Source organism: Boleophthalmus pectinirostris, unplaced genomic scaffold (genome assembly GCF_026225935.1).
Source record: "Boleophthalmus pectinirostris isolate CB_2022bp ecotype Guang Dong unplaced genomic scaffold, ASM2622593v1 HiC_scaffold_2, whole genome shotgun sequence".
In the NCBI taxonomy this organism is placed as follows: Eukaryota; Metazoa; Chordata; class Actinopteri; order Gobiiformes; family Gobiidae; genus Boleophthalmus; species Boleophthalmus pectinirostris.
In genome coordinates, this window is record NW_026571152.1 from 36089853 (window position 1) to 36234031 (window position 144179).

The 144179-nt window shown below is 38.9% G+C and overlaps 1 protein-coding gene across 1 annotated transcript; it reads right to left on the minus strand.

Moving 5' to 3' along the window:
• Positions 1-24452: 24452 nt before the first annotated feature.
• LOC110161323 (zinc finger protein 536-like) lies at positions 24453-112030 on the minus strand. Its single transcript, XM_055155914.1, has 4 exons — positions 111995-112030; positions 110186-111740; positions 73343-74068; positions 24453-24912 (listed from the first exon to the last, which is right to left on the minus strand). The coding sequence occupies exons 1-4, from the start codon at positions 112028-112030 to the stop codon at positions 24650-24652; spliced, it is 2580 nt and encodes an 859-aa protein (XP_055011889.1). The 3' UTR covers positions 24453-24649.
• Positions 112031-144179: the final 32149 nt, after the last annotated feature.

Consider the following 144179-nt stretch of genomic DNA (forward strand, 5'->3'; position numbering starts at 1 on the left):
TTTAAGGGTCGAGATCAAGACAAGATCAAGACTTTTAAAGGTCGAGACCGAGACAAGGTCAAGACTTTTAAGGGTTGAGACCAAGACAAGATCGAGAACTCTAAGGGTCGAGAACGAAGCAAGATCAAGACTTTTAAGGGTCGAGATCGAGACAAGATCAAGACTTTTAATGGTTGAGACCGAGACAAGATCAAGACTTTTAAGGGTCGAGATCGAGACAAGATCAAGACTTTTAAAGGTTGAGACCGAGACAAGATCAAGACTTTTAAGGGTCGAGATCGAGACAAGATCAAGACTTTTAAGGGTCGAGATCGAGACAAGATCAAGACTTTTAAAGATCGAGATCGAGACAAGATCAAGACTTTTAAAGGTCGAGATCGAGACAAGATCAAGACTTTTAAGGGTCGAGATCGAGGTAAGATCAAGACCAGGAGTTTCCACCAAGTCATTGTGGATATCGCCAAAGTGAATATTTGTCCAGGTAGTTGGCGATTCTGACCAGAAATTTGGTTTGGTCCACCTTTTGTCGGGGTTGAAAAGGGTGATTTGGCTCCATCGATGCTTATGACCAATTTCTGGTCAAATCGCCTTCGGTCCTCTGCCGTTAGAGTGGATAAATAACCGGGATCAATACCCTTTACGTGCTTTCTCGCTCCGTCCGTCATGTTGAATTAGTGTTTCTTGCCGCCGACCAAAATAATTCCCAGCATGCAACGCGTGCTTTTGTCAACAATGAAACTCGCCTATTACTTTAAATGTGCACTGTGACCATCTCAAGTTTGCCCTGGTGAAGGCCAAAGGGATGAGACGTGTTGGCGTGATTTTAACTTTATCTGTCATGTGGTATTAAAGGCTTGTAATTATTTTCTACTTTTTGAGTGCCTCAGTTTTTTCAACTCTGTGCCCCTTTGTTTGGACCCTCACCCACAGTTTGAGAACCTCTTCTTTAATCCCACTTCTACTGGCACTTTACAGAAAACAACTTTAAATTTAATCAAGTGGGTTTTTGTTGTTGTTGTTTTTTTTCCAAGTTCATAACATTTACATTCTCTTGCTGGTTTTGCAGTGATATTCAGCAGCCTCTACGCATTTACCGGTCTTAATGAAATATGATCGCACTTGTCAAACGTCAAACAAGACTAAATGGGCTCAAGTCCAAGACTGTGAAAAAACTGACATCATCGATATTCCCTGTGGGCGTGACGCTAACTGTAGGCTCTACTCTGTCTTCCGCTTTATCAAATTTAAATCGGTGCTTTGTTTTAACACAATCTGACCAGAAAGAACTGACTCAGCTGCTCTTTCCTTTCCTAGAATAAAATACATCATTTGAAAACAATGGCTTGTCTGAATATTCACCCTAATTATTCATCATCCACTCAATACCCAGGAAACACCGGACCAGGATTTTTCTGGAACTTCCAACAAGTGAGGCAATCTGTGCTGTTATAAGTCTCTTACACGAAATATTACTGACACAACAGTTTTTTTCAGAATCCGTGTATCATTCGTTCATTTGTTTTTCAAAATAAAACCAAAAATAAGAAAATGAAAAAACAACTTTTTTTTCATTATTTGTCTCCAAAACCAAAATGAAAAAATGGATAATGATTCATGTTTTTTCAGTTTTAAATTTTGTGTTTAAATGAATAATGGAAAAAAATGGATAAAGACCGTTTCCCGTTTTCGTGACTTAAACTGAGATGCCGAAATGAACCAGATCTGGACCAGGACTGAAACAGGACTAAACCAGGACGAAACTTTTCTCAATCCCGGTCTGGTCCTGGTATCAGTGGTATCAGTGTTAGACTGGTTATGCGTGCCAGGCGGCTCGGTGGTGACACTTGGTGGTGTTGAGTGTGACGTAAACATGTACGCGGCGTGAGCACATCTGACCAGAGTTTTGCATCTTGGACAGTGTAGACGGAAATGCTAGTCTGGAGGATGGTTTCAGATTTTACGTTTTTAACCACCAAAGTGTCCAAACACAATGAAAACAGTTCATACTACAAGTGACACTGGGCGTGGGCATCTTGGATTTTGTCTCAAAATCCTTGCTCGGTCTCCTCCGAGCTCTCCTGAGTTCCAAGTTTCGCCATCCAAGGAAAAGGGGCGTGACAGTAAGTGTCACGAGGCAAAGTTCACAGACCTTCGAGTCGGATGGATAAACAAATGCTCCAGTGGAGTAGAATCCGTGTATCATTCGTTCATTTGTTTTTCAATATAAAACCAAAAATAAGAAAACGAAAAAACAACTGTTTTCTTCATTATTTGTCTCCAAATCCAAAATGAAAAAACGGATAATGATTCGTTTTTTCAGTTTTCGATTTTGTGTTTAAATGAAGAATGGAAAAAACGGATAACGGCCATTTCCCATTTACGTGATTCCATGACTGCGATGCCGGACTTTTGCACTGCATATGGACTGAACCAGGACTTATCCAGGTCCGGGACCAGACCAGAACCAGACCGGGACTAAGACCGAGACCAGCGGTCCGAGCGGTTCCGTTCTTTGCGCTGGTTCCGTACGGGAAAAGCGAGAATGCGCTGTGGACTACAGGTTCGGACGGGCTGCTCGTGTCCTCCGCTTTCAAGAACCACAGCTGGTTCCGAGGTGGTGCAAAGCATCCGGACAGAAGCATGAGTTTGGTTCCAGTCCAGTTTGGTTGGTTATAGATTTGACCATTCGTCCTCTGCGCATTTGGTTCTTCCCCGGGTAAAGCACTTCTCAGGCCGAGGCTCCTGACATCACTCCCCGCTCCAGCTCATCTGAACCCGGACAGAACAGGAGCTGCTCCTGCTGGTTGAAATAGTTCGTTTGGACCTGCTGTCCGTTTGGACCGTTTGACCGTCAGAGTCAAAGCTCGGAGTCCGCTCTGGTCCTGGTCTGGTTCCGCTCTGGTCCTGGTCTGGTTCTGCTCTGGTCCTGGTCCTGGATCAATCCTGGTTCAGTCCGTATGCGGTGCAAAAGTCCGGCATCGCAGTCATGGAAGTCACGTAAACAGGAAACGGCCTTTATCCATTTTTTCCATTCTTCTTTTTAACACAAAATCGAAAACTGAAAAAACGAATCGTTATCCGTTTTTTCATTTTGGTTTTGGAGACAAATAATGAAGAAAACTATTGTTTTTGTGTTTTCTTATTTTTGGTTTTATATTGAAAAACGAATGAACGAATGATACATGGATTGAGTAGATTTAGTTGGAATGTTTCTGTAGTTACCATGATGACACAATCATGGATCTATAATAAAATCTGGATAAGCCCCTCCCCCTCTGTCCTGGCTCCAGATCGACTAGTGGCTGCTCCAGGTACTGCAGCTCCCAGGAGCTTGAGCCCAGAAAGAATTCTCCCATAGAGCACAATGTATTTTTTGTGAATTCAAACTGCCCGTGTTCGGCTGACAGGGCATCAACAATTTTCACAAAGGTTGGATTTTGTAGGGATTCTTTTCTATTTTTACAACATAAACTTAAATCCTCAAAGCGCCTAAAAGTGATCTTTATCAGACTTAACCTTGCTCCGCTCTAGCAGCTCTCGCTCTGATTGGTCCAAACGTTACAGACGTCACTCGGGTGGGAGGAGCTCGCCCGGACTGAGAAGGTAAATGCGGAAGTGAACATTTTTTTGAGGAACCATGAGCCCATGAGCACAGGCCACTGAAAACAATATGTGACAGATAAAAATATTGTTAAACATGATTAATTAATATTATTCTGTTAAATTTAAAAAGATAGTTCATCTGGTACAAAAAGTATAAATACTAAAAACTGTGCAATTACATATTTACAAGTGTCATTTCAATAGGCGAGTTTCAGCTGACGTCATTGTTATTAAAAGCCCTCGTTGCATGCTGGGAAATATTTTGGTCAGAGGCAAGAAACACGATAGCGTCAAACACAGTGCGTAACCTCGTGTATTTATCCCCAATAATGGTAAATTCCTGCTGCATTATCGGATGCACAAATAGAAGCACGAAAGAAGGAAAATGTCTTTTTCGTATTCTGAGTGAAAAGAACCGCTAACGGTGAATTAAACGGCTTTCAAACATTCACAGAGCAAACGTAGAAGATCCTAACAAACCGTGGACTCCAACAAGTTCAACAACACATCAAGACTTCTTGGAGGTTTTCATCTTTTCTGCTGTGAATGGCCCAGGAGTTTCCACCAAGTCATTGTGGATATCGCCGAAGTGAATATTTGTCCAGGTAGTTGGCGATTCTGACCAGAAATTTGGTTTGGTCCACCTTTTGTCGGGGTTGAAAAGGGTGATTTGTCGTCCGTCGATGCTTATGACCAATTTCTGGTCAAATCGTCTTGGGTCCTCTGCTGTTAGAGTGGATAAATAACCGGGATCAATACCCTTTACGTGCTTTCTTGCTCCGTCCATCATGTTGAATTAGTTAGTAGTTGAACTGCTGCCGACGAAAATAATTCCCAGCATGCAACGCGCACTTTTGTCAACAATGAAACTCGCCTATTGGCTGGTGGAAACTTGTGTTATGCGCCTGTGCACAACTGTTCGCTGTTCTTTTTGGAATAAAGTAACGGAGTAAGAATGTGAACTTGTCTTTCACTGTCTACAAAAAGCAACCACGTACTCCTCCCAAACTGTCGGAGTAGAGAGCGCAACAGATAAACCAGCTTGGGTTCATCTTTGAGATTTTATTATAGTTCTGGTTTTAAGATAAATAAATAAACCTCAAAACTACAAAATGGATTTAATTTTCAACAAAAAGGCGAGAGTGACTGAAAAACTGTTGGCCAACGCTATCGAGCTTGTGACTGTAATTTTAAGTGTGAGTGACTCGTTTAACAGCGCGAATCAGCTCGTCTGTTGCGGTTCCAGTCGGATTGTGTCAAAACAAAACTCAGATTAAAGTCCAACAAGCCTCAGACGGAGCAGTGCCCACAGTTAGCATCACACCTCCAGGAAACATTGACGAAATCAGCCGCAAAGTCTCAGTTCTTCGTTTCCTCTCCCCCGTTTCTTGTCTTGGATCTCTTGCTCACACACGGACCACTGCAGGGCCTCCCCTACACGGGACCCTGCGCCGTTAAGAGGCCACGCACATGCAAGTACGACTCCCCCTTCCATTTCTCACACTGACATAATCCCCGTGTTTTATTTGTCCCCTTGTAATTCTTTTTATATCTCGGGCTTATGTTCTTTGGCTCAGGTTCAATCCTTGCCCCGGGACGCAGGCTCTAGCTCTCCTCCTCCTTCTCGTTTTTCCTTCTTCTTCGTCGTCTTCGTCTTCTCTTTCGCCCATATGTGTGTGCCTTGCTCCAGTTAACGCGTATTAGTTCCTTTGTAAGTGTGACTAAACCACATCGTCTCGGCTGGAAGATGTTGCCGGCTTTGACTGACAGTCCATGTCTGGATCCTGTACTCAGAGTCTCACGCAGCCTTGTCAAACACAGGCCCTGTCAAAGCATCGCTCACTCTGCTGTCGAGAAAAAGAGGAGAGAGGAAGAGAGGAGGAGGAGAGAGGAGACGAGCCCCAGACTGGACCACATGTCTCACAGCTCCAGACGGGAACCAGCGCGGAAATAAACTTTTGATTTTTATGATAACAGTCATTCTTAAAGATTTAACTCCGAGGGCAAAACAAGCACAAAACCAGGGCTAAACTAAGAAAGGAGGAAATGAAAAGTGGACAAAATCAGGATTTCTTCGGGGTTTAAACCAGGTCTAAGCAGGACATCATGATTAAAACTCCTAAATTATGCAAAATTGACTCTTGTGAGATTTAAGACATGTTATAATACGTCATCAAAAACAGACCCGGGGTTGTGTTTTTTTCTCAAATTAACAGCAATTTTTTTTACTTTTTGTTCAGTAAAGCTTGGCAATTCCAGGCCTAAATATTCTAGTGAAGGTGTATGGAGTTAAAAAAAAAAAAAAAACACAGTGGAGCACTTCCTCTATATCACATTATTTAGAACTCAACCTAAATACATAGGGTTTGTGTGTTAAACGTGTGAATGAAACAAAGCACAACTCCAGGTCTATTTCTGATTATACCATAGATCAGAAAATAGTGTAATATTTTAAACCATTAGAAAAAATAGAACTGGTCTTGACTTACATTTGTACATGAAGGCTACGTCCACATGACAACGCTCCTGGATTTTTTTTATTTTTTTTTTTTACGCATTGAAAAAAATAAATATTCATGTCCAAACGATAATGGAGCATTGAGTGAAAATGATGTAATACATATGCCACACCTGTATGTGGTGCTATAGACAGGATACAGCCAGAGCTACTGGACACACAGTACTACAAAGAACACATGAGCATGAAGTTCTTCTACAGAGTACATTAAGAGGTTTTGATGAAACAGTGCAAATAAACTTAGAAGCGTCTGCAGCACACTCAGCTCTGTTGTCCCCCGTGGTTGTTGTTATGTTTGTTATCGGTTGTTGCGCGGGGTTTTCTTTTGGTCACGTGGTGATGATGGAGTCACGACATCATCGTTTTCCAAAAGCTGCGGTTTGCTTGTCCACATGACAACACAATACCAGCGTTCTCAGATTTCTCCACTCTAGATCCCATTAAAAAAAACGGTTACACCCATCCAAAACACCGGCTCTGTGTGGGCAAAAGGCCAAAACAAATAAAAACTTCACCATTTTGACCAAAAAAACGTTTCTGTGTGGACACCACCGAAGTTTCATAAAAATGTTATCCTTATCTTACTATTACTATTGTTTTCAAGAAAAAAAGTGTGTGTGTACAGTGGTTTACCCAAATTAATCCAGGGCAAACCAGAACTGGATAAGCAGGACAGAAACTAAACCACACATTAGGATGCGTTCGCACTCCTTCTGATGTTCCTACTTTAACCCAGCTAAAAGTAAACTTGGTCTGGTCCTGATCTAGTCCTGATTTATCCATCTATCCACTTTCTTCCACTTATCCAGGGCCATGTCACGGGGACATTAGTCTAAGCATAGACTCCCAGATTTCTCTCACGCCAGACACGTCCTCCAGCTCCAGAACAGATGCCCGAGCCACCACAGCCTCCTCCTGTTGACGTGGAGGAGCAGCGACTCTACCCAGAGCTCCTCACCCAGGAAACTCAGGACCCTAGGTAAGTTGTTCATGTCCTAGTTTAGTTTTTGTCTATTTATTTCCTGATTTACTCCCAGTTTAGGCTCAATTTTGGTGAAAGTGAACCCACCCTAAAACAGGACTAAAGCTGGACTTGACTTAAAAAATAATACGACCCAACCCTTCGCTCACGTCACTGTGTCTGAAAGAAATCAAAATAAGAGCCCAGGCCAAGTTTTGATTCTGAAATTCAATCACTTTGTTTGGAAATTTAAGCCCAAACTATGAAGAAACAAGTGAAGTTACATCAAATCTGCACAACAACTTTTTATACTCAGTGATGGTAATAATACTTTGAAGTTGTATATAGTCACAAAATACTGAATACCTGCTTTAAAATGTATTTGTAACTTATTCTGATAGATGGTTCAATCAGAGTACTGCATTCTGAATACTTAAAATACTTTTAGTTGCATTTAAATTATAGAGTAAAAACACAACAGAGGATTAAAAACATCTGTTGTCTGAATTTGCACTCACCACAAGAGCAGTATTTTATATTTTTCTCTCTAATTTTGTGCAGTTTGAAACCTAAATTGAGTCATCAAGTATTGCCATGTATTTCTTTATTTAAAAGTAACTGTACTCTGAATATTGTCATGAAAAACACTGCAAAAAGCAATGTCTAGATAAGTTAAAATGACATAAAGGTGCACGTAACTTTTTGATAGTGGGTCTGTCACCCTCTTCTTTGTATATGTCATATGATATGTCATTGCTCTGTCTAGAATGTTCCACTGTGTGACATTAAACAGCTTTAATTTATGTATTTAATTACAGGTGGTTTTAGAGCTAAAAAAAAACCCCAGAAAAACAGGCATTCTGATGTGAGCGGGGTTGCTTTTCTACAGATTTGACCTGTAAGTTGGTCTGGTTTGGTCTCCATGAAGATAGTAAAGTTTAATGCCATACTGTGAAACATTTCAGACAAAGCAACATCTGCATGGAGAAAAGCATTTGACAAAAAAAAAACAATGTCTAGGTAAGTGAAAATGACTTAAATTAAGAACATTTTACACTTAAAGAACACTTTACCTCAATTCTACCAATGGAATAAGTGTGTTTTTCTTAATTCAAGCAACATTTGATTTTGTTTCGTATTTTCATTGCAAAAAGTTGTTGTTTTTCTTATTTTAAGTGTAGCAAGATGCATTTTCATATTTTAAGTAAAAAAGTTTTATTCCACTGGCAGAGTGAAATTTACTCAAATCATGATAAAACTTTCTTAATTCAAGTCAACTTAACTTGAGTAGATTTAGTTTTTTGCTGTGGAGAAAAGCATTTGAAAGTGAGTGCACCTTTAAGTGTAGCAAGATGTACTTCCACAAATACAAATACAAGTCCTGCTGCAATGGTAGAAAAGTGTAGCCTGATTCATCAGCTGATTTCACATTGTGGAAACCGTCTGACCTCGCAGTGTTAGGATTCGTTCTCTCGATGGTAGGCAGGTACTTTTTTTTATTTAAGCAATTGCCGCTATTTAGTCATGACGTATGTAATGCGCCAAATCCCGTAGGAAGAAGGACAATAACGTCTTTCCCCTTGATAAAATTCACCAAACATTCTCTTTGTTCCAGCTTTAAATCCTTGATCTGGGGAATCATAAGCCAGGCTGGTGCCACCTAGTGCCTCCGCTCAATTCCATTTCTCTCCCGTGACGATAGGAATCAAAATACACTAGACGGTTTGCAAAAACCCCGGAAGTGCAAGTCCGGGTACCAGTCAATCAGGGAAGAGTCATATATTCATTGTTGGCAATGATTCCCGAGACCGAGGATTGAAAGCCAGAACAAAGAGAATGTTTGGTGAATTTTATCAAGGGGAAAGACGTTATTGTCCTTCTTCCTACAGGATTTGGGAAAAGCTTAATATACCAGTGGTAGCAGCAATCGGTTAAATGATAAAAAGTACCTGCCTACTGTCAAGCGAACGAAATCTAAGGCTGCGAGGTCAGACGGTTTGTACGAAGTGAAACGAAGTAAAACCGGCTGATGAATCAGGCTTGGGAATCATTGCCAACACAGAATGTCTGTCTTTGTCTACATCCATCTCGACCCCTTTGTTTACTGTTGTGCTGAACCAGAAAAAGGACCCAGACAGACGCTTGAGTTTGACGTCATGGCTTCACAGCTCTTCGCTGATTGGCCGGTGCGCGGTCTATAACTTCGATTCTTACAAACCGTCTAGTGTATTCTGATTCCTGACCTAGTTGCTGGAGAGAAATTAAATTGAGCGGAGGCACTAAAGTAGGTGGCACAAGCCTGGCTAAGAAATTTGTGCTTGTCAAGTGAAATTTACTGAAATAATGATTTAAAAAACATCTTTATTCCAGTAATCTTAACTTGGCTAGACTTAATTTTTGCAGTGAAGTAACTGAACCAGAACAGAGATACTTCAGAGTATTCAGAGTACATATTCTCGGTACATAAATATATTTACTTACCACACCGACTACACTAAAGCTCTCCACGCTGTTACTGGCGTGCTCCTTTATTTCCCCACCACCAAAAGTTATAAAAGAAAGTACGGCTTATTTTTTGTCATTTTTGCCAGTATTGCATTTGAGAGAAAAAAATCAGTGACTTGTGTGTGCCCCAATCAGATCAGTCACTAAAATTACAGAGAGAAAGCGCTCCCAATAACAGCTCGGTATTAGGTCTTCAGCGTGCGTTTGATGTATGTTGTAGCCGCGCAAAATCAGTTAAGTCTGTGCGTGTGATGCCAACAGTCTTAAATATTGTTTTCACAACTGTTCAAGCTAATTATGTTTAATTTTTCATCTGTGCTGCGAGGGTTGTAAGAGAGTGTGATTAGTGATTCATTACTTCTCATTACCTGGCCCGTCAAACTGCTTCCTTTACTTATTCAGGCTGATTAGCTGTACGGGACCCGCCTCTCCCGATGAGACGAGCGCAGGCCTCAGCGATGCTCCGTGGATTAGAGAGACCTGTTGGCGATAATGATGCAAACGACCTCCTTAGACGGATACAACCTGGAAATAAAAGGGGTTTGAACGGTGAAGGAGCAAAGGCAAGAAGCATGGAAGTATACAGTGCAAAAAGGAATGTGTGCACTTTAAATTTTGATGTCTAATTGCATATTTAATTTATCTACACTGATAAAAAACAATATCTAGGTAAGTAAAAATGACTTAAATTAAGAACATTTTACTTTATTTGAGTCGATTCAACTTGACAAGTCAAAGTATCGACCAATGGAATAAGTGTGTTTTTCTTAATTTAAGCATTTGATTTTGTTTCTTATTTTAAGTGCAAAAAGTTGTTGTTTTTCTTATGCATCTTATGTGTAGCAAGCTGCAAGTTTCATATTTTAAGTACAAAAAGTCTTATTCCTTATGGAGCGAGAGATTGACAGGCAGATCAGTGCAGTGTCGGCAGTGATGCGGTCGCTATATTAAACCGTTGTGGTGAAGAAGGAGCTGAGCCAAAAGGCGAAGCTCTTGATCTATCGCTCAATCTACGTTCCTCCCCTCACCTGTGGTCATGAGCTCTGGGTAATGACCGAAAGGACAAGATCGCGGATACAAGCGCTCGAAATGAGTTTCCTCCGCAGGGTGTCTGGGCGCTCCCTTAGAGATAGGGTGAGGAGCTCAGTCACACGGGAGGAGCTCGGAGTAGAGCCGCTGCTCCTCCACGTCGAGAGGAGCAGCTGAGGCTCGGGCATCTGTTCCGGATGCCTCCTGGACGCCTCCCCCGGCAGGTGTTCTGGACATGTCCCACCAGGAGGAAGCCCCAGGGAAGACTCAGGACACGCTGGAGGGACTATGTCTCTGGGCTGGCCTGGGAACACCATGGGGTCCTCCTGAAGGAACTAGTGGAAGTGTCTCAGGTGAAGGAAGTCTGGGAGTCCCTGCTTAGACTGCTGCCCCGCGACCCAGCCTTGGATAAGCGGAAGAAAATGGATGGAAGTCTTATTCCACGGGCAGATAATTTTATTTGTCAAGTGAAATTTACTCAATTCATGATAAAACTTTCTTAAAGTAATCTTAACTTGTAGCATAAGGATCCCATCTTAAAGTAACACTTACCTACACCAGACTTCACAGTCTTGTACTTAACTAGAGTTTGACAAAAAGTGGACACCACAAAAAACTAAATCTAGCCAAGTAGCCGAAGCTGATTTGAATTATGAAAGTTCTATCATGACTTGAGTAAATTTCACTTGACGAGTAAAATTATCTACTAATGGAATAAGACTTTTTGTACTTAAAATATAAAAATACACCATACTACACTTGAAATAAGAAAAACAGCAACATTTTGGAGTTAAAATACGAAACAAAATCAAATGTTGCTTGAATTAAGGAAAACACACTTATTCCATTGGTCAGTACTTTTACTTGTCAAGCTGAATCGACTCAAATACATTTAAGTCACTTTAACTTACCTAGATATTGTTTTTTTTCCAGTGTAACTCCAAAAAATTGAGGCAAAATTTGAAGTTTTAGACAATTTTTCAGTCAGATACAGATTGCCCAAATACTAAATGAGATGCTTTAAATCCCCTCTGCTTTTTGTATCTAATAACAACAAATTTTAGAAAGAATTTTTAACTTAAAGCTCTTTTCATGTGACTTACTGGGGTTGTCTTGCAAAAATATAAGATTTATTTACATAGAAAACACAATAACAAACATTTTCTGGCCAAAAATCCCAATCGCTTTCATTGAATTTTACAAGATAAAATTAAAAATCATAGCAGTCTTGATCTATTCTCGCTACAACACACAACTTTTCCCCACTTTTCCGACGACACGAGATGGTCGCCCTACTTGTTCCGAGCAGAGAAACCGGAATGACTTATGTTACATCTCTGTCTGAACGACGGCGCGTCTGTCACTTCTCCAGACAAGCGTTATTTATAGGCACGAGAGAACGAGGATTGATTTACTGCAGGTAAACAGGAAGTCACCGGTCTGCGGCAAAGGTCAAGGTGAGAAGAAGCCTGGGTGAACAAAAGGAACGACGCGGAATGTTTAATCTGACTCTTCTCTGTCTGTCCGATCCGAATCCACTGGCACCGCGGGTCCTCCGGTTCAAAAGTGGAGCTGTAAATTACTAAACTAGGACGTGCAAAGGAGACACGTGCGCAGATGGAATGACATTGGTCGCCGCGATGATGACTCAAACATTAATCACCATTAGAAGTAATTAACAAACTTCCCCTGCATTAATTAAAGGACGGCACTTTAAAGGGAAGTGTGCTTAATTAGGAGCTTTGACAAGATAAGGCCTCAGGGATGATCCATATCCAGAGGGCTGTTCAAGGGCTACCAGTGACAGAATTATGGTGTAAAGACGGGAACATTTTTGGAGATTTTTTTTTTTTTTCTTCTCCCTCACATCCGAGCACAAACCCAGTGCCCTTGGTCAAGCCAGACTGAGGAAGACTATTGACAGGTGTGACAGGTGTCCGATTAGGCAGTCAGCTGGAGGGTCAGGGCTTGTCACCTGTCAGGTAGAGATATGAAGGCTGAGCGAGCAGAGCCGGGCACACACACACACACACACATGCACACACGCACCGAGTTGGTAGCCTCACCAGCCAGTCCCTTTTACAATCAGTTGGAATCACAGACTGTAAAAATGAACGGGCACAGCTGACCCACGAGAAGGCAAAGGTCCAGATAGGAAGTGAGCACGGGCGCGCTTCCGGCTCCATCGACTCTGGCTCCGATTCACTTCACCGTATTTTCCGGAGTATAAGTCGCACCAGCCAAAAAATGCAGAATGAAGAAGAAAAGAAGATACATATACACTGCAAAAAACAAAATCTAGTCAAGTTAAGATGACTTGAATCAAAAAATGAGTCAATTTCACTTGACAAGTAAAATTATCTGCCAGTGAAATAAGACTTTTTGTCATTACAATATGAAAATATCGTCTCTCGAAACGAGCTGTGAGACGCTGCAGAACATCCAGAACGCTGCAGCTCGGGTCCTCACTCGAACTAGGAAGTACGAGCACATAAGTCCTGTGCTCATGTCTCTGCACTGACTCCTGTGGCCCAGAGAAAAGACTTTAACGCAGCTCTGCTTGTACAAGTCTCTCCATGGCCGAGCACCAAAGTCCATCTGTGACATGTTAGTGTCATATGAACCATCTCACACTCTGAGGAGCTCAGGGACCAACTCCTGCTGGTGCCCAGAGTCACGACTAAACAAGGGGAGTCAGAGTTTCAGGTTCATGCAGCTAAAACCTGGAACAGTCTGAACATGTGAGACAGACTCTTCTGTGACGCTGTTTAAATCCAGACTCAAAACATTTCTGTTTAACTGTGCATATAAGGCAAGGCAAGTTTATTTGTATAGCACAATTCGTACACAAAGTAATTCAAAGTGCTTTACAGTATAAGAAATACATTAAAATCATAATAAAAACCAAATCAAAACATAAAGATTAAAATTAAAAAAGAGAGACATAAATTGGAGAGAAGAGTGCGGAATGAAAACCTTTCAGTTATTTGCACAGTTAAACAGAAATGTTTTGAGCCTGGATTTAAACAGCGTCACAGAAGAGGCCATATAACTGAAAGGTTTTCATTCTGCACTCTTCTCTCCAATTTATGTCTCTCTTTTTTAATTTTAATCTTCATGATTATTTATGTTTTGATTTGTTTTTATTATGATTTTAATGTATTTCTTATTCTGTAAAGCACTTTGAATTACTTTGTGTACGAATTGTGCTATACAAATAAAAAAAAAAAAAAAAGCAAAACAACAACTGTTAAGACCCAGTTCACTAAGGTCAGGGAAGTAACAAAATAACTAAGATGGAATAAATAAAATACTGTTTAATCAACAGAGATGTAAAAGGTAAATTAACATAGCAGACTAAAATATATACAGAAAATAACCTAAACTAATAAACAAAACAACAGGAGTAACACACAACACCTTTTGTGCCACAACACAGGTCAGGCAGGTTTACACAAAAATGAGTGGTTAAACTAAGGGGCACACACAAAACTAAAACACAAGTGCCTCAAAGTAAAACCGCATAAACCCACAAACAGAATCAAGTGACCAAATTTAAAAAAAGGTACAAAACAGAACTAAACTAGTGTCTCAACAAAACAAACAAAGTCAGACATGTACTAGTACAACACAAGCGACTGACACGAACGAGACACACACAAACACAAAATGGCAGACAAAGGCCAACAGCCCTGAACAGGTGCTGACAATCTCCTTAAACAGGGGGAGGAGTCTGGAGGTGAGGCAGGACTGGCCACGTGTAGAAGTGCCCCAGAAATCACAGACCAGGGCTCCCACAACAGGAATCAGGACAGCGGGCAAAATAATTTAAAACACACAAAACAACAACTAACAACAACAAAGAAACCAAATCAAATGTTGCTTGAATTAAGAAAAACACACTTATTCCATTGACAGATAATTTGACTTGTTAAGTTGAATCGACTCAAATAAAATCAAATGTTTTTAATTTAAGCAGTGGCGGAGTTCGCAATTTGGGGGCCCTAGGTGAACTTGAGTTTAGGGCCCTGACTATAATGCACTGTTTTGTTTTGTGTTTTTTTTTTTTTTTTTTAATATATAAGTCGCACCTGAGTATAAGTCTGTGACAAAGAGGGCCTTTGTCCCCATTTTTCACCTTAGTTCAGTTACATCTATCTATATCATCTAAACAGCTAAACAATAACTATCCCGGGTTTGTTTTATTTAGTCTTTGTTTAATTGATCACATTCACACAGTTACTTTAAATTCATTTTATTTGGTTATATCCCTTCATTTTGTTTAAACTTACCACCTTTACCTGTGACTCCACATGGTCTGGGAACAAAAGAGGGGGCGTGTCCTTTGGCAGCCATATTTATAGGCTCAGGGGGAGGTGTTGGCCCAGACCATGTGGAGGGAAGCCTCGGAAATGGTTCTCTTTGTTTTATCAAATGGGTTATTAGAATTTTGGTTTCAGTGTTATCTAGTTAAGTTGGAGCACTGTTCAGTTTAAAAAGGGGGATTAGGCTTCAGAAAATAATTTAAGGCAGCACACCAGTAAGGAAAGGAAATTGCTACAGTTTTCCCCGTAAGTTGGTGTGAACCCAGGGGGAGGGACTTCCTCTCTGGGGGGTATATAAGTAGAGGCAGTTTAATCAGTAGGAGGTCACCATCAGTGCAGCCAGGTGCGTGTGCAGGTGCATTTTCTTTGTTGGTGCCTTTTGTTGCGTTATTTTCTTTTGTTGCGTTATTTTCTTTTGTTGCGTTATTTTCTTTTTCGTTATTTTCTTTTGTTGCGTTATTTTCTGTTGCTTTTGTTTAGTTAAGCACAGTTCTTTTTGTAAATATGAATATAATTTTGCCCACGACTTGGAAGGATCCAATAAAGAATTTGGTTTGGTGAAGGACGACTTTGCACTGGACTCTCATTTTGACCACTTGGGCCAGCTTCCCCACAAAGTCGCAGGACCACCCAATACCATGAAAAAAAGTGCAACTTATAGTCCGAAAAATACGGTACACTGAAGAACTGGACCGGTGTGGGTAGTGTTGTTTGTGTTGTAGTTTTTGTTTTTCCTCGAGTGATGCAGAAAAGAGGAGCCACTGTCTGTGTGAATGTCCTTGTAACTCTCTGTCACTGCTGCCGCTCGCTCAAAAACACCTAGAAAAACAGGCAGTCTGACTTTGAGCTTTGCCTCTCCACAGATCTGACCTGTAACCTGGTCTGGTTTGGTCTCCGTGAAGACAGAAAGGTTTAACACCATACTGTGAAACATTCCAGACAAAGCAATAACATTTTGGAGAAAACCATTTGACAGCCCCTCCACCAGAAAAGTTACACAATGCACCATTAGTTTTGTCAAAGCGTGTGGTTCTGGCTGGTCCAGTAACAAAGTTGGCAGAGGAAGTAAAAGTGCTGAGGGAAAGGTTTGGTGACAGTGGCGTTTAGTGCTGATACACAAACACAAGCTGCGATAAAAACAGCCCAGATATCAGGACACCAGTCACCTGCTCTGTTCAGGAAGTACTCCATTATAAAAAGCCCGGGGAATGACTAATGTGGTCCCAAAAAGTCCGTGATTGGATTTAGGATTAAAGGGACAATATCACACTATTTTCTGATCTGTTATAATGTTGTTTCCTCATCACAAACATAAACAGACCTGGAGTTGTGTTTTGTTTCAGCTCCACACACCTTCACTAGAATCATTTGGATAATTGTCGAACTCTACACTGCAAATGTATCTGATCTGGCCAAGATTTATACTTACATCAGGTTATTCATCTTGTTTTCAGATTTATTATCTACTCACTAGTTCAGAGACTGCTTAATTCTAGTCTAGAGTATCATTAAGAAGTTGCCGATACGATACATACCTCGATACAGTGCACTTTCAGTTCAATACGATATATTTCAAATTGAAATAATGGTTAAATCATGGCTGTGATGCTGAAAGTCTTTGTTAAACCACTTCTTGTGCAAAGTTCATATGAAACACAAATATTTTAATCATCAAAACAGTGAAAATGTCAAACGTGTCGCGTAGACGAGTTTCCTTTCACTAAACAAGCAATAAAACTGTAGCGCTGTAACAAAATAATTTAGTAAAATCTACCAAAAAATACTGTTGGCGATATATCGATACAGCAGCCCACGATATCGATACTGTATCATCACATTAAATGATTCAGTATATAGCAATATTTCAATATTTTTCCACAGCCCTAGTCTAGAAGTAGTTTATTTTAAGATAATTTGTCAAGATAATTTCACAGATTGAAGTGTTTATATCTTAAATTGTGGCCAGGCTTTTTCACACTGTACTGATTTAAAGGTAAAACATCACAAGGTGGAACAGAGCGTTTTGAGTTCTGGAAAATAAAGACACAGGATCCATCCATCCATTTTCTTCGGCTTATCCAGGACCTTGTCGCAGGGACTCCCGGACTTCCATCACCCTGGACACTTCCTCCAGCTCCTCCAGGGGGACCCCAGGGCATTTCCAGGCCAGCCGAGAGACACAGTCCCTCCAGCGTGTCCTGGGTCTTCCACAGGTTAATAATTATAACTAATAACACAGGATTTCTCAAACATATGTGAATGTAACAAGAAACAGCTCCAGGTCTGTTTTTGAGGAGGTAACAACATTATAACATGACTTAAAGGTGCACTGTGTAACTTTTTGACTGGGAATCCCTCACCTTTTTGTTTCTATACTAGAAAAAAAAAAAATCTAGCTAAATTGAAATGACTTAAATTAAGAACATTTGACTTTATTTGAGTCGATTGAACTTGACAAGTCAAACTATCCACCAGTGGAATAAGTGTGTTTTTCTTAATTCAAGCAACATTTGATTTTGTTTCTTATTTTAAGTGCAAAAAGCTGTTGTTTTTCTTATTTTAAGTGTAGTAAGATGCATTTTTATATTTTAAGTACAAAAAGTCTTGTTCCACTGGTAGATAATTTTACTTGTCGAGTGAAATTTTCTCAAATCATGATCAAACTTTCTTAATTCAAGTCATCTTAACTTGACTAGATTTTGTTTTTGCAGTGTAAGGATATGTCATTGCTCTGCTTTGAATGTTCCACAGTGTGACTTTAAACAGCTTTACCTTACATTTATTCAATCACAAGTGGTTTTAAAGCTCAAAAATACCTAGAAAAACATCATTCTGACTGTGAGCGGGGTCGCCCCTCCACAGATCTGACCTGTAACTTGGTCTGGTTTGGTCTCCATGAAGATACAGAAAGGTTTAATGCCGTACTGCGAAACATTCAAGGCAAAGTAATAACATCTCCACGGAGAAAAGCAGAAAACGTACACAGTGCAGCTTTAAATTTTGCGTCATACAGGACCTTTAAGGGGCTCTGAAGGGGTGGACGGACAGGCGGGGAGAGGACAGCGGATGGACATCAGGCCGCCCGGGTAGAAAACAGAGTGGCACAGTGGGCGGGTTTGACAGACAGGTCTCACGCCGGCTGACAGCTCTGTCAATAGCCCCGGGACGAGCGCGTGATTGACAGCTAGCAGGTGGCGCATGAATGGAGTTGTCAGGACGACTGTCAGTCAAAGTCACATCAGAGTGTACAGGCTCACAGCTGCCCAAGGTGATCGCAGAGTGCTGAGTTGGATCATGCTTCAGTCCACATGTTAATTTATGTATATTTGCTACGTGACCAGACTGGAAATGTCGTGTTTAGGATTTTTACATAGTGTTTCAGGTAAGAGGAGTGTAGCAGCAGTTTAGAATCGCTTCACTTTTAATCCACTGGTTTCAGAAGGATGAGAAGTTAGTCGGGACGTCACAATAACCCAAATATTGTCATATCGTATCGTCAAAAGTCTCACAATAATATCGTGGGCCGTCACCAGTGTTGGGGAGTAACAGATTACATGTACCGGAGTTACGTAATCAGAGTACAAATTATGTATAACTGTATTCAGTTACAGTTACTGTTTCAGTGAGTGGGAATTGGATTACAGTTACTTGGTTGAAATAAGTGGATTACACGGCGGGATTTTCCTGTTTTCACATTTTCGGCTATATCCCTTTTTTTTATTTTATTTATTTTATTTTTTTATCTCGGTAATTCCACTCATTGCCGGACACTAAACCAGGTCTAAACCAGGACTAAAGCAGGACTAAACCAGGACTAAACCAGGTCTAAACCAGGACTAAAACCAGGTCTAAACCAGGACTAAAGCAGGACTAAACCAGGTCTAAACCAGGACTAAACCAGGACTAAAGCAGGACTAAACCAGGTCTAAACAGGACTAAACCAGTCTAAACCAGGACTAAACCAGGACTAAAAGCAGGACTAAAGCAGGACTAAAACCAGGTCTAAACCAGGACTAAACCAGGTCTAAACCAGGTCTAAACCAGGACTAAAGCAGGACTAAAGCAGGACTAAAGCAGGACTAAAGCAGGACTAAAACCAGGTCTAAACCAGGACTAAACCAGGACTAAACCAGGACTAAAGCAGGACTAAACCAGGTCTAAACCAGGACTAAACAGGACTAAACCAGGTCTAAACCAGGACTAAAACCAGGTCTAAACCAGGACTAAACCAGGTCTAAACCAGGTCTAAATCAGGACTAAACCACTACAAAACCAGGTCTAAACCAGGACTAAAACCAGGACTAAACCAGGACTAAAACCAGGACTAAACCAAAACTAAACCAGGTCTAAACCAAGTATAAAACAGAATTTAACAGGACTAAATCATGCTGCGTGGACGTGTCTCCTCCTCTTCTATCAACAATATTTTTAATACGGTTAAGTAAAGACTGAGCTTTTTATTTTCTTTTTTTAAGTGAAGATTTCCTCGTCTTTGCTTCTCTACAGCAAATCAAGTAATCCAAAGTATTCAGATTACATTACTCACCTTGAGTAATTTAATAGTTTCCATTACAAACTACATTTTGGTGTATGTAATCTGTAATCTGTAGGGGAATACATTTTAAAAGTCACCTTCCCAACACTGTCTGTCACAATATATAGAATTACTAAGTCCTTTTGCTTAAATTCATGGTTTTATAGTAGCAACAGCTTATAACCATAGGGAACTACATATCCCATGATTCATTTCAGTGCAGACAACATGAAGAAATATGTTTTTTACTTGAATTCTTGGGATTATGATGGAAATAATTCACACCAAAATCTTGTCAAGGTATTTTAAAAGCAAAAAAGTGTCCTATCTACAATTATATTTGCCTTTTCAAAATATCACAATAAATATCGTAGCGTCAGATGCATATCGTGATAATATCGTACCATGAGATCTGGGTGTCGTTACATCCCTAGAAATGAGAACTGTTGTTGCCATAGTGATTAACAAATGAAAACCAAATTTTATAGCTTTGGAATGAGAAATAGTTTATTAGAGGGTCGATATTCAGCTCTTTTATGGTCTATGTTATAATGTTGTTTCCTCATCACAAACAAACCTGGAGTTGTGTTTTGTTTCATTCACACATGTTTAACACAAATGGAAAACACTCTGTTCCACCTTGTGATGTCATAATATAGGAAGTGATTCACCTTCACTAGAATAATTTCAACCCTGGAATTGCCAGTCTCTACTCAACAAAAGGGAAAAGGTACAGTAGGTGTTAACTAGAAAACTGCCGCTACATGACATCATAAAGTGGAACAGAGCATTTTGAGCTTTGGAGATGTAGACAGACTAATAATAAGGGTTATTCAAACATGTGTGAATGAAACAAAACACAACTCCGGGTTTGTTTGTGATGAGGTAACAACATTATAACATGACTTAAAGCTCACAAGAGTCTAAGGCTACGTTCGGACTGCAGCCTGAAGTGACCCAAATCAGATTTTTTTCGCCCTTATGCTCCTGTATCTGATCTTTTAATGACACAGATCAGATTGTTTTTCAAATGCGACCCAGTCCACTTGGATTTGTGCTCCTAAAACCGATACATATCCTTTTCTGAACGGCCAGGTCACATTCATCCCACCTACACGTCAGGCTCGGAGTCTAATCAAAGGAGGGAAAGCGAGGTTAGAGAGTTTATTCATATTTGGGGGGGATCGCTGTATTCAGGCCAAATCAGAGGGGAAGTTTTTGAAATGATTGTCAAAGAAATGGCAGAGCTGACTCCTGACTCCAATGTTAACGAAAAATAAAGAGCCTGTGAGACAAATACAAGGAGGCTAAAGACTCAAACGAAGCGACTGTGGACGTGTAACCTGTACATTTTATGAAGAACAGGACCGTATTTTGGGAGACAAACCCAGCGTTTAGGCGACTTCTGTAAAAACTGAACACACTCACGTCGTCGTGTCCTCCAATGCACATGCGGGACACTTTTGGGGCGTTTAAAGTTCACACTGGAGATCACATACAGGTCACATTTAACTGGAAATGTGAATGACCTCGCAAAAAAATCAGATTTCACCAAAAAAAAATCCAAATTGAGCTTTCAGCCCTGCAGTCTGAACGTAGCCTAATTCGTGCACCTTTAAAACGCAGTCTAACCAAAAAAGAAAATGGTTGGAAAATGAATAACATAAGAACAAAATGTTGACATAGATGTATTATAGAAAAGGTGCAGACCAGCTGATTCTATGTAAACAAATGGTGACTTGGACATGACACTGCAGAACGCTCGCTCCTGTACAGTGGCAGGTGTTGTGCTCCAGGTGGATGTGAATTATTATTATCCACAGCCGCAGACTCCGTGATCATGTTTGACCCAGTACTATCAAAATCTTCATGAGCGTTTTATTTTTACCATGTTTTTTGTGTCTTCAAAGTAGGGTTCCCGAAAGTATCAAAAATCAGACACTAATCGATGCTTAAACTAGTATCGAAGCAAGATACTAATTTGAGGAAGTATCGATACTAAAAAGTCACATTCACAGGACAGAAATGAAGCTTTTCCGAATAGACGAGTATATACATCCATGGACCACTGAGGGATTACACAGATATAAAACCACATGGGAATAAAAAAGAAAGAAGTACGAGTATGATTTAATACTGAAAATCACATCCTCTTGTCTAAATAAAGAATGTTTATTTACTGGGTATCGAGCAGATTTGAGTCACTGTTTTTAGGACTTGAGACTTGACTTGATCAAATGAACGAAGACTTGAGACTCGATGTGGACTTGAAGGTCATTGACTTGGGACTTGATTCGGACTTTAGGCCTGTGACTTGAAAAGACTTGATGATTCTGCTAAAAAAAATTTATGATTTTAGAAAATACTTGTTTACATTTTACAGGCACAAACTGGAACATGTCCCTCCCACTTCTGTTTGTATTTTGGATGAAAATGAAGTACTTTGATACTCAAATGTACTACAGTAATATACAGTACAATATAGTAAAACAGAGGGAACTACAAATAACACGATCCTTCCATTTCAGTGCAGACGCACGACAAAAATAACTGTTATTTACCACTTTAAAATCTGATTTATTTCTGTTCTGACTGTAATGATTCACTTTAAGATCTTGTCAAGACATTTAAAAAGGAAAAATTTGCATTTCTACAACACTTATATAAATACTCATATACAAATATATTGTAACTGTTTAAGTATAATTTTGTTTAAAATTCATATAAAAAGCAAAAATCTAAGCTATATTTGATGACTTGATGCTCAAAGCAGACAACATGGACTTGACTTGGACTTATGGGCCAGTGACTTGAGACTCCACTTGGACTTGCTTGTCTTTGACTTGGGACTTGACTCGGTCTTGAGGTCAAAGACTTGAGACTTACCTGAGCCTTGCAAAACCTCAACTTGGTCCCACTTCTGGTATCGAGTCTATTCCTTAGTATCAAAATTGAGGTGCACTTTGTTCACTGCAAAAAACTACATCTAGTAAAGTTAAGATGACTTAAATTAATAAAGTTTTATCATGATTTGAGTAAATTTCACCTTGACAAGTAAAATTATCTGCCAGTTGAACAAGTCTTTTTGTACTTAAAATATGAATATACATCTTGCTCCATAAAATAAGAAAATCAACAACTTTTCGCACTTAAAATAAGAAACAAAATTGAATGCTGCTTGAATTAAAGAGACAGTTTTGAATTTTGGACATAGGACCTCATTTCCTAATTAGCCAGAGTGTTGGAGACGTGTGGAGACACTTTTTAAAATATTCCATCCAGTCCTTGTATTTGCAGAGGTCGCTGGTGCTAGGCTAGTGCATGTCAATGGCCATAGTTATCCTGCCACTAAAAACAGTCTTACCCACTCCACAAAACACCCGAAGTAAATCTAATATTACACCAGACTGTCCATGTAAATGTCTGTGTTGATAGAATAATTTTAGAAGTAAAACCAACTTTGTATTTGAAGGATTTATGTCTGAGCAGCAGCAGTGAGTTGTACTTCCTGATATAAAGCTCAGCAGCGGCGGACTGATATATGAGAAAATAGTCCCTCAACATGCGATGGTTCAAGTGATGCAAGGTTAGTTTTATTTCAAACATTATTCTATCAACACAGACATTCACATGGACAGTCTGGTGTAATAACAGATTTGTTTTGGGTGTTTTGTGGAGTGGGTAAGACTGTTTTTAGTGGCAGAATAACTATGGCCATTGACATGCACTAGTCTAGCACCAGCGACCTCTGCAAATACAAGGACTGGATGGATTATTTAAAAAAACATCTCCACACGTCTCCAACACTCTGGCTCACTAGGAAATGAGGTCTTATGTCCAAAATTCCAGACTGTCCCTTTAACAAAAACACACTTATTCCACTGGTAGATGATTTTACTCGTCAAGTTGAATCAGCTCAAATAAAGTCAAATATTCTTAATTTAAGTCATTTTAACTCACCTAGATATAGTTTTTTCCAGTGTAACTTTTGGTTGAGGTCCGTCACCTGCTTGTTTCTGTGGAAATGTCATTGTTCTGCCTGGAATGTTCCACAGTATGACATTAAACATCTCTACGTAACATTTATTCAATTATTAATGGTTTTATAGCTCAAAATATGTAGAAAAACAGACATTCTGACTGTGAGCGAGTTCGCCTCTCCACAGATCTGACCTGTAACATGGTGTAGTTTGGTCTCCATGAAGATAGAAAGGTTTAATGCCTTATTGAGAAACATTTCCATGAAGAAAAGTTACACAATGCACCTTTATGTATCGGGACAAACTTTAAAGCAACACATTTCAGTCAAAAAAAAAACTTCCAAACTTTGCCTTTCTGTTGCAGAGCTAAAAACATGTTCTGGAAACTTTAAATGTAAAAAATTGGATGGAAGTTCTCAGTGCCTGGGTTACATGGCAGCCTCGTGTTGATTGGTGCGATTTTACCCTGCTGGACATATCCGGTATATGCACACATGGCTGGTTTCACTCAATAAAGTAGTGGAAAAGGGGTTTTGAATGTACTATCAATGCTGATTTTTTTCCTCCATTTCAGTGGTTCCCCTTAATTGAGCATTGTTCCAGCATGAGGGCACGAAGCATAGGAGTTAATGGGCAATAATTATATGTGAGAGAGGCTTTCTCCCTGGAGTGGAAACCAGAACAAATGGAGGCTCCGATGTGCAGTATTCTACTTCATTACATCTGCTGCGATTAAAGCCCCAACATCTGGCACCACATCCTGACAGATAGACAAGCCTCGTGGACTAGAAGGGAAATGGAGAGATATTTGCGAAAATCTAACACGAGGCATTTACTGGATGAAAGAACAAGAGCTCGGGGCGGACTGGCTACACTTCCCTTTAGTGCTGGAGTGATAGATGCAAGTAAACACAAGCAAATCAGCCTTAACGCTTTTGACAAAATGAACACCACAAAACGCTTTCATTGGACATTCACATCACGACGGACTTTATTGATATACTCAGCTTTTTTTGCGACAGATAAATACTCACTTCGGCTTTTCAAGTAGACACTGGAATGTACATCGATGCATTTTCAACAATCCTAAATATTCGAGAGTTCAAGCTAAAAACGAGAACGAGGTTTCTGAGTGTCTGCGTGTGAGTTTGTGTGTGAGCGTGTGTGTGTGCGAGCGCCGTTGCCATGACAGCATCAAGTCCCGCAGAGTGATGTCATGCCGACGTGGTCCCGCCCCGCAGGCACCCGGTCGTCCCCGGCGATGCCCAGCGGTGGCGGCGGCGGTGGGGGGCAGGCTTGGCGGGGGGCGGTGGTGGGGGTGTGGGAGCGGCGGAGGCGGCGGTCCGGGTACAGGCTGTTGTCGAAGGGCTTGCGGTGGACGCACAGCACGTGGGTTTTCAGGTTGCCCTTCTGGGAGGCGCTGTAGGGGCAGTAGCGGCACTGGAATGGTTTACGGGCTGAAAGAGAAGAAGAAGAAGAAGAAAATCAGAAGAAAATTTAGTGAAAGTGTGTCAGTTTTGTTAAAGGTGCACATTGTAACTTTTTGGTCACTGGAAGTTGCCGATACAATACAGACCTCGATACACAGGCCACGATACGATACATATCTCGATACAGTGAGCTTATGATTCGATACGATATATTTCAAATCGATTCGATACGGTTCAATAAAAAATAAAGGCAAAATCATGGCTGTGATACTAAAAGTCTTTGTTAAACCACTTCTTGTACAAAGTTCATATGAAACACAAACATTTTAATCATCAAAACAGTAAAAATCTCAAGTTTCCTTCCACTAAACAAGCAACAAAACTGTAGCTGTAACAAAATAATTTAGTAAAATATATGGTGATATATCGATACAACAGTCCACGATATCGATACTGTATCATCACATTAAACCAGGCATGTCCAAACTATGACCTTGCATCAATGAAAAATTTACTTTTTATGGCAAGTTGTATTGAAAATCTACCTTGATAGAGCCAATATTTAATATTTTGTGTGTGGTTTTAAGGATCTTAGCATGAATAAAAACTGATGGCTCATTCTAACGTGTTAAACATGCACATATTCACTGTAATGAGCATCAATCTACAGCCCTCGATCAGCCCTCTGCTTCATCTGTGTTTAGACATGTGGCCCTTGATGAAAAAAGTTTGGACACCCCTGCATTAAACGATACGATATATCGATATGTCAATATTTTTGCCCACCCCTAGACGTCACTTTCTTGCTTCTCTACATTTGTCATTGGGCTGCCTGGAATGTTCCACAGTATGGCATTAAACTAGCCAGATTCATCAGCCGGTTTCACTTCATAGAAACTGTCTGACCTCGCAACATTAGGATTCGTTCGCTTGATGGGAGGCGGGTACTTTTTATCATTTAACCAATTGCTGCTATTTGGTCGTGACATATGTAATGCACCGTTAACAGGGCTAACGGGTATAATAAGCTTTTCCCAAATCCCATAGGAAGAAGGACAATAACATCTTTCCCCTTGATAAAATTCACCAAACATTCTCTTTGTTTCCGGTTTAAATCCTCGATCTGGAATCGTTGACAACACAGAATGTAGGGCTCTTCGCTGATTGGCTGGTGCCCGAACTCGCACTTGTGGGGTTTTTGCGAACTGTCTAGTGTATTCTGATTCCTGACCTAGTGGCTGGAGAGAAATGAAATTGAGTGAAGGCACAAGGTGGCTCCAGCCTGGCTAACAATAAACAGCTCTTCACCTTACATTTATTCAATTACAAGTGATTTTATAGCTCAAAAATACTTAGAAAAACAGACATTCTGACTGTGAGCGGGGTCGCCTCTCCACAGATCTGACCTGTAACTTAATCTGGTTTGGAATCCATGATAATGAAGATAGAAAGGTTTAATGTCATACTGTAAAATATTCCAGATAAAGCAATAACATTTCCACGGAGAAAAGCATTTGACAGACAGTCCTCCTGAAAAGTAATTATTATTTTGAGAAGTAATTAAATAAGAATAAGGCCGCACTCGATGATTTTGATTTGGACTTGATTTTATAGTATGGTTCAGTTTTTTGATGCTTGCTTTTAAAGGGTCCATATTACGCTATTTTCTGATCTATGTTTATGTTTCCTCATCACTAATATACCTGCAGTTGTTGTGTTTTGTTTCATTCACACATGTGTAACGCACAATTTTTGCATATTTAGGCTGAGTTCTTCTCTCAAACGGAAAACATTCAGTTCCACCTTGTATCATGTGGCAATAAAGAAACTCCACACACCTTCACTAGAATCACTTGGATAATTTCAGCCCTGGAATTTCCAATCTCGACTGAACTAAACGTAAAAGGAGCTGTTAACTTGAAAACCACCGCTTCATGACATCACGAATTGGAACACAGCATTTTGAGCTTTGCAGATGTAGACAGATTAATAATAAAGGATTACTCAAACGTGCGAATGAAACAACAAAGAAAAGATGTCTTTAGTGAAAATGTTTGTCAGTTTTGGTGAGTGAAAAGTAATTAAATAGGAATAAGGTCCCACTAGGCGACGTCTGAGAGGATGGCGCAGTATTTGATGTTTGCTTTTAATTCTTCCCTGGTGACCACTCAAACATTGGTACAGTAAGTGATTTTTGTTTTTGTCAAAGTCCAGAGCGTACTTCAAAAAGATTTCCACTATTTTTAATTTGTAATTACATTGTTTACGAGTCACAAGCCTTTATAGATTACAGGAGGACAGTGAATAAAATGGATTGGGGGCTTTATTGACTTACAGAACAAACTTTTAGAGGTCATTTATTATACTAAACTGACTCTTGTGAGCTTTAAATCATATTATAATGTTGTTATCTCATCAAAAACAGAGCTAGAGTTGTGTTTTGGTTCATCCACATGTTTGAGTAATCTTTTATTATTAGTCTGTCTACATCTCTAAAGCTCAAAATGCTCTGCTCCACCTTGTCATGTCATGAAGCGCTGGTTTTCAATTTAACAGCTCATTTTACCTTTAGTTGAGTAGAGATTGGAAATTCCAGGTCTGAAATCATCCAGATGATTCTAGTGAAGGTGTATTGGGTTTAAAAACCATAGAAATATAATAAAATCTGAAGGTGAACCCAAGATGGCGGTGTATTGTTTTCAGTGGTCTGTTCTCAGTGATGCATGGGCCCAAAAAATGTTTCATTTGTTTCCATGTGACGTCTGTAACATAGATAAACTGTATAAAAGAAGTGGACTAAGCGAGTGTGACGTCACTCACAGCGTTCAGCGTCGCTCAAATAAGGCTCGTGACGCTTACGGTTACAGGAGCGAATCTGGAGCCAGGTTCTGTGTTATAGCGAAAAAATAATAATTCAGGATCATGTAGAGCGAGTTAATACGAACATTTTAAGACCAAAATGACGAGGCTCACTGCAGTAGGTACAGATAGAGGAGCGACAAGATCCTAATGTAAGTCCATTGGAGCCAGAGTCAGAAGGAGCCGGAAAAGACTCCTGGCGACCTTCCTATTTGGAACACGGTGGCTACAGCGTTGGCTACGTCCACACATATATACAGTCTATGGTCTGTAACGTGCACAGTGTGGAGCATTTGGACCAATCAGAGCGAGAGCTGCTAGAGCGGAGCTAGACCAGGCTCAGAGTGAAGCGAGGCTAAGTCTTACAAAACTAACTTTTAGGTGCTTTCAGGATTTTTAAAAAATTTAAAGTTTATGTTGTAAAAATAGAAAAGAATCGTAGGCACTAGGTGGTGCAGCCTCTGCTCAATTTTATTTCTCTCCAGTGACTAGATCAGGAATCGGAATAAACTAGATGGTTTGCAAGAACCCGGAAGTGCAAGTTCGGGTACCAGCCAATCAGCGAAGAGCCCTACATTCTGTGTTGGCAACGTTTCCCGAAATCGAGGATTTAAAGCCAAAACATAGAGAATGTTTCGTGAATTTTATCAAGGGGAAAGACGTTATTGTCCTTCTTCCTACGGGATTTGGGAAAAGCTTAATATACCAGTTATCCCCATTAACGGCACATTACATAAGTCTCGACCAAATAGCAGCGATTGGTTAAATTGAAAAAGTACCCGCCTACCGTCAAGCGAACAAATCCTAATGCTGCAAGGTCAGACGGTTTCCACAAAGTGAAACCAGAACACAGGGGCAGTTTAAATTCCCAAAAATACATTGTGCTCTGTGGGAGAATACTTTCTGGGCCCAAGCTCCCGGGAGCTGCAGTACCTGGAGCGGCCACTAGTCGGTCTCGAGCTCAGACAGAGGGGGAAGGGCTTATTCAGTTTTTATTATAGATCCATGTAAAAAAAAAAAAAAAAACAACAACACTGGAGCACTTTTTTATATTAACACATGACATCACAAGGTGGAGCAGAGCCTAAATTCGCAGGATTTGTGCGTTAAACAGGTGTGAATTAAACAAAACACAACACCAGGTCTGTTTTTGGTGAAGAAACATTAGAAAATAGATCAGAAAATAGTGTCATTTGAGCATTTTAGCTTGACTCGACTAAAAAAGTGATCACTGCAATAAAAAAATAATAAGAGAAAGTAAGATGGAGTGTGTACAAAGGTTACGCAATTGTTTCTGTTTGTCAAATTGCTCATTACGCCGCACACTTTTACTGTAGTCTCAAACTTAATGACATTTTTCTGAACAGGCACCAGAGCAACAATGTGACACGTAAACTATCATAATAATAATGTGTGTTCTTTGTCACGTCTTATCTGACTAACCCACAATGACTCATATAATCAGGACTTTTTTCATAAAGCTATTCTTTGTCCTCCATTTCCTCACACACGTACACACACGCACACACACACACACACAGCTCGTGGACAAATAAATACACCGAGTGCTGAGCTGAGGAATGACAGATGTCTGCAGCTGGAGGGCCAGACATGCCAAAACTTCCTGCCCGCCTGTCCCCCTTTAGAGCCACAGAGTTTACAGCAGAGTGCACCTTTAAAGGGCCCATGTTACTCTATTTTCTGATCGGTTAAAATGTTGTTTCTTCGTCACAAACAGACCTGGAGTTGTGTTTTGTTTCATTCACGCTTGATTAACGCACAAAACCTGCATATTCAGACTGAGTTCTTGTCTCACACTACGAAAAACTTGGCCAAAATAAGATATAAACACTTAAATCAATCAGAAAATTAGGTAAAAGTAGTGAAATTATCTGTCCATGCAGGAAGATCATTTTACTTTACTTAATTTTTCTTACAATAAACAACCTCTAGACTAGAATTAAGCAGCCTCTGGTGCAGTAAGTACATAATGAATCTGAAAACAAGATGAATAACCTGATATAAGTTTTAAAATCTTGGCCAGATCAGAGAAATTTGCAGTGTAGTTGTTAACCTGACAACTACCGTATTTTTCGGAATATAAGTCGCACTTTTATTCATGGTTTGGGTGGTACTGCGACTTATACTCCGGTGCGAATTATATACAAACATTTTCAGACTGTCAGCCACCAGAGGGCGCTCTAGGCTTGTGTGTCAGTTTTCTACGTTTTCTATTTTTTCTGCTGCAAGTAGTGAAATATTCAGCCAAAAACGGTAATCGAGCAGCAGGAAGGAAGTTTGGAGGGAGCGAGAAACTTGTGAGGGACTGGCGGAAAGCGAGGATGTAGAACACAGCTTCACGAGAACCAGGAGGGTGCACCGTGTCTGGACTTCAGTGACAACCGAAGTTGCTCAGAAGTGACACCGAGGATGAAGAATTCAATGGACTCAATGGATGTGGTGATTTGGAGTGAGATCGAGAGTTTGGTAAACTTATGCTATAGTTTTCTGAACAACTATTAACATATGTTACGTTAACATACCAGACGCCTGTTCAGTCTGTTGTTCTCTGTTCTATTGTTTTCACTGGAACTTGCCTTTCAAGATAAAATGTCGGTTCCTGGACCCAGATTTTATAAAATAAATTTACCCCAAATAGTGCGACTTATCGTCCAGTGCTACTTAGGCTACGTTCACACTGCAGCCTGAAGTGACCCAAATCAAATTTTTTGGCCCCTATGTTCCTGTATCTGATCTTTTAATGAACGACACAGATCCGATTTTTTCAAATGTGACCCAGACCACTTGGATATGTGCTCCTAAAACTGATTTCATATCCAATCTTTTGACATGCGACTTCAGTCTGAACGGTCAAAGCCCATTCATCCGACCTACACGTTATCAACAAGCCACAAACGTCACTATTCTGCGCTGAAGTAGGCGAAAATTGTTAATGAACTCCGTGTCACTGAAGCGAAGCACATCACCACTCACCACTCTTGGCTCCGTCTCCACATCCACACGTTCCTTTCAACGGACTGTCCCACAAAACGCCACGGCCAAAAACCTCGTCCTTCTCCTTCTCAGTCTCCTTAAAACAAGTAAGTTGTTCATGTTCTGGCTCCGGTACGACAGGAACTTTAAAATCTCCAGGTGCTCAATGCTCGTGTCCATGTTTGGACAACTTCCGTAAACACAGAGCACGTTCCCTGCGGTTGACGTCATCGTGTCTCCAGTGCACATGCGGGACACTTTTGGGCCATTTAACGTTCACACTGGAAATCACATACAAGTCGCATTTAATTGGAAATGTGAACGACCTCCCAAAAACATCGGATTTCCTAAAAAAAAATAAAAAAATCCGAATTGAGCGTTAAGCCCTGCAGTCTGAACGTAGCCTTATATACTGTATTTTCCGGGCTATTAGACGCACTCTTAAGCCTCTAACCGCATCAAAAAATGACTGCACGCCCCACAATCCAGCGCGCCCTATACACGAATCCACTCGGGTGTCCCAGTACGACTTCAGTAAACTACAAAGCCGCAACGCACACAAACACGCACGGAGCAGACAGCGACCGCTCGGCGAAAAACACCCACAGACACACTCATCACTCCACGCCGACGAGGAACGGAACGGAGGAACGAACCGAAAAAGCGAGTGCAATGTGCCACTTCTAGACACAACTGAACAACTGAGTCACTGCGAACACGCCGACAATCCAGCGGTCCCAGACAGCACCTCCCTACACGCCACAACTGAACAAAGCCCAGAGTCACCGTGAACGCACCAAACAAAGTCCCACTAAAGTCTCATCCAACTGTTGTGTTTCGTTTAAAGTCCAGTGCGGTTTATTTGTGAAAAAAAGTTTGAAAATAGACCAATTTAATAACAGTGCGCCTTATAGTCCGGAAAATACGGTATGTTTTTTTTTTCTTCTTCAATACGCATTTTTTGGCTGGTGCGACTTATAGCCCGAAAAATACGGTACTTTTTCATGACATCACAACGTGGAACAGACTATTTTGAGTTTTTGCTGATGTAAACAAACTAATAAACAACGGTTACTGACGTGTGAATGAAACAAAACACAACGGCAACTATGTTTTCGATTCGGTAATATTATGACATTAACCTCACGAGAGTTAATTTTGCGCAATATGAGACCTTTAATGTCACACTGTGGAACATTCCAGGCAAAGCAACAACATCTCCATGGAGAAAACTCACTAAAACTTAACTAACGAGAGACGGCCTCTGACATTGTTTCTGTGATGAGATGTGTTGCTTCCAAACAGAAAACAGTGACGAAAACCGCTAATATTTTCCATAAGTGTCTGACCTCAATACAAAATCCCACTGTAAAAATTAAAAAGAAAACATTATAGTTTATTTGAGTAGATTCGACTTGACAACATTTGTTTCTTATTTAAGTGCAAAGAGTTGTGTTTTTCTTATTGTAACTACACTGCAAAAAACTACATCTCGTCAAGTTAAGATGATTTAATCCATGTATCATTCATTCATTTGTTTTTCAATATAAAATAAAAAATAAGAAAACGAAAAAACTCTTTTCTTCACTATATGTCTCCAAAACCAAAATCAGAAAACAGATAACAATTCATTTTTTCAGTTTTTGATTTTGTGTTTAAATGAAAAATGGAAAAAATGGATAACGACCGTGTGATGCCGGACTGAACCAGGTCCGGGACCAGATTGGAACTAGACTGGGACTGAGACCAGGACATAGACCGGGACCAGACCAGGACTGAGTCTGGGACCAGGACCAGGAATGAGGGACCGGAGACCAGGACACCGGGACCAGGACTGAGTCTGGGACCAGGACCAGGAATGAGACCGGGACCAGACCATAACTGAGCCCAGGACTGAGCCCAGGACTGAGACCAGGAATAGGACCAGGACTGAGACCAGGATGAGACCAGGATAGGACCAGGACTGAGCAGGACCAGGACTGAGACCAGAGACCAGGACTGAGACCAGGAATAGGACCAGGACTGAGACCAGGACCAGACCAGGACTGAGACCAGGATTGAGACCAGGACTGTGTCTGGGACCAGGACCAGGAATGAGACCAGGACCAGACCATAACTGAGACCAGGACTGAGACCGGGAATAGGACCAGGACTGAGACCAGGACTAGGACCAGGACTGAGCCCAGGACTGAGACCAGGAATAGGACCAGGACTGAGACCAGGACCAGATCAGGACTGAGACCAGGATTGAGACCAGGACTGAGACCACAAATAGGACTAGGACTGAGACCAGGACCAGACCGGGACTGAGATTGGGACCAGACCGGCACTAAGACCAGTACGAGACCGGGACTGAGATCGGGACCAGACCAGGACCAGATCACAACTAAGACCAGAACCAGACTGGGACTGAGATCAGGAGCAGACCAGGACTGAGACTGGGACCAAACTGGGACCAGACTGGGACTGAGACCAGGACCAGACCTGGACTGAGATCGGGACCAGACTGGGGCCAGACTGGGAGTGAAAATGGTTAGTCCTGGTTTAGTCCTGGTTTAGTCCTGGTTCAGTCTATATCTTATTTTTGGTTTTATATTGAAAAACAAATGAATGATACATGGATTTGATTCATTTAAGAAAGTTTGATCATGATTTCAGTAAATTTCACTTGACAAGTAAAATGATCTGCCAGTGGAACAAGACTTTTTGTACTTAAAATATGAAAATACATCTTGCTACACTTAAAATAAGAAAAACGACAACTTTTTGTACTTGTTGCTTGAATTAAGAAAAACACACTTTTTCCATTGGTAGATAATTTGACTTGTCAAGCTGAATGTAGTCGAAGTTAAATGTTTTTGATTTAAGTCATTTTGATTTTGCTAGATATTGCTTTTTTTTTTTTTTTTTTTTTTTTTCCCCAGTGCAGAGGTTTATCCTTTATAATCGTATCAAAATAAGCAAAATGAGAATGAGAAAAAAATATTAGGATTTTTTTTTTTTTTTTTTATGGTCATACAAACTAATAATAATGACAAAGAAGGCACAAGATTGATCGTTTATAATCATATGAAAGGTGATGCTCTTGATGAGGAAGCGTCTGTCTGCGTCACAATGCCTCTTAATTTAAGTCATTTTAACTTACCGAGATATTGTTTTTTTTCCAGTGTACAACCAATTCAGGACTAGTAAGTGGATCATAAATCTGAAAACAAGATGAACAACCTGATATAAGTTTTAAAGTCTTGGCCAGATCAGAGAAATTTGCAGTGCACGGCCGAGCACCGAAGTACATCTCTGACATGTTAGTACAGAGTCAGAGTTTCAGATTCATGCATCTTAAACCTGGAACAGTCTTTCTGAACATGTGAGACAGATTCTACTTTGACTCTCTCATTTAATGTCTCTCTCTTTTTTAATTTAATGATGTTTATTGATGTTTTGATTAGTTTGTATTGTGTTTTAATGTATTTCTTAATCTGTAAAGCACTTTGAATTACTGTGTGTATGAGCTGTGCTACACAAATAATCTTGCTTTGCCTTGATTTGATTAAATTTCACTTGACAAGTAAAATTATCTAAGCTGGAAGAAGACTTTTGTACTTATGCATCTTGTGAAAATATGCAAATGTCAAAATGCATCTTTTATTTCCTATACACTGGGAAAAACAATATCTCGGCAAGTTAAAATAACTTAAATTGAGAACATTTTACTTTATTTGAGTTGATTCAACTTGACAAGTCAAATGATCTGCCAATGGAATAAGTGTGTTTTTCTTAATGCAGCAAGATGTATTTTCATATTTTAAGTACAAAAAGTCTTAATCCACTGGCAGATCATTTTACTTGTCAAGTGAAATTTACTGAAATCATGATCAAACATTCTTACTTTAAGTCATCTTAACTTGACTAGATTTTAATTTTTTACGGTGTATAATCTTAAAAAGTGTCACATATATTTCATCCATGGCTCAACTAATCAGAAAATATTAAATTTAGGCAATAGATGTTTAAAAGAAGATACAATAGTTTTCCTCTTAACTTGTTTTTAGATTCAGTGATACAGATTTACTTGATATTCTAGCATTTTTATCAAAAACTTTGCATCTATAAACTTATTTCCAGCTCATAAACACTTACTTGAGGCTGCTTAATTCTAGTTTAGAGGTTGTTTATTTTAAAATAGCTTGTCAAGTAAAATTATCTTGCTGCATGGATGGATAATTTCACTGTTTTTAAGTCATTTTCTGATAAATTTAAGTGTTTTATATCTTAAATTTTGGCCAAGTTTTTTTGCAGAGCTGCTTTAAAATCTCTTCTCATGATCAAACTTTCTTACTTTAAGCCATTTTAACTTGACTAGATTTTGTTTTTTGCAGTGTATAATCTTATAAAGTGTCACAAAAAGTGTCTTCCATGACTCAACCAGTCAGAAAATCTTAAATTTAGGCAATAAATGTTTAAAAGAAGCTACAATCCATTTACAAAAGTTTTCCTCTTAACTTGTTTTTAGATTCAGTGATTCAGATTTGCTTGATACTCGAGTATTTTTATCTAAAACTTAGCATCTATAAACTTTTTCCAGCTCATAAACACGGCTTAATTCTAGTTTATAGGTTGTTTATCTTAAAATACCTTGTCAAGTAAAATGATCTTGCTGCATGGACAGATAATTTCACAGTTTTTAAGTCATTTTCTGATAGATTTAGGTGTTTTTATCTGAAATTTTGGCCAAGTTTTTTTGCAGAGCTGCTTTAAAATCTCTTCTCATGATCAAACTTTCTTACTTTAAGTCATCTTAACTTAACTAGATTTTGTTTTTTGCCATGTATAATCTTAAAAAGTGTCACATACATTTCCTCCATGACTCAACCAGTCAGAAAATTTCAAATTTAGGCAATAAATATTTAAAATCAGCTACAAAAGTTTTCCTCTTGACTTGTTTATAGATTCAGTGATACAGATTTGCTTGATACTCGAGTATTTTTATCTAAAACTTAGCATCTATAAACTTATTTCCAGCTCATAAACACTTACTAGAGACGGCTTCATTCTAGATTAGAGGTTGTTTATTTTAAAATAGCTTGTCAAGTAAAATTATCAGACAATTTCACAGTTTTTAAGTCATTTTCTGATAGATTTAAGTGTTTATATCTGAAATTTTGGCCACGTTTTTTTGCAGAGCTGCTTTAAAATCTCTTCTAATGACAAAACTTTCTTAATTCGAGTAAATTTAATGTCTCTAGATATTGTTTTTTTTTTTTTTTCCTCGGTATGTTGCTTCGAAATAGAAACCAGTGAAGAAAACTGCTAATAGTTTCCATAAGTTTCTGACCTCAGGATCCAGAGGTGCTGCTGACATCAAAACAAAACTCTCATTAACGTTAAAGCCGCACAGGACTCTATTTTTAACATGTCGCACACTCATCTCTGTAACTTTCTCTGCCCCGTCCCGCTCCAGCTCCTCGCCGCGCTCCGTGGTGATTCATGGTTACAGTAAACCATTATGTGCTGAAGTCATTTGACATCACTTCCCAAAAATCAAGACAGTCTGAGCCCCCTGACCCCGCCCCCTCCTCTTCCACCGCTCCATCATTAGTCTCATCACCGGCCGCGGACAGCTGCACCATCGAACGCCCACCCCACCCACCCCCCCCCCACCCCCACCCCCACCACCCACCCACCCACCCACGCAACATGCACCCGTCCTGTTTGTAAATCGACATAAAAGTTGTGTTCTGTGAAATTTGATGTATTTATTTAACCAGGAAAATCCCACTGAGGCAACGTTTACTCCAAACTCTACAACTTACAAACAAAAAACAATAAAAATACATAATGACAGATCACTTCCATATTAGAACTAAACCAGGTCTAAACCAGGACTAAACCAGGACTAAACCAGAAACTAAACCAGGACTAAACCAGGCTAAACCAGGTCTAAACCAGGACTAAACCAGGTCTAAACCAGGACTAAACCAGGGACTAAACCAGGACCAGGACTGGTCTAAAACCAGGACTAAACCAGGAACCAGGTCTAAAACCAGGTCTAAACCAGGTCTAAATCAGGACTAAATCAAGTCTAAACCAGGTCTAAATCAGAACTAAACCAGGTCTAAACCAGGACTGAACAAGGACTAAACCATGACTAAACCATGACTAAACCAGGTCTAAAACAGGTCTAAACCAGGTCTAAACCAGGACTGAGCCAGGTCTAAACCAGGTCTAAACCAGGTCTAAACCAGGACTAAACCAGAACTGAACCAGGACTATACCAGGACTAAACCAAGACTAAACCATGTCTAAACCAGGACTAGACCAGGACTAAAGCAGGACTAAACCAGGTCTAAACCGGAACTAAACCAGGACTACATCAGAACTACACCAGGACTAATTTTGGTTTAGACCTGGTTCAGTCCTGGTCCCTTCAGGTCACTATAGGACAGTACAGCAGATACCTTTCTTTTTTATTTTATTTTATTTTATTTTTTACTTTTCTACTGCTGCTAATTTAAGATTTTGTCATTCTGTCTCTTCATTTATTTGGAATCCTGACCCTTTTTTGTTTTTCTGTAATCTGTATATATATTTTTTTATTTTTCTATGTTCTTCTTCTGACTTTACACCTGATTTTTTCTTTTTACTCAAGCATTTCTAGGGACGATTTTGTTCTATCCTGAAAATAATAATAAAAAGGATCACAAAAAGGTGTTTTGGAGGGATGAAAACGTGGAAAAATTCACAGAAGGTGCGAGTAATAAAAAGGTAATGCGCCATCTGTTGGTTTTGGAGGAACCTGACGCCGTAAAGGACAGATTTTGGCACATCAGCTCTGGGGGAGGGGTGAGAAACAGAGACAGAGACAGTTTAAAGGTCCTGTATGCCACAAAAATGGATTCTTGAGAGATTTAAGACAAATTATAATGTTGTTACCTCATCAAAAACAGACCTGGAGTTGTGTTTTGGTTCATTTTTAATATTTTTTTCACATTTTTTTACTTTTAAGTTACTCTCACCGAAATAACTGTGTGAAGATGTCGAACTTTTGGACCGTATACGGACTGAACCAGGATTAAACCAGGTCTAAACCAGGACTGAACCAGGTCTGAACCGAGGACTGAACCAGGACTAAACCAGGGCTGAACCAGAGCTGAAATAGAACTGAAACAGAACTGAACCAGGACTGAACCAAGGACTGAACCAAGGTTTAAATCAGGACTGAACCAGGACTAAACCAGGCCTAAACCAGGTCTGAACCGAGGCCTAAACCAGAGCTGAACCAGGTCTAAACCAGAACTAAACCAGGACTAAACTGAGGACTGAACCAGAACTGAACTGAGGACTGAACTGAGGACTGAACCAGGACTGAACCAGGACTAAACCAGGACTTAACTATGGACTGAACCGGGACTAAAACAGGACTAAACAAAGTCTGAACCAAGGATTGAACCAGGACTAAACCAGGACTAAACCAGAACTGAACTAGGACTGAACTGAGGACTAAACCAGGACTAAACCAAGACTAAACCAGGACTAAAACAGGACTAAAACAGGACTAAACAAAGTCTGAACCAAGGACTGAACCAGGTCTAAACTAGGACTAAAACAGGACTAAAACCAGGACTAAAACAGGACTAAAACAGGACTAATACAGGACTAAACCAGGAAAAACCAGGACTAAAACAGGACTAAACCAGGACTAAAACAGGACTAAACCAGGACTAAAACAGGATTAATACAGAACTAATACAGGACTAAACCAGAACTAAACCAGGACTAAACCAGGACTAAAACAGGACTAAAACAGGACTAAACCAGGACTAAAACAGGACTAAAACAGGAGGACTAAACAGGACTAAACCAGGACTAAAACAGGACTAAACCAGGACTAAAACAGGACTAAAACAGGACTAAACAGGACTAAACAGGACTAAACCAGGACTAAACCAGGACTAAACCAGGACTGAGGCACAAGGGAGCAGGGACCGCACTGCCAACCTGTGGGGGAGTGGATAAACACACACACGTCCCAGCTACTGTTGCACCATTTCATTCACACATGTTGCGTAATCCAAGTCTGGCTATATCTGTAAACATCAAAATGCTCTGTTCCACCCGGTGATGTCATGTAGTGGTATTATTATAAGTTACTGTTGAAATCATCCAAATGATTCTCGTGAAGGTGTGTGGAGTTTAAAAACACAGTGGAGCAACATGACATCACAAGGTGGAACAAGAATGTGTTTGTGTCATTTGGAAAAGAATTCAACCTAAATAAGCAGAGTTTCTGTGTTAAAAATTAAATGTTTGACTGAAACAAAACACAACTCCAGGTCTGTTTTTAATGAAGGAAACAACATTATAACAAATCAGAAAATGACATAACATTGACTCATGGGCCACAAAGCGTTTTTAAAATTTGACGGAAGGGCTGGACCAGGAGAAGCTGGATGGAGTTTTTTTGGTAATCCACCTCATAAAAGAAAAAAATAACATGGGATTTGTAGAAAACATTATTGAAATATCCCACATGAAAATCATTACAAAGCCTAACAACAAAATGGGTTTCTTTCAATTTGAAGTCCTACGGTATTTACTATTTATTGAAATTATTTTTAAAACACTGAAAATTATTATTATTATTATTATATAAATGTATGTATTTATTTTTTGTAGGGAGTATTATCTGTTACTCGTGCAGTTGTAGGGAGTATTATCTGTTACATAAGGGTGAGTTATTGTACAGTTGTAGGGAGTATTATCTGTTACTCGTACAGTTGTAGGGAGTATTATCTGTTACTCGTACAGTTGTAGGGAGTATTATCTGTTACATAAGGGTGAGTTGTTGTACAGTTGTAGGGAGTATTATCTGTTACATAAGAGTGAGTTGTTGTACAGTTGTAGGAGTATTTATCTGTAAGGGTGAGTTGTTGTACAGTTGTAGGGAGTATTATCTGTTACATAAAGGTGAGTTGTTGTACAGTTGTAGGGAGTATTATCTGTTACATAAGAGTGAGTTTTTGTACAGTTGTAGGGAGTATTATCTGTTACTTGTACAGTTGTAGGGAGTATTATCTGTTACATAAGAGTGAGTTGTTGTACAGTTGTAGGGAGTATTATCCGTGACGTAAGGGTGAGTTGTTGTACAGTTGTAGGGAGTATTATCTGTTACATGTGAGTTGTAAGGGAGTATTATTGTTGTACAGTTGTAGGGAGTATTATCTGTTACATAAGGTGAGTTGTACAGTTGTAGGGAGTATTATCTGTTTAAGAGTGAGTTGTTGTACAGTTGTAGGGAGTATTATCTGTTACATAAGGGTGAGTTGTTGTACAGTTGTAGGGAGTATTATCTGTTACATAAGAGTGAGTTGTTGTTTACAGTTGTAGGGAGTATTATCTGTTACATAAGGTGAGTTGTTGTACAGTTGTAGGGAGTATTATCTGTTTACATAAGGGTGAGTTTGTACAGTTGTAGGAGTATTATCTGTTACATAAGAGTGAGTTGTTGTACAGTTGTAGGAGTATTATCTGTTACTTGTACAGTTGTAGGGAGTATTATCTGTTACATAAGAGTGAGTTGTTGTACAGTTGTAGGGAGTATTATCCGTTACATAAGGGTGAGTTGTTGTACAGTTGTAGGGAGTATTATCCGTTACATAAGGGTGAGTTGTTGTACAGTTGTAGGGAGTATTATCTGTTACATAAGGGTGAGTTGTTGTACAGTTGTAGGGAGTATTATCTGTTACATAAGGGTGAGTTGTTGTACAGTTGTAGGGAGTATTATCTGTTACATAAGGGTGAGTTGTTGTACAGTTGCTGGGGGATCCATCAGGTGCTTTTTCTCCACGCAGACGTTGTTGCTTTATTGACTGAAATGTTTCTTAGTACGGCACAAACCTTTCTACCTTCATGGAGCCCAAACCAGACCATATTACAGGTCAGATCTGTGGAGAGGCGACGCCAATTACTGTCAGAATCCCTGTTTTTCTAGGTATTTTCGAGCTACAAAAGCGTTTATAATCGAGTAAATGTAAGGTAAAGAGGTGTTCAATGTCATACTAAGCAGGCGACGAACCTCTGGACAAAAAGTTACGCAGTGTATCTTTAAAGAGAGAGTGAGAGAGAGGAGAGGGGAGTGAGTGAGGCGTTCAGGAACAATCTTATAAAGAAAGCCTTGTCATGGTCCAGGTACAGGGCTGCACTTCCTCGAGCCAAAACCAATGCGAGTGGAAAAACAGGAAGTGGTGAGTGACAGTAGAAATAACAGGTCTGATTCATGCCTCTTCTGACTAACTGTAAAACAACTTAATATAGCTGCCATTGTGTAATTGACAGACGAGATTCCAGTAAGAGCCGTAAATCTCAAACTGTGGAATACTACGGCTGTCTCCACTCACATAAATTAGTCCCTGTTATGGAAAACGGCCCAGATTACACCGTGTTCTGATCTGTGTTTTAGTGCTGTTTCCTCGTCAAAAAACAGACACATGTTCTTCTCCACCCTGTGATGTCATGAGGTGATACCGGAAGTGCACCGCCGTGTTTTTCAGCTCCACACACCCTCACTAGAATCATCTGGATCATTTCAGTCCCCGGAAATCACAATGTCTACCGAACTAAATTGTAAAAAAAAAAAAAAAAAAAAAAAAAGGAATTGTTAACTTGAAAACTAACACTTCATGACATCACAAGGTGGAACAGAGCATTTTGAGCTTTGGATGTGTAAATGAAACAAAACACAGCTCGTAGTGTGTTGTAGGGAGTTGTAGGGAGTATTATCTGTTACATAAGGGTGAGTTGTTGTACAGTTGTAGGGAGTATTATCTGTTACATAAGGGTGAGTTGTTGTACAGTTGTAGGGAGTATTATCTGTTACTTGTACAGTTGTAGGGAGTATTATCTGTTACATAAGGGTGAGTTGTTGTACAGTTGTAGGGAGTATTATCTGTTACTCATTGTACAGTTGTAGGGAGTATTATCTGTTACATAAGGGTGAGTTGTTGTACAGTTGTAGGGAGTATTATCTATTACATAAGGGTGAGTTGTTGTACAGTTGTAGGGAGTATTATCTATTACATAAGGGTGAGCTGTTGTACAGTTGTAGGGAGTATTATCTGTTACCCGTACAGTTATAGGGAGTATTATCTGTTACTCGTACAGTTGTAGGGAGTATTATCTGTTACTTGTACAGTTGTAGGGAGTATTATAGTATGAATGTACTCCTGTATCTCCTTTCTCCCTGGAGATGTTATTACTTCCTCTTGAATATTCCGCAGTATGGCATTAAACCTTTCTATCTTCATGAATCCCAAACCAGACCAAGTTACGAGTCAGATCTGCGGAGAGGGGACCCCACTCACTGTCAAAATTTATGTTTTTTAGGTAATTTTGATCTATAAAACCTCTATAAAACTGAATAAATGTAAAGTAGAGCTGTTTAATGTCACACTGCGGAACATTCGAGGCAGAGGAACGACAAATCCACGAAACAATCAACTTTGCGTGATATAAAACCTTTAAAAATAACATTTAAAAAGCAAAACATATTCAAAACACACTTATATCTTAGTGGTCATTAACGCCGGCAGTTGGAACCCGCTTGTTTACCACATCTGGAAATCCCATAACTATTTTAATTGTTGTTATTTTTTTTGGATATCTTTCCTCGGGGGACATAAAAAGTGAACGTGCACTAAACCTTTATGACAGATGCTGCTCACTGTTGCTTCTTCCTCCTCACTCCATTCTTTACGACGTGTCTGATTGTCGTATGCCCATAATTCTCCGCGCCTATGATTGTCTACGCGCTCATATTTCACACGTATGATCCTTCACGGAGTCAGTGCAACCAACAAGAATCGTTTGTTACTGCGTTTTTGACAGTTCATTTCCTATAGCCCCTCGCCGCGTACATATACGGGGGAGTATGGACCATGTGTTGTGGCGCGTTTGAAGCCGGAGCCAGAGCAGCAGTGTGCAGTCTGAACCGAGCGCGATCATGTGGTGGAGAGATGGATGGCTCAGGGCCCACTCCTGTCTCCTCTAATTGTAAAATATTAGTTACATTAGACTTTGGCCCGTGATTAATGGAACTTATTTAGAGGTTGCCCCCTTTTGGACCTCCCCTCTTCTTCTCTGGTGGGAGGAGAGAGACGGATCAGGAAGAGGAGAGAGACAGACGTGCGGTTGGACATGTACGAAACAAGATAAACGTGGGTGAGACTCAGAGCTTCGGGTGGTTCTTAAAACAGACTCTGGATCTGGTCTCTGCGGGTCTCAAGTACCGTATTTTTCGGATTATAAGTCGCACTTTTTTTCATGGTTTGGGTGTTTCCTGCAACTTAAGATATTAAAATTTTCACACTGAAGCCGCGAGAGGTTCTAGTCTTGTGTGTCAGTATCTGCTGCTCCTGTTCCTCCTGTACCACTGTCACTTCACTTTACTGCGCATGTCTCCTGCAGAAAAAGCCGCTGTCCTGCTGCAAGTCGTGAAATATTCAGCTGAAAACGGTAATCGAGAAGCAGAAAGAAAGTTTGGATTGAGCGAGAATCTTGTGAGGGACTGACGGAAAGCGAGGATGGAGAACACAGCTTCACGGGAACCGAGAGGATCCACCGTGCAACTTTCCTGGAAGTCACTGGATGGATGGACAAAGCCTGGACTTCAGAGACACCGAAATCATCCTGTCGGGATTCAGAAAAGCCGAAATAATTCTAACTGAGGACTGATGCTGAGTTTGACGACAGCGACACAGAAGAGGAAGCGGCGCTCTGTTTACCTTCAGAAGTTGCCGTGTTGTTCAGAAGTGACACCGAGGATGAAGAATTGAATGGATTTAGTGATTTGGAGAGTTTGGTAAACTTGTTCTGTTCTGTTGTTTATGTTATAGTTTATCTGAAGAACTGTTCATATGTGACGTTAACAGTCTGTTGTTCTCTCTTCTATTATTATTACTAGAACTTGCCTTTCAAGATAAAATGTCAGGTCCTGGTCTCTGAGTTTATAAAATACATTTTCCCCAAAAAGTGCGAAATATATATATTTTTTGTCTTCTTCATTGTGCATTTTTTGGCTGGTGCGACTTATACTCCGGAGCGATTTTTAGTCCGAAACATACGGTTAGTCTCAAGTCTCACCTCAAGTCATTTGTTTGTTTGTTTTTTCAATTTATATGACTTTAAACAAAATTTTACTTAAAAATTCATGGTATATGCATATATGAGTATTTATGTAAGAGTTGTAAAAAAGCGAATTTTTCCTTTTTAAATGTCTTTTCATGATCTTAGTGTGAATCATTACAATTAGAAAGAAAGAATTCAGACTTAAAAGTGCTAAATAACAGTTATTTTATCATGAAGGATCATGTTCTTTGTAGTTCCCTCTGTTTTACTATATTGTACTTTATATTACTGTAGTACATTTGAGGATACTATGTCACAGTACTTCAGTTACAAAAAGTAAATATATATATAAAAAAAAAGAGAAGTGGGAGGGACATGTTCCAGTTTGTTCTTGTAAAATGAATCATGCCTGTTTGAACGGTAAAGAGAAAAGTACTTTCTAAAAATATATATATTTTTAGGAGAAGATCCAAGTCTTTTCAAGTTACAGGCTTCAAATCCGAGTCAAGTCCCAAGTCACTGACCTTCAAGTCCAAGTCAAGTCCCAAGTCTTAGTCTATTTTATCAAGTCAATTTTCAAGTCCTAAAAATAGTGACTCGAGTCTGACTGACAAGTCCCCACCTCTGGAAGGGACGGTCTGGAATTTTGGACATAGGACCTCATTTCCTAGTGAGCCAGAGTGTTGGAGACGTGTGGAGACACTTTTTTAAAATATTCCATCCAGTCCTTGTATTTGCAGAGGTCGCTGGTGCTAGTTCTGGTTTTAGTTCTGGATTTAGTCCTGCTTTAGTCCTGGTTTAGTCCTGGTTTAGTCCTTGTTTCGTTCTGGTTATAGCCCTGGTTTAGTTCTGGTTTTAGTCCTGCCTTAGTCCTGGTTTGGTCCTGATTTAGCCCTGGTTTAGTCCTGGTTTAGTCATTGTTTAGTCCTGGTTTAGTCCTCGTTTCGTTCTGGTTATAGCCCTGGGTTAGTCCTGTTTTAGTCGTGGTTTAGTCCTGGTTTTGTTCTGGTTATAGCCTTGGTTTAGTTCTGGTTTTAGTCCTGCTTTAGTCCTGGTTTGGTCCTGAATTAGCCCTGGTTTAGTCCTGGTTTAATTTTGGTTTAATCCTGGTTTAGTCCTGGTTTAGTCTGGGTTTAATCCTGGTGTAGTCCTGGTTTAATTTTGGTTTAATCCTGGTTTAGTCCTGGTTTAGTCTGGGTTTAATCCTGGTGTAGTCCTGGTTTAATTTTGGTTTAATCCTGGTTTAGTCCTGGTTTAGTCTGGGTTTAATCCTGGTGTATTCCTGGTTTAATTTTGGTTTAGTCCTGGTTTAGTCCTGGTTTAGTCTGGGTTTAATCCTGGTGTAGTCCTGGTTTAGTCCATCTTCAGTCCTGGTTTAGTCCTGGTTTAACTTCAACTTCAGGATGGTAAATAAGAAGTGAAAACAACTACAGTATAACCTGCTCTGAAAAGTCCATTTTACTTTAAAATATTGAGTATTTTTCGCTCTAAGTACTTTGTCATAAAAAAAAAAGAAAAAAAGAAAAAACACACACACTCCCGCTCCAGCCCTTCCCCACGCGCCCCGGAGCACCTGTGTATTTGCCCCCACGCAGCGAGAGTGTGTTGTGCGGCGACTCGGGGCACATAATGACCATGATGACAGTGCCCGCTCAGACGGGGGCCGCTCGGGCTCGGCGGTGACGGATGACCAGGGCCCGGGCTCTGATGGCGGCCGGACAGTGAGTGATGACCGCTCCACCCTTCATTGTGTCTACGGGGAGCGGCTCGGGCACAAAGGCAAAAGTATCCTGCCCCCTCTCTGCCCCCTCTCTGCCCCCTCTCTGCCCCTCCGATGACATCTGCTCACGGATCACTCTTTCACCTCTCCCTCGCTCCATCCATCTCCATCTACCACCGTCTTTCCACCGCTAAACCAGGACTAAACCAGGACTAAAACAGGACTAAACCAAGACTAAACCAGGACTAAATCAGGACTAAAACAGGACTAGAACAGGACTAAACCAGGACTAAAACAGGACTAAACCAGGACTAAACCAAGACTAAACCAAGACTAAACCAGGACTAAATCAGGACTAAAACAGGACTAGAACAGGACTAAACCAGGACTAAAACAGGACTAAAACAGGACTAATCCAGGGACTAAACCAGGACTAAACCAGGACTAAACCAGGACTAAACCAGGACTAAACCAGGACTAAACCAGGGACTAAAACAGGACTAAAAAAGGACTAACTCAGGACTAAAAGCAGGAGTAAACCAGGACTAAAACAGGACTAAACCAGGGACTAAACTAGGACTAAACCAGGGCTAAATCAGGACTTGTCCAGGGACTAAACCAGGACTAAACCAGGACTAAAGTAGGACTAAACAAGGGCTAAAACAGGACTAAACCAGGGACTAAAGCAGGACTAAACCAGGACTAAACCAGGACTAAAGTAGGACTAAACAAGGGCTAAAACAGGACTAAACCAGGGACTAAAGCAGGGCTAAAGCAAATCTAAACCAGGACTAAACCAGGACTAACCCAGGACTAAAGCAGGACTAAACCAGGGACTAAAAAAGGACTAAAGCAGGACTAAACCAGTGACTAAACAAGGACTAAACCAGAACTAAAATAGGACTAAAGTAGGACTAAACCAGGACTAAAGCAGGACTAAACCAGGACTAAACCAGGACTAACCCAGGACTAAAGCAGGACTAAACCAGGGACTAAAAAAGGACTAAAGCAGGACTAAAGCAGGACTAAACCAGTGACTAAACAAGGACTAAACCAGAACTAAAGCAGGACTAAACCAGGACTAAACCAGGACTAAAGCAGGACTAAACCAGGACTAAAGCAGGACTAAACCAGTGACTAAACAAGGACTAAACCAGGAATAAAGCAGGACTAAACCAGGACTAAACCAGGACTAAACCAGGACTAAACCAGGCCCCCTCCATGACAGGGTTAGTGAAGGCTACGCGGAGGTCACACAATGAGATAATGACTAACCCCTTTCAACCTTTCAAACGAGCCTTTTCTCTCCTCCTCAATGCGTTTTTTTCACTCCTGATCCTCCTTTTCTTTATCGATTTTCTCATATTCACTCGTTCTCATGCGCCTCAAAAGCTTCACATAAAAGAGCTGCTGGTTTAGTGAACTGTTTATCTAGTTCAAGTCAGGATTCATCAAAGACCCCCCAGAAATATTGTGTTTTTTTTCTCCGACATGTGTCTGCTTTGTGTTACTGTTCACAACCAATAACTTTCAATTTAAAAATACTCATCTTGTTGACATTTCCAATACTAATAAAAGAGCTAAATAATGATTACAAAAAGCATAATTCCTCCTTAAAACTGAAAATAATTGCTTCTTAATTTCACCATGTGGTCAGACAGTATATATTACTACAAAACATTTCAAGATTGTAGTTTAAAATAACACTGCAGTGACTACAAGTGTACAACAACTCACCCTCATGTAACAGATAATACTCCCTACAACCGTACAACAACTCACCTTTATGTAACAGATAATACTCCCTACAACTGTACAACAACTTGTCCTTATGTAACAGATAATACTCCCTACAACTGTACAACAACTCACCCTTTATGTAACAGATAATACTCCCTACAACTGTACAACAACTCACCCTTATGTAACAGATATACTCCCTACAACTGTACAACTCCTCCTTATGTAACAGATAATACTCCCTACAACTGTACAACAACTCACCCTTATGTAACAGATAATACTCCCTACAACTGTACAACAACTCACCCTTATGTAACAGATAATACTCCCTACAACTGTACAACAACTCACCCTTATGTAACAGATAATACTCCCTACAACTGTACAACAACTCACCATTATGTAACAGATAATACTCCCTACAACTGTACAACAACTCGCCCTTATGTAACAGATAATACTCCCTACAACTGTACAAACAACTTGTCCTTATGTAACAGATAATACTCCCTACTACAACTGTACAACAACTCACCCTTATGTAACAGATAATACTCCTACAACTGTACAACAACTCACCCTTATGTAACAGATAATACTCCCTACAACTGTACAACAACTCACCCTTATGTAACAGATAATACTCCCTACAACTGTACAACAACTCACCTTATGTAACAGATAATACTCCCTACAACTGTACAACTACAACTCACCCTTATGTAACAGATAATACTCCCTACAACTGTACAACAACTCACCCTTATGTAACAGATAATACTCCCTACAACTGTACAACAACTCACCTTTATGTAACAGATAATACTCCCTACAACTGTACAACAACTCACCCTTATGTAACAGATAATACTCCCTACAACTGTACAACAACTCACCTTATGTAACAGATAATACTCCCTACAACTGTACAACAACTCACCCTTATGTAACAGATAATACTCCCTACAACTGTACAACAACTCACCCTTATGTAACAGATAATACTCCCTACAACTGTACAACAACTCACCCTTATGTAACAGATAATACTCCCTACAACTGTACAACAACTCCCTTATGTAACAGATAATACTCCCTACAACTGTACAACTCACCTTATGTAACAGATAATACTCCTACAACTGTACAACAACTCACCCCATGTAACAGATAATTCCCTACAACTGTACAACAACTCACCTTATGTAACAGATAATACTCCTACAACTGTACAACAAGTGTACAAACAACTCAACTTCTGTAACAGATAATACTCCTACAACCATGTAACAGATAATACTCCCTACAACTGTACAACAACTCACCCTTATGTAACAGATAATACTCCCTACAACTGTACAACAACTCACCCTTATGTAACAGATAATACTCCCTACAACTGTACAGCAACTCACCCTTATGTAACAGATAATACTCCCTACAACTGTACAACTCACCCTTATGTAACAGATAATACTCCCTACAACTGTACAACAACTCACCCTTATGTAACAGATAATACTCCCTACAACTGTACAACAACTCACCCTTATGTAACAGATAATACTCCCTACAACTGTACACAACAACTCACCCTTATGTAACAGATAATACTCCCTACAACTGTACAACAACTCACCCTTATGTAACAGATAATACTCCCTACAACTGTACAACAACTCACCCTTATGTAACAGATAATACTCCCTACAACTGTACAACAACTCACCCTTATGTAACAGATAAACAACTGTACTACAACTGTACAACAGCTCACCCTTATGTAACAGATAATACTCCCTACAACTGTACAACAATTCACCCTTATGTAACAGATAATACTCCCTACAACTGTACAACTCACCTTTATGTAGCAAATAATCTTATGTCCTGTGAATCATTCTTTGCAGTGTTTCTCTTTATAACCTCTTATATCTGTATTACTATATTTCTTTCATTTTTTACATATATATTTGTCTAATTCTGCCTTATTTGACACCAGTGTCTTGCTCTTTTTGGTTACGTATTTTGAATGTATATGTTATATATTATATTCTGTTATTCTGTTACAATATAATTGTATTATTACTATTATTATTATATTATATTGTGATAGTGATTGTGTGAGCTACTGTGTCCAAATCATTTCCCTTGTGGATCAATAAAGTCTAAGACATCTCAGAACCTCAGGGACTGGCCTCCTGGTTTAGTCCTGGTTTAGTCCTGCTTTAGTCCTGGTTTATTTCTGCTTTAGTCCTGGTTTATTTCTGCTTTAGTCCTGCTTTAGTCCTGGTTTAGTCCTGGTTTAGTCCTGCTTTAGTCCTGGTTTATTTCTGCTTTAGTCCTGCTTTAGTCCTGCTTTAGTCCTGGTTTAGTCCTGCTTTACTTCTGGTTTAGTCCTTTAGCTTTAGTCCTGCTTTAGTCCTGGTTTAGTCCTGCTTTAGTCCTTTAGTGCTTTAGTCCTGTTTAGTCCTGCTTTAGTCCTGGTTTAGTCCTTTGCTTTAGTCCTGCTTTAGTCCTGGTTTAGTCCTGCTTTAGTCCTGGTTTAGTCCTGCTTTAGTTCCTGGTTTAGTCCTGTCCTGCTTTAGTCCTGGTTTATTTCTGCTTTAGTCCTGCTTTAGTCCTGCTTTAGCCCTGGTTTAAGCCCTGGTTTTAGCCCTGGTTTTAGCCCTGCTTTAGTCCTGCTTTTAGTCCTGGTTTAGTCCTGGTTTAGTCCTGGTTTAGTCCTGGTTTAGTCCTGGTGCATGAGTCAGGACTAAACATGAAGAGTTTCAGTTCTTCAGTTTTTTTCTGCAACTAAAACCTGGAACAGTCATGAAAGATGGGCTCTTCTCTTTTAATATTAATTTTATGCCTATTGTTTAAGGTTTTTTCTGTCTGTATTATGATTTTAACATCTTTCTTATTCTGTAAAGCACTTTTTTTTTTAATGTTGTGTACAAATACTGTAAATAAACTTAACTTTTGTATTTTCATGTTTCTATCTTTTCATTGTTTTTTTGTTTTTTCCTCTTTATATTTCTACATTCTATGGCAGCCTCATTGGTCCAAACTTGACAATATAACACATTTCATTTACTCTAAACTCTACGGTTTTGTGTGTAAAATAAAACAAATAAAAACACAAGTATATTTCGTTTTCCCCTCGAGCTTTGGGCTATTTTAAAAGCTAAAAGCTAAGTGCTTCTGTAATGGTTTTCTCCACTGAGTCACACAATTCTCCGGGTGCTCGTTGATCAATAGAACGACGAGAGTTCGCTATTCTCAAATAAAATAAAAAATAAAGTTTGTGGGTTTTTCTGTTTCGCCCGGGCACCTTAAAAGCTTCAACCAAAGTTAATTTTTAAATATAGAAACCAAAAAGATGAAGTAACATATTATAACTTTTCGGACGATTCCATATGTTTTTCTTTCGATGTTTTAAGAAAATGAACAAATAATTTTATATTTTGTAGTCACGTTTGCAAATTCGACTGCAAGTAAATTGTAGAAAGAGATAAAATGTAAAATATCACCTAAAATAAATCTAAAAGATGTAGAATTATAAACCCACATGATCATTTTGAGGCGTGTTTGAAAGTGACAGAAAACTATTGATTTGTTTTTTATTGATAGAAACAATAATCATAATCATCACTTTGTAAACAACAGAAAAGCACATTTCTGGAAAAGAAAGAAAAAAGAAGAAAAAAATGTGTATTAAGTTCATGACACGCTGCAAAAACTAAAATCTGGTCAAGTTAAGATGACTGGAATGAAGAAAGTTTTATCATGATTATCAGGTTTTAGTCCTGGTTAAGTCCTGGTTTAATCCTGGTTTAGTCCTGGTTTAGTACTACTTTAGCCCTGGTTTAATCCTGGTTTAGTCCTGGTTAAGTCCTGGTTTAATCCTGGTTTAGTCCTGGTATAATTCTGCTTAGTCCTGGTTTTAGTCCTAGTTCAGTTCTTGTTTTATTCCAACTTTAGTCCTAGTTTAGTCCTGGTTTAGTCCTGGTTTTATTTCTGGTTTAGTCCCAGTTTAGTTCTGGTTTAATTCTGCATAGTCCTGGTTTTAGTCCTAGTTTAGTTCTTGTTTTAGTCCTGGTTTAGTCCTAGTTTTATTTCTGGTTTAGTCCTGGTTTGGTTCTGGTTTAGTCCTGATTTAGTCCATCTTTAGTCCTGCGTTAGCCCTGGTTTAGTTCTGGTTTTAGTCCTGGTTTAGTCCTGGTTTAATTCTGCTTAGTCCTGGTTTTAGTCCTAGTTTAGTACTTGTTTTAGTCCTGCTTTAGTTCTGGTTTAGTCCTGGTTTAGTCCTATCTTAGTCCTGGTTTTGTTCTGGTTTGGTTCGGGTTTAGTCCTGATTTAGTCCATCTTTAGTCCTGCGTTAGCCCTGGTTTAGTCCTGCTTCAATCCTGCTTTAATCCTGCTTTAGTCCTGGTTTAGTCCCGGTTTTAGTCCTGATTTAGTCCTGGTTTAGCCCTGGTTTAGCCCTGGTTTAGTCCTGCTTCAATCCTGCTTTAATCCTGCTTTAGTCCTTGTTTTAGTCCTGCTGTAGTCCTGCTTTAGTCCTGCTTTAGTCCTTGTTTTAGTCCTGATTTAGTCCCGCTTTAGTCCTGGTTTTAGTCCTGTTTAAGTCCCTTTAGTTTAACCCTTTTCGTTTATGGTCGTACAAACAACTATCTCAAAAAAAAAAAAAAAAAAAAAGAAAAAAAAAGAAAAAAATGAAAATGTTAAAATGTTAAATGTTAAAAAAATAAATAAATAAAAAAAAAAAAACACACACACACACACCGTGACTTCTTTCTCTCCTTGCTGAGTCTCTTCTTGTTTACACCGGTGGTAAACACTGACATCTAGCGGCGAACCTGCGGCGGTGCACGTGCAGTTCAGTGAGCCGCGCGCGGAGGGGGGGGATAATGAGCACGCGGGCAGGTTCACGCGGAGGTCACCATCTGGCCAATTACCTCCAGTGCCACATTAGACCCGACCTGGACTGTCACGCGCGCGCATCACTCCAAGTCCACAGTGTCCGAGAGACGTGTCCGAGGAGCGCGAGGACAGGCGGCAGGGGGGGACCGGGGGGGGGGGACGGGAGACGGACTCGGGAGACAGGCTCGTGACACCGCCACCTGGTCAGAGCGCGCGGGACACCTGCCTCGCGACACGGCAGAGGACACGACGTCAGAGCCGCAATGTCAGCGCGCGCCTCGGTGTCCGCGTGAGTGACGGCTGCTCGTAGTGACGTAGACAGACGCTTCCTCATCAACAGACTTTACTCATCATACGATCAGAAACGAGAAAATGTGTGCATAAAAAAATAAAAATAAATTAAAATTAAAAAAAAACTTACATTCTTCATTCTCATTTTGTTTATTTTGATAAGATTATAAACGATAAACCTCTGCATTAAAAATAACAAAAACTAAAAAAAAACAATATCTGTCTAAGTTAAAATGACTTAATTTAAGAACATTTTACTTTATTTGAGTAGACTCAACTTGAGAAGTCAAATTATCTTAGATTTTGTTTCTTATTTTAAGTGTGTTTTGTGCTTTCTTTGTCGTTTTTATTAGTTTGTATGAAAAAAAATTACATTCCTTACATTTTTCTCGTTCTCATTTTTGACTTGACTTGACAAGTCAAATTATCTGCCAATGAAATAAGAGTGTTTTTCTTAATTCAAGCAACATTCAGTTTTGTTTGTTTATTAGAAGTGCAAAAAGTTGTTTGCAGCAAGATGTATTTTTATATTTTAAGTTAAAAAAGTCTTGTTCCACTGGCAGATCATTTTACTTTTCAAGTGAAATTTACTGAAATCGTGATAAAACTTTCTTAAATCATGTCATCGTAACTTGGGTAGATTATGTTTTTTTTTTTTGCGGTGTGTACCTTCTTTGTCGTTATTATTAGTTTGTACGACCATAAATGAAAACAAAAACTAAAAATCCTTACATTCTTCATTCTCATTTTACTTATTTTGATATGATTATAAATGATAAACCTCTGCACTGGATAAAAACAATATCTGTGTAAGTTAAAATGACTTAATTTAATTACATTTGACTTTATTTGAGTAGATTCTGTTTGATTTTGTTTCTTATTTTAAGTGTAGCAAGATGCATTTTCATATTTTAAGTACAAAAGTCTTGTTCCACTGGCAGATCATTTGACTTGTCAAGTGAATTTTACTCAAATCATGATAAAATTTTCTTAATTTCAGTCATCTTAACTTGACTAGATTTTGTTTTGTGCACTGTGTACCTTCTTTATCCTTACATTTTTCTCATTCTCAGTTTGCTTATTTTGATATGATCACAAACGATAAACTACTGTGCTTCTTTATAATTATTATTAGTTTGTACGACCATAATATGTCATTTATTTTACTAAATGTAAATATTTGTAAAGTTCTGTGATCAATGTGCATAAGAAACCACATCATTTTTGAAACAAGGCACTGCAAAAAGCAATATCTGTGCAAGTTAAAATGATAAATTAAGAACATTTGACTTTATTTGAGTCGATTCAACTTGACAAGTAAAAGTATCTACCACTGGAATAAATGTGTTTCTCTTAATTCAAGCAACATTAAGATTTTGTTTCATATTTTAAGTACAAAAAGTCTTATTCCACTGGCAGACCATTTTACATCACTTAGCCAGATTTTAGTTTTTGCAGTGTATCATGAACAGGGGTGGGTTAATGTACTTTTTTTCTTTTTTCTTTCTCCTTTCAAGAAATGTGCTTTTCTGTTGTTTAAAAAGTGTATGTAGTATGAGTATGATTATTGTTTCTCTCTTGGTACAAACTTGAATAAAAAATGAATCACTAGTTTTCTGTCGCATTCAAACATGCCTCAAAATGATCATGTGGGTTTATAATTCCACATCCACATTTATTTTAGTTTATCTTTTACACTTTATCTCTTTCTACAACACGGGTGTCAAACATACGGCCCGGGGGCCAGATCCGGCCCTCCAAGATCTTTAATCTGGCCCTCGGCTGATTTTCTACTACAATTTTTGCATTATATTTTAAAACCTGAAGACAGAATTTGCAATTTTCCGCACACCATTCACAGTCAAAACCACTGATGTGCCCGCAGACAAGCAACTAGAAATAATAGATTTACAGTTACTACCTTTGTGAGCAGGTTTTTCTCAGCAATGAACATTATTAAAACAAAAGCTGCAGTTAAAGCTACACACAAGCACTTGAATGACATTCTGAAGACAGCAGCTACTCGGGACACGGTGCCTGATATTGATGCACTTGTGGAGGCTAAAAGATGCCAAGTTTCAGGAGCAAAAAGAAAGCATGACTAAATTCTATGAAATGCATACAAGTTAATGTTAATGTGTTGAAATTGCATTTTTCTTAAAGTTTCAGGTTGTTCATAATATAATAATATGTTGTAAAAGAAAAAGTTCATCAATTAAAAAAGATTTCTGTAATAGATTTGTGTTTCTCTGCACCAATATTTGAACTTATGACTATTTTTGGGGTTTATATGCCATGAGTTTTCTGATCCGGCCGTTTGGGATCAAAGTAGGTTGGATATGGCCCCCGGACCAAAATGAGTTTGACACCCCTGGTCTACAGTTTACTTGCAGCTGAGTTTGCGAACATGACTACACAAAGTAAAATTATTTGTTCATTGTCTTAAATATTGAAAAACTAAATATGCAATCGTCCAAAAACTTATAATACGTTACCTCATCGTTTTTTATTATTTGTCTGTTAATATCTCCAAAGCTCAAAATGCTCTGCTCCACCTTGTGATGTCATGAATTGGTAGTTTTCAGTAGTTTTTTTTATTTTATTTTATTTTATTATTCAATATAGATTCCTGTGGCTGAAATTATCCAAATGATTCTAGTGAAGGTGTATGGAGTTTAAAAACACAGTGGAGCACTTCCTGTATTACCACATGACATCACCAGGTGGAACAGATTGTTTTCAGTTTGAGAGAAGAAAACAAAACACTACTCCACACTGGGAAAAAAGCAACATCTAAGGAAGTTAAAATGACTTAAATTAAGGAGGTTTTACTTTATTTGAGTCGATTCAACTTGAAAAGTCAAATGATCTTCCAATGGAGTAAGTGTGTTTTTCTTAAAATCAACTGTCGCTTGAATTCTTTTTCTTATTTTAAGTGCCAGAAAGTTGTTGTTTTTATTATTTCAAGTGTATCAAGATGTGTTTTCATAGTTTAACTAGAAAAAGTCTTATTCCATTGGCAGATAATTTGACTTGTCAAGTGAAATTTACTCAAATCATGATAAAACTTTATTAATTCAAGTCGTCTTAACTTGACTAGATTTTGTTTTTGGCAGTGCAGGTCTGTTTTTGATGAGGAAATAACATGATAACAATGTCTTGCAGGGTCACTTATCCACAGATCTGACCTGTAACTTTGTCTAGTAGCAACACCTGATCAACTCCATGAAGACAGAAGTTTATGAGCACTTCAGCAATAGAAAGTCCATGGAAACGAGCAGGCAAACTTCCACCAAAAAAGTTACACAGTGTGCTTTTAATAAGTAGGAAGCTTCACCTCACAGTTACATCGGACCTGTAAGACTGTTCCGGAACCTGAGTAAAATGACAAATTGGGCCACACATTTGTTTACGGTCACGGTGAAAGACGACGCCAAGTTCAAAGAGTTGAAGCATTTTTTTAAAGGTCAGATTACACAAAATTGACCCTTGTGAACTTTAGGTCACATGAAATGATATCGTGAACTAATTATGAAACGTCTGACGCCCGACCAAACAATGACTTTTAACCAAACAAACCTGTACACTTTAATCTGCCCTGTATGAACGCAGCAATATGAACTGTAAATATGTAAATAGTGTTTGGATGTGATGACTGAGACTGAATGGGACTAGTTTTACTTATTGATTGATTGATTGAATGATTGCATTAATATACAATGTAATTTACTTTATTGGCATGTTCACCATTTATGACATCAGCCTGTCCAGGGACTGAAAAGTGGAAATGGGCAATTTTGCTTTAAACTATCACAAACATATGACTTCTTTGTGTAGTTTAATGTTTTTATGTGCACTGTTCCTGATAAATTAACAACTAAACTAAACCTAAACTTAAACTTTAATTAAACCTAAACTTAAACTAATCCTAAACTAAATTTAAACTAAACCTAAATCTAAACCTAAACTTAAACTAAACCTAAACCTAAACTTAAACTAAACCTAAACCTAAACCTAAACCTAAACTAAACCTAAACTAAACTTAAACCTAAACTAAACTTAAACCTAAACCTAAACTAAACCTAAACCTAAACTTAAACTAAACCTAAACTAAACTTAAACCTAAACTAAACTTAAACCTAAACCTAAACTAAACTAAACCTAAACTTAAACTAAACTTAAACCTAATCTTAAACCTAAACCTAAACTAAACCTAAACTAAACTTAAACTAAACCTAAACCAAACTAAACCTAAACCTAAACTAAACCTAAACCTAAACTTAAACTAAACCTAAACTTAAATCTTAAACTAAACCTAAACTAAACCTAAACCTAAACTAAACTTAAACTAAACCTAAACTAAACTAAACCTAAACTTAAACTAAACCTAAACTTATCTTAAACTAAACCTAAACCTAAACTTAAACCTAAACCTAAACCTAAACTAAACTTAAACTAAACCTAAACTAAACTAAACCTAAACCTAAACTTAAACTAAACCTAAACTAATCTTAAACTAAACCTAAACCTAAACCTAAACCTAAACTAAACCTAAACCTAAACCTAAACTAAACCTAAACCTAAACTTAAACTTAAAATAAACCTAAACTAAACCTTAACTTAAACCTAAACTAAACCTTAAATTAAACCTAAACTAAACCATGTTATAATCAAATCTACTCAAAAACATACCAGGAGTTGTGTTTTGTTGCATTCACATGTTCGGGTTATGATCCTATGATCCTCTGTCTACAACTCCAAAACTCCAAATGCTTTGTTCCACTTTGTGACGTCAAGTTAACGGCTCATTTTACCTTTAGTTCAGTAGAGATTGACAATTCCAGGGGTGAAATCATCCAAATGATTCTAGTGAAAGTGTTTGGAGTTTAAAAACACAGCAGAGCACTTCCTGTATTACCACATGACATCACAAGGTGGAACACAGTGTTTTCTGTTTGGGAGAATATGCAATATAAAACGCAACTCGTGTGTAAGTAAGAAGCTTCACCTCAGACTTAAATTTGACATGTAAGATTGTTTTGATTTGCCTACATAATTGTTTACGGTCATGAGAGACAACCCAAAGTTCAGGGAGTTGAATCATTTTAAAGATTATTTGTATTTTAGGCTGTTTTTTTTTTCCTGAAGGAGAGTTTGCCCTCTGTGTCGGTGCAGTGCAGGGCCCGCGGGCAAATCTAGGTCACGATCAGCCGCATCGTGTTACATTATATTATACTGACTCACTGTGAAATGACAGAGTTAGGCAGACCGCCAGTCCAGTGTTTTGGAGCAATTCTGAAAACAAAAGAACAAGTTTTTGGAAGAGATCACTTCCTAAAAACCTTTGTACAGTTGACAGAAATAAATGTTCCTTTGCGATGGACCTACCAGGATGAACGAGGGATGGTTTTTAAATGAAAGGACTCATATTATACTATTTTCTGATCTATGCTATAATGTTTCCTCATCAAAAACATGTCTAAAGTTGTGTGCGTCTTTAGGCTGGCATCTTGAGATTTCATGTGGTAATACAGGAAGTGCTCCACTGTGTTTTTAAACTCCATACACCTTCACTAGAATCATTTGGATGATTTCTGGCCTGGAATTGCCAATCTGCACTGAACAAAAGCTGAAAAAACTTTGAAAGCTACCTCTGCATGACATCACAAGGTGGAATAGACCATTTTGAGCTTTGGAGATTTACACCGATAAATAATAAAGAATGACTCAAATGTGAAAAATGCAAAAGTTAGTATGTTTTTGATGAGGTAACAATATTCGAACACAGCAATAACAAGTCAAGTCAACAAGTTGCATAATATAGGACTTTTAATAAATAACTTTTTGTTAATTGCAGTTATTTAAAACCTACCAACCTATTCAACAACTCTTGTATAACCCATGTATGTATGTATGTATGTATGTGTGTGTGTAAATGGTAAATGGTCACATTTTCATATAGCACTTTTCCACCTTCAAGACACTCGAAGCGCTTCACAACAAGGAAATACTCACTCCTTAACACACACATTCATACACCAGTGCACACAGACACTGCAATACTGCTGTACTCTGTGGACTTTGAGGGACAGATGCTTTTCTATTTTATTATAGTTCTATTCCCACAGATTTGATCATTGGAATAGATAACACCAAAAAAATAAAAAATAAAATTGTGTGAAATGTTTAAATCTTTGTGTGGTGTGGGAATTAAGTTTGGGAAAAGAAATGTTTATATATATTTTATTTTATAAAATACACACACACACATATATATAAGTGGAATAATACCAATCCTAATATCGTTCAATTCAAACGAAATGAAATATTATTTAAAATTATTAGAAAACCTTCCAAATAAACAAGCCAATTACATCTCATCAGTTTATCAGTTTAAGAACTCCAATCTGAATTACTTCTGTTTCTTGTCATCTTTGTTTATATGTTTGTATGCAGGCCCGTCGACAGAAATTTGGGGGCCCCAGGGCAAGAAGCCTCACATGGGCCCCCTTTAATATAAATTGATACGAAAAGAGTCTGGTTCTGTGCCCTTAAAACCATGAATTTGTCTCTATGTATATATGCAATAAATTTAATGGAAAAATAATTCATTACATTACAGAACTCGTGTGTATTTTAGCTGTGTGGACTTTGGGGTTCTATTCCCATTTCCCACAGACTTGATCATAGGAATCCATAACACCAGCAAAGTTTGTGAATCATATAATAATTATATAATTCAAAATAATTAGAAATCATTAGATATTATTTTAAATCATTTGAAAACCTCCCAAATAAACAAGCTAATACATGTTTTCAATTTCAAATTTCAAACTTCAATCTGAATCTTGTCATCTTTATGTATATTGTTTATATGTTTGCATGCAGGCCCGTCGACAGAAATTTGGGGGACCGGGGCAAGAAGCCTCACATGGCCCCCCTTCACATAAATTGATATGAAAATGGTCCGATTTTGTGCCCCCCACCCACTGCTCTGTTTGCATGTATGTATGTTTGAAATAATTTGTATGCATGTATATACAGTATGTAGTAAATTTCATGAAAAAAAAAAAAAAGATAAATAAAATACATGACTCCTATTATAGCTCTGTGGAGTTTGTTTATATGTTTGCATGCAGGCCCGTCAACAGAAATTTGGGGGCCCAGGGCAAGAAGCCTCATATGGGCCCCCCGTAATATAAATTAATATGGAAATGGCCCAATTCTGTGCTCTTAAACCCCTGACCCCTTTGCCATTATATTATTTAATATAATTAGAAATCATTAGATATCATTATACATAATTAGAAAACCTTTAAAATAAACAGCCTAATTACATCTTATCAATTTATGAAGAACTTCAGTCTGAATCAATTAATGACCCTATGTCTTGTCATCTTTTTTATATATTGTTTATATGTTTGCATGCAGGCCCGTCGACAGAAATTTGGGGGCCCGGGGTAAGAAGCCTCACATGGGCCCCCCTTCACATAAATACACAAATGGTCAAATTTTGTGCCCTTAAACCCCTGACCCCTTCCCCCCCCCATCAACTTCCCTGTTTTCATGTATATATGTTTAAAATAATTTGTATCTATTAAATTTAATGGAAACACAATTAATTACATTACAGGACTCTTACATACTTTAGCCGTGTGGACTTTGGGGAGGTTCTATTCCCATTTCCCACAGACTTGATCACTGGAATCCATAACATCAGACGCTGATCAAAGCCGGTGAAAGCAGCCAAGTTTGTGAATCATATCTAACATGGCGTTACATGCACTAAAGACTTGAAAGTACCACGAACAGCTTTTCTTTGTGAAGGGAGGGGGCCGTCTTTCACATATTATAATAACCATCTGTACAACCCAATAGAAAAGTACATGTTGCGGTGGAATCATAAAGCAGGGGAACAGATGTTAATCCCTAATGGAGTTGACAGGCTCTTTCCTGTCTTTCACATGGCCATATTGAGTTTCTGAATAAGAGGGGGATCAGAGGAAAGGTGTCTCATGTTGCACTCATAATACATGCATATCAAAGACCCCAGCTGTTGGATTGGCTCTCCGGAGACACGCCATTATTAAATCTGTACTCCACCAGCACATCACAACAGAACAAGAGCTTAAGCCTCTCCATCACCGGCCCCAGCTCATTTGTAATGTAACATAGAGAAGAGATCCTAACTTGTCTTTAAGTGTATAGAGCTAATCAGTGCGCACACCTGAGTCTTCATCGCTCTGGACCGGCGCCAGAACGAACGCGCAGTTTTGTTACTTAAAGGTGCATTGTGTAACTTTTCTGGTCTGTCACGTCGTTGCGATGCGTCTGGAATGTTCACACAGTGCAGTCGTCCCTCGCTATATCGCGGTTCGCTTTTCGCGGTCTCGCTGTTTTGCTGATTTTTTTTGTATAATTTTACATGCTTTTTTTTTACAGTGTACGAATGAGTGTTCCTCCCCCTGCGTCCTGATTGGCTAAGAGACTGTAGACCATTGTCAATCAATCTCCTCTGTGCTGTGTCTCCTGTACAGTACAGAATGCGTTCAGCTGCCAAATTTAGTAAATAAATGTTCGATCTCTAGCAGTGTGATTCTAAAGTGCTGTATGTTAGCAAGTTTTCTCCCCAACAAAACCCACAATGTCGACAAAACGTTCTGCACCGACAAAGGCTCCTGCGGTCGAACCCGAAAGACAGAGGAAGATGCAAACCAACGCACAACAAGTTGGACTTCTGGACACGCTAATAGAAAGTAGAAGTTACGCGGCTGTAGCAGAGTCCTGAACCACGGCAGGTACAGGCAAATAGTTGCTGAAATGGGCAGGTTTTAACGTTCTGGAATTTTACGGGCGGGTATGTAGGCGGGTCAGGACTAAAGCAGGACTAAGCCAGGAATACACCAGAACTAAACCAGGACTAAATCAGGTTTAAACCAGAACTAATCTTGGACTTCAGAGAGAGAACCCTGGAGCAGGGTGTTCGCAAAGCGCAATCGGGCGATGGCCATGTTTACCACCGTGAGGTGTGGAGTTCTCCGTCGGTCCTTTCTCCTGCGGTCACCTCCAAGCCCATCCCGACAGTGAGTCCTGTTTTAGTCCTAGTTCAATCCTAGTTTAGTCTTCCTCTTCAGTCCTGGAATCAGTCCTAGGTTAGTGCTGGTTTAGTCTTGGTTCAGTCTGTGTCATATGCAGCACAAACGTTTGATATAATCTCGGGTTGATGGGCAGGTGCGGGTCTCCAAAAATGGACCCATGCAGGACTCTGTGCTGTAGGCTCCATTACAGAATAAAGTAATATTCGGTTTGTTAATAAAGAAGTCGGAAAATAACATAAGGACGACAGCAGCAATGAGTTTTAAGAAGGATGCAAAAAGGACTGTAACTGTCCTGTGTGAGAAAGTGTATAAAGTGTGTGATGAAGGGTTTTACAGCCTTAAAACAGATATAATAATTGTAAAATATAAAGTTGACTACTTTGCAGATTTCACCTATTTTTGGAACGTAACTCCCGTGATAAACGAGGGACCACTGTACGACCTTAAACACCTCTACTTTAGATTTATACAATTACAGGTGGTTTTATAGCTCAAAAATATCTAGAAAAACAAACGTTCTGACTGTGAGCGGGGTCGCCTCTCCACAGAGCTGATGTGTAACTTAGTCTGGTTTTGTTTCCATGAAGATAGAAAGGTTTAATGCCATACTGTGAAATATTCCAGTCAATAAAGCAATAACATCTCCATGGAGAAAAGCACTGGAGCAGAAAAATACAAAAGTAGAAGAAAAAAGAAAAAATCTACTCAAGTAAAACAATTAAAGTATCTGTTTAAAAATGTCCTTAAAGATTAAAAAGTAAAAGTATTTTGTGCAGATTTTGAGGTCTAATAAAGCTTTAGATGATAAGGTTGATGTTTTTAAGATGCAGACAGAACTGGGTGTGAATGATGATACAGAATTTTTATGACGCTCCGGACATTATAAAGACGTTCTCTTTTTATGTTTGATTTTATGAACTATAACATCAACCTGTCCAGGAACGACAGGTGGGAATTAGCACTGGAGCTACACCCTGGTAAAAATGCATCTTTCCTGTTAAGGTGAATATATTGTGCACTGTCCCTGTTTCGTTAAATAAATAAACTAAAATAAACTAATGTAGTGATTTTGATACAGATTTGTGCTGAATTTTAGCTGTTTTTATTTGTATAGTTTTCTTCTCTCTCTTTTCTTCTCAAAACTATAAGAAAATACTTTTACTTTTCAGTCTGGTTAAAAAATCTAGTACCTTCTCTCAAATGTAGTGAAGTAAAAGTAAAAAGTACTGTAAAATGTACTTAAGTAAAGCACAGATACCTAAAATCTTTCTGTGAAATGTTTTACTGATGTTATGGCTTTGACTGGAATGTTTTACAGTCCGTGTATCATTTGTTCATTCGTTTTTTCAAAATAAAACCAAAAATAAGAAAGCGAAAAAACAACAGTTTTCTTCATTATTTGTCTCTAAAACCAAAATGAAAAAGGGATAATGATTTGGTTTTTCAGTTTTAGATTTTGTGTTTAAATGAAAAATGGAAAAAAACGATAACGTAAAATTTCTCGTTTCCATTACTTAAACTGCAATGGGACTGAACCAGGACTGAACCAGGACTGAACCAGTACTAAACCAGGACTGAACCAGGACTAAACCAGGACTGAACCAGGACTGAACCAGGACTGAACCAGTACTAAACCAGGACTGAACAAGGACTCAACCAGGACTGACGGGACCAGAGTTGTGCCCACGTAGACTGTCGGGTGATCAGGACTGAGACCAGGACTAGATCAGGATTGAGACTGGGACCAGGACCAGGACTAAGACAGGGACTGAGACTGGAACTTAGCCAGGGACAAGACCAGGACCAGACCGGGACCAGACTGGGACCAGGCCGGGACTGAGACTGAGACCGGGACCAAACCGGGACAAGATCAGGACTGAGACTAGGACTGAGACCGGAACTGAGACCGGGACTAAGACCAGGACCGGTTCAGTTCTGGTTTAGTCCTGGTTTCTCGATATCCGTTTTTTTTCCATTATTCATTTAAACACAAAATCGAAAACTGAAAAAACAAAATCAAATAAACTATTTCTTATTTGTGGTTTTATATTTAAAAAAGGAATGAACGAATGATACACGGATTGTTTCAAAGTATGGCATTAAACCTTTCTATCTCTATGGAAACCAAACCAGACCAAGTTACAGGTCAGATCTGTGGAGAGGCGACCCCGCTCACAGTCAGAATTAATGTTTTTCTAGGTATTTTTGAGCTATAAAACCACCTGTAATTGAATAAATCTAAGGTAGAACCTTTTAATGTCACACTGTGGAACATTCTAGGCAGAGCAATGACATCTCCATAGAAACAAGCAGTTGACCCACCCACAACCACGTCAGATCTGTGGAGAGGCAACCCCGTTCACAGTCAAAATACCAGTTTTTCTAGGTGTTTTTGAGCTATAAAACCACCTGTAATTGAATAAATATAAGGTAGATCTGTTAAATGTCACACTGTAGAACATTCCAGAGCAATGACATCTCCATAGAGACAAACAGGTGACGGACTCTCCACCAGAAAAGTCACACAGTGCATCTTTACGTGCAGTACTTGACTACTTTTACTTCATTACCTTCCACTGCTCCTGACAGAATACAAGTGCTATAAGGATGAGGGAAGTGTGCCGTTCGTAAGTGGCAGGATTCATTCACACACTCACACTCGCGCCTCACACTCGGGCTGTCAGGTGATAACGGCTGAGAAGCTGCCAAAAACATTTTTAGGAGCCTTGGGAGTTTCTATAGAAGCGTATACAGGTAACAGCGCCAAGTCACACGTACGCACCTAAAGAAGAGTTCGAGTTAGGCACAGTTTACTCTTTTCCACTTCACTTTTGTTCTAGTTCTGTCTGTTTGTTTTGTGTGCGCTGCAAAAAAAAACAATATCTAGGTAAATTAAAATGACTTTAAGGTCAGGGTCCATCACCTTCTTGTTTTTATGGAAGTGTCATTGCTCTGAAATGTTCCATAGTATGACTTTAAACAGCTTTACTTTACATTTATTCAATTACAAGTGGTTTTATAGCTCAAAAATACCAAGAAAATCATACATTTTGAGTGTGAGCGGCGTCGCCTCTCCACAGATCTGACCTGTAACTTGATCTGGTTTGGTCTCCATGAAGATTTAAAATGAAAGTTTAATGTCATACTGTGGAACATTTCAAACAAAGCATCAGCATATTGTTTTTAAGTCTATTTTTAAATTATTTTTAAGCCATTATTTATTATCTGTTTTATTGTATGTGTTACCTTTTCCTGCTGTTTTGGAATTGTGCGTTGCAACACTGGAATTTCCCCACTGTGGGACTAATAAAGGCATATCTTATCTCTTATCTTAACATCTCCATGAAGAAAAAAATATTTGATGGACCCGCCGCCAGAAAAGTTACATAATACACCTTTAAATTAAGAATATTTTACTTTATTTGAGTCGATTTAACTTGATGCTCTGGAAAAACAACAATATCTAGTTAAGTTAAAATGACTTAAATTAAGAATATTTGGCTTTATTTGAGTCGATTCAACTTGACAAGTAAAATTATCTATCTATTATGGAATAAGTTTTTCTTAATTCAAGCAACATTAAGATTTTGTTTCTTATTTAAAGTGCAAAAAGTAGTTGTTGTTTTTCTTGTTTTACGTGTAGCAAGATGTGTTTTTATATTCTATACTGGAAAAAAATAAATCTAGTCAAGTTAAGACGACTTGAATTAATAAAGTTTCATCATGATTTGAGGAAATTTCACTTGACAAGTAAAATTATCTGTCAGTGGAATCAGACTTTTTGTACTTAAAATATGAAAATACATCTTACTGCACTTAAAATAAGAAAAACAACAACTTTTTTGCACTTAAACTAAGAAAGAAAATCAAATGTTGCTTGAATTAAGAAAAACACTTATTCTACTGGTAGATAATTTTACTTGACAAGTTGAATCGACTCAAATAAAGTAAAATTATCTTAATTTAAGTAATTTTAATTTACCTAGATATTGTTTTTTTTTTTTTTTTCAGTGTAGAGAAAAGTATTTGACGGACCCTCCACCAGAAAAGTTACATAATACACCTTTAAAATAAGAACATTTGACTTTGAGTAGATTCAACTTGACAAGTCAAATGATCTACCAATGGAATAAGTGTGTTTTTCTTAATTCAAGCAACATTAAGATGTATTTTCTTATTTGAAGTGCAAAGAGTTGTTGTTTTTCTTATCTCAGATGTAGCAATATGTGTTTTTATGTTCTACACTGCAAAAAACAAAATCTAGTCAAGTTAAGATGACTTGAATTAAGAAAGTTTCATCATGATTTGAGGAAATTTCACTTGACAAGTAAAATTATCTGCCAAAAAGCCTTAAAATATGAAAATACATCTTGCTGCACTTAAAATAAGAAAAACAATCTAATGTTGCTTGAATTTAGAAAAACACACTTATTCCTATGGTAGATTATTTGACTTGTCAAGTTGAATCGACTCAAATAAAGTAAAATGTTCTTAATTTAAGTCATTTTAATTTAGCTAGATATGTTTTTTTTATTATTAATATTATTAAGATTTTGTTTCTTATTTTAAATGCTAAAAGTTGTTGTTTTTCAAGTACAAAAAGTCTGATTCCACTGGCAGATAATTTTACTTCAAGTCAAGCGAAATTTCCTCAAATTATGATGCAACTTTCTTAATTCAAGTCGTCTTAACTTGACTAGATTTTTTTTTTCCAGTGTAGAAAATGAAAATGCATCTTTCTACATGTAAAATGAGAAAACAACAACTGTGCTTAAAATAAGAAATTTAAGTTATTTTAACTTACCTAGATATTAACTTCTTGGGTTCTTTTTAAAGACAATGCAGTAAAGTGTATTTACCTTGTTGACATGTTTCGGCTGCTGCTGCAAGTCATCTTCAGAACTGGACAGGACAGTTCTGAAGAACTTAAAAAGAACCCAAGAAGTTAAAGTATATAAGAAGACAAAATGAACATCATTGGCTTACCTATATTGTTTTTTGTTGTTGTTGTTGTTGTTGTTGTTTTTTCCAGTGTGGAGAAAAGTATTTGACGAACCCTCCACCAGAAAAGTTACTTAATACACCTTTAAATTAAGAACATTTGACTTTGAGTAGATTCAACTTGACAAGTCAAATGATCTACCAATGGAATAAGCATGTTTTTCTTAATTCAAGCAACATTAAGATTTTGTTTCTTATTTTAAGTGCAAAGAGTTGTTGTTTTTCTTATTTTAATTGTAGCAAGATGTATTTTTATATTCTACACTGCAAAAAACAATCTAGTCAAGTTAAGATGACTTGAATTAAGAAAGTTTGATCATGATTTGAGTAAATTTCACTTGACAAGTAAAATTATCTGTCAGTGGAACAAGACTTTTTGTACTTTTTGAAAATAAATCTTGCTACACTTAAAATAAGAAAAACAACAACTTTTTTTGCACTTAAACTAAGAAACAAAATCAAATGTTGCTTGAATTAAGAAAAACACACTTATTCCATTGGTAGATTATTTTACTTGTCAAGTTGAATCGACTCAAATAAAGTAAAATGTTCTGAATTTAAGTTTTAATTTAGCTAGATATGTTTTTGTTTTGTTTTTTCTCCAGTGTGTAGAAAAGTATTTGATGGACCCTCCACCAGAAAAGTTATATAAAACACCTTTAAATTAAGACCATTTTACTTTATTTGAGTCGATTCAACTTGACAAGTCAAATTATCTACCAGTAGAGTGTTTGTTTCTTATTTTAAGTGCAAAGAGTTGATGTTTTTCTTATTTTAAGTGACTCAAATAAAGTAAAATGTTTTAATTTAAGTCATTTTAACTTACCTAGATATTGTTTTTTTGTTTTTTGTTTTTTTGTCCAGTGAGGAGGAAAGTATTTGACGGTCCCTCCACCAGGAAATAATAATAATACACCTATAAATTAACAACATTTGACTTTATTTGAGTCGATTCAACTTGACAAGTCAAATTATCTAAGTGTGTTTTTCTTAATTCAAGCAACATTTGATTTTGTTTCTTAGTTTAAGTGCAAAAAGTTGTTGTTTTTCTTATTTTAAGTGCAGCAAGATGTATTTTCATATTTTAAGTACAAAAAGTCTAATTCCACTGGCAGATAATTTTACTTGTCAAGTGAAATTTACTCAAATCATGATAAAACTTTCTGAATTCAAGTCATCTTAACTTTACTAGATTTTATTTTTTGCAGTCTGAGTAAAATTATCTACCACTGGAATCATTATTTTTATTTATTTTTTTTTTTTTCATTTCAAGCAATATTAAGATTTTGTTTCTTGTCCAAAGTGCAAAGAGTTGTGTTTTGCAAGATGTATTTTCATATTCTAACTACAAAAAGTCTTATTCCTTTGGTAGATCATTACTTGTTAAGAGAAATTTCCGCAAATCATAATAAAAATGTCGTAATTCCAGTACTTGGCGTCATGTCTGTGTGTGTTTGTTAAATGAAAAATATGTCAGAGAAGAAAACAAGCCTGAGAGGAATGGTCGGCCTCCACTAGATGGCAATATATGCATTTTAGATCCAAGGTAGGCGCTGCTGTGTTTGATAATACTGATTACTGCATTTAAATTTAACAAAAAACATAATCTATAAACTAAATTAAACATATGGAAAGGAAATATTAAGCAGTAGTACGATGCCTGATGTAGTTATAAGGTGATATTAAGACTGTTTACTGAATATGCAGGCCCAAACATTATTAACAAATCATTAATTTTATAAACCGTAGTTAATACTTCGCAGTGACATCGCGCTGGGGGTGTTTTATGTATCTCTATGGTAGAATATTCATCAGTGACACAGGGGTCACGCTGTCAAAAAGTATTAAGATCATCTGAAAGCTGAAGAAAGAAATGCAAAATGGATTCAAACAAGACATTTTCAGGAAACTGTGATGAATACGTGCGTTCATGTTTGATTTTCAATAAAAAGGTGAGAGTGACTGACTTGGTTTCAGACAGAGCAGTCCCTTCAGTTAGCGTCACACCCCCAGGGATTGAGAATGACATCACCAGACACCACGTTTACTCTAGTGGAAATTGAGTCTTGTGTTTTAGGAGTTTTAGGCAAGTTTACAGTTTTTATACAAAGTTAATACATTTTCTGACATTTTTAAAAGATAAACAGATAATTTAGTTCCCTTAGGCCCCATCCACACTTGTACGTATTTGAGTCGTTTTCATTGTGGATGCAGTGTTCGTCCACACTAGGGATGGGCATTCGATGAAATTTTCTTAATCGATCGTCGGAAGAATTAACGATCGATTATCGATTAATCATTAACGTTTTTATATTAAAATGATCATCATTATTATTACTATCTGCACTACTAATCTGCATAAATAAATTCAACTTTACGACATATAAACCGTAACGACTCTAGAGCCACATCAGCCCGTTTGAGATTATAATGTGTTTAATTCAGTTTTGCGCAACTCTCACAGAAACAAAACTTAAAACCGCATCGCTAATTTGCATAAACTAAGCGAAGATAAAACTGCAGCTCTTGTGTCGCTGATGCGGTCAATTTCTGTTGGATTAAAAGACATGACTCAGTGGAATACAGGTTAGTGTGACCAGATTTACGTTTGTCAAAACCAGGACACCGTACGGGGGGAGGGAGGTGGGGACTCGTCATCGACATTGAGCGACTCTCACCTGGTAAAGCTTTTTCCCACTGGACACCGAGACATATGTTCCTGCTTTATACACTGTGCACATGGACTCACACTTGTCCCGTACGCAACGGAAAGCATGGAATTTCTTGTACAAGACATCGTTAAATACACATCTGTGCTTCGGTACGCTGCAGACTGACCGAATGTTTGTGTCTCGCTCCTTCTGAGTGCAGAGAGACACATGTACGGACCCCTGTTTGCTCACGCTACGCACAGCAACCTACATTCGGTTTGTCGATTAAAATTAACGTAATCGATGAAATTCTTAATGATCAATTATCGATTAATCGATTAATCATGCCCATCCCTAGTCCACACTAATCCGACTGAAAACAGCTGCAGAGACGGAACGATCTGGTGTCGCCAGCTCCCACGAATTCATCTGAGGACAGATCTGATCCAGCACTGTGTGGACGCCTGAAAACGCTGATACGCTGATGTAGGTCCATGCGCCGCGAAGTAATTCAGGGGCTAGAATATATGTACATTCATATATACGGTCTGTGTATATGACCTGCAGACGTATAATTTCTGGAAAAATTCACATGAACCATTTCCTACGTGATAGAAGCACAGAACAGACTCACCAACAGCAGAACACCCCACCCCACAGAAAGAACACTCACATTCCACTGAGTCGTGTCGTTTAGTCCAATAGAAGCTGAACTGAACAAGGAGCGAGCTGTTTTTTGAGCTCTTAGTTTATACAAATGAGCCATGTGGTTTTAAATTTAATTTCTGTAAAACGTAAACAAATATGCTCAAAGTTGTGTGGATAAGGAAGGATTGCCGACACAGAAATGAAGTGTCTGGATGCAGATCGTTTCCGATAAGGTGATACAGTGATACGCGGATTCATTTCAGTGTAAACGTAGTCTTAGAGTTACAAGTTTCTTTCTGCGTTCTGAGTGCTTCTGGGATACTGAGGTTTGAAGTTCTGAGCACAATGGTATTTCGAAATAGAGTTTTTGCTAAGGATGCAACAATAACGATAATAAATATCGTGATATCGTATCATCAGAGTTCTCACAATAATATCATGGACCATCACAATATTACAAGTCTCTTTGCTTCAATTAAGAGTTATAGTGCAGCAATAGCAAAAAAAATATGGAGGGAACTACATAGACCATGATCCTTTGCTGCATTTCAGTGCAGACTACAAGAAGAAATAACAGTTCTAAGCACTTTTAAGTCTTAGTTCTTTGGATTAAGTCTTGTCAAGGCATTTTAAGATGAAAAAGAAGAATATTAAGAGTTTTGTTCACAGTCTCCACAAAATATCGCAATAAATATCGTACCGTGAGATGTATATCGCGAAAATATCGTACTGAGAGACATGGATATTGTTACATCCCTAATCGTGAGCTTTCCCACGATATCACAATAAATATCGTACCGTGAGGATCATACTGTGACAATATTGTATCGTGAGACTTGGATATCGTTACACCCCTAGATTTTACTCATGTCTTTTAAACCTAAAATGTACTAAACCCGACAGAAACAGTGACACTTTGTAGCCGATGTCATCAATATTCCCTGGCGGTGATGCTAACTGTAGGCATGTGCCGTCTGAGGCAACACAGAATCTGACCAGAAAGAACTGATTTAGCTGCAACTTCAACACGTGAGCTAAAAAAAGTCTCTCACATGCAAATCACAGCTTTTCAGTTTGTCACACTCACCTTTTTGTTGAAAATCAAACACCTAAACAGGACCATGAACGCTCGTATCGATCACAGGCTCCTGAAAATGTGTTGTTTAAATCCATTTGGTATTTTTTCTTGAGTTTTCAGACAATCTTAAAACTTTTGTTGACAGCGTTTACTAATGTGTGAACTGTATAGTGTGATCAGACGTGCCTGTTTACTCGGGACAGTCCCAGTTTTGAGTCCTGGGTCCCAAAACAAATCCCAAAACAAAATCTTGTCAAGTTAAGATGACTTGAATTAAGAAGGTTTTGTCAAGATTTGAGTAAATTTCACTTGACAAGTAAAATGATCTGCCAGTGGAACAAGACTTTTGTATTTAAAATATGAAAATACATCTTGTTACACTTAAAATAAGAAAAATAACAACTCTTTGCACTTAAAATAAGAAACAAAAGCGAATCTTGCTTGAATTAAGAAAAACACACTTACTCTTTTGGTAGATAATTTGACTTGTCAAGTTGAATCTACTCAAATAAAGTAAAATATTCTCAATTCAAGTCATTTTAACTTACGTGGATATTGTTTTTTTTCCAGCACATTTATCCAAAACCAGTTATTTGTCCCAGATTTATACAAAAAATGTCCCACATGTCCCTATTTTTGACCAATTTGATCCCTGCCAACAGTAAAGAGAGGCATAAATTGTCATTTGTTTAGGTAAAATACAGAAAAGCTGCCTAAAACTGACCAAAACACCAAGAAAATCTGGCTATACTGACTCACATTAGTGCCGAGTGCAGAACAATTTTCATTAATTACGCACTCGGTTCACAATTTTATTATTACCAACCAACTCAAACCAGGGATGTCCAAGTTTTTTGATTTTGCTGGTCACTATAGCACTGTATCACCATGGTAACTCCTAACCATTCCACCATTAGAGATACGTGTAGATCTCCCCAAACTGAAGCTACGTTCAGACTGCAGCCTGAAGTGACCCAAATCAGATTTTTTCACCCGTATGCTCGTGTATCTGATCTTTTAATGACAGTCTGAATGACACAGATCCGATTTTTTTCAAATGCGACCCAGGACACTTGGATATGTGCTCCTGAAACCGATACATATCCGATCATTTGACATGCGACATCAGTCTGAACGGACAGGTCACATCCATCCCACCTACACGTCAGGCTCAGAGTCTAGTCAATGGAGGGAAAGTGAGGTTAGAGAGTTTATTAATATTCGGGGGGATCGCTGTGTTCAGGCCAAATTGGAGGAGGCTTATCGGAATTGGGTGTTTTTTTTAATTATTGTGAATGAAATATCCGAGCGCGGCTACAGACGATTCTGGCTCCAATGTCAACGAAAAATAAAGATCCTGCGAGCCAAATACACGGAGGCTAAAGACTCAAACAAACGAAGTGGCTGTGGTCGTAACCTGTCCATTTTACGAAGAACTGGACCGTATTTTAGGAGACAAGCCCAGCGTTTAGGCAACTTCCGTAAACACCGAGCACACTCTCTGCTTGTGACGTCGTCGTGTTCTCCAATGCGCATGCGGGACACTCTTGGGACTTTTTTCAGACCAAGAGTTTGTTTTCATACCTGACAGTTTCGACTGCTCATTAGCGCTCTTTCTCAGAGTGGTCAGCTGATTTATACAGGTTTTGGCGAGCAACAAATCACAAAGCAGAACAGGAACAACTCAAATCGTCCATTTCTGACCACTGTAAAAGAGAGAACCACATTATGGACTGGGACGGAGCAAACATCATTGGGACAGAGGAAAACAAACATCGTCGCTGGATTAAAGAGGCAATCGAAATACGTAAACGTGCCCCACGGGACGATAAACCGGGACGAGGGGGCTTTTTTACTCTCACACACCTGGGATAGTGTCCTGAGGAAGTCGGACTGCAGATGGCGCTGTCTTCCTGCCTCCACCGGTAGGAAGACAGCACCAAAATCTGTATAACTCAGCTGACCAGACACATCACAGCAACATCTTGTGACCACTTTGAGGAAGACCGCAGGGAGCAGTCGAAACTGTCAGATATGAAAACAAACTCTTGGTCTGACAAAAGAACTTAAAAACATAAATTATCGGAAGACCAAATGAACCTCATCGGACCACTTTTGGGGAGTTTAAAGTTCACACTGGAGATCAGATGCAAGTCACGTTTAATTGGAGATGTGAACGACCTCGCAAAGAAATCCGAATTGGGTATGAAGCCCTGCAGTCTGAACACAGCCATAATGATGTCAAAGAAAAGTATCAGTACAAATCACTCAATCAAAAAGCCAGAACCTTATCATTCTAAGAGGTAAGTTTGTGTTTTTCACTTCACCTGTAAGTGCAGATTACCTGATGTAGCCTCCTTCACTCCTCCACCGTTCACTACAGTCATGGACGCCGGGGTCAGACTGGCCTGGGACCTCAAGAAGGACAGAAGGCCCACCTGATGCTGCAGCGAAAGCGCCTGTCCCGGGTTCAAACTCTCCAGAGACGCGATGGGAGACTCAGTGACACCTCTGCCCCACTGTCCTCCTGCCACTGGCTCAAGTTTCTCACCCTGAAAACTGCCCACTTCTTCCATAAAGTTATTTTTTTTCTTCCATTTTGCAGAATCATCATTTTCGCTCTCGGATTTCTCAGCTTCGCCGTTGTGGCCGGCCTGATCGATGACGTCTGCGGTTTTAAGGTCGCAGTCAAAGGCAGCGTCGAAAGTCTGCAGCCTGCGCGTCATATTAGAAGCGAGTCCGTTGGTGAAAAAGCCGTGCATCTGAGCGAGAGAATCAGGTCTGACGGAAAGATCTAGAGGCTCGTACTGGGACTTCTTCACGTGCGAGCGTACGGAGGAGTCGGGATCTTTGTTCATCAGGGGGGCACTGTCGGCGTCCAGCCCGATAAAGTGGCTCGTGGCCGGGGTGAAGTTGTCTCGAGAGCTGGGCCGGAGTTTGGACGGGCTGGTGGAGAGGTCGGAAGTGCTCTGCCAGGTGGGGAAGGGGTATCGGTCCAGTTGGAAACCCAGGGAGGAGGCATGACCCGGGGCGAAGTCAGAAGAGGGAGGGCGTCTGTAGATTTTATCACCTAAAACAATACAAAAAAGAAAGTTTACATGTAGTTAAACTCAAACGGGCTCAATGATTTGATGCAATATTACAATTTGCATTTAAAAATCTACCAAATATGATTTTAAAGTTACAGAAATTGGAATCTATGGGTGTCACTTGATATGTTTTAAGCTCTCGAAAAGAAGAGCTTGGGCAAAATTTAAGATATAAACACTTAAATCTATCAGAAAATGACTTAAAAGTAGTGCAGCGAGATCATTTTACTTGACAACTTATCTTAAAATAAACTACCTCTAGACTCAAATTAAATGATATCCAAATCTCTCAGTACGATATTATCATGATATGCATCTCACGGTACGATATTTATTGCAATATTTTGAAGAGGCTGATATAATTGTAGATGGGATGCTTTTTTTTGCTTTTAAAATACTTTGACAAGATTTTGGTATGAATTATTTCCATCATAATCCCAAGAATTCAAGTAAAAAAACATATTTCTTCATGTTGTCTGCGCTGAAATGAATCATGGGATATGTAGTTTCAGATGTTCATAAGCTGTTGCTACTATAAAACCATGCATTTAATTCAATATATTGTCTCACGATACGATATCGTCACAGTATGAACCTCATGGTACGATATTTATTGCGATATTGTGGGAAAGTTCACAATATGGTGGGGAGGCTCACGATTAGGGATGTAACAATATCCAAATCTCTCTGTACGATATTTTTACGATATACATCTTACAGCACGATATTGATTCTGAAATTTTGTAAATATGCTACTTTTTCCTCTTTAAATGCCTTGACAAGACTTAATCCAAAGAAATAAGACTTAAAAGTGCTTAGAACTGGTATCTGTTCTTGTAGTCTGCACTGAAATGGAGCAGAGGATCATGGTCTATGTAGTTCCCTCTGTCTTTGGTCTATTGTTGCACCATAACTCTTAATTTAAGCAAAGAGACTTGTAATTTGATATATTGTGATGGTCCCGGGTATTATTGTGAGACTTTTGATAATACGATATCACGATATTCGTTATTGTTACATCCCTAGTCTCTGGTCCAGTAAGTAGATACTAAATCTAGAAACAAGATGTATAACCTGATATAAATTTTAAAATTGTGGCCAGATCAGAGAAATTTGCCATGAGAAAAAAATAAATTAATTAATTTAAAAAAAAGTTCAGTGATCGAGAGTGTGTATGTTTTTTCTTGGTTTCAGAATGTGATAAACTGTGGTTAAAAATAAATAAAATAAAGGTTGCACAATGGCACATTCTTGTCTCCATGGAGGTGTTACTGCTTTGCCTTGCATGTTCCATATTACAGCATTAAACTTCGATCTCCATGGAGACATCTTCATCCAACAAGGTCGACAAAGAACATATTCTGTCCATGAAGAATGTATCCACAAGGTAAGAAAGACAAAAACGTAAGGGTGAACAGCGACGACACATTAGTGAACTATTCCTGAGCAAAACTTAGCCTGATTCATCAGCCGGTTTTACTTTGTGGAAACCGTCTGACCTCACAGCGTTAGGATTCATTTACTATTACTTTTTTTATTTAACCATTCGCTGTTATTTGGTCGTGACGTATGTAATGGACCACCAACAGGGCTAACTGGTATATTAAGCTTTTACCAAATCCCGTAGGAAGAAGGGCAATAACGTCTTTCCCCTTGATAAAATTCACCAAACATTCTCTCTGTTCTGGCTTTAAATCCTCGATCTCGGGAATTCGTTGCCAACACAGAATGTATGGCTCTTCGCTGATTGGCTGGTGCCCAAATTTGCACTTCCGGGGTTTTTACGAACCATCTAGTGTATTTCAATTCCTGACCTACTCGCTGGAGAGAAATGAAATTGAGCGGAGGCACTAGGTGGCGCTTAAGGTCATGAATAAAATGTAAGCAACTTGTGAACTCAGACTGATTCTAGAATTAAAATAAAAAATGGATTTCATGATGTCGATACTGGCATAGACAGAGAAATTTGTGCAGTTTAAATGTTAGACATGTAATCTGTGAACATGTGTAGCACTCAAACTGCACAAATCTCTCTGTCTATGCCAATATCTACATCATGAAATCCATTTTTAATTTAAATTCTAGATTCACTGCAAGTTAACAAGTTGCTTATTAATGATTTACTTATTACTGTATTTTCTGCACTATAGGGCGCACTTAAAAGCCTTTAATTTTATCAGAAAACGACTGCGAGCCTTATAATCCAGAGCGCCTTATATATGAATTTATTCGTTTGTCTTAGAACGACTTTAGTAAATTACAAAGCCGCATCACTTGCAGCGCACGTAAACACGCTTGGAGCAGACTGCACAGTGACTGTGCAGTGAAAAATACTTGTAGCCACATTTATTATTCTACATGAACGAGGAATGGAATGGAGGAATGAACTGAAAAAGTGAGTGTAACGTGTTATTTTTAGTTATAACTGAACAATTGAGTTATTGTGAATATACTAACAATTTAGCATCTCAGACAGTATTTTTTTTTACACGTTACAAAGTTGACAGTTATTGTGAAAGCGTTAAATAAAGTTTGACAGACTTATCTAACTGTTGTGTTTCATTTAATGCGCCGTATAGTCCGGTGCAGTTTATATGTGAAAAAAGTTTGAAAATAGTCCATTCAATGACAGTGCGCCTTATAATCCAGAGCTTCCTATAGTGCAGAAAATACGGTACTTATGCTTAATTCATAATCATAATGTTAGTTTTGCTCAGGAGTAGTTCACTAATGCTCGTCGTTGTTCGCCTTTACGTTTTCGTCTTTCTTACCTTGATAGTTGTGGATAAATTCTTCATGTTAGAATGTTTATCCTTTGTCGACCTTGTTGGGTGAAGATTTGGTGATGGGGCAGATTTACGAAGCTGGTGGAAAATACGTGAGACATTTCCACAGATATTTTGCATCGCGGCACTTCCGGACATTGTGAAAAAGATCTACTGCCAATCTCTACTGAACTAAAGCTAAAAAGTAACTTGAAAACTACCACTTCATGATGACATCACAAGGTGGAACAGAGTATTTTGAGTATTGGAGCTGCAGACAGACTAATCATAAACATGTGCAGTATGTTTTTGATGACATAACAGCATTATAACTTGATTTAAACCTCACAAGAATCAGTTTTGTGTAATTTAAGACCTTTAAATTGCTTCTATTTTCTGTCTTCTTTTCTGAGCACAAACTGTTAATTGCTCCCCTTTTCATTCTTTACACCTCTTATGTTATTTGCATTATTTGCTAATTAAATCTAACTAAAACAGATGGTTATGGAATCAAATAATAGGAACAAAAACTACAGCATGTGCATCTGAACCCAAACAAGTTGAAGAAACTTGTTTTTCAGTTGCTACTGCATTTACTAATAACTCTCTTGTGGTATTACCATGGAAACATTTATTCCATCTAAGTGACTAAACCACAAAAATACATGAAGAACCGTTGTCTCCAAATTGCAAGATAGCACCACCCCTGGTTAGTATGCAAATGAACGGGAAATAAGCTGCGCTATCCGAGCGGAGGTCAAAAGGAAAGACAAAAGACTTCTGAAATATTGACCCTAAAGAGACACTGCAAAAACAAAGAATGACTTGAATTAAGAAAGTTTTATCATGATTTGAGTCGATTTCACTGGACAAGTAACCCGATCTGCCAGTGGAATAAGACTTTTGTAGTTAAAATTATACATCTTGCTACATTTAAGATGAGAAAAACACAACTCTTTGCAGTGAAAATAAGAAACTAAATCTAATGTTGCTTGAATTAAGACAAACACACTGATTCCGTTGGTAATTCAAAGTCAAATGTTCTTGATTTAAGTCATTTTTAACTTACCTAGATATTGATTTTAGCAGTGCAGAGAGAGAGAGAGTGTGTGTGTGTGCATGTGTGTGTCTGTGTTTGGTCTATAGTGAACATTTTCTACAGCTCAGAGTATGTAAGTTTCGTTGTTCATTTGTTGTTAATTTTACTTGTCAAATTGAAACTACTCAAACTGTCAAATCTTCTTATCAAGATATTGCTTTTTGTAGTGCAGACAGAGAGAGTGTGTGTGTATGGTCGACAGTGAACATTTTCTACAGCTCAGAATATGCACCAATAAGTTTTGTAGTTGATTTTACTCACCAATAAGTTTAGACATTCATTTGCTCTTAATTTTCAAGTTGAAGCTACTCAAATAGTCAAATGTTCTTGATGTAAGTAATTTTAACTTACTAAGATACTGCTTTTTTCAGTGTGTGTAGATGCGTGTGTGTATGTGTGTGTATAATATGCATGTGTGTGTCTGCATGTGTGTGCGGTCTATAGGGAACATTTTCTAATTTGTTGTTCATTTAACTCGTCAAGTTGAATCAACTCAATTAAAGTCAGATGTTCTTGATGTAAGTCATTTTAACTTAGCTAGATATTGTTTTTTGCAGTGCAGAGAGAGAGCGTGTGTGTGTTTGTGTGTGTTTGTGTGTGTGCAGTCTATAGTGAACATTTTCTAATTTGTTGTTCATTTTATCGTCAAGTTGAATCTACTCACATAAAGTCAAATATTCTTGATTTAAGTCATTTTAACTTACACAGATATTGTTTTTTGCAGTGCAGAGAGAGAGAGAGAGAGTGTGTGTGTGGTGTGTGTTTGTGTGTGCATGTGTGAGTGTGTGTGTGTGTGTGCGGTCTATAGTGAACATTTTCTATAGCTCTATAGCTTGTATGTGCCAACAAGTTTTGCTGTTCATTTGATGTTAATTTTACTTGTCAAGTTGAATCTACTCAAATAATCAAATGTTCTTGATTCAAGTCATTTTAACGTACTAAGGTATTGCTTTTTGTAGTGTGTGTGTGTGTGTATATGTATGTGTGTGCGTGTGTATGCATGTGTGTGGTTTATAGTGAACATTTTCTAATTTGTTTTTACTCAAGTTGAATCCACTCAAATAAAGTCAAATGTTCTTGATTTAAGTCATTTTAACTTACCATCTTACCATTTCTTACCATTTTAACTTACTTTTTTTAGTGTGCGTGTGTGTATGTGTGTTTGTGTGTGTGTGTACAATCTATAGAGAACATTTTCTACAGCTCAAAGTATGCACCGATAAGTTTTGTAGTTAATTTTACTCACCAATAAACTTTGCTGTTCATTTGCTGTTAATTTTACTCGTCAAGTTGAATCTAGTCAAATACTCAAATGTTCTTGATGTAAGTAATTTAAACTTATAAAGATATTGTTTTTTGCAGTGTATGTGTGTGTGTGTGTGTGTGTGTGTGTGTGTGTGTGGTCTATAGTGAACATTTTCTAATTTGTTGTTAATTTTACTCGTCAAGTTGAATCTACTCAAATAGTCAAATGTTCTTGATTTAAGTCATTTTAACTTACTAAGTTAACCAAGATATTGCTTTTTGCAGTGTGTGTGTGTGTGTGTGTGTGTGTGTGTGTGTGCATATGTGTGCGGTCTATAGTCTCTAACAATTTCTAATTTGTTGTTAATTTTACTCGTCAATTTGAATCTACTCGAATAAAGTCAGATCTTCTTGATGTAAGTCATTTTAACTTACACAGATATTGTTTTTTTTTACAGTGCAGAGAGAGAGAGAGTGTGTGTGTGTGTGTGTGTGTGTGTGTGTGTGTTCTACAGTAAACATTTTCTACAGCTCAAAGTATGCACCAATATGTTCTGTTGTTAATTTTACTCACCAACAAGTTTTGTTGTTCATTTGTTGTTAATTTTACTCGTCAAGTTGAATCTACTCAAATAGTCATATGTTCTTGATGTAAGTCATTTTAACTTACCAAGATATAGCTTTTTACAGTGTGTGTGTGTGTGTGTGTTTGTGTGTGGTCTATAGAGAACATTTTCTACAGCTCAAAGTATGTGCCAAAAAGCTTTTCTGTTCATTTGTTGTTAATTTTACTCGTCAATTTGAATCCACTCAAATAAGTCTCAACTCAACCCAAATAAAGTCAGATGTTCTTGATGTAAGTCATTTTAACTTACACAGATATAGTTTTTTGCAGTGCAGAGAGTGTGTGCGCGCGCGCGCGTGTGTGTGTGTGTGTGTGTGTGGTCTACAGTGAATATTTTCTACAGCTCAAAGTATGTGCCAACAAGCTTTGCTGTTCATTTTACTCATCAAGTTGAATCTACTCAAATAAAGTCAAATGTTTTTGATTTGTCATTTTAATTTACCAAGGCATTGCTTTTTGCTTTTGTGTGTGTGTGTGTGTGTGTGTGTGTGTGTGTATGTGTGTGTGCATGTGTGTGGGTCCAGAGCCTATAACAATTTCTAATTTGTTGTTAATTTTACTCAAGTTGAATCGACTCAAATAAAGTCAGATGTTCTTGATTTAAGTCATTTTAACTTAGCTGAATATTGTTTTTGCAGTAGACAGTGTGTGTGTGTGTGTGTGTGCGTGTGTGTGGTGTTTCTGCGTGTGTGTGCGGTCTATAGTGAACATTTTCTACAGCTCAAAGTATGTACCAACAAGCTTTGTCTAAACATGAAAAATGTGGCAATCCTGCAGCAGGCTGAGTTGAATGATTTAAGTGCTGCCCCACAGTAAATCAAGCTTGTAATCAGCTTTCAGCTCCAGTGATCCATCATGTTACAGTATGGACGCCACCACCATGTGCAATAAATACACTCAGAGATGTTAACAGCAAACCAGATTCTTCCAGAAATAATAAACAAGTCAAATAGTAAAACAACTGGAACAAGGGACATGTTGAGTGTGAGAAGCTCGTTCCATCAGAGGCGTAAGTGGGCTCTCCCGTCACACCAAACCCCGGCTACATGTGAGGGCTTCTGATTAACAACAGCGCGAGCTAAAGGCGAGTTTATTTTTGCTTTACTGCTGAAAAATGGTGCGCTGCTGGCATAATTCAAAAAGAACAAAGTGTATTATTGCGGAGACTGACACGGGCTAATTTTTCCTCCTTTCAGCTTGTGACTAATAACCATCTGGAAGCGAGATTTGATCAGGCTCGCCGTAACTTTTAATTGCAGGTAATTTTCATGTCTCCTCCTTATGCTGATGTACAGTTTGGGGCTGTGCAAAAATATTAAAATATTAAAATATCAAAATATCACGATACTAAACTCGTATTGTTATTATGAGCTCCTGTATCGATAAATCGGCAAGAGTATTTTTATATTTTTTGATATCTTCTTACAATTTTGTTCCTTTTCTGGTTTGTTGTTGTTGCTTATTTCAAATTAAAGATGCACTGTGTTATTTTTCCAGGTTGGGTGTGAATCGTTACCATGGAGATGCTGTTGCTTTGCCTGTAATGTTCCACAGTATTGCATTAAACGTATATAAGGTGCGTTTATTCAATTATTGGAGTTTTCTTGGCTCAAAAATACCTTTAAAAACACGCATTTTTACCATGAGTGGGCTCGCCTCTTCATGGATCTTACCTGTAAACTGGCCTCATTGTATCTCTCTGTATGATATTATCACGATATGCATCTCACGATACGATATTTATTGCGATATTTTGGAGAGGCTAATATATTTTTTGCTTTTAAAATGCCTTGACAAGATTTTGGTGTGAATTATTTCCGTCATAAACCAAAGAATTGAAGTAAAAACATATTTCTTCACGTTGTCTGCGCTGAAATGAATCATGGGAGATGTAGTTCCCAATGTTTATAAGCTGTTGCTACTGTAAAACCATTATTGCGATATTAAATTTGAGACTTTTGACGATACGATATCACAATATTTCGGTTATTGTTACTTTTCTAGTTGTGTTTGTGTTGAGATTGAAATGTTTAATACCATACTACGTTTGGAACAGGCCCGTCAACAGAAATTTGGAGGCCCCAAGCAAAAAATCTCACATGAGCCCCTCCACCAATATTAATTAATAGGCAGGGGTTTAAACTCTGTGCCCCTAAAACCCTGGGGATCGGGACAACAGAATTGGAGATAAAGCAAGAACCTGGCAGAAAAGTATCTACCAGAAAAGTTACACAGAGTACCATTAACTTAACAAAGAATTTAAATGCTGTATATCTCTGCATATCACACTTACATGTTCATGTTACATCTGTTACATAACTTTATATTTATTTATTTACAGCAGTGTTTCCCAAACTTTTTTTCTGGGGACCTGTATTTTAAAAGTCACAAACCTTTGCGGCCAAAGTCAACAGACATGATTTGACCATTATTGAACATTAATGAGGATATTTTATTATTGACTCTGAACAATTGGTATTACTCTAGTTTTAAACAATGAAAAACAGTCATTGAAGCAGCAATAAAAGGATCCATAAGTCGCCTTTTTGGACATTAAATGTTGCCCATTTCTTTTTCTTTTCAACATTCAACTGAACCAGCAATATTGGAACAAAACAGTCAATAAAATAATTACAAAAAGGTTAGAATTATACAAAACATCTCTTAACATACGTCATACATATTTATATTTTCTATAGCACTCTGTACATTTGTGCAGAGTTTATTCTAGCAAAGTTTTTCATGTAAACTGCATTACTGTACTGTACTGGGGGGTCCTTGTCACAATCTGCATGTAGGTCTGAAATATACAGTTCTTATAGTGACTATTTTGTTCCAGTATTGCTGGTTCAATTAAATGTTGAAAAGAAAAAGAAATGGGCTACATTTAATGTCTAGATAGGCGACTTATGAGTATTGAGTACTGAATATTGAGTAATAATAACTGTTCAGAGAGACACGATCACTCAGTCAACAATAAAATGTCCTCATTAATGTTCAATAATGATCAAATCCACCTTTAGTCTGTAATAGACGAATAATGTCTCTTGACTTGTTTGTGACTTTTAAAATATGGGTCCCCAGAAAAAGTTTGGGAAACGCTGATATAGTAAAGTTTTTCATGTAAACTGTATTATTGTTTACAATGCATCTGCTTCTATATCCCTCATGTATATTATATCTAATTCCCACCTGTTCATACTGCAATGTTTATCTGTATATCATACAATCTACTCTGTAATATACTTGTCTATATTGTACACGCTCCACATTCTGTAAATATCACACTTGCTGCTCCTTGCACTTCTGATCAGATGCTAAACCACATTTCGTTCCATTGTATTTATAATATACATGTGTAATGACAATAAAGTTGAATTTAATCTAATGTAATCTAAATATTGTTGCTAAAATGAATTTGGTTCTTAAACATCAGTGTGTGACTATCATGAGCGAAATTTGGAGTATCTCATGTATCGCCGTATCGTGATAATATCGTATTGTATCATATCGAATCAATCAAAAACAAACATCTTGCCAGTTAAGATTAGTTGAATTAATAAAGTTTTATCATGATTGGAATAAATTTCACTGCACAAGTAAAATTTTCGACCAATTATCTACCAAGACTTTTTGGACTTAAAATATAAAAATACATCTTGCTACACTTAAGAAAAACAACAACTCTTTGCACTTAAAATAAGAAACAAAATCCATTGTTGCTTTAATTAAGACAAACAAACTTGAACCATTGGTCGATAATTGTACTTGTCAAGTTGTACTCAAATGAAGTACGTTTCTCCATGGAGATGTTAATGCTTCGTCTGGAATGTTTCACAGTATGGCATTAAACCTTTCTATCATCATGGAAACCAAACTAGACCAAGTTACAGGTCAGATCTGTGGAGAAGCGACCCTTCTTCAGTCAGAATACCAGTTTTTTTTAGGTATTTTTGAGCTATAAAACCGATTGTAATTGCAAAAATGTTTAATGACAGAGGCGGGGCGACCATTAGGCAAAAGTAGGCAGCTGCTTAGGGCCCCCAAACCTGAAGGGGCCCCCTGAGTGTCACTAATGACCGAGGCGTCAGAGCAATTTGATTTTCTCTCAGTATGACATTAAATGATAGTAGTTTACTTTTAAACCATAATCATAAGAAAAATAATTATAATCATAAGTATGTCATATATGGATGTAACAAAAATGTAACAGTACAAGTAAAAAAAACAAAACTACTTTCAGCTCTGGTTTTCTAATAGGCGAACTAAATAATAAGACGAGTTTCCAATCCATAATTCAAATAAATAGAAATGTGCATATCTCAAGAACAATGGGGAAAAAACAGACAATAAATATATTTAAAAAACAAAACAAAACAGAAAAACTGTGCATTATAGTGAGGGCCCCAAAATCAAGTTCACCCAAACTGCTGACTCCACTTCTGTTTAATGTTATACTGTGGAACATTCCATGTAGAGCAATGACAATCCGTGTATCATTTGTTCATTTGTTTGTCAAAATGAAACCAAAATAAGAAAACGAAAAAACAGTTTTCTTCATTATTTGTCTTCAAAACCAAAATGATAAAAACAATAATGATTCGTTTTTTCACTTTTCGATTTTGTGCTTAAATGAATAATGGAAAAAATAGATAATGACCGTTTCCCATTTCCATGACTTAAACTGTGATGCCGAACTGAACCAGGACTGAACCAGGTCCGGGACCAGATTGGAACCAGACCGGGACTGAGACCAGGACTTAGAGCGGGATCAGACCAGAACTGAGACCAGGACTGAGACCGGAAACAGGACCAGGACTCAGACTGGAACTGGACCAGACCGGGACTGAGACCAGGACTGAGACCGGAAACAGGACCAGGACTGAGACTGGGACTGGACCAGACAGGGACTGAGACCAGGACTGAGGCCAGGACCGGACCAGGAATGAGACTGGGAACGAGACCGGGATTGAGACCAGGGCAAAGACCGGGACCAGACCAGGACAAAGACCGGGACCAGACCAGGACTAAGACCAAATCCAGACTGGAGCCAGACCGGGGCCAGACCGGGACTGAGACCAGGACTGAGGCCAGGACCTGACCAGGACCAGACCATGATTGAGACCGGAACTGAGACAGGGACCAGACTGGGACTGAGACCGGAACCAGACCAGGATCAGACTGGGACCAGACCGGGACTGAGACCAGGACTGAGACCGGGACTGAGACCGGGACTGAGACTGGGACCAGACCGGGACCAGACCGGGACTGAGACCGGAACCAGACCAGGATCAGACTGGGACCAGACAGGGACTGAGACCAGGACTGAGACCAGGACCAGACCGGGACTGAAAACAGTTAGTCCTGGTTTAGTTCTGGATCAGTCTGTATGCAGCGCAAAAGTCCAGCATCACAATTTAAGTCACGAAAATGGGAAACAGCCGTTATCTGTTTTTATATTATTCAATTTAAACTAAAATCGAAAACTGATAAAAACTAATCATTTTCCGTTTTTTTATTTCGGTTTTGGAGACGAATAATGAAGAAAATATATATATTTTTTTCATTTTCTTATTTTTGGTTTTATTTTGAAAAATGAATGACAGAATGACACATGGATTAATGACATGTTCGTATCCATTTTGCAGTTTGGTCTTATAGCTCGTGTCAGTGAAGTGGGCAGCAGGTTAAATAGAGCCTCTTTTGACCATAGCGTTAGTGATTGTCTTATATCCCACACTCTCAGCCTGTCTTTAAACACACCAGCTGTTTCCCTGCCATTCCAATTACAGTAAAAGTCATCCGCCGCCATTACCCCGCAAATATTGGCAGTTTATTGCCCAACACTCTCCTGGCATTTGAAGGTCAGGTCATACATTATACTGTGTCTTTTTAGGGGGATGCGTCTGGGATGGCGAGATAAACCCAACCACCATTAATTTAATTCTATGCATATTGATGCCTTATTGTTCTTCTTTAATGGACTAATATCTGAGTTACAACAGTGATTCATGGCCGCGTCTCAGAAATATCAATTTCATAAACCTCCAGATCTGACCCCGAGGTAAGTCTCCGAGGTAAATCCAAATCTAATGATCTGTACTTGTTACTTTCACTTTGTTCCAGGCTCTAATAGAAAAGCAGCCATTGTGAGTTGAATGGCTGTAAATGAGCCCTGTATTGGGGCATTTCAATTGTACCAAAGCATAAAATAACAGGCTGTATTAATTAAACGGAGCAGAACCTGGTGAAATTGTAAAGTCAAGGTAACAAAAGTAGATTTATGCCCTTGAACTGAAGATACACTGCAAAAACGAACATCTAGACAAGTTAAGATGACTTGAATTAAGAAAGTGTTAACATGATTTGAGTAGATTTCACTTGACAAGTAAAATGATCTGCCAATTGGAAAAAAAAAAAAAAAAATTACTTAAATGTTACAAGATGTCATTTCATATTTTAAGATAAGAAAAACAACAACTCTTTGCACTAAAATGGCTCATATTATGCTATTTTCTGATCTATGTTATAATGTTTCCTCATCACAAACAGACCTGGAGTTTTATTTTTATTTCATTCACAAAATTCCTGAGTTCTTCTCTCAAACTGAAAACTCTCTGTCCCACCTTGTGATGTCATGTCGTCATACAGGAAGTGCTCCACTGTGTTTTTATTTTTTTTAATTTATTATTACATTTTTTTTTTTATTGGACCTATTGCGACAAACAAAAACAAACCATAAACAACTACATGGGTCAGCAGGAAGAGTCCGAGCTGAAACAAAGGTACTAAACGCATGAACAACAAGTTTGCATTCACAACTCCAATCACTGTACATATAAGAGACAAAATATAAATTAAAACAAACAAAACTCAATTCAGTTCAATTCATCAACTCCAGAGCTCCGTCTTTTCCAAAACACAACAGTCTATACTCTTTTTAAAAGGTTTCTACAGTGTTGAACTGTTTAAAGTCATTGCGCCAAATATTTTACAAACCAAAATCTCTACCAGAAATGTCTTTCTTCCTTGTTTTCCCCAATCCGTTTACGATCATACAAACTAATAATAATGTTAACAAAGGGACAAAAGTTTTTAAACTCCATACTCCTTCACTAGAATCATTTGAATAATCAGCTCTGGAATTGCCAATCTCTACTGAACAAAAGTTAAAAGCTGTTGACTTGAAAACTACCACTGCTGAGCTTTGGAAATGTAGATAGACTAAAAAAGTGTTACTCAAATATGTGAATGAAACAAAACTTAACTCCACGTTTTTGAGAAGGTAAAGGATCATGGTCTGTGTAGTTCCCTCTGTTTTTTTAGCTATTGCTGCACCGTAACTCTTCATTTAAGCAAAGAGACTTGGTCCACGATATTATTGTGAGAACTTTGATGATACGATATCATAATATTTCGGTGATTGTTACATCGTTACTACTTAACTAATAAAACAAGTTTCTAATCCACCATGATTCAAATAAAGAGAAATGGGCATGTCTCAATAACAATGGGGGAAAACAGACATGGCAAACATGGTTTAAAGCTCCAAAGAGTCGATTTTCGCAATATAAGATGTTTAAAGTAACAAACAAAATCCAGTGTTGCTTAAAGGTTGTATGGGGGTTTTTAGACTACCTCATTAGCTATTGGCTGGTAGATTGTCAGTCAAACTACCTACATTTCTAGTGGTTTACGTTCTCCTTTCACGCATTCCACATACGCCGTTTACTCAACCAACGCAGCGACTTTTTCTAACTCTACCTTCCTTGCAGTTTGCCCAAAGTTTGTTGCGATGGCCGACAAGAATCCATGGCTAGTTTTTTAGGTCACTGAAAGAAGAGAGAAAGGGAAAAAGGAGTGAAGCCAAACTAAGGTGATTCTTGGAGATTCCTTCCAGCGATGTCGTGCACTGAAGCAGACAAAGAGTCTAAAGACTTACGCGTTGGTCACTAAATAACATTTGAAAAAGGACAAACAGTCGCTGTATTTCTCTTTGAAAATCCTCCAAACAACCTTTAAATTAAGAAAAACACACTTATTCCGTTGGTAGATAATTTTACTTGTCAAGCTGAATCTACTCAAATAAAATCAAATGTTCTTAATTTAAGTCATTTTAACTTAACGTACTTAACTTATTGCCTCTTTTTGCAGTGGAGCCTCCCTGGGAACAGTCTAATTTAAATCTCACACATTACAAAGAGACATACAGCGTGTGTTTCTGTAGCGTATGTGGGGATTTGCTTTGTTCGATTCAATTACAAGTGTTTTTATTTGTCAAAAGTACCGCAAAAGAATGCATTATTATTGTGGGCAGGTCCACTTCTTCACAGATCTGACCTATAACTTGGCCTGGTGATCTGACCTCCATGGACATAAATTCAGAGAGATGTTATTGCTTTGTCTAGAATGTTCCACGGTAGAGATTAAACCTGTCTATCTCAAAGGACACAGCTATAGACTACACTACAGGTCAGATCTGTGGAGCGGCGACGCTATTCATAAAGAGAGTTTTTGTGTTTTTGAGCGGTAGAAACACCTGTAATGAATAAATGCTAGATATAAGTGTTTAACCAGTCCAGATTGCCGGAAATGTTTTAATTTTTTTGGCTCGAAAAGCTGACAGTTGCGGCTTTCTGAGCATATTTTCAGCGTCAGGAAAAACAAGTGTCTAATAGGAATGCCAAACTCATGCACTCCGTCCATTTTGATCGGCCCAAACTTTGCCAAAGAGTGTAGTGAGTCAAAATGATTGACTGCTCTGAGCATCTGTGTTCGTAACAATTGAAAAAGCTGCTCTAAGTGCAGATATTTCTCAAATAAATGGCAAATTAAGCATCTCTTGCTATTTTTATTTGAAACGTTTATTTCTGTCAAAATGTACAAATCCAAATGTAATAAACACCATGGGAATGCAGGAAGTGATGTGGCTGTGTGCCCTGGACCTGACTCGAGCTGTTTCCATGACTGACACTAGAAAAGTCATGGGGCCATGTTTTGGCTGAAGTGGATCCAATATATAGCTGTTTTGAAACCCGATTTTGTGTGAATCAGTTGTCTAACAGAAAAGAAGGAGAGGAGACAAGGTTTTACAACATTTCTTTCCACTTGCCCTTTTGTTTTTGGTTCTTTTGTAGAGGTGTGCGATATTTATTGCAATATCGTAGGAAAGTTCACGATATGGTGGGGAGGCTCACGATTAGGGATGTAACAATATCCAAATCTCTCAGTACGATAGTTTCACGATATACATCTCACGGTATGATATTTATTGAGATATTTTGTGGAGGCAAACAAAACTTTTTCCCCTTAAAATGCCTTGACAAGACTTAATCCAAAGAGCTAAGACTTAAAAGTACTTAAAACTCTTATTTCTTCTTGTAGTCTGCACAGAAATGGAGCAAAGGATCATGGTCTATGTAGTTTCCTCTGTCTTTTTTAGCTATTGCTGCACCATAACTCTTAACTTAAGTAAAGAGACTTGTAATTCGATATATTGTGATGGTCCATGATATTATTGTGGGAACTTTGACGACATGATATCACGATATTTCAGTTATTGTTACATCCCAAGCAAAAACTCATTTCGAGATACCATGGTGCTCAGAACTACAAACCTCAGTACTCAGAATGCAGAAAGAACCTTGTAACTCTAAGACTATGTTTACACTGAAACGAATCCGCGTATCACGATACGATGTCATGATATTTCAGTTATTGTTACATCCCTATATATTTGTTGACTCTTGTGTTGTTATATAAGAAAAAAACAAAACTGTACAATCTACTTGCAATTATATGACTTATCTGGATGTCAAGTAATGTATCTTGTGTTTGAACCCAAATGTTTTATTTTTCTCGACAGTTTCCAAAGTCCATTAATAAAAATAATAATTAAAGATTTGATATTTTGCACTTTTGTAGCTAAGGCCCTAAATAAAATTTAAAAAAGTATGTCCAAAAAGTAGTTTATACATGTTTGCTGTGTGTTTTGGATGAAAGAGTTTGGGGTTGTTTTTTTTTTTGTTTTTTTTCATTTGTATTTCTCGTTCTATAGCTTTTATTACTAGCCAGGCTGGCATCACCTAGTACCTCCACTCAATTTCATTTCTCTCCAGCGACTATGTCAGGAATCAGAATACAATAGACGGTTCGCAAAGACCCTGGACGTGCGAGTTCGGGCACCAGCCAATCAGCGAAGAGCCATACATTCAGTGTTGTCAACAATTCCCGAGATCGAGGATTTAAAACCGGAACAAAGAGAATGTTTGGTGAATTTTCTCAAGGGGAAAAACGTTATTGCCCTTCTTCTTATGGGATTTGGCGCATTACGTACATCACGACCAAACAACAGCGATGGGTTAAATAAAAAAGTACCCTCCTACTGTCGAGCGAATGAATCCTAATGCTGCGAGGTCATATGGTTTCTACGAAGTGAAACCGGCTGATGAATCAGGCTATTTATTACAGCCACATGACAACTACTGTATGCAGATTGTAAAATTACAGGTTGTACTGAAAAAAAAGGATGTATAACACTTCATTAGGAGGTAAAAGTGGGAGTTATTTAAAGCAAAATTAAGAAAAAAAAAATCCAGGCGAGAAAAATGTCAGACCATGGCACAATCCGGGCAGGCGACGGACCCAGAAAACCACCAGAAAAGTCGCACAGTGCATCTTTAAACCTCACGCATCACAAACAGACATATGCGTTTCTGTATTGTATGTGGGGACGTGCTTCGCTTGTGCGCTAAGACCGGGAAAACAGACATCAACACGGCCACACCCCTGTCTCCAGTAAAAATCAGCTTAATGGACATCTATCAAGCACGCCATATATCTCAATTATTCTCCGGCTTAAATTACAATGACATTAAACCTCGAATGCTCCAAACTCTCATATCTGACCTCATCTTTCAACATCCTCCACCCATTTGCCAGCCCACACACTACCACAGCGCTAAGAAACAACACAAACACTCAGGCTTTGGTTTTATTTTTTTCGGCGTGCTTTTTGGACGAATGCCATCTCTGTGATTGCCTGGTTCATGCTAACTTAATCAGTTTAAGACTTACTTACACCCGGCTGAGGCGAAAGCATTATGCGAGGGGAGTAATTTTGAGAGTTTAAAGATTTATCAAGCCAAACTCCAATTACGGCGTCGTTACAAAAGGCGCGCGGGCTCTCTCACCTCGCACACAGCGCCCTAATGAAGTGATGCGTGCGCGTGTGAGTTATCGTGCCCTTACTGGATGTGCATAAAGGGGGGGGAGGAGAAGAAAAGAAGAAGAAGAGGAGAAGGAGGAGGAGAAAAGAGGAGGGGGGCACACGGTGAGGAAATATATAAGTAAATAAATAAATAAGAGCTTCAAGTGCGCCCATGTCTGGAAAGTTGCACCGTGCCACTTCCCTGTCTCCATGCAGATGTTATTGTGTTTGAATAGAATGTTCCAGACTATTAGCCAGATTCGTCAGACGGTTTCACTTTGTGGAAACCGTCTGATCTCGCAGCATTAGGATTCGTTCGCTTCGACTTTTTTTATTTAACCAATCGCTGCTATTTGGTCGTGACGTATGTAATGCGCCAAATCCCATAGGAGGAACAATAACATCTTTCCCCTTGATAAAATTCACAGTCTAGTGTATTCCCATTTCTGATCTAGTCACTGGAGAGAAATTAACATTGAGCAGAGGCACTAGGTGGCACCAGCCTGACTAGCCCTGGATCCCATTGTAGGGATTATTATACCTCAAATGAAGTAGGCCGAGACGACAAGGGCTGAGCTGGCGGTATGGAGCTGGCACAGCACAGAAATACAAATCTCTTTCAACTTTAATTATATTTAAAAATAATAATAATAATAATAATAATAATGTGTTTTAGTTGCTGATTTTTTTCTGTCCAAAAAACAAAAACAAAACTGAAATTAGTTCATTTTGAACTTTCTTAACACATTCTGAGCATCCTAATTATTAATTTGCATGTAATTAAGTGTTTTTCGTAGCTTTCAGAGACCTAAGTGGAGTTTTTGACAAAGCTAATAACAACTAGTAGGCTAACAGCACACTTCCTTGTTTTCAGACAATAAAATGCTTTATAATTAGATATAGACGGCACACAGATATCATACTTTGACCATATATCTGTACTGAGGTAAGTTGTATACTTAGCTCAACTACATGAACCAAAATTGAGTGCTGTCCCTCTAGAATCTTTTTTTTTTTTTTTTTTTGTGGATTGTGGACTGAAGTAGCCCTGGATTAGCCTGATTCATCAGTCGGTTTTACTTGGTGGAAACCGTCTGACCTCGCAGCATTAGGATTCGTTCGCTCGATTGTAGGCAGTTACTTTTTTTATTTATTACTTTTTTTCTTTAACCAATCGCTGCTATTTGCTCGTGACGTATGTAATGCATCAAATCCCGTAGGAAGAAGGGCAATAACGTCTTTCCCCTTGATAAAATTCACCAAATATTCTTTTTGTTTCGGCTTTAAATCTTCGATCTCGGGAATCGTTGCCAACACAGAATGTCTACTTTAGTCTACAATCCGTGTATCATTTGTTCATTCGTTTTTCAAAATAAAACCAAAAATAACAAAATGAAAAAAACATCAATTTTCTTCATTATTTGTCTCCAAAACCAAAATGAAAAAACTGATTTTGATTTTATGTTTAAATGAATAATGGAAAAAATGGATAACAACCGATTCCCGTTTTCGTGACTTAAACTGCGATGCCGGACTGAACCAGGACTGAATCAGGACTAAAACAGGACTAAACCATTTTCAGTCCTAGTCTGGTCCCAGCCTCAGTCCTGGTCTCAGTCCCGGTCTCATCCCGATCTGGTGCTGGTCTCAGTCCCGGTCTAGTCCCGGTCTCAATCCCGGTCTGATCCCAGCCTCAGTCCCAGTCTGGTCCCGGTCTCAGTCCAGGTCTCAGTCCCGGTCTGGTCCCGGCCTCAGTCCTGGTCTCAGTCCCAGTCTCAATCACAGTCTGGCCTAGTCTGGTCCCGGTCTCAGTCCTGGTCTCAGTCCCGGTCTGGTCCCGGTCTCAGTCCCAGTCTCAATCACAGTCTGGCCTAGTCCGATTCCGGCCTCAGTCCTGGTCTCGATCCTGGTCTCTGTCGTGGTCTGGTCCCTGCCTCACTCCATGGTCTCAGTCTCTGTCTGGTTCTGGTCTGGTCCCGGACCTGATTTAGTCCTGGTTCAGTCCGACATCTCAGCTTAAGTCACGGAAACGGGAAATGGACATTATCTGTTTTTTCCATTATTTATTCCATTATTTAACACAAAATCGAAAACTGAAAGAACGAATCAGTATCCGTTTCTTCATTTTGGTTTTGAAGACAAATAATGAGGAAAACAGTCGTCTTTTACTGAAAAACGAATGAACAAATGATACACGAATTGTCTACATCCATCTCGACCACTTTGTTTACTGTTGTGCTGTTCCACAAACGGGACCCAGACAGACGCTTGAGTTTGACGTCGTGGCTTCACAGCTCTTCTCTGATTGGCCGGTGTGCGGTCTACAACTTCCGCGGTTCTTGCAACACCGTTTAGTGTATTCTGATTCCTGTGTATTTTACTGTATTTGAATAAATGTAAGATAAATGTTTAAGTTCAATGCCGTAAATTGGAACTTTTAAGGGCCTGTCAAATGCTTTTCTCCACAGAGATGTTATTGCTTTCTCTGGAATGTTTCACAGTATGGTAGTAAACTTTTCTATCATCACAGAGACCAAACCAGACCCAGTTACAGGTCAGATCTGTGGAGAGGCAATTAGACTCCCAGCCAAATGTTACATAGTGCAGCTTTAAATCTAACTCAAACAGATGGTTATTGAATCAAATAATAAGAACAAAATACAACATGTGGAGCGAGGGGAGAATCCTGCTCTTACTGCACGTGCATGAAGAGGGGAGAAAGGAGAGGAGAAGAGGAGGAGAGGAGGAAGAGGAGGAGGAAGGAGGAGGAGGAGGAGAGAGGAGGAGGAGAAAGAGGAGAGGAGAAGAAAGGAGGAGAGGAGGGGGAAGGAAGAGAGGAGAAGAGATGAGGAGAAAGAAGGAGAGGAGAAGAGAGGAGGCGGAAGGAGGAGAAAAGGGGAGAAGAAGAAAGAAGGAGAGGAGAAGAGGAGGAGGAAGGAGAAGAGAAGAAAGGAGGAGAAAGGAGAAGAGGAGGAGGAAGGAGGAGAGGAGATAGGAAGAGAAAGGAGGAGAAGAAAGAAGGAGAAAGGAAGAGAAGACAAAATGGGAGGAGGAAAGAGGACAGGAGAAGAGGGGAGGAGAGCATGAGAGAGGTGAAAAGGAGAGGAGAATGGAAAAGAAGGCAGGGGAGGAGAGGATAGAGAAGGAGGAGAGAGGAGGAGAAGAGAGAGGAGAGGAGAAAGAAGGAGAGAGTGAAAAGGGTGGAAAAGAGAGCAGAGAGGAAAAGAAGGGAGGTGAGAGGAAGAGAGAAGAAGAGGAGAAGAGGAGAAGGGGAGGAGAAAGGAGGAGAGTGAGAGGGGAGGAGAGGAGAAAAGGAGAGGATAGAGGAGGAGAAGAGGAAAATAGAGGAGAGAGAAGCGAGGGGAGGGGAGGAGAGGAGAAGACGACAGAGGAGGAGAGAGGAGCAGAGAGTGAAAGGGGAGGTGATGAGAGGAGACAGGAGGAGAAAGGAGGTGGAAGAGAAGAGAGAAGAGAGGAGGGGAGCAGAAAAAAAGGAGAGGAGAGGACAAGGGAGGAGGAGGATGGGAGGGGGAGCGGCGCAAACTGTACGTAAATAAATAAATAAACAAATAAGGGCTTGAAGTGCGCCCGTGTCTGGAAAAAGCTGCAGCTGGGGTTTGGACGAGTGATTCATTTCATATGGAAATGGGCTTTAAGATTTACAGCCATACATCAGCGTCAATGCAATCACGGCCACACATACTATATGCTTACACAGGCGTTTGGCACTTATACTGTTCATATCAAACTGCACATACGCTACTGCAGCCACTTCTTTTTTCTGCACCTGAAATTGAGAATCGGAGCTGCTCGGTGCTCGCTGCTTTGGTGTAAGATGAAAAAGAGACGCACACAAGACTGGGGAGAGAAACAGGGGCAGCAGATGTTCTTTGATGTTTATAATAGCATATATTATTAATATTAATTAGACCACATAGTCAATGACGCATTTGGGACGTTTCCAAGTCAATTAAGCCAAATGGCATTCAGGAGACGCTGGAACAATATTTCAAGGCAGGTGTTCAGAACTCCCTGGGTAAATCTTTTTATCTGCATGCTAGGAAAACAAGCATTTTGAGCTTAATATGAGCCTCATATCTGCAATAATAATTAAAAAGAGGATTAAAAGACAGAAGTGAGAGGGAGACAGAGGAGCCAACAGGTAATCACTTTCGACAAACCAGCACGGATCACGGAAAATTAGTGAAGGCAGATGTGTGGAGGGATGAGAGGAGAGGAGAGGGGGCGAGACTGAACAGGCTGGAGACAAAGACGAGTAGACTTTATGTGAGGGCTGAACATTTTATATATTTTTTTCTATTGAAGGTTTAGATGCTACATGATTTTATGTTTTTTTTTTTTATTATTATTATTATTATTTATGAATTATCTGTATGTTTGATTTTTTGCAGACAAGATCATATATGATATCTCTCTGCATTGTTTTGTACAGATTGATGTCAGTCTGGTCTCCACTCGCTTTGTTGCGTCTCGAATGCGGCCAAACCTGGTATCCAAGTCTCACGGTACAATATTTATTGCGATATCATGGGAAAGCTCACGATATGTTGGGGAGACTCACGATTAGAGATGTAACAATATCCAAATCTCTCTGTATTTTCACGATGTACATCTCACTTAACGATATTTATTGCGATATTTTGTGGAGGCCAAACAGCTAAAACTGTTAATATGATACTTTTTCCTCTTAAAATGCCTTGACAAGACTTAATCCAAAGACTTAAAAGTGCTTAAAACTGTTATTTCTTGTAGTATACACTAAAATGGAGCAAAGCATCATGGCCTATGTAGTTCCCTCGGTCTTTTTTAGCTATTGCTGCACCATAACTCTTCATTTAAGCAAAGACACTTGTATATACTTCGATATATTGTGATGGTCCATGATATGATTATGAGAACATTGACGATACAATATCACGATATATCGGTTATTGTTACATCTCTAGTGATCGTCCAATCAGATTTGCTTATTTCAGTGGCAAAGTGAAACGAAGGAGCTCATTGGTCACCTGTGATTTACAAATAAATTCATATTTCTCTCACTTCAGATTAAGAGTTTAGTGCTTTGCTCACTGATTCTGCAGAAATGTGAAATGTTTTGCAGCTCCCTGTGATATTTTGTTCCTTTATTATTATTTCTTCCTTTATTTTTTCAGATCATGCGTGTCCCTGATTGGCTAATCCACCTGTCAATCACACCAATCTGAAAACAAGAGATTCACAAGGGACGAAACTCACATCTTTGTAAAGTAAGAAGTGTATATTTTGGATCCTAGGCCAAGAAAGCAAGAATTACCTGGTCAGTTCTTCTGTTTCCAAACCTTTTAGAGTCTTTTTAACATTGCAAGAGAGGTTTCATGCCTTGGAAGAGGTCTTAACTTTCTGAGTAAAGTGTACCTATATTTGATAAGCACCATTGAACCAGATCAAGTTTAGCTGATGAAGAGAAGAATTTCATATTTAGTGTCCATTTTTGCAGTTTTTAGTCATACGCTGAGAGGTGTGAGTAAAGGACTAGGAATAGGAATTTATTTACAGACAAAATAGCAAAATAAAAACACCAGAATCATGTGGAGCAGGTTAATATAAAAGTTTTAAGACCAAAATAACGAGGCTCACAGCAGTTACACCGGGAAAAAACAATATCTAGTTAAATTCAAATTAATTAAATTAAGAACATTTTATTTTATTTGAGTCGATTCAACTTGACAAGTCAAATTATCCACCAATGGAATAAGTGTGTTTTTCTTAATTCAAGCAGTACTAAAAGTCTTGTTCCATTGGCAGATCATTTGACTTGTCAAGTGAAATTTACTCAAATCATGATAAAACTTTCTTAATTCAAGTCATCTTAACTTGGTGTACAGAGAGAGGGGTGACCATATTTCAGTGTAAAGTCAGTTGGAGCTGGCATGGGTGGATCAGGAAGTGCATCCATGCCCACTTCCAGGTTGAAACGCAGCGGCTAGATGGTTAACTATGTCCGTTTATATATACAGTCTATATATCATATTCTGCAGACTATAAGTCACACTAGAGTATAAATCGCACCAGCCAAAAAATCTGTAATGAAGAAGAAAAAAAACGTATATAAGTCGCATCGGACTATAAGTTGCACTTTTTATGGGAAATTTACTTTATAAAATCAGAGACCAGGAACCGACATTTTATCTTGAAAGTCAAGTTCTAGTAACAACAATAGAACAGAGAACAACAGACTGTTAACATCACATATGAACAGTTCTTCAGATAAACTATAACATAAACAACAGAACAGAACAAGTTTAACAAACTCTCCATCTCACTCCAAATCAATAAATCCATTAAAGTCTTCATCCTCGGAGTCACTTCTGAGCAACTCTGTGACCTCCGGAGTTAAAAGTAACAGAGCGCCACTTCCTCTTCTGTGTCGCTGTCGTCAGACTCAGCATCAGTTCCAGTTAGAATTATTCCGGCTTTTCTGAATCTCGACAGGATGGTTTCGTCTGTCACTGAAGTCCAGGCTTTGTCCATCCATCCAGTGACTTCCAGGAAAGTTTCATGGTGCATCCTCCCGGTTACCGTGAAGTTGTTTTCTCCATCCCCGCTTCCTGCCAGTTCCTCACAAGTTTCTCGCTCACTCCAAACTTTCTTTCTGCTGCTCGATTACCGTTTTCGGCTGAATATTTCACTACTTGCAGCAGGACAGAGGCTCTTTCTGCAGGAGACATGCGCAGTAGAGTGAAGTGACAGTGGTACAGGAGGAACAGGAGCAGCAGATACTGACACACAAGACTAGAACTTCTCGCGGCTTCAGTGTGAAAATTTTTATATATAAGTTGCACCGAAGTATAAGCCGCAGGAAACACCCAAACCATGAAAAAAAGTGCGACTTATAGTTTGAAAAATACGGTACTGTGTATTCTTGACTGAAAATGTACGTTTGGTCACTGGCTGATCTTGACTTTTACCCTATACAACATATTTGGTCGCACATTAACATTCTATTCTAGTTCAGACTTGTTTCAGCTACTGTAAAAGTGGGGACCGAACACACACGGGCACCACATCATTACATGCTGTCTGCACATTGACCCAGGGGTTAGCAATACTGAATGGGTCTAATTAATAAGTGTCAGTGCATCTTATATTTGGACATGTTTTATTTGGAGCTAAAATCTTACTGGTCCAATGTAGGTCGGGGGCCTGCAGCGTTCACCCTTCATTAGTTCACTACATTTAAAAAGTCTTAGCATCGGATTAAGCTCTGAATACTGTCCTAAAAGTGAAAAGAACTCTTGGTATTTGCATCTGTCACAATAATTACTATATCAACTTATGGTTCAATACGTGACACCATTATATAATCTTTGTATCTTTGTTTGGTTTTTCCTCACAACCTCTTGTTTCTCTTTCTATTTTTTACTTTACTTTACTTATACATTTACATTTTTATGCTTAATTTGACAACAGAAACAATAATTTTTGGGGATCAACACTTTTCGTGGTACTTCAACTTTACAAAATGTTGATATTTTTCTTTACTTCCAGAAAATCTGAGCTGTAAAGTGTTGAATTATGGACTTTTATGACTCATTATACTGTAAAAACAAATTAATTACTTAAAGATGCACTGTGTAACTTTTGCGGTGGAGGGTTTGCCGCTTGCTCGTCTCCATGGAGATGACATTGCTTCGCGTTGAATGTTCCGTAGTGTGACATTAGACTTCAATCTTACGTTTAAAGCAATTACAGGTGTTTTTATTGCAAGTTAAACATGCATTCGTACTGTAAGCAGGGCGACATCTCCACAGATCTGACCTGTAACTGCAACTGATGGCGTCACTTGCTCGTTACCATGGAGATAGACATGTTTAAAGATGCATTGCGCAGGTTTTCTGGTGGAGGGTCTGTCATTCAAAGATGCTTTACAGAGCTTTATTTTATTTTCACTCCACACTCGGTGGTGGTAAACTACTATTATGGCCACAGCCGCCCTGGGACAGACTGACGGAAGTGAAGCTGCCAATCTGTGCCATCGGCCCCTCCGACCACCACCATCACTCACGCACACACCACTTTCATACTATAGATGACAAATGATAATACTGAAGCAGAATTATCCCCCAAAACTATTCTAAAAAAATTGTGTTTAAATGAATAATGGAAAAAACAGATAATGACCGTTTCCCGTTTCTGGACTTAAACTGCGATGCTGGACTTTTGCGAACTATAACCAGACTGAACCAGGACTAAACCAGGACTGAACCAGGACTAAACCAGGACTGAACCAGGACTGAACCAGGTCTAAACCAGGAGTGTTGGCACGGTCCCAGAGTTCCCCCCACATAGACTGACCAGGACTGAGAACAGGACCAAACTGAGACCAGACCAGGAGTGAGACTGGGATTGAGACTGGGACCAGGACTAGGACTGAACCAGGACTAAAACAAGATTACACCAGGTCTAAACCAGGTCTAAACCAGGACTGAACCAGGACTAAATCAGGTCTAAACGAGGACAGAACCAGGACTAAACCAGGTCTAAACAAGGACTGAACCAGGACTAAACCAGGTCTAAACCAGGACTGAACCAGGTCTAAACCAGGACTGAACCAGGACTAAACCAGATCCCGGTGTGAGTCCAGGTCTGGTCCCAGGAAATGGGAAATGGCCGTTATTCGTTTTTTCCATCATTAATTTAAACACAAAATCAAAAAAATTAATCATTATCTGTTTTGTTTTGTTTTGTTTTTTTGGTTTTTTTTTTCAATTTGGTTTTGGAGACAAATAAAGAAGAAAATAGTTGTTTTTTTAATTTTTTTTAAATTTTTGGTTTTATTTTGAAAATCAAATTAACGAACAATACACAGATTTCTATTGACTTGAGTCATGAAGGTTTGCAACTTTTAAAATAGGTGTCAGCAGAAAAAAAAAAACTTTAGGAAACACAGACTGAACCTTCTCCATTGCCGTTTCCAACCTCAACAACTCCGTGACCAGGCTGACCTCGATACCTTCAAGAAAACTAAACATCCATCTGTTTAAAAAAGCTTTTAATGTTTAACTTCTGTCAATATGATGAACAGTTTTTATATTTACTGTACTATTTCCTTATTGCTCTTTTGACTGTTCCGTAAAGCGTCTTTCAGTGTCCCGAAAAGCTCTTTATAAATGAAATGTATCATTATTATTCTTATATTTACAAGTACTTCAGCGATCTTTCACACTTCAAAATTCGTTATCATGACAAGTCTAGTATTTGCAATGGGAAATGACGGTTTTGCAAATATTAAACCTCTCCCACAGAACACACATAACACTGCAGTATATTTTGCGATCCATATTGGGCACATCAATAACTTCATGACCACCATAGGCTTTGATGAATAATGCAGTCAGTAATTCTGGACCAATCAATGCTCCTCAAGCTCCAACATCTGTTAGTGGTAATTTTTCCCCAGCATCTCCGCTCTCTTGAATTACCACGCACACACATGCACGTACCCCCCATCTTGCTTTGTGATTCTTCTCCAAATGTACCGGCAGACTGTCTCGATAAGTTTCAAGCACCATCTATCCGCCAAACTAATTAAAGGGGCAATATCGCGCTATTTTCTGATCTGTTGTAATGTTTTTCATCGCAAATGTACGTCGAGTTGTGTTTTGGTTTTTTTTACGCATGTTTAACGCACAAATCCTGCATATTTAGGCTGAGTTCTTCTTTCAAACTGAAAAAAAATCCACCTTGGGATGAGCTATTTTTTCATCCGCAACTACATCACAAAACTTGTCATCCGTCCACTATCCGTTTGTACCCACAGTTTTTGACCAATTTTCAAAACCGCACCGAGTTCCGAATTTTTGCGTTGACAGGTTAGTTCATACTTAAACTGAATTCTTCTCTCAAACAGAAAAACTCCACCTTTTTCCACCTTGTGATGTCATGTGGTAATTAGAGATGCGCGGATGGGGCGATTTTTTCATCTGCAATCATCCGTCCGCTATCCATTTGCACCCACGTTTTTTGACCACTTTCCAAAACCGCACCTGCCTGCCGTCCAATGATTGATCGCCGAAGTCTGAGTTTTTTTTTATTTGAGTAGTTAAAGGCAAAGTATACTCAACGCACACTGCCGCCGTCACCTTGTTGCCGTCGTTTATGATTTATGGATCTGCGTCGAGATCTATGCACTGCCAAGTAATTCAGTGCCACAACGCGAGGAGGCTACGATATATGTCCATTCATATATACAGCCTATGCGAAAAGTTTAACATGAACCATCTCCAACATGATACAAGCACAGAACAGACTCACCATCAGCAGAACACCCCTCTGTCACAGAAAGAACACTCATATTCCTCTGAGTCCTTTTTAGGTACGACAGAAGCTGAACCGCATCAGCGCACAAGGAGCGAGCTGTTTTTTTTCAGCGCTTATAGTTTATGCAAATGAGCCATGTGGTTTTAAGTTTTGTTTGTATAAAATGTTAGCAAAGCTGCATTAAACACATTTCAGTGTATATTGAAAGAAAGCAAAGTGAAGTAAAACCGCCACCCGCCCGAATTTAATTAAAGTATTATTTTTCGTCACGTCATCCGCGCATCTCTAGTGGTAATAGAGGAAGTGCTCCATCGTGTTTTTAAACTTCATACACCTTCACTAGAATCATTCCAGCCCTAGAATTGCCCATCTATACTGAACAAAAGGTAAAATGTAGCTGTTAACTTGAAAACTACCACTTCATGACATCACAAGGTGGAACAGAGCATTATTTTTGATGAGGTAACAGCATTATAACATGACTTAAAGCTCAGAAGAGTCAATTTAGTGTAATATAAGACCTTTAAAGGGCCTGTACATGACTCTGCTGCTGTTTGCTATGCACCATCTGTGTCAAATTATAAACACTGTTTTATTGTCTGATAATGAGGAGGTGCATGGTTAGCATTCTAGTAGGGATGTGACAATAACCAAAATACCGTGATATCGTATCGTCAAACATCTCACAATAATATCGTGGGTTGTCACAATATATCGAGTTCCTTTGCTTAAATGCATGGGATTGTGACAGTAATAATTTACACCAAAATCTTGTTAAGGTATTTTAAAAGCAAAAAGTGTCCTATCTACAATTATATCAGCCTCTTCAAAATACCTCAGTAAATATCGTACCGTGAGGTCTGATATCATTACATCCCTACATTCTAGTTGTTGTTAGCATGATGAGCATGACTCCACTCTTTCCACTGAATGTAGAGAAACGCGCTTATAAACTTAAAGGGACAGTCCAGAATTTTGGACATAGGGCCTCATTTCCTAGTGAGCCAGAGTGTTGGAGACGTGTGGAGACGCTTTTTTAAATATTCCATTCAGTCCTTGTATTTGCAGAGGTCGCTGGTGCTAAGCTAGCGCATGTCAATGGCCATAGTTATCCTGCCACTAAAAACAGTCTTACCCACTCCACAAAACACCAGAAGCAAATCTATTATTACACCAGACTGTCTGTGTAAATGTCTGTGTTGACAGAATAATGTTTGAAATAAAACTAACCTTGTATCGCATGAATCACCGCATGTTGAGGGACTATTTTCTCATATATCAATCCGCCTCTGCCAAGCTTTCTATCAGGAAGTACAACTCGCTGCTGCTGCTCAGACATAAATCCTTCAAATGCAAGGTTGGTTTTACTTCTAAAATTATTCTGTCAGCACAGACATTTACATTGACAGTCTGGTGTAATAAAAGATTTGCTTCTGGTGTTTTGTGGAGTGGGTAAGACTGTTTTTAGTGGCAGGATAACTATGGCCATTGACATGCACTAGCCTAGCACCAGCGACCTCTGCAAATACAAGGACTGGATGGAATATTTAAAAAAGTGTCTCTACACGGCTCCAACCCTCTGGCTCACTAGGAAATGAGATCTTATGTCCAAAATTATGGACTGTCCCTTTAAGGTAAGTGAGAAATAACTTTAGAGCAATGTAAACTGTTAAAAATGAACTAGTTTTTTTAAGAAAGCAAAAGTCTGTAACACACTTTTAAAGAAGAAGTCTATTGTGATTGATCATTTGCACATTTTAAAATCATATTCATCTAAAACAACATAATAAAAGAAACATCTACGCTGACATCGCCGTAAACACTGCTGAATCCTTTGCGTATCACCGAAGAAGATCCTTTTGAGCATTTTTTGTTGTATGTTTTGTTTTGTTTCTTAATATTCTCCTTGTGTAACAACTGTGTAACAATTTGATTAACAAGAAAATGAAAATATATAAAAAAATAAAATGAGAGAATGAAGTTAGTACAGAGCAGAGGATGTTCGCGGAAAATTGGGTAATATGGCGTCTTGAAAATAAGCGATTAAAGATTACTCATACATCACGCAAATCACTCCAAAGACAACTTCAGGTGAGCAAGCGGAAACAACTATAACATGTTTAAAAGCTTTAATAAGTCCATTTTGCATAATAGAACTGCTTGAAAGCTTGATCAAGTGGTGGTAATTTTTCCTCGGCATCTCTCTCTCTCTCTCTTGAATTAGCACACGCACGCATACACACATCCACCATTTTGCTTTTTGATTCTTCTCCAAGTGCACCGACAGCGCGTCCTGATCAGTTACAATCTCCCTCTATCCCTCCGAACCCAAAACTTATCCCGGTTATTAAGGCCTGATGAAGAGTTGCGTGTTCCCCATATGTGTGCGGATTTACCTATCTATCCCAGCGCAGACCTGAGACTTGAGTCGGGGCCAGCCTTCGTGTGATTGTGTTAATTAATCTGTCATTGTGAGCTTGGGGAGCAGCTGCAGAGGTCTGTGGGATATATTGTCAGGGCTAAACAATGCGCCTCTAAGCCCCCCCTGAGTGAGTCTACCATTACACCCAGACTAAGAGCACAGAAGGGGGAGAGGGAGAGAGAGGGAGCAGGCCGGATCCGTCATTGACTAAAGCAATGACGCCTGACCTTTACAATGAATTAGTTTCCATGCTTAATATTGACTGAAATTAGAAGCTGATGCTCAATGTGCCGTCCGCCAAGAGAGAAAATCCGACCGCAAGAACCGAAGATTGTAAAATGTTTTGTGAAATGTTTGAAAAACGTGGACGGTGGGGGAGGTGGAGTAAAAGCAGCAAAAAAAAAAAAAAGGACGTGTGTTTCTTGAAGGCGCATCGTGTAACGTTTCTGGTGGAGGGTCCGTCAAATGCTTTTCTACAAGGAGATTATTATACAGTATGAGTTTAAACCTTTTTATCATGATGGACACCAAACCAGATCAAGTTACAGGTCAGATCCGCGTAGAGGTGACCCCGTTTTTCTGATTAGAGTCGGTCTGCAGCATGGGCTTTCCAGACGTTAGTGTTTAATCAACCAGTCAGAAAGAGTTTTGCACTCTTCCGGTTTTTGGCTTCTTCTTGGCAAAAGTTTGTTGGCTTGATTCATCATTCATCGTTTTTATTTAACCAATCGCTGCTATTTGGTCAAGTTCGGGCTCCAGCCAATCAGCGAAGAGTGATATATTCTGTGTTGGCAACGATTCCTGAGATCGAGGATTTAAAGCCAGAATAAAGAGAATGTTTGGTGAATTTTATCAAGAGGAAACACGTTATTGCCCTTCTTCCTACGGGATTTGGGAAAAGCTTAATATACCAGTTAGCCCCATTAGCGGCGCATTACATACATCACGACCAAATAGCAGCGATTGGTTAAATGATAAAAAGTACCCGCCTACCGTTAAGTGAACAAAATCAGACGATTTGTACGAAGTGAAACAAAGTAAAACCGGCTGATGAATTAGGCTAGTAATGCACCCCCACAGGAAGAAGGACAATAACGTCTTTCCCCTTGATAAAATTCACCATACATTCTCTTTATTCCGGCTTTAAATCGTTGCCAACACAGAATGTCTGGCTCTTCACTGATTGGCTGGTGCCCAAACTCGAACTTCCGGGGTTTTTGCAAACCACCTAGTGTATTTTGATTCCTGATCTAGTCGCTGGAGAGAAATGAAATTGAGTGGAGGCACTAGGTGGGGCCAGCCTGGCTAAAAATCAAAACTGTCTATGGTCGGAGCAAAGCGACAACACTTGTTTTTCACGAGAGATTGTGTTCGTAAGTATCATTTATTTGTACAGTTTGAGCAATTCGAGCGTCATGTTAAATATACATAAACAGAATGATGTTAGAATGTGATCAGAGCCCCTCCAGTACTTACGCTGAAAATGAAAGCAACCAAGTTTACAAGTTAGTTAACGATAGCACGGCATGAGGCTTGACGTTGGCAATTGATCGTCTAACATCATTCTGTTTATGTACATTTAACATGACGCTGGAATTGTTCTAACTGTACAAATAAATGATACTTACAGACATAACCTCTTGTGAAACACACATGTTGCAGCTGTGTTTCAACCACTGAAGTTCCTGCTTTTACTACTCAGTTCAATCATAGGCACGTATACATCTATATATGTTTATGGGTTCAGTGCTAACGTCAATGTACAGCTCTTACTCTGACGTACATGTTCGACCGGATGTTGACTGTTCCTCGTGGAAGAAGAAGAAGAAAACTGGAGGTGTTCCCGTTTAGGAAAGAAATGCCCATTTATGTTCTGCAGACTGACGATATTGGTTTTTCTAGGTATTTTTGAGTTATACAACCAGCTGTAATTAAATAAACAAGATCTAAAATAAATGTGTTGAATGTCATACTGTGGAACATTCCAAACAAAGCAATGACATCCCCAAAGAAAGTGTACCTTTAAACCATGTAGTAAAACAAAACAAAGTTATGTTTAGCTATGTGATAAAGAAAAGTAGACTTGATTTGGAATAGAAGATATTTCACCAGATGCCCTCCCTAACAAATGTAAAATGTTTTGTAAAATGTTTGATGTACAGTGTGAGAGATAAAAGCAAAAAAAAAAAAAAAGAAAAAGGGGGACGCATGTATGTCATTAGGGATGTTATGATGTCCAAATTTCGATACGATCTTTTCACGAAATGCATCTCACAGAAAGATAATTATTGCCATATTTTGTTGAGACTAACAAAACTGTAATTCTGCTACTTTTCTGGTCATGAATTAATCCAAATAATTAAGATCTAAAAGTGCTTAAAGGTGCACTGTGTAACTTTTTAGTTGGTCTTAGACAAACTTTATCGATCCACAAGGGAAATTACTTGGACTTGGACATGGACTTGGACTTGCTTGTTTCATTGCTCTGCCTGAAATGTTCCACAGCATGACAACTTGGTCTTGTTTGGTCTCCGTGAAGATAAAAAAGGTTTAATCCCATACATTTTAAACAAAGCATCAACATCTCCATGGAGAAAAGCCTTTGACGGACCCTCCACCGGAAAAGTTACACAAAGCACCTTTAAGAAAAAACACAAGGGGCCACGCATAGTCCCTGAGAATGTATAGACGTGAACATGTAAATATGCAGATACAATATATGTTGACAATATGGGAACAAAAACTGTAACGGGATTAGACCTGATCCTTTTATCACAGCTGCACGGACACCATTTAAGAGGATATTGGATCATGTCCCAAATGGCTGCTCCAGACTTTTGAAAGCTGACTCCAGTAGGAACAAATGAAAACAGAAAGAAAAAGGGTTTGTGGTGTTTTTGCTCTTGTCTGGCTGTAGTTTAGGTTAGGGCTGCACAAACGTATATACAGGCGTATAAATGATGAATCGAAATGGCACTTTGAGTTGGCGCAATTATCAAATTGCAAAGGCCGCAATTATTTAGATAGTACAATGTCCTCTGGTAAGAATAGAATTTACAGAAAGATCTTGTTGTTCTGGCAGTTTGGACCTTTACAAACATGTTCCTGTGGGTCAAATGTCCTCTCTGTGAATTAGATGCCCTCCCTGTGTTTCCATGGGGTCTTATTCGGTGTAAAAGCTGCTAACCTTGTAGTTTAGACTTTTATAAACTTTGAGAAATAAATTAGACTCTTGTCTTTTTTATCAGATCAAATTTCAGTCTTCTCTACAGTGTGTACTCAGACCAGAATCCTCTGTTTAAACATATTGCAAATGTAATCACAATTGCAAAATGTGCCAAAAAAAATCACAGCAAAAAAAAAAAATTGCAAAAAAATTGCAAAAAAAAATGCAAAAAAGAGCAAAAAAAACTCCACAAAAAAATCACAAAAAACTACAAAAAAAAATCTGCAAAAAAGCAAAGATAGGAAAATTTTAACAAGGCAAAAAAAAAAAAAAAAAAATCATAAAACTTAGCTAAAAATTACCAAAAAAAAATCACCAAAACATTACAAAAAAATTACTAAAAATTCAAAAAAAAAAAAAAAATGTAATCACCAAAACATTACAAAAAAAATCAATAAAAAATTACAAACAAATCTGTAGTTTAGATGTTTACAAATATGTTCTGAAATGGTCCTGTGTCAGATGCCCTCCTTGTGTCTCCAATGGGTATTCTGTGTAAAAGCTGCTAATCCTGTAGTTTAGAGCTCTACAAACATGTTGAGAAATTAATTAAACACTTTGTCTTTTTTATCAAATCATATTTCAGTCTTCTCTCAAATGCTGTGCTGTTGTCAACAATGTGCAATCAGGTCAGAAGCCTCTGTTTAAAAATATCACAAATATATCAAATCTGCAAAAATGTGCAAAGAAAAAAGAGCATTAAAATTGCAAAAAAATAAAATAAAATAAAAAATCAAGAAACCCACAAAAAACACTAAGGAATTGAAAAAAAAAAAAAGGAAAAAAAAAATCACTAAAAACCCCACAAAAAATTCCAAAATTTGCTAAAAAATTACCAACAAAAATCACCCAAAAATTGACAAAAATATCTGTAGTTTAGATGCCTACAAATATGCTCTGAAATGGTCCTTCCTGCCCTCCCTGTGTCTCCATGGGGTCGTATTCACTGTAAAAGCTGCTAACCCTGTAGTTTAGATCTCTACACACATGACTTTTTTATCAAATCATATTGCAGTCTTCTCTCAAATGTTGTGCTTTTGTCTACAAAGTGTACGAAGGACAGAATCCTCTGTTTAAACATATCACAAATCTAATCACAATTGCAAAATGCGCAAAACAACCACCAAAAAAATCGCAAAAACAGCTAAAAAATTCAAAAAATCACAAATAACTCAAACAAAATGTCAAAAAAATCAAAAAAGAAAAAAAAATGCAAGAAAAGAAAACGCAATTGTATCATTTTTGTATTGCTTTTTGTGCAGTCCTAGTTTACATTCACCATATAGCGGGTTAGCAGGATGCCACGACAAGAAAGGCGTTTTACCCAGGCATCCGTGGCAGCCAAATCGCAGGTGGAACAGAAGACTATCAATAAAAATACCAGGTGGTAGATCAAATCATAAAAATCACTGGGTGGTATAGATCAAATCATTAAAAACACCAGATGGCATGCATTAACATCTTGTGCCCCCGTAGGCAAAGGCTGGGGATGTGGCACATATAAAAAAAGAGGGTACTAATTACCCCTCCCTTTCGACATGATGCCAGTCTCTTTAATAAAGGAAAAAACACAGTCCACGGTGGAGACAGTAATATCTGTGGTGACCCAAAGATCCATGTCCACCTACACTACAAATGAACAAAGAAAGGGCCAGGGGACACACTGTTTTAACATGAAATAACATAGATTATAGCCGGCATTATAATTCAGATTTTCTTTAGTAATTGTAGCCTGTGATTGCATGCTGGTATGTAATCTTTCTGTTAAATTGCTAGCACCATTTTTCTGAGCTAAGAGAAATTAAATGGCGGTGAGATAGTAAAAGCATCTCGGTAGGAGTTGTTTTATTTCTTTAGTTATGTCTTTCAAATAGTATTATCTTATAAAGGGCCCAAATTACGTTATGTTCTGAGCCATGTTATAAAGTTGTTAAAGTTGTTTCCTTATCAAAAACAGACCTGGAGTTGAGTTTTGTTTCATTCGCATATGTTTAACACACAAAACCTGCAGATTTACGCTGAATTCTTCTCTGAAACTGAAAATGTGGTGATACAGGAAGTGCTTCACTGTGTTTTTAAACTCCAAACACCTTCACTAGAATCATTTGGAGCATTTCAGCCCTGGGATTGTCAGTATCTACTGAACAAAAGGTAAAAAGGTTGAGCTGTTAATTTGACATTAGAAGGTGGAAAAGAGTGTTTTAAGATTTGGAAATGTAAACAAACTAATAATGCTGGATAACTCAAACAAGAATTAAACAAAACACAACTCCAGCTCTGTTTTTGATGAGATAACAATATAATTAACATGACTTAAAGCTCACAAGAGTCAATTTTGTGTCATATAGAACCTTTAAACATTATATAAGAAGATCTTCAGTTATCACTCCACTCCACACTCCAGGTGTGCAAAAATATTGAAATATCGATATATCACATTGTTAAATGTGATGATACAGTATCGATATCATGGGCTGCTGTACTGATATGTCACCAAGAGTATTTTTTGGTATATTTTACAAAATTATTTTGTTACAGTGCTACAGTTTTGTTGCTTGTTTAGTGGAAGGAAACTTGTATAGGCAACACATTTGACATTCTGATGATTAAACATTGCAAAAAGAAATATCTAAGTAAGTTAAAATGATTTAAATTAAGAATATTTTACTTTATTTGAGTAGATTTAACTTGACAAGTAAAATTATCTACCAATGGAATAAGTGTGTTTTTTTTTTTATTCAAGCAACATTTGATTTTGTTTCTTATTTTAAGTGTAAAAAGTTGTTGTTTTTCTTATTTTAAGTGGAGCAAAATGTATTTTCATATTTTAAGTACAAAAAGTCTTGTTCCACTGGCAGATGATTTTACTCAAATCATGATAAAACTTTGTGAATTTAAGTCATCTTATCTTGACTAGATTTTAGTTTTTGCAGTGAAATGTTTGTGTTTCATATTCACTTTGCACAAGAAGTGATTTAACAAATACTTTTAGTATCACAGCAGTTTTTACCCTGTCAAATCGACTTGAAATATATCGTATCAAATCGTATTGAATCGAAAGCACACTGTATCGAGGTATGTATTGTATCGTGGCCTATGTATTGAGGTATCTATTAGATCGTGGACTATTTATCGAGATATGTATTGTATCTGTAACTTCTTAACAATCCCCAGCCCTAGTTACCTGTAGCTGGAGAGGTGGACTGCGGCGTGTGCTCCAGGCTGCTCGTGGAGCGGGAGTTCCCGGTCTCGCCGATGATCTCGGACGCTCCTGCGCTGCTGGGCCTGCTCATCCCCTTCGCCTCTGGATCGCCGTCTTCTCCAGACAGGTAGGCGGCGCTCTGCTGGCTTTTGAACATCTGCTGATCGGAAGGAATCCCTGGAGTCATGATCTGCCACCCTGGATAACCACCACCAGCACTACCACCACCACCACCGCTGCTGCTGCTGCCGCTGTTAGCGACGACTTTCTGCAGATACTCCATGCTCAGCGAATTGTGAAGACGATTTAAGTTTTCGAGGTCGGTTATTGGCGCGTTTTGAGTCACCATTCTCTGTAACATCTCTCTGACCTTGATGTCCACGCCGATCATGTTGCTGTACTCACTTTGCTCTCTATCGGAAATAAACCTGTCATGAATCCTGGACATATACTGAGAATAGATGTTGCCTCGATGCTCTTGAGATAGCATACCAAGAGAATCGTGCTGTTCGGCGAGGTTGCCCTTCACCGCTAACTTGTTGAGGTGGACTTTCATGTGGTTCTTGAGAAACCAAGGCTCTTTAAAGCGTCGTCCGCAGATCTGGCAGCAGTGTTCGAATGAATCCTTGTGTTTCCTCATGTGTCCTTTGAGAAACCAGGCTTGGCTAAAGGTTTGTCCGCACACCTCGCACGGGAATTCACCGGTCGATTTTGTTTTTTCGCTTGACCCAGTCACCGCCGCTTTGGAGCCCTGGTCCGCGGTGATGTGCGCCGTTTCGACATGGCCGATGAGGTCTTCTTCTTGCGACGCGGCGAAGTCACACAAAGTGCATTTGTAGGGTTTGTGGAGGATGCGGATGTGGCGATCCAGCTCCTGTTGCTTCCGGAATTTGCCTTTGCAGAAAGAACAGCGGAAACCAGGCGGCGTTCCGGCTTGTGGTTCCTCTTGTACGGAAGCGATCGGCGATGTCGAGGTACGCGAAGTGGACTCAGGCATAAACGGCTGCGTGTTAATCACTGTCTGGGCCAATGGCGAGCTTTGTTGTTGGTTTCCATTAGCATTTATCGTTACATGGCTGGTCTTCATTTGCCTATCCCTCATTATAGCTCTTTCTTCCAGCTCGTGCAGCAGCCTGTTCTCCTCCCTTATCCGACCGCGACCTTTACCCAGAATGCCTTGCTTGTGGGTGCGTAGGTGGATCTTGAGGTTGCCCTTCTGAGCTGCCCTGTGGTCGCAGTACGGGCATTTAAACGGCTTTTCCCCCGTGTGCGTTCTCATGTGAAGAGACAAAATGCTGTTGAATCGGAAGCGTTTGCCGCACAGGGGGCACGGGTACTTCCTGTTTTTATGGCTGTCGTCCGGCGGGGAGTTGGAATGCGACGGGAGGGTTTGATTGGTCACCCTCAGAAAATGTGAAAGCTCCACTCTGCCGTTCATGCTGCTGAGGAGTCTGGCGTCCATGATTTGATTGGCCAGAAGTGCCATCTGGCTCCTGATTGGGTGGCTGGCCGGGGTAATGGGAAAGTGCTTCAAAGGCTGGTGTTACAGTTTGGTGGTCTGGGCGTCTGGCTGGGACGGGCTGGAGGGAGGGTGGGGACAGGAGGCACCTATGGGAGAAAAAAGAGAAAAATGCATGTTAAATCAAAGCATAACCACAAAGACTCAATGAATGAATGAATTAATCAATCATTGTATTTATGTAGCGCCTTTCAAAACACCCAAAGCGCTTTATTCATTCCATACTCAGTGGTGGTAAAACTATTCCCACATCTGCCCTGAGACAAACTCACGGCTTCGACCACCACCAGCACACACTCCACTTTCATACTAGGCAATGTGGGAGAAGTGTCTTGCCCAAGGACACAATTGCGTTTACATGAGAGCTTTAATTCCGACTAAAATTTATTAAATTCTGAAGAAAAATGTATTCCGCTTCAAAAAGATCACATAAACACTTAATTCCTAACGAAAATGATTACTGTATTTTTCGGACTATAAGGCGCAATATGAATAATGTTGAATTCTCTCGTCTGTTTTCCTACATGTGGCGCACTGGATTATAAGGTGCATTAAGTGAAACAAATGGGCGATACTTGAGACTGATCCCTTAGTCCAGGCGTCCACGATCCACTGGCAGATTGTGACGTAATTCATCTGGTGTTGTCTCCCTGTCTTGGTGAATGTGGATTATGAATGTGAATGGATCATTTAAGTTTGTTGTTTTTATTTCCTACGAGGACTCAAATATACACTGAGTAATAATGTGTTTAATGCAGCTTTGCACACATTTCTTTATGTTTTACAGCAATGAAACTTAAAACCACATGGCTCATTTGCATAAATTTTAAGCACTGAAAAAACAGCTTGCTCCTTGTACAGCTGATGCAGTCAGCTTTTATCGGACTAAAGGACACGACAATCCATCAAGCAGTTCGGGTTCGTAGTTTACCAAAGTCATACTAAAACACCGGTCAGTCTTCGTTCCTACTCTCACCTATGGTCATGAGCTCTGGGTAGTGACCGAAAGGACGAGATCGCGGATACAAGCGCTTGAAATGGGTTTCCTCCGCAGGGTGGCTGGGCGCTCCCTTAGAGATAGGGTGAGGAGCTCAGTCACACGGGAGGAGCTCGGAGTAGAGCCGCTGCTCCTCCACGTCGAGAGGAGCCAGTTGAGGTGGTTCGGGCATCTGTTTCGGATGCCATCCTGGGCGCCTCCCTCGGGAGGTGTTCCGGGCATGTCCCACCTGGGAGGAGGCCCCGGGGAAGACCCAGGACACGCTGGAGGGACTATGTCTCTCGGCTGGCCTGGGAACGCCTCGGGGTCCCCCCGGAGGAGCTGGAGGACGTGTCTGGGGTGAAGGAAGTCTGGGAGTCCCTGCTTAGACTGCTGCCCCCGCGACCCGGCCCCGGATAAGCGGACGAAAATGGATGGATGGATGGATACTAAAACACTTTGATTTTTGAGCACCGTGTACCACATAAAATCGATCCGAGGTTGGTACGCACAACCAGAATTAATGCGTAAAGGCGCACCGGATTATAAATCCGAAAAATACGGTATTCGGAATTAAACTTAATTCCGAAGTAAGTGGGTGGTTTATTCCGATTTTAAAGGAAATTAATTCATTTCTTGATTCAGACAATCCGGCTCCAACCAGTCCTCACTTCGGACTTTCATCCACATCTCTTTGGATTTGTGATCGGGATGCGGGAGTGGGCTGAGGTAGAGCAGCCATCGACTCAGTTTGTCTTTTTCCTCTCTTCTCCTCCTCAGCTGACAGACGTAAAGCGCAAGGAGAGAATTCTCCAGCTGCTGCTTCATTATCAATGGAACAACTGCGAAAAAACTTTGGATCATGTTTGTGTCAGTCAATAGCAGCTGAAGTGTTTGTTTTCTTCCAGTCGACGTAAATATATTTGTGTTTGTTCTGTTCAACCAGATCCCTTCCCCACCCCCAGACATTGAGTGCAATTAAATAAAGGCTATTTAACGTGTTTTCCATGTAAACGTTAATTCAGAATTATTATTTCCATCTAAACTCAAAGGAGAATATTTTAATTATGAACTATTTAATTCAGAATAATTAATTTGGAATTAAATAACATCATGTAAACGTGGTCAATGATAGTTTAGATGGAAAACATTGGATACTTATTTTGAATGTATTATTACAATTTATATGTTTTGCTCTTTGTTGTTATAATATATTGTGACGTGTGAGCTGCTGTGTCCAAAAAAACTCCCTTGTGGATCAATAAAGTTTGTCTAAGCCTAAATTTATTCCGTTCTGTGTTAGGTAACAGTATTTCAGCTGTTTACAATAGATGGGGAAAGTCAGGATACAGTAAAATAATGGCTCAGGTCTGTCACAATAACAAATCTGAAATGCGATGTATTGCTGAAGGAAACACAGACGATGAACGTTAATACTGAGACTAATTTATTCCACTGACACAAAAGCCCCGGAGCAGATTTAAACCACAAAACTATTCGAACTCTACAATACTGTAAAAAAAAAACACGAGCTGTAAAAAATAAACAACAGAATGAAACACTTTCAGACTTAGTTTGAATCTGTAATAAGTCATAGAAGGTTTTAATTCAGTTTTTACGGCTCAAATCTTCTCATATAGCCAAAAAATAACCAAAATGTAAGATAAAATGTACACATGATAAATACTGAGAATACCAGAGATGAGATGAGACACGAGATTGGATCTACGAGTATGAGCCAAGACGAGATTTAGACATACCGTATTTTTTTTACTATAAGTCGCACTTTTTTCATACTCCAGTGTGACTTATATATTCAAATGTTCACACTGACAGTCGTGAGAGGCTCTAGTCTTGTGTGTCAGTATCTGCTGCTCCTGTTCCTCCTGTACCACTGTCACTTCACTCTACTGCGCATGTCTCCTGCAGAAAGAGCCTCTGTTCTGCTGTGAGTAGTGAAATATTCAGCTGAAAACGGTAATCGAGCAGCAGAAAGAAAGTTTGGAGTGAGCGAGAAACTTGTGAAGGACTGGCGGAAAGCGGGGATGGAGAACACAGCTTCACGGTAACCGGGAGGATGCACCGTGCAACTTTCCTGGAAGTCACTGGATGGATCGACGAAGCCTGGACTTCAGTGACACCGAAACCATCCTGTCGGGATTCAGAAAGGCCGGAATAATTCTAACTGGAACTGATGCTGAGTCTGACGACAGCGACACAGAAGAAGAAGCGGCGCTCTGTTTACCTCTGGAGGTCGCGGAGTTGCTCAGAAGTGACACCGAGGATGAAGAATTTAATGGATTTAGTGATTTGGAGTGAGATGGAGAGTTTGGTAAACTTGTTCTGTTCTGTTGTTTATGCTATAGTTATTTGAAGAACTGTTCATATGTTACGTTAAGAGTCTGTTGATCTCTCTTCTATTTTTATTATTATACTTTGCCTTTCAAGGTGAAATGTCAGTTCCTGGTCTCTGATTTTACAAAATAAATTTCCCCCAAAAAGTGTGACTTATTGTCCGGTGTGACGTATATTTTTTTCTTCTTCCTAACACATTTTTTGGCTTGTGCGACTCATACTCTGGAGTGACTTATAGTCCAAAAAATATGGTACATTTGTAACACATACTGTAAATTGTACAATCCAGTTTCCAATTTTGGGCTCACCATTTTTGATTTACTTTACTTAATATTTCTCCGGTCATTGTAGCTCTGCTTTTTCGGAACTACAGCTTCTCAAAAACTGTAACACAACAATATTTAAATCTACCAACAATTTTTTTTCCGAATCCAAATGTAAAAGAATGAGAACTTCGCACATCATTTACTTGAGATGTGTGCGTTGGAGGAGGGGGAGCAGCCCAAGAACATAGAGAAATCCAAATGTAAAAACATGGAAAAGAAATCTCACAAGATAATTTTTCTCACGTGTGCCCAATCTTGTGGCAATTTGGTCTCGCGAGATCTTGCGGCACGAGACCTTGTCCCATCCCCAGTCCATATAGTATAGACTAATTATCATGACAGGCCAGACTGGGACATTTATAGCCTGGTTTAAAGGTTGACAGATTGATAGTTTTAAAGTACACTGACTCATATTCGGTGGAGGGTCTGCCACCTGCAATAACATCTCCAGGGAGACAAGTAGGTGATGGACCACCCACGACAAAGGTTAAATACTGCACTTAATCAAAACGTATGTGTAAATCCTGCCGGGGTCTGACAGGGTTTGGGTCCTAATGGGTAACAGAGCCAGCAAAGCACTCACATTACAAACATTTATAAAAACTATATCAGCTTTTGTAAATGTTTGTAAAATGACTGAGTCTACAGTTCTTTTGTGAGCTTTAAAGGCGCATAGTGTAATTTTTCTGGTGGAGGGTCCGTCAGAAGCTTTACTTTGAGATGTTATTGCTTTGTCTGGAATGTTTCAGAGTCTGTTATTCAGGGGCACAGGTTTACATAGGGACGGTGGGGACATGTCACAACCAATATTTGGGGAAGACAAAATAGTCCCGACCAATATTTGCCATTTTATTTTAAACAACAAAAAATTTATTTATTTCAACATTTTTCCAAACTCAGTAGTATTAATTTAACATGTTTTAGTTTACGTTTTGTTTATTAGATGTTCTGAGATGTATTCAGTGATATGACGACAGGGTTACACCTGCCGCTGTTTCATTGGCTGTAACAGAGTGATGTCATTAGTGGAGCCAGGAGCCTAAACTGGGGAAGCGGCAGGACAGGGCCGCACCTGAAGATGTCGGCTTGAGCAGGCGTGAGTGAAGACGCTGTGCACGAAACTTTGAAAAACTTTTCAAAAGGAACTTACTTGGCTTCATCTTCAATTAAACTTGTCTTATAATGAGTCACTGCGGAAAAAGAGCGATTATCACTACAAGTGCACCTCCCAAACGGAGCCCTACTTGTGCACTGTTAGCAGCTGGACTCTACTGACAATATTCCATGGAAAAATGTACAGACATGACCTCACAAATATCTCATCACCAACAAGTAAAGGGAAATCTGCTACAAACTTCTACATCACTGTTATCTGCTAGAGAATCATCTTAGAAGAGCAATGGACACAAACTGTACATTTTACAAACTGAAAAACGACACCATCTCTCACTTATTTTGGACCTGCCCAGACTCTGTTTCGTCCTCAAAAACAGACCTGGAGTTGTGTTTTGTTTCATTCACACATGTTTGAGTAACTCGGTAACACTTTATAATAACTACACCTTATTTAGCCTTAATAAAGTATGAACAAAGACTTAATTAATAATGATTCACGCTTAGTAACTACTTAATTACTACCTTAATTAGCACTTGCACTTAATTTGCCTGTGCTGTAAATAGTTACTCATAATTATTTCATACTTAATTACTCATGGATTAACCATTTGAGCATTTATTAATCATTAATAAGCTATGAGAGAATGATTTACTAATAATGCAATGCAATGATAATTCAGGCAGCTGTTATCTGTTAGTTAAGTCTTTTTGAGAGCTTTTCTAAAGTGAAGACGAATTATGCTTTATTAAGCATTTACTAAGCGTGAATCATTACAAATTAAATCTTTGTTCATTATTAATTAATTCTTTGTTCATGCTTTATTAAGGCTAAGTAAGGTGTAGCAGCATTTCCTAATCTCAAAATGCTCTGTTCCACCTTCTGATGTCACGAAGTTGTAGTTTTAGTAGTTGTAGTACAGCTCCTTTTACCTTTAGTTTAGTAAAGATTGACAATTCTAGTTCTGAAAATTGCCAAAACCCAACTCCAATCCAGTCCAACTTTATTTGTAAAGCACATTTTATAAACAAGACAGTTTCCAAAGTGCTTTACTGAGCAATGTAAAATATTATGTCCCAACCAAGAGGAAACTAATAGGATTAATAAATAAAATAAATAATAATAATAAAATCAATGAACAAAAGTAATAAAAATCAACACATAACAGCAGTGCTTAAGAAACGATTCTAGTGAAGGCGTTTCAAATATAGTAGAGCACTTCCTGTTTTACCACATGACATCATAAGGTGTGATAGTGTTTCCTGTTTGAGAGAAGAACTAAACATACAGGATGTGTGTTAAATGTGTGTGTGAATGAAACAAAACACAACTTCAGGCCTGTTTGTGATGAGGAAACATTATAACACAGATCAGGAAATAGTGTCATATGAGCCCTTTAATACTCAGACGGTGGGCCACAGTTGGTGCACAAGATTATCACACACTCTATTACTCTGTTTTCTGTTAAAGTTCTTGTCTCAAACAGAAAACACCCCGTTCCACCTTGTGATGTCATGTGGTAACACAGAAAGAGCTCCACTGTGTTTCTAAACTCCATACACCTTCACTAGAATACATTTTGGGTGATTTTAGCCCTGGAACTGGTTGTCTATTGTGTAACCAGATGAAAAATTGTAATGTAAATCCTGTTCATTTTTTGTTTCTGCATTGTGACACCTGTTTTCCTGCCGTATGGCTTTGCGCGAACGTTGAAAGATGACAGTCTCGCGCGCTTGCGGTTGAGAAAGCATCCGAAGGGTTCTATGTTTTGCCGGAGAAAGATCTGTTTAGGCCACAAAAGTTCATACTCGACGTTTTGTGTGGATGTTTTGTTTACCGTTATTTTAGTGACAACGCTGTGATAGCGCCCGTCGGTTCTGTTTCTGAACTACTGAAGAGAAAGAGAAATCAAGAACCCCAAAATTTGGAGTACGGGGTGCTCTACAACCCTGGCTTCATAAATATTGTGGAAGTTGTGCGTAATAAAAAGGAGCCGACAACTTCTCACGTTTCAGACACAGAAAGTCGTGTGTCGCTTTATTAACTGAAATCAAAACTAGTGTTGTCAGTCGATTAAAAAAATTTTGAGATGAATTAATTATGATCTGTAATTAATTTATCTAATTCATCTCTTTTTTAATCTCACCTAAAAATTGCTGAGAAAAGCCTTCAACTTGAGGTATTTTCATTTGAATTCATTATTACATTATTTTTATACTATCATTAACGTTTTATGTAAGTATCATCATTATTACTGTTACTAATCTGCATAAATAAACTCAACTTTACAACATAAAAACCATCACCACTCTAGAGCCACATCAGCCCGTTTGACATTATAATGTATTTAATGCAGCTTTGCCCAAGTCTCACAGAAACAAAACTAAAACGCATGGCTACTTTGCATAAACTCAGTGAAGAAAAGAAAAAAAAACGCTCTTGTGCGCTGATGCGGTTCAGCTTCTGTCGGACTAAAGGACACGACTCAGTGGAATATGAGTGTTCTTTCTGTGACAGAGGGATGTTGATGATGAAGGTGAGTCTGTTCTGTTCTGTGTGTCGCGACGTTTTCAGAGATCAGACGTGTGCAGGTTTATCACAGATGCGGGCGAGAACGGGAATGAAAATTACAATTCTTTGCGGGAGCGAGCGGAGCAGGACTGCACAGTGCGGAACTGTGTCCTAACAACACATAAAACAGATTTTATAATACGGCAACTCGCATACAGAAACAGTAAAGTTACAGATTAAAAATAAGATTAACGTGATTAAAAAACATAACGCGCTAAATATGACTGTAATTAATGAATCCCTACTCACAACACCAGCAAAACGGCTAATAACGGTAAACAGAACAGTGCCTCAAACGTCATCGGGTCTTAAAGGGACCACGACTATACTGAACCTGAAAACTGAACACTGAACATAGGCAAGCGTGTAACTAATGTGTCTCTAGTCAGCGGTGAATTATGTATGTAAACATGTATACTAAAGACAATACAATATCTTTATTTATATGTTTTTTTTAATATATTTTACATCTTATTACTCATCTTTCTATTTTATTTTAACTGTACATTCACATTTATATAATTATGTCTTATTTGACACCAGACTCTTGCTCTTTTTAACTTTTTTTTACTTTACTCTTTCTTACTTTTTTAGAATTTACTATTATCATTTACTTTTTTTTTAACTCTTTTGTTTATATTTATTGTGATGTGTGTGCTACTGTGCCCAAATCATTTTCCTTGTGGATCAACAAAGTTTCTAAAAAGGCAGCTGTTAACTTGACAAAACTACCACTACATGACATCACAAGGTGGAAACGAGCATTTTGAGCTTAACAAACTAATAATAAAACAATTACGCAACTGTGTGAATGAAACAAAACACAACTCCAGGTATGTTTTAAATGAGGAAACAATGTGGAAGTTGTGCCTAATAAAAAGGAGCCGACAACTCACATTTCAGAGACAGAAAGTACTTATTTAGAATTTACTATTACCATTTGTTGTGGCAAAAAATTATATATCTCTTGAAGATAAATAATGAATCCATTTGCGAAGCCTGATGAGTTTTTGGAATATAGACCAAGGTTTATTCTTGTTACAGCAGATATGGACAGAGCCTAGTCCTGCCCTGGCCACAGACCAACAGCTTCTCTCCACGAACAGTATGTCCCAACCACATCTTGCCCCATCTTCCAAGTCTCTCCCCAGTATCTCCCCATGTCTCTCCCCAGAGCATTTGAACTCTGAGTATTTATACAGAAATACAAGTTACATACATATCAAAGCAGAGTGACTGAGTAAATGAACATACAGTTGAGGACCACAAACTGCTTCCTGAAGGTGGAGACAGTTGTGCCTGATGAACCTTTACACATGTTCATGACTGGTCTGAGTTTCAGGTAGAAATCACATTCATTTACACAACGACAGATTGAAAGAAATCTTCCCACAATCTAAATTTCTATCACACCATTTTTTTATATATATATTTTTTACTCTTTGTTATTATATTTATTGTGATGTGTGAGCTTCTGTGCCCAAATAATTTCCCTTGTGAACCAGTAAAGTTTGTCTAAAAAGGCAGCTGTTAACTTGACAAAACTACCACTACATGACATCACAAGGTGGAAAAGAGCATTTTGATCTTAAGAGACTAATATTAAAACAATTACGCAACTGTGTGAATGAAACAAAACACAACTCCAGTTATGTCTTTAGAGGGAAAACAGCATTTGAACCTGTCTTAAAGCTCAAAAGAGTCACATTTGCGTAATATCGAACCTTTAATACGTTCTTCCGGTGGGCTCGGTCTCTCAAGAACACCAGGCAACAATAGACGTTAAATGAAAACCACATGATAACAACAATCCTGAAACGAAACTAGACCCAACCTTAAAAATATATGACTGAAACTACGGTTGAAGTCGGTGCCAGTAACGCACCACAAATAGGCCAGGAAACAGAGAAACAGAGCAGCTTCTCACTGTCTCCATCCTGTGAAGTACACATGTGGTTTGAGAATTATTGGTATTGACTGTAAAAACGCTGATTAAGATGAACCACAAAGGCTGCCTCGACAAGTATAATCTTTACTAAAGGTGAAAATCGTCGCCTTGATCTGGTTTTGCACTCAGTACTAAAGCAATGCGCACATCAAAGACCTGACCCTCATCTGTGGAGCGTTTTCTTGAGTTACCTTTACCGGGTAATTATGTCACAGTGCAGAGCCAAATAAACAACTTAATGATGCAAAAATGCAAACTCAAGATTTCATGTCTAAATAGAAAGCTAAAATATGCAATCTTAGCCCAAGCCCTAGTTTTAACAACCCAATTCCATAAATGTCAGGACACAGGCTGGAGTGAAAACATTGAAAAAAATAAATAAATAAATAAAAAGCAGACAGCACTGGAATCAGCTAGAATAGACAAAAATGTATGTAAAGATGCATTGTGTAACTTTTCTGCCACCTGCTTTTCACCACACAGTACGGCCTTAAACTTTTCGATCTTCATGGAGACCAAACCAGATGAAGTTACAGGTCAGATCTGTGGAAAGGCGACCCCGCTCACAGTCAGAAAGTGTGTTTTTCTACGTATTTTTGAAGCTATAATCCCTTCAAACCGTGCCCTCGTTTTATGCTGTAGTATAGTATAGATAATAAACTACTAAACACGTGCTTTTCTTTAAAATTTTCTTTCACATTACCTTTTATTTTGTACGATCATAAACGATAAACTTTTGTGCCTTCGTTAACATTATTAGTTTGCACGACCATAAACGAAAACAAAATGTCCTTCCATTTCTTTCTTTTTTTTTTTTTTTTGAATTCTCATTGTAGTTTATTTCGCACGATCATAAACGATAAACTTTTTCGCCTTCGTTAACATTTTTATTAGTTTGTGCGACCATAAACGAAAAACAAAAAATCCTTACATTCTTTCATTCTAATTGTGGTTTATTTTGCACAATCATAAATGATAAACTTTTATGCTTTTGTTAACATTAAAACAAAAGCATAAAAATGTTTGGTAACGATCCGAGGTCATTGGAGGTCACACGGGTCAATTGAAAGGTCACGCCATTATAAAGGATAGACAATTTCGGCAATTTCTGAACCATCTGCGGCCTAAAATATTCACCCAATCATCACGTTGGCACACACATAACTGGGTTACACTGGATGTTACAGGTTGAAACCGGTCAAGGTCACTTGAAGGTCAAGGTAACCAATGTCAAATATGTGTTTTTGGTCATAACTCCGCAAAGGATCGAGTTACAGCAACGGGAGTGTCTCAAAATCTCAGAAAAAAATATTATCTATTTATAATTCTATGCATTTGTATCGTAAAATATTAATAGTTTTCGAGATGATCACTAATAATAACAGTTCCTTTCTCTTTCAGATATGCCTTTAAAATTCTAATTGGAACAAAAATAATTCCATTTCTTGTTTTTCTGGTGACACAACACTGATCTACAGTCACACAACTAACATACACACAACTCATGAAAAATGACATTTTCGTTTCATGGGCCTGTACAGATACACACATTGTGGATATAATGATCATGTGATATGTGCTGTTCTCCTCATAAACTGCTTCTGTGATGATGAACTGACCCCACCGACGCCTCATGACCAGGTTGCTGTCTCTGATTGCGCTTGTTGCACATGTTTTTAACACTTTTATATCTTTAATCTGAAAATGTTTCACTGTCCCATGTCTCTATTCACTGTTTTATGCTTTAGTTGATGTGAGTGTTTTCTGTTTTTTTCTGCCTCTTGACCAGGTCGTTATTGTAAATGAGAAAGTGTTCTCAATTGACTTACCTGGTAAAATACTGAATAAATAAAAATAAATAAATATAAAACCACCTGTAATTGAATATATGTGAGGTAGTTTGGTTTAATGTCATACTGTGGAACATTCCAACCAGAGCGATGACATATATCTACAGAAACAAGAAACCTGAAAAGTTAAATAGTGCAACTTTAAGCAGGAGTTACTTCAAAATTATATTATTCAAGTGGAAGTACAGGGTAGTCATAGAAGAAAATACTCAAAAAGAAAGTAACAGCATTTGGTAAATTATATGGATGCAACAATAACGTAAATATCGTGATGTCGTATCATCAAAATGTCTCGCAATAATATCGTGGACCATCACAATATATGAAATTACAAAATTCTTTGCTTAAATGCATGGTTTTATAGTAGCAAAAGTTAATAAACATTGGGAACTACATTTCCCATGATACATTTCAGCGCAGACAACATGAAGAAATATGATTTTACTTGAATTCTTGGGATTATGATGAAAATAATTCACATCAAAATCTTTTCAGGGTATTTTAAAAGCAAAAAAGTGTACAATAATCTACAATTATATCAGCCTCTCCAGAATATCACAATAAATATCGTACCGAGGCATTTGGACATTGTTTCATAAAGATTATAATAGAGTAACTGTCTTTATATAACAGATTTGCTTTATAATTTGAGGTTACGTAGCCCAATTAGAAGGTCAAAACATTAAATAGTGCACGAAAATCTGCTATTCTCAAAGGTTAGATCATAAAAACGAGACAAACTGAATCACATTTGAAAGAGTGGTGCAAGAAACACAAATGTTCAAATCCTTTTATACTGTAAACATAGAGGTTTTGTCACTTGTTTATAGGTTATTTTGCACTAATGTCAGTAACATTCCCTGGGGTTGCTCTGTCTGAAGCTCTGTCACTCAAGTTAGACTTTAATCTGAGCTTTGTTTTAACACAATCTGATCACAAAGAACTGACTCAAACAAGTTCATGAAGTCTCTTACACACTCACCTTTTTGTTGAAAATGAAACTTCTAAATAGGATCATGAATGCTCGTATTTATCACAGGCTGCTGTTTAATTCCAATTTTGTGTTTTGTTTTTTTTGCGTTTTCAGACTACTAGAGCGTTTTAAAACACTGTCGTTCGCTGATGTGTGCGTTGGCTCTTCATGGTGACTGCTGAACATTCCTCTGTTAGAGACACATGTAGACAGAGTCGGGGAGTAACAGATTACATGTACCGGAGTTACGTAATCAGAGTACAAATTATGAGTACCTGTATTCGGTTACAGTTACTGTTTCAATGAGTGGTAATAGGATTACAGTTACTTTGTTGAAACAAATGGATTACATGGTGGTATTTTCCTGTTTTCACATTTTGGGCTAAACCAGAACTAAAACAGGACTAAAACAGGACTAAAACAGGACTTAAACTAGGACTAAAGGAGGACTAAACTAGGACTAAAACCAGGACTAAACTAGGACTAAAACCAGGACTAAACTAGGACTAAAACCAGGACTAAACCAGGACTAAACCAGGACTAAACCAGGACTAAAACTAGGACTAAAACCAGGACTAAAACCAGGACTAAACCAGGACTAAAACCAGGACTAAACCAGGACTTAAACCAGAACTAAAACAGGACTAAAACAGGACTAAACCAGGACTAAAACCAGGACTAAAGGAGGACTAAACTAGGACTAAAACCAGGACTAAACTAGGACTAAAACCAGGACTAAACCAGGACTAAACTAGGACTAAAACCAGAACTAAACCAGGACTAAAACAGGACTTAAACCAGGACTAAAACCAGGACTAAACTAGAACTTAAACCAGGACTAAAACCAGGACTAAACTAGGACTAAAACCAGGACTAAACTAGGACTAAAACCAGGACTAAACCAGGACTAAAACCAGGACTAAACCAGGACTAAAACCACGACTAAAACCAGGACTAAACTAGGACTAAAACCAGGACTAAAACCAGGACTAAACTAGGAGTAAAACCAGAACTAAAACAGGACTTAAACCAGGACTAAAACCAGGACTAAAGGAGGAATAAACTAGAACTTAAACCAGGACTAAAACCAGGACTAAAACCAGGACTAAACAATATGACACCTAACAGTCGGGTGGACATAACTGAAGGCAGCAGTGATCTCGTATAGAAATAATTTCTTTATCAATAATATTTTTAATATAGTTAAGGCAAAAACTTTTTTATGTTAAGATTCTCGTCTTCTTGGGCTCAACAGACAATTTGAAGAAAACAAACAAGAATTTTCAGGATGTGGTTGCTACATTCATGAAGTTTTAAAAACATGACAATATCAAGTAATCCAAAGTATTCAGATTACGTAACTCACCTTAAGTAACTTAATGGATTACGTTACAAACTACATTTTGGAGTATGTAATTGTAATCTGTAGGGGAATACATTTTAAAAGTAACCTTCCAAACACTGCATGTAGAACAGCCCCAGGATGATGTCAAGGCAAAGTAGAGATTTAAGTACCACCTTCGACGGAAAATAAAAGTATTATCCAGTATTCAGTATTATCAACATTATCTCTATTGCAGGTGATCCTTATGTTCCATCATGTCAGTTGTTATGGTTTTGTTTTAGTATATTACTATTTGTTTTAGTCTAGTACGGTGAGCACCAGTTCAACATTTTCCTCATATTTGGAGCAGATAAACTTGGCTGAAGGGAGGGCCTGAAAAAACAAAAGTTATCAGATAATAAAGTCCTCCTCCCCTTTCAGCCTGTGAGGCTGTGGAGTCCAGAGATCATAAAACACAGGTATTATTGTGTTAAATGTTCAGTCATAATGTCATGTCTGCTGTTTTTTATTGCATTGCAATTGAATTGCATTTTACCATTTTACCTTATTAAAATGTTGTTGTTGTTGTTGTTGTTGTTTTGTTTGTTTGTTTTGGAAAAGCATGTAATACTGAATAAAGACTTTGCATTTTCAGTGAAGACTAAACCGTTTTCAGTCCTGGTCTGGTCCCAGTCTCAGTCTTGGTCTCAGTCCTGGTCTGATCCCGGTCTCAGTCCCAGTCCGGTCCTGATCTCGGCCCTGGTCTCGGTCCCGATCTGGTCACGGTCTCAGTCCCAGTCTCTGTACCGGTCTGGTCCCGGTCTTAATCACGGTCTGGTCACGGTCTCAGTCCTGGTCTCAGTCCCAGTCTCGGTCCCGGTCTGGTTCAGTCCCAGTCTGGTCCCGGTCTCAGTCCCAGTCTGGTCCCGGTCTTTATCACGGTCTGGTCCCAGTCTCGGTCTGGTTCGGTCCCAGTCTCAGTCCCGGCCTGGTCCCCGGCCTGGTCCCCGGTCTGGTCCCGGTCTCAGTCACGGTCTCAGTCCCAGTCTCAGTCCCGGTCTCAGCCCCAGTCTCAGTTGCAGTCTCAGTCCCAGTCTCAGTCCTGGTCTGGTCCTAGTCTCAGTCCCGGTCTCAGTCCCAGTCTCAGTCCTGGCCCTGTTCCCGGTCTCAGTCCTGGTCTCAGTTCTGGTCTGATCCCAGTCTCAGTCCCCGTCCTTGTTCCGAACTTAGTCCTTGTCTGGTCCCAGTCTATGTCCTGGTCTCAGTCCCGGTCTGGTCCCAGATCTGGTTTAGTCCTGGTTCAGTTCGTATGCGTCCGGCATTGCAGTTTAAGTCAATGAAGTCACGTTTTTATCATTTTGGTTTTGGAGACAAATAATGAAGAAAATAGTTGTTTTTTCTTTTTCTTATTTTTGGTTTTATTTTGAAAAACGATTGAACCAATAACACACAGATTTAACAACATTTTAACACAACTTGAAGCTCAGAAGAGTCAATTTTCCTGCAACATAGACCCTTTAACCGCACAACTTCTCGTAGATTCTTTCGCATTTCACCATCACTTCACAACTTATTCGCTCCAGAACTTAAATATGCAACCCAACGCCTGGCCCTTTTTTAATCACTCCACTGTGGCAGCAAAACAAAGCTTCAAATTCACATAACGCTACAATGGACGGGGTCAGAGGAGCCGGGCGGGCGCAGCAAAGGGCATCCGAACAAAGGGCACACTGTCCACTCGTGAATGAACACAGGCTTACATCATCCTCGCCGCGCACCCCCAGCTCGCCGTCAAAACCGGCCTCAAACCCGCGCGCACGAAGACTGGCCCACATCCAACGCAAATCAATACGGACAAATCTGACAGGAAGAGGTGTTGACTGTTGATTCCTTATCCCGCAATTCCGAGTTGTTCCGGAAGACGAGAAATGTACCCCCCTCCCCTCCTCCTCCCTCTTGTACTGCTTCTTTTTCTTCTTCTTCTTCTTCTTCCTCCCCACTTTCAGCGATTACAGTAATTTGAACTATTATTGCATTTGCCTCTATTAATGTCATTACTGCAGTGCGGCCTTGGGATGTGTAACGCTGTACGGTTTTCAGACTCGAGACTGGAAGAGATCGATAATGATTGATCAGAGACGGCTTCGGCGGATCTCGCTGTCTCACTGGAGAACGGGGGAAATAATATTTGAGACAATAGCAGTTTAAAGTGTGTTATGAGGTTAAGAGGAAGAGGTTAAACAACGAGTGTGTCATGTTTTAAAGACTCATGTTACGTTGTTTTCTGATCTTATGTTCTCATCGCAAACAGACCTGAAGTTTTGTTTTGTTTTGTTTCATTCACATGTTTTTAAAATGTAAATTTTGCATATTTAGGTCTAAACCAGATCTAAACCAGGACTGAATCTGGACTAAACCAAGACTAAATCAGGTCTAAACCAGGACTGAAACTGGTCTGAACCAGGTCTAAACCAGGACTAAACCAGGACTAAACTATGTCCAAACCAGGACAAAACCAGAACTAAACCAGGACTAAACCAGGTCTAAACCAGGAGTGAAACTGGTCTAAACCAGGTCTAAACCAGGTCTAAACCAGGTTTAAACCAGGTCTAAACCAGGACTAAACCGGTCTTAGTTGTGGTCTCAGTCCTGGTCTGGTCCCGGTCTCGGTCCGGTCCCAGTCGCTGTCTCAGTCTCGGTCTCAGTCTCGGTCCCGGTCCTGGTCTGGTCCTGGTGTCAGTCCTGGTCTAAGTCCCGGTCTTAGTCCTGGTCTCAGTCTGGTCTGTGTCTCGGCCCTGGTCTCGGTTTTGGACTCGGTCCCAGTCTCAGTCCCGGTCTCGTCCCGGTCTGGTCTCTGTCTCAGCCCTGGTTTCGGTCCCGGTCTCAGTCCCGGTCTCGTCCCTGTCTGGTCTCTGTCTCAGCCCTGGTTTCGGTCCCGGTCTCAGTCCTGGTCTCAGTCCTGGTCTTGGTCCCGGTGTCGTCCCGGTCTGGTCTCAGTCTCAGTCCTGGTCTCAGTCTTGATTTAGTCCTGGTTTAGTCCTGGTTCAGTTTTGGTTTAGTCCTGGTTTAGTTCTGGTTCAGTTTTGGTTTAGACCTGGTTTAGTCCTGTTTTAGTCCTGGTTCAGTCCTGGTCCCTCATGTCCCACAGGTCTCTATAGGACAGTCCTGCAGATATCATGAGCCTATGCAGTTTTTTATCACCATTACCAGTAGCTCCAGTTTGACATTTAAGTTATAGCTATTTTATATTTGTTATTTTTTTTTATATTTCACGTCGGGAGAAGTGGGTGGACGCCGTTTCCTCTCGTACCCCCTCGTACCCGCCCACTCCAGCCCCCTGATTATAACATAGATCAGAAAACGGCGTAACACGGGCTCTTTGAAACACTGTTATCCCGAGCGGGCGCACACTTGCCTCGCATACATTACCTCAACAAATCAATGTTTTTGCAGCAGGTTTATTTGTGCTCTTTTATTTTTGAGTGCAATTTCCTCAGAATCATTCATCATCTTTATACTGTACGGGCTGACAGTTCATTTCATTGATCTTGGCTCAAGTAACAACAAGTGCAACTGTGAACGTCGACTGAAAGCTCAAACCCGGACTATCTCGGGATGTCTTTCACAGGACACGGACGTCTAAAGATTCAAAGGCCAAACGCAGCAGACAGATCCTCCTCACTTATCAAACTTACTGATTAACTTAAAGGTGCATTGTGTAACTTTTCTGGTGGAGGGTCCATCAAATGTTTTTCGATGTTATGGCTTTGTCTGGAATGGAGATCAAACCAGACCTCAGAATTAGGGCTGGGTATCGTTCAGAAGTTGCCGATACGATACATACCTTGATACGTTTTCGATACAGTGCACTTTTGATTCAGTACGACTCGAAATATACGAAATATTTCAAATCGATTCGTTGCAGTTCAGTGAAAAAAAAAACTGAATCAAAGCTCTGATACTAAAAGTCCATGAAGTTTGTCCAGAGTTGATATGAAAAACACCAAAACAGTGAAAATGTCAACAAAACTGTAGCTATGACACAAAATAATTTAGTAAAATATACCTAAAAATACTCTTGGTGATATGTTTCGATACAGCAGCCCACGATTTCGATACTGTATCATCAAATTAAATGATACGATACATCGATATTTCAATATTTTGGCAGAGCTCTAGTCAGAATGTCTGTTTTTTGAGCAATAAAATCACCTGTAATTAAATAAATTTAAGGTGGATCTGTTTAATACTGTGAGGCAGAGCAATGACATCTCCATAGAAACACGAAGGTGACCGTCCACTGAAACGTTACACACTGCACCTTTAAATTAACTACCGTATTTTTTGTACTATAAGGCGCAATATCAATAATGTTGAATTCTCTCATCTATTTTCACAAATAAGCTGCACCGGATTATAAGGCGCATTAAGCGAAACAAACGGACGACACTTGAGACTGATCCTTAGCCCAGGCGTCCGCGATCCATCGGCAGATCATGGCGTAATTCGCCCGGTGTTGCCTCCCTGTCTTGGTGAATGTGGATTATGAATGTGAATGTGGGTGGATAAGTTTGTTTTTTTATTTCCTACGAGGAGAACTCAAATATACACTGAGTAATAATGTGTTTAATGCAGCTTTGCGCACATTTGTTTAAGTTTTACAGAAACAAAACTTAAAACCACATGGCTAATGGCTGCATAAACTATAAGCTCTAAAAAAACAACAGCTCGCTCTTTGTGCACTGATCAGTGGTGCACATTGGTCAGCTTCTGTCGGACTAAGGACTGGTCGTGAGGTATTAATCAGTTCTCATTACCCCATGTTTACTACACGAAGCACGACACACGATTAACCCAAAACTTGGCTCGATCCCAAAAACACTAGCTTCATCAGCCGGTTTCACTTCGTGGAAACCGTCTGACCTCGCGGCATTAGGATTCATTCGCTCGACGGAAGGCAGGTACTTTTTTAAACTGGTACATTAAGCTTTTCCCAAATCCCGTAGGAAGAAGGGCAATAACTTCTTTCCCCTTGTTAAATTCACCAAACTAACTCTTGGTTCCAGCTTTAAATCCTCGATCTCAGGAATCGTTGCCAACACAGAATGTATGTCTCTGCGCTGATTGGCTGGTGCCAGGACTCGCACTTCCGGGGTTTTTGTAAAAGGTCTAGTGCAGGGGTGGGCAAACTTTTTGACTCATGGGCCACAAAGAGTTCTAAAATTTTGCGAAAGGGCCGGACCAGGAGTAGATGGATGGAGTTTTTGGTAATCCACCTCATAAGAGAAAAAAATAACATGGGATATGTGGAAAAAATATCCCATCATTGAAAATCATTACAAAGCATTACAACAAAATATCTGTTTTTCAAGTCCCACAGTTTTACTATTTATAGAAATAACTTTTAAAACACTGAAAATTATTATTATTAATACTATTATTCAAGTTCGGCAGGCCAGATTAAAAAGATTACAGGGCCGCATATGGTCCCCGGGCCGTAGTTTGCCCACCCCTGGTCTAGTGTATTCCGATTCCCTAGTCGCTGGAGAGAAATGAAATTGAGCGGAGGTACTAAGTGGCACCAGCTTGGCTAAAAAACAGTTGCACAAGTGAAAAATCATCTCAAAAGGGCGCAAAATTGCACAGTGTATGTCTGGCTTAATAGCGCTGTGTTGGTCAAACCTCTGCTTATTAGAGGTCCCATATTACACAAAATTTACTCTTTAAATTCAGCTTTAAGTCATGTTATAATGCTGTTACCTCATAAAAAACATACCTGGAGTGTTTTTCATTCACACATGTTTAAGGCTACGTTCACACTGCAGGGTTTAATGCTCAATTCTGATTTTTTTGTGAAATCCGGTGTTTTTGCGAGGTCGTTCACATTTCCAATTAAATGTGACTTGTATGTGACTCCAGTGTGAACAATTAAACAGCCCACAAGTGTCCCGCATGTGCACTGGAGACACGATGACATCAACCACAGCGAGCGTGCTCTGTGTTTATGGAAGTTGTCCAAACATGGACGCAACATTGAGCACCTGGAGATTTTAAAGTTCCTCTCGTACCGGAGCCAGAACATGAACAACTTACTGGTTTTAAGGAAAGAAAGGAACGTGTGGATGCGGAGACGTAGCCAAGAGTGGTGAGTGGCGATGTGCTTCGCTTCAGTGACGCGAAGTTCATTAACAATTTTTTAACAATTTTCGCCTACTTCAGTGCAGAATAGTGACGTTTGTGGCTTGTTGATAACGTGTAGGTCGGATGAATGCACTTTGGCCGTTCAGACTGAAGTCGCATGTCAAAAGATCAGATATGTATCGGTTTCAGGATCACATTTCGAAGTGGCCTGGGTCGCATTTGAAAAAATCGGATCTGTGTCGTTCAGACTGTCATTAAAAGATCAGATACAGGTCACATAGAGGCCAAAAAATCGGATTTGGGTCACTTCAGGCTGCAGTCTGAACGCAGCCTAAGTAACATTTTATTATTAGTCTGTCTACATCTCCAAAGCTGAAAATGCTCTGTTCCACCTTGTGATGTCATGAAGCGGTAGTTTTCAAGTTAAAAGCTACCTTGTACGTTTAATTCACGGGAGATTGTAAATTCCAGGGCTGAAATTATCCATGATGATTCTCGGCGTATGGAGTTTAAAAACACACAGTCAGTTCCTGTATTACCACATGACCACATCACAAGGTTGTTTTCATCTTGAGAGAAGAAGACCTCAGCTTAAATGTGCAGGATTTGTGTGTTAAACATGTGTGAATGAAACAAAACACAACTCTGGTTATGTTTTTGATGTGGAAAGGAGATTATAAAAGCGTAATATGGGGCATTTTAAGGCACGGACACTGAGCACAAATCACTCCAAATACAACTGTGAGACGGTAAATGAGAAAGAGAAACAATGATCAGATGGTTAAAAACTCCGTGTATCATTCGTTCATTTGTTTTTTAAGATAAAACCAAAAATAAGAAAATGAAAAAAACAACTATTTTCTTCATTGTTTGTCTCCAAAACCAAAATGAATTTTTCAGTTTTCGATTTTGTGTTTAAATTAATAATGGAAAAAAATGGATAACGACCGTTTCCCGTTTCCTTGACTAAACTGCGACGCCGGACTGAACCAGGTCTGAACCAGGACTGAGATCGGGACCAGACCAGGACAAGGACTAGGACTGAGACCACAACTGAGACCAGGACTGAGACCAGAATCAGACCAGAACTGAGTCCAGGATTGAGACAGGGACTGAGACCAGGACTAAGACCGGGACCAGACCGGGACCAGACCAGGACCAGACCAGAACTGAGACCAGGACTAAAACCAGAACTGAGACCAGGACTGAGACCAGAACTGAGACCAGGACCAGGACTGAGATGGGGACTAAGACCGGGACTAGACCAAGACCAGACCAGAACTGAGACCAGGACCAAACCAAGACCAGGACCAGGACTAAGACCGGGACCAGACCAGGACCAGGACTAGGACTGAGACCAGAACTGAGACCAGGGCAGAGACCAGGAACAGGACCAGGACTGAGACGGGGACTAAGACTGGGACCAGACCAGGACCAGACTAGAACTGAGTCCAGGACTGAGACTAGAGCTGAGTCCAGAACTGAGACGAGAACTGAGACCAGGACTAAGACCGGGAACAGGACCGGGACTGAGACAAGAACAAAGACGGGACCAGATCAGGACCAGACCAGAACTGAAACTAGGACTGAGACCGGAACTGAGACCAGGACTCAGATCGGGACCGAGACCAGGACTCAGACTGGTTTAGTCCTGGTTTAGTCTTGGTTTAGCCCTGGTTCAGTCCTGGTTCAGCCCTGGTTCAGTCCGGCATCGCAGTTTAACTCACATAAACGGGAAACGGTCGTTATCTGTTTTTTCTTAAACACAAAATCAAAAACTAAAAAAAACAAATCATAATCTGTTTTTTCATTTTGGTTTTGGAGACAAATAATGAAGAAAACGGTTCATTTTGTTTTCTTATTTTTAGTTTTACATTGAAAAACGAATGAACAAACGATACATGGATTTAAAAACTGTGAAAAGTTGATTTTGCAGAATAAGTATCTGTTACATACTGGGCAATGTGCAGCGTTTCTGAAATCATTCTTCTTCTTCTTCTTCTTCTTCTTGTTCTTATACAAACCCAGCGCTCCTAAACCACCTGCTGTTGTCGACTCATGGTCCAGTGCAGCTCTTCCTCTAACACTGTTCAGATGTACAGTCCGCTCCGGCTCTGATCAATGCACACACCACACTGACCTAATCACTTCTGACAGGCCAAACATCCACCAATCTGCACTAACGACTCCACAAGAATTTCACGTTTACATCCAGCAAAAACCGTGCAACTTTTAATCCACTTTTACGGTTTATTTTCATTAGAATTAACAGGTGGCAGCGGTTTAAAGGTCTTATATTACGCAAAACTGACTCTTGTGAGATTTTAGTCATGTTAGAATGTTGTTTCCTCATCAAAAACAGACCTGGAGTTTAGTTTTGCTTCATTCACACGTGTTTGAGTAATCCTAGTCTGTCTATAGCTCCAAAGGCAATTTTAGTGCATTTATCCTGGCCTGGATTTTTTTCTTAATTTTGCTGTTAAAACTCCCCCTTTTACCCCCTAAGGAAGTGTTGTACATCGTTTTATTCAGTGCAACCTGTTATTTCACAATCTGTACACTGTAGTTGTGTCATATGGCTGTAATAAAAGCTACGGGACCAAAAATACAAATGGAAAAAACAAAAAAATGGAAAACAAAATTCACACTCGTTCAAACAATACACAGCAAACATGTAAAAACAACTTTTTGGATATAAAAAAAGCTTAATTTAGGGCCTTAGCGGCAAAAGTCAAGTCTGTAGGTAAACTAAAAATATCATTATTGCCTCAAAACAAACACACAAAAAAAGTGCAATGGCCTCATGACTTTCCTGGTGTCAGTCATGGAAACAGCTGAGCCACATCACTTCCTGCATTCCCATGGTGTTTATTAAATTTGGATTTGGACATTTGGACTGAAATAAAATAAAAATAGCAAGGGATGCGCAATTACACAGACCAAGATGTGTAATTTGTCATTTATTTGAGAAATATCTGCACTTAGAGCAGCTTTTTCAATTGTTACGAACACAGACGCTCAGAGCAGTCGATCATCTTGACTCACTACACTCTTTGGCAAAGTTTGGGCCGATCAAAATAGACGGAGTGCATGAGTTTGGAGGAAAACAAAGTTCCTATTGGACACTCGTTTTTCCTACATCATCACCATCAGCCGAGTTGAGCCTTGTGTCTGTTTCCCTGTTTTTTTTTTCAAGTTGGACCTGCATTCCGGAAATAAAGACTTGACACGCAGCGTGTGTATGGCGTAGGATAATGCTGAAAATATGCTCAGAAAGCCGCAACTGTCAGCTTTTTGAGGGAAAAAAGTAAATTTATATATTTTACGAGCTTTCTCTGTTGTGGCCCCTAAGTTTTGGAATACCCTCCCTCATCACCTGAGATCTTGCTCCTCCCTACCTCACTTTAAAACCCTTTTAAAAAACAAATTTTTTTCAAGATGGCGTTCAACAGCCCATGAGCTCTATGTTAGACTATTATCTTTGTATCAAGTCACTCTTTTAAATCCGTGTATCATTCGTTCACTCGTTTTTCAATATAAAACCAAAAATAAGAAAATGGAAAAACAACTATTTTCTTCATTATTTGTCTCCAAAACCAAAATGAAAAAACAGATAACGATTCATTTTTTTATTTTTCGATTTTGTGTTTAAATGAATAATGGAAAAAAAGTATAACGGCCATTTCCAGTTTCCGTGACTTTTACACTGCATACAGACTGAACCAGGACTGAACCAGGTCCAGGACCAGACAGGAACCAGACCAGGACTGACACCAGGACTAGACCAGGACCAGACAGTGATTGAGACCGGGACTGAGACCGGGACCAGACCAGGACCGAGACCGGAGCCGAGACTGGGGCCGAGACCGGGGCCAGACCAGGACCAGACCAGGACCAGACCGTGATTGAGACCAGGACTGAGACAAGACCAGACCAGGACTGAGACCGGGACCAGACTGAGATCAAGACAGGGACCAGACCAGGACCAGATCGGGACCAGACCAGGACAAGACCAGGACCAGACCGTGATTGAGACCGGGACTAGACCAGGACCAGACTGGGACTGAGACAGAGACCAGACCGGGACCGAGACCGGGACCGGAGACCGGGACCGAGACTGGGACCGGGACCAGACAGGGACTGAGACCAAGACCAGACTGGGACCGAGAACGGGACTGGGACCAGACCGTGATTGAGACCAGGACTGAGACCGGGAGCAGACCAGGACTGAAAATTGTCTAGTCCTGGTTTAGTCTTGTTTTAGTCCTGGTTTAGTCTTGGTTCAGTCCGGCATCCGTTTTTTTTTTTTTTTTTTTTTTGTTTGTTTTTTTTTTTTCCATTTTTCATTTAAACACAAAATCGAAAACTGAAAAAAAAAAAAAAAAATCATTATCTGTTTTTTCATTTTGGTTTTGGAGACAAGAATGAAGAAAATAGTTGTTTTTCCATTTTCTTATTTTTTTGTTTTATATTGAAAAACGAATGAACAAATGACACACGGATTTTCCTGTATCACCACATGACATCACAAGAGTATTTTCGGTTTGAGAATTAAACACGTGCGAATTAAACAAAACACAACTCCGGGTTTATTTTTGACGATGAAACAACATTACAACATAGATCTGAAAGTCGCGTAATCTGACCTCTTTAAATCAGCGCCACTGCTACACACTTTGAGCATCGAAACCAGAAAAAAAACCAGCGAGCGCGTACATCACCGGGGCCCGTCATCGCCCGTGCCATCAGGCTGTCAGGCTGGATTAGTCATTTCGGTGCAAATTGAGAGAGTTCGTGATTGTTATTAAGCAACGTGCCACTGTAGCACTTCGTAGGTGTGTCCACAGACAGGGAGCAGGTGTGATTCAGAGCCGCCAATAAACACAGAAAAAAAAAAAAAAAAACGGCACTTACACATTCAGAACAGCCGGGGGAGCAGTGCATTCTGGGATATTGTTATGTTCGCTTTTACGGTTGAGGATTCTTATAGAGGTATTTAAGTGTGGGAGAGGAGGGAGGAGGCGCTCTTCTGATTTGGGGCCGTAGCAGACTGTCACACACGATGGATGAAACGTACCGTAAATCCGCGCAGAGACGACGGTGAAAATACGCCAGCTAAATTTATAGATCAAAACTACATATTTCTTTTCTCAGAGAGGCATTAATCATTCATTTAATTTACCCCAGTAAAGACGGAAAAACCTGACGAGCACAGCACAGGCCTATATAAGCAATGGAATCTAGAATTTGTGTCTTGTGTCTTAAATTAACATTCTTTATTTTATTCCACGCAGAAATGCAGATCTAAGCATAAAGTCAGACTATAGTTTACACCGATTAAAGGATCTATATTACACAAAATTAACTTTTTAAGCTTTAAGTTGTGTTATAATGCTGTTACTTCATCAAAAATATACCTGGAGTTGTGTTTTGTTTCATTTATTAGTCTGTCTACATCTCCAAAGCTCAAAATGCTCAGTTCCGACTTGTTTAATTCGTTTTTCAAAATAAAACCAAAAATAAGAAAATGAAAAAAAAAACAACTATTTTCTTCTTTATTTGTCTCGAAACCAAACCAAAATGAAAAAATGGATAACGATTCATTTTTTTTCAATTTTGTGTTTAAATGAATAATGGAAAAAATGGATAATGACTGTTTCCCGTTTTCGTGACTTGAACTGTGATGCCAGACTGAACCAGGACTAAACCAGCTCTAAACCGGTCTCAGTCCTAGTCTCAGTCTCGGCTCAGTCCCGGTCATGGTCCTGGTCTTGGTCTGGTCCCGGTTCTCAGTCCTAAAGTAGGACTAAACCAGGACTGAACCAGGACTAAACCAGGACTAAACCAAAATTGAACCAGGACTGAGCCAGGACTAAACCAGAACTGAACCAGGACTAAACCAGGACTGAACCAGGACTGAACCATGACTGAACCAGGATTAAATCAGGACTAAACCAGAACTGAACCAGGACTAAACCAGGAGTGTCAGGACTGGCTCGGATGTACCACCCGCGTAAACTGTTGGGTGATCAGGAAACTGAGACCAGACCGGGACCAGACCGGGACTGAGACCTGGTTTAGTCCTGGTTCAGTTCTGGTTTAGAGCTGGTTTAGACCTGTTCAGTCCTGTTTTAGTCCTGTTTTAGTCCTAGTTTAGTCCGTATGCAGCATAAAACTCCGGCATCGCAGTTTAAGTCACGAAAACGGGAAAATGACTTTTTCCGTTTTTTCCATTATTCATTTCAACACAAAATCGAAAAGTGAAAAAACTAATCATTATCTGTTTTTTTCATTTTGGTTTTGGAGACAAATAAAGAAGAAAATTATTGTTTTTTCTTTTTCTTCTTTTTGGTTTTATATTGAAAGACGAATGAACGAAAGAAAAACGGATTTAGTTTGAAGTTAATTCCGAGACTGAAATGATCCGATTAATTCAGTTTAAGAGAAGAATTCAGCCTAAATATGCAGATTTTGTGTGTTAAACATGTGTGAATGAAACAAACACTACTCCTGGTATGTTTAAATTTGGGATTAAACCATGAATTAAAACTACAAGAGCAAAACTAAATCAGGAAAAAAAGATTGTGACTAGATAAAGACTAAGAAATGGTCAGTCAAACTCTCCATATGACATTATTTGTTATATGTAAGGACATTGTGATGGTAACAGACAGAGAATTTGTATTTCTGTGCTGCGCCAGCTTCACATCTCCAGTTCAGCCCTTGTCATCTCAGCCTACTTCATTAGAGGTATAATGCTCCCTGCAATTGTGGTCCAAGGTTCAATCCACAAAAACAAAAGATTTTAGAGGGGCTGCACTAGGGTTTCGCGGTATCCAAATTTTGCAGTATCTGTTAAACCTCAGGATTTTACCGGGGTGTACAGTATTACCATATTACCAAAATGTTTTAGTACGACTTTGGTAAACTATGAATCCACGCTGCTGTACGATCTATGTGTATGACCTGCAGATTTATAATCTCTGAAAAGTTTAACATGAACCATCTCCAGCTCGATACACCGCAGCACATCCTCTGTCGCAGAAAGAACACTCATATTCCACTGAGTCGTGTCCTTTAGTCTGATAAAAGCTGAACAGCATCAACGACACAAAGAGCGCTAATAGTTTATGCAAATGTGCCATGTAGTTTTAAGTTTCATTTCTGTAAAACGTAAACAAGCCAAAATGCTGCCAAATTTCAGAAGTACTAGTACTTTGTGTTTTTTTGGGACCAACTCACTTGCGGCCAGACTTGCCGTTTTGTCTTGGTCTCTCTTATGAGCGTCACGTGACAACGGAACAAAACGAACCAAACATCATCTCCCCACACAGTTAAAAGAAACATAGACACTGTTAGTTTTAAAATCGTGATCGTATTAAATTGAAAAGACGTACAACCGCACGTTCATTTGTGCTGAGCAAACAACAGGTATCAATAAATTATAATATCATATTAGGTTCTTATGCGCTGCAGATTTATAATTTAAAATGTCGGTAATGAAACTGATACCGTATCACAGTATTACCGCCCAACTCTAGACTGCACCCAATTTTGGTTGATGTAGTTGAGCTAAGTATACGACTTGCCTCAGTACAGATATATGGTCAAAGTATGATTGCTGTATGCTGTCTACATCTAATTATAAAGCATTTTATCACTCAAAAACAAGGAAGTGGTGCGCTGTAAGCATGTTAGTTGTTATTAGCTTTACCAAAAACTCCACTCAGGTCTCTGAAAGCTGCGAAAAACGCTTAATTACATGCAAATGAATAATTAGGATGCTCAGAACGTGTTAGGAAAGTGACGCAATCATTTCAAAATGAACTAATTTCAGTTTTGTTTTTTTAGGAGAGAAAAAATCAGCAACTAAAACGCATTTTAGCATAATTAAAGTTCCCATATTATGCTATTTTCTGATCTTTGTTATTAATGTTGTTTCTTCATGAAAAAACATACATGGAGTTGTGTTTTGTTTCATTCCCACGTGTTTAACAAAAACTCATATTTGGACTTCTCTCAAACAGAAAACACTCCAAAACGTTCCACCTTGTGATGTCATGTGGTGATACAGGAAAGTGCTCCATTGTGTTTTTAAACTCCATACACCTTCACTAGAATCATTTGGATAATTTCAGGTCTGGAAATGTCAAATCTTTACTGCACTAAAGGTAAAAGTACGGAAGCCAGGAGGACAAACGCCGCAACAAATACAAATGCGACAACACAAATGCAAACACCACAACACAACAAAAAGCCACAACAAACCAAAAAAAGCCACAACGGAAATGACCACAGGACTCTATTTTAATGCAGACACCACAACACAACAAAAAGCCACAACAAACCGAAAAAAGCCACAATGGAAGTGACTGTGGGACTCAATTTTAATGCAAACACTGCAACAAATGCAAATGCCACAACACAACAAAAAGCCACAACACACCAATAAATGCCACAACACACCAATAAAAGCCACAACACACCAATAAAAGCCACAACACACACAAAAAAGCCACAATACACCAGTAAAAGCCACAACACACCAATAAATGCCACTACACACCAATAAATGCCACAACACACCAAAAAAAAGCCACAACACACCAAAAAAAGCCACAACAGAAGTGACCGTGGGATTCTATTTTAATGCAAACACCACAACACAACAAAAAGTCAAAACGTAAGAGATCGCTGGACTGTATTTTCCGACGGACCAAGCGATGGTCAGTCTTCGATCTTGGCCACAAAACAAGAAATTACTTTTACTTACGTTTACAACTTCGTTCACTTCTCCGTTCCTTTACTTTTCACATTATTGTTCTTTTCCCATTCACTTCCCGGTCACTGTCATTGTGGCTTTTTTTGGTGTTTTGTGGCATTTTTAAATTTGTTGTGACTTTTTGTTGTGTTGTGGCTTTTTGTTGTGTTGTCGCGTTTGTATTTATTGCGGCTTTTAACTTGAAAACTACCGCTTCATGACATCACAAGGTGGCACAGAGCATTTCCAGCTTTGGAGATGTAGACAGATTAATAATAAAGAATTACTCAAACATGTGTGAATGAAACAAAAACACAATTCCAGGTCTGTTTTTTTTTTATCTTAAAGAATCAATTTTGCGTAATATAGAACCTTTAAGTTGTTTCATTCTTTATTTTCAGGAAGAAACTTGTCAACTTATTGCTTTTTCTGCACAAAACTCTGACACTGCAGGGCCAATTTGTTGCTTATACCAAAGATCTCACATCCTCACAGTAACAAAAACCAATATTTTAGCTGAGCATAAAAGGGCACTGTAGTTTTTCCAATATAATGCAGGCCTAATATGCATGCATAATTGATGACAGTGCATTATGGTATAATAGTAAACAGAATGGTGGTGTAGTTGATTGCGGCCCCAGATCCCCACAGACAAACAATGCTGCTTTTACTTATAATGGGACACAATAACTTCCTTAAATCCTCATCTTTGTAATGCAACGTACAAGCTTTTATTTATGCTTTATCACAGAAACACTTTTATTTTATGAGATGATTTTTTCAGACCAAGTGTTGCCAGATTAAAGGGCCCATATTACGCTATTTTTTGATCTGTGTTATAATGTTGTTTTCTTATCGTAAACAGACTAGGAGTTGTGTTTCGTTTCATTCACACATGTTTAACACACATCTTCAACATCTTCAATAGAATAAGTTGGATAATTTCAGCCCTGGAATTGCCAATCTCTTCTGAACTAAAGGTAAAAAGCAGCTGTTAACTTGAAAACTACCACTACATGACATCACGAGGTGCACTGGAAAAAAAACAATATCTAGGTAAGTTCAAATGGCTTAAATTACGTACATTTTACTTTATTTGAGTCGGTTCAGCTTGACAAGTCAAATTATCTACCAATGGAATAAGTGTGTTTTTCTTTAATTCAAGCAACATTTCATTTTGTTTCTTATTTTAAGTGCAAAAAGTTGTTGTTTTTCTTATTTTAAGTGCAGCAAGTTGCATTTTCATATTTTAATTACAAAAAGTCTTGTTCCATTGGCAGATAATTTTACTTGTGAAGCAAAATTCACTCAAATCATGATGAAACTTAAGTCATCTAGTCAAGTCATCTTAACTTGACTAGATTTTTGTTGTTCATTTTGAGGTTTGAAGATGTAGACGGATTAATAAACCAGAGTTAGTCAAACGTGTGACTGAAACAAAATACAACTCCAGGTTTGTTTGTGATGAGGAAATAACATTTTAACATGGCTTAAAGCTCACAAGAGTCAATTTTGTGGATCTTTAAAGAGGCAATCAGAATATGGAAACATGCCCGTGAGACTATCAACCGGGACGAGGGGGCTTTTTAACTGTCACACTCCTGGGAAATCGTACTGCAGAGGTCGGACTGCAGATGGCGCTTTTGTCCTCCCTTTATTCTGCCCTACAAAGGAGAACGCCGTAACGTCATGTTTGGTCAAAAATGACTAGTGAAAAATGTCATCTTGGGGGTATTTGAGATCTCATTTATCATGTGAATAAATATCGTGAGCCAATTTGATTGTTTTAACAAGAAAATAAAGCTGTAACATCCAAAACCATACGAGAAACCACAGCAGAATGGCATAACGGTCATTACGTAGTTAAGGTCTTTTGCCATTGTAGGGCAGCGTTGTTAAGAAGACAGCCCCAAAACCAGAAATCAGCTAACCAGTGACGTCACAACAACATCAGGACCACTCTGAGGAAGAGCGCTGATGAGCAGTCGAAATTCAGGAATAAAAAAAACAAAAACAAAACCAAAAAACAACTCTTGGTCTGAAAAAATAATCGACTAAACTATTAGTGGTTCTGTGATAAATCAAAAACAAAGCTTGTATGTTGTAGAACAAAGTGAGAATTTGAAACAGTGATTCTGTCCCATTATAAGTAAATGTCTGAAAAGCCTGAAAAAATCTAATCAAATAAAATGAATTAGTGAAAGACCAAATCAACCTTGTTGGACAGTACCACTCCTGTGCCATTTCTCCCTCTCTCTTTCTCTGCACAGCAAAAACTGGAGGGTTAAAATTTCAGGGTGAAATATTTCAGAGTTGTTTTAACACAAAAAGTGTTATTTTAACTATTTGAAAGTTAAATGGGTGTTTATTTGCCAGAGTTGATATGGTTGAAGTGAATTCAACTTCCACTAGTGTTAATTTGGCTCCTCCCATCCACCACTTCAAACTCCGCGAGAGAAGACCAGTTTGGACCAGTTTTGTTCATAATTTCATCTTAAATTAACTAAAATAAAGTGTAAAAATCAAACATCTCTGTGTTGTTAAGCTGAATCAGGATAACCCAACAAAGTGCTATCCGTTTACTCTCAAAACATTAATATAACTCTTGATTTTGGGGTTAACTTTGGTCCTGTGTTACTTAATTCACATTTCCAAACATGTTAAATTAACTCTAGAACAGATTGGACTCACATGAACCCTGAGAAAATGTTCAAATTGCTTCTGTGAGAGTCCATTTTAACACTGCACTTTTTACTGCGTGTCTGTGCCCGCCGTCACATCTGGACCCCTGCCCCGTCGGAGCAGAGGGCACTGGAAACACATGCCCACTGTGACCTGTACAAAAAGATAGCATCCTCACACTTCCTGACAGGCAGATTAATGGACGCCTATAGGAGCTCCACTGTAGGCCCCCCCACCCAAAAGCCTGACGGAGACAGAATAGTCTAAGCAGCCCCATTCATTACTGCAGGAGTACAGAAAGAGCACACACAGCACTGACAAACCGGCTCCTTGTGAGTAATAGCTAAAGAACTCATAAAGGAATACATACACGCTGTTGTGGTGGCACTGAATCTATGCCACTCCTTTCTGAAGCTATCAAAAATGTTACATGTTTGTTATTAAAAAATATATACATACGAATATAATAATCTAATAATAATAGTACGTTTATTTTGATATTCTCATAAATGATCAACTGCATTATGTTCCAACAGGGATAAAGGCAATTATTTTACGTCACTAATCACGAATGCAGCATACAAAAAATCAATAATTCCGAAAAGGAGCAGGGAGGAGCAAACGCTTATTTGCCCCCACCCCCTTTTACGATGCCATTAAAGCAATAATGTGCTTCTGCCAGACTCATATAATAGTATAAGTCATGTTACTCCAGACAGAAAATAAATAAATGCATTTCAAAATGTTTTAGGGTTCATTCAAATGACCAATTCACTTAAATTCCTTCTTCTAAATACTTAAATATAATCATTTCTTTGTACCTTGGTTTAAACATTTTCATATTTGGGCATTTTTGTGCTCATCACTAAAAGAGTTCCAGATTTTGACCACACAAATTGAAATACAAAATGTTCCTTGTTGTACGGCCATTTTAAAGAGATACAGTACATTCCCCTTTCATTATAAGTACTTTCTCCTCCATCCATTTTCTTCTGCTTATCCGGGGCTGGGTCGCGGGTGCAGCAGTCTAAGCAGGGACTTCCAGACTTCCTTCACCCCGGACACTTCCTCCAGCTCCTCTGGGGGGACTCCAAGGTGTTCCCAGGCCAGTCCAGAGACATAATCCCTCTAGCATGTCTTGGATTGTCCCTGGGGCCTCCTCCTGGTGGGACATGCCCGGAACACCTCCTGAGGAAGGCGTCCAGGAGGCATCCGGAACAGATGCCCGAGCCACCTCAACTGGCTCCTCTCGACGTGGAGGAGCAGCGGCTCTACTCCGAGCTCAAATCGTGTGACTGATCTCCTCACCCTATCTCTAAGGGAGCACCCAGACACCCTGCTTGTATCCATGATTTCGTCTTTTCGATCATTACCTAGAGTTCATGACCATAGGTGAGGGGAGAAACGTAGACTGACCGGTAAATTGAGAGCTTTGT

Bases quoted from the DNA above. Each gene is read 5' to 3' on its own strand.
- LOC110161323 (XM_055155914.1), bottom strand. From the start codon at position 112,030: ATGAAAGTGGAGTGTGTGCTGGTGGTGGTCGAAGCC. The intron at 111,741-111,994 runs GTGAGTTTGTCT...CTGTAACACCAG, and splicing joins TGCTGGTGGTGGTCGAAGCC to CCTTTGAAGCACTTTCCCAT. The intron at 24,913-73,342 runs GTAATCTGCACT...CTTCTCTTTCAG, and splicing joins AGTGAAGGAGGCTACATCAG to CCCGTAAACCATTCCAGTGC.